Genomic DNA, 110,369 nt, shown 5'->3' on the forward strand with positions numbered 1-110,369 from the left:
GCCCAGGGCTGGGGCAGCAGTGGGGTGGGGGGAGGGCACTGGTGGGGGAATTCCAGTGCGGGGCAGCAGGGGAGCGGGGAAGAGTCTAGGGCTGGGGCAGCAGGGGTATGCAGGGGCAGGGCGGGGGGGAGCCCAGGGCTGGGACAGGGGCCAGCCAAAATTTTTTTTGCTTGGGGCTGCAAAATACCTAGAGCTGGCCCTGCCCCCACCCAGGTGCACACCCCTCTGCCCAGCATCGTCCTCCCAGCTCCTGGGCCCCTCTCGTGCCATGGACGGGGGCTGAAAGGAGCCATCGTCCATGCTGACCGACCTCGCCCCTTGGCAGGCAGCTGGCCCTGCCATGTGGCACCCTGGGAATTGCTGTGCCAAGGCCTGGCTGTCCCTGGCCTCGGGGCTAATAGAGCCATTGGCACAGTGCCCCTCACTGGCAGGCTCTCGCTGTCCCTAGCAAACAGCTCTGGATGGTCTCACGCTGCAGCAAGCTCAGCTGAGTTGTCTCTGGGATTAGACCCCCAGGGCTGGGATCCGCAGAGCTGCCCAGGCGAGGCCCAGGGAGGGGCCGGGCTGTTTAATTTGGTTTCCTCCTAGTCCTTGGAGCAGGATGAGAATGATTTAACGGGGAAGAGGAGGCTGGCTCCCTTCGACGTAACCTCTCCCGAGTGAGCAGGGCGACCGGGGAACATGTCAGCTACTCCAGTCTCTCTGATACCCCACCCCTGCGCTTGGGACAAGAATGGCAGGGGGGAAGGCTCAGGTACCTTTACCCTCACTACAGCCTGGGTCTGTGCTGGGCCCTGCCCACCCCTGCTGTAGGCTAGAGCAGCCTCAGGGCTGCTCCACTCACAATCTGTTCTCCGTGGCTGGCTACAGGTCCTGGGAAGCCAAGAATGGCTGATGTGAAACGCACTTTGTCTGTGCCCCCAAACCGGGCTCTCTTCTGCACGCAGAACCTCACCCCAGCTCCACCCCAGCTGGGGAGCCCTCTTGGGCTGCGGGTTCACTTAATGGGTCGCGTCTGCCCCCTGACCCTGTCAGAGCGGCAACAAGGGTCCTTCCTGGAACAGTGAGGCCAGCGCCCCAAGTTCTTGTGGGCTGCAGATCCCAAACTCGGGGACTTCTTAGGGTGTCTGTGGCTATAAAATACATTAACTCTCAGCTTTCTGTCTCCATCTCTGAGCGCTCTGCCTGGGTGAGGAGACAGCAGCCATCGTGTTCTCAGCGTCACTGTGCGCACACATGCACACAGCAGGACAGGAAGATCATACGCACACACCAAGGCAGACAGGCGGCATCTATTACATGTCTCTAACATCCCTGCCCCCTTCTCCCCCACACCACTCTCTCATGCAGACTTTACTTTTCTTCTTTCTTTTTGCTGTTTTCCTTAATCTCAACTCAAAGCCCTTCCCCCACCAGCACAGAGGTGACTCCCTGTGGATTGGAAAAAAACACCCTCCTGGCCGCTGCCCTTGGGAAAGCCAGGCACCAGGGCCGAAGACAGAATTTGGTGCTTCCCTTTTGCTGCCATCTGAGCTCAACCATTACTCCGGAGGCCACAGATTGGAGCTGCGCTTTGAGATCACGTTGTCTCCAGCTTCCAGCTATGATCCTCTGCAGCGGCGGCCAAATCCCAGAAGTCTGCTCTGCTGGGAAGCCCAGTTCACAGCCCCACATGGTCTCTTCCACTACTAACAACTGCTGTCCGGTGCTTCATCCAAGCAATTCTGTGTGAGGGGGAGGCACGGGTGGGAGGGGAAGGTCCTTGGCCCTAAGATACTTGACAATGGGGAAAAGAAAAATCAGAGTCTCTCTGGCTTCACTGCCCCCCTTTGTGACAATCCCCCAGCGCTTTGCCCGGCGCTAGCTCATCTCAGGGGAGCATCTGATAGGATTTTACAGAGTCATGATTTAAGTCTCAGCCACCCAGGGGGAAGGAAGGTGGGTGTAATTCTCCCTAGTTTACACTGATATGTGCATAAAACAATCCCTATGCTATTCTGGATCTGGAGCAAAAAAGTTTTGGGGAAACTGAGGCCCAGAGAGGGGGATCGGGGATAGAGCTGCAAATAGAACCCAGGAGTCCTGCCACCCCTTAGTGGGCTTTTACTGTTAGGTTGTCTCTAGTCCCACCAAAAAGAGCATGAACTGGCTTTCTTGAAGCCACGAATGACTTGGATACAGCCAGGGATGGCTCCAGGCACCAGTGCAGGAAGCAGGTGCTTGGGGCAGCCAATGGAAAGCGGTGGCACGTCCGGGTTCTTTGGCGGTGGGTCCCTCGGTCCCCCTTGGAGCGAAGGACCGGCTGCTGAATTGCCACTGAAGAATGAAGCAGCGCGGCTGAGCTGCCGCCAAAGTGCCGCACTTCAGGGCTTTTTTTTTTTTTTTTTTTTTGCTGCTTTGCCACTTGGGGTAGCAAAAAAGCTGGAGCCGTCCCTGGATATAGCCTCAGCTCCTCCCCACGTCCATACAGCCTGTCACCAATTCCTTTGTCGTTACAGCTGGACCAAATATAGCATTGAAGTCCGTTGTCAAGTAGATCCTGCCTTAGCCACACCAGCGCACTGGGAATGCGTCCGTACAGGGTGATCGTATGGGGTCTGTGTTTCATACCCAACATTCAAACAGCGGGGTGGGGGCTGAAGGGAAAAGGTGGCCACAAGCCAAACTGTCCATATGCTGGCGTACGGGGCACAATGCAGCATTCAGGACCCAGCAAACAGCCGAGCTAAGTCATGCTAAAGAACGCACAGATTCTTTGCACGCTCGGTAACAGAGTTTGTTTAACATACGGGGCAGTGGACAGTGCAGCATACCAGCTGCACGGGAATGTCTGGGTTACACTGAAGAACTCACAGACTCAAACAGCTTCTACAGCGTTTTGGATTATAGAAATAAAAAACCTGAGGCCACTCCAAAAACTGGTAGTAGGTTGTTATCCTCTATGCAGCTCAGGCATTCAAAGGAAGACCCACTACACACAGCCTCTGTGTTACGCTAGTGTAACATTTTCTTCTGAGAAAACCCACCTCAGTGTACACGGATAGGCCACGGAGGCGAGGTCCAAGATTCTGGCCATAGTGTGAACCAATGGACGTTTCTCATTTCTGGGTCAGACAAACCAGGGTCCTTGAGGCCCTCATCTCAGGGATGCAGCCTCATAGCTGGGTGTGGCTTTCCAGGGGCCTTCTGAGAGAGGGAGCCGCCTCTGTTTGACAGCCACAGCTTCAAAGAGGAGCACTTTGTCCTTTCACTCCATGCGTGCCCAGCACCGAGCTCCAAGGGGCTCTGATCTCCAATGGGGGCCGCTTGGCTGCTGCCTCTAGACCAATAAATAAGAAAAGTGTCATTTCCCCATCGACCCCCAGATGTGCTGTGGTGGGGCTGGTGCTGGGAAGTCAAGAGAGGCTCTGCACCTCGCACAAGGTGCTTCTCACGCACACCCGGCTGCAGGGGGAGTGCACTGAGCGGTACTGGTGTCTGACACAGGCCAGCCCCAAAGCAGCTGCCTCCAGGAGAATGAAAAGCCTGCAAAGCATCCCTGGCTACGCCCACAGCAGAGCAAGCCAGAACGGCCAACCCCCGGCAGATCCATTCAGGCTGGGGCCACTGCCCCTTCCCTATTCCTCCCCACTCACTTTGGAATGGTTCTCAGGGTGCCCAGGACCGTGAGTCTCTTTGTTACCCTCGGCCACCCCGACACGAGAGTCTTACTTGGGTTGAACCAGGTGTCAGCTTCCTGATAGGCTGGGGTGCCTGTCAGTCAGCTGAGTGCTCTCCTCTGGGCTGTGCCAGCCCTTGCTCTGCCCTGCAGGGTAACAATCGGTGCACTCAGCCCCCGAGCCCTTTGGAAGGTTTCCGCTGTAGTGCCCAGCCCCCTTCTCCACTGAACGCTCACAGCAACAGCAGGTCTGCTGCCCCCAAGAGAGTCGTGCACACCCCAGCTTGGATGGTTCCACTCTGGGTCAGCAACCAGCACGGAGATTTAGAATGGAAACAACACGGTTATCGGCAGAGATTCACAGGACAGCGAACAGGCATAGTGAAAACGAGAGGTTACATCCGAACCAGGACACGCTCTCGAGAGAGCCAGCTCAACTCCCCATGCTCACCTTCTGTCTGGAGCATCTTATCTCATCCCGCTTCAGCCAAGGCTGGTCAAGACCCCTTTCTCATCAATGTTACCACCCTGCCCAATCACGTCCCAGGCGCAGGATGAAGGGCTGTCTTCCTTGCCTTCTCCTTGTGGCCCCCAAGGTACATTGTTTGTACCAGAGGCTTGGTGATCCCTGTGGCTTATTCACCTGGGCCCTGCCTCCTGGTGATTTGGGTCTGCCATTGAGTTGGTTTGCAATGCTTCTTCTTTTTTTTTTTTTAACACTGTTGCAAAAAAAGGGAACATTATGCTGGGATGTATTAGCAGGAGTGTTGTCAGCAAGACACGAGATGTAATTCTTCTGCTCTACTCTGCGCTGATAAGGCCTCGAGTGGAGGAACATTTCAGGCAAGATGTGGACAAGTTGGAGAAAGTCTAGAGGAGATCAACAAAGATGATTAAAGGTCTAGAGAACATGAAGAAGGACAAAATTAGGTTTGTTTAGTCTGGAGAAGAGAAGACTGAGAGGGGACATGATAACAGTTTTCAATATAGAAAGGGTTGTTACAAGGAGGAGAGAGAAAAATTGTTGTTCTTAACCTCTGAGGATAGGAAAAGAAGCAATGGGCTTAAACTGCAGCAAGAGGGATTTAGGTTGGACATTAGGAAAAACTTCCTGTCAGTGTGGTTAAGCACACGGTGGGCTCGAGTTTGGGACCCAGGGGTGACAGATCCAGAGATGCCGGTGCTGGTTTCACCACAAACGACACTAAGCACTTCCTCATCCCGCTCCACCTGCCCCTTGGTCCTCCCAGCCCATGTGCTCCTGGGGGGCAGAGCACAGGAAGGGGTCCCCCACCCCCCACTAGGGCTTGGGGCTGACAGCAGTGTTTTTGCAGTATATGGGGCTGTTCACCTCCCCACATCTACTCAGCCCCCCCCCCACCAGGGCCAGGTCTCCCTCTCCCCTAAAGAAATCAGAGCTCAGCAGATTCCTTCACTCAGCCATGCCCCCGACCTATCCTGCAGGGCCCAACCAAGCCCCTTTGTGATTCCTATGTGATGCACCATCTTGGACTCCTTATGCCCGGCAGGCTGCAGGGCTGCTCCCAGCAGTTCAGCTTGTGTGCCAGATTTGGCCTGGCTCCAGAGCATCCATCCTGGGGAGAGATACCAGGGGTGTGATTGCTTTGATGAACGGCCAGGTGTGGCTGTTACTGGCTCAGGTAAGGTATGTCACACACAGCGCCTCCTAGTGGCTGATCTGTGTATTACAGGTCTAGCATTCCACCACACCCACACTGCTCCAAACACCCTGTTACTCTGCACCCCTGTAGGGGTTTTCACCACCCCCTCGCCACACACACACACACAGCTGGGATGCAGCTTTTAACCCCTTCCATGCCTACCCAATAGGGGAGGGGAGTTGACTGCCAGCAGGTGGGCTGGAGCAGATTGTGTGGACAGGGGGCCCCGTACAGGACTGATTAAGGCCAGAAAGCAACTCAGTGAGTGACCCCCCCACACCTCTAAGGACAATAACCCCTGTGCCTAGCTAAGCCCCTCCCTTATTCACCTTCACTCTGGTATCTAAGCACTGATTGGAGGGGAGGACCCAAGGGGGCGGGGAAAGTAATGTGATTGGCCCTTAAGGAGGAAATACTGCAGTCAGGTGGGGTGATGCAGCAAGACTGCAGTTAAAAAGAGACTCAGCTGGGATTGTACAGGAGCTGCTGGGGCCAGCAGGAAGCTGCTGACTTGTTCCAGGCTCTGGAGTCTCCCCCCGGAGTCTGCAGGAGCAGGGCCCTTGGTAGGAGATAAGGGACAGGACTGGGCAGTAATAGATATTGTCGTGCGCTGAGGACTGTGTCAGTGTTGCAAGCTATCGCCTTACGAGTGGTGCGGGGAGGTTTTCCTAGTCCTGCTGGCAGGTTAGTGGGCTCTCCTGGGAGGTGTGTGGTGTGCTCATGGTCTAGAAGGAACCAGCCTAGACCAAGGTGGGGTGAGTTGTGTCTCTCTTTGAGCTTTTTTGTGAGTCTTTCTGAACAATGCTGGCTGATGTCAAAGGGAAGAGGCCCAATAAGGGGTGTTGGATCCAGCCCAAGATACCGGTCTCAGTTATGCCAGTGTAAATACGGAGTAAATACATACACTTCAGTGATGATAGTAGTGCCTGTGACAGGAGAACCCGGTGGAGAGGTCTCTTCCAGAGAGAGGATCATTTTCTGCTGTCCAGGAGGACGCTCAAGGCAAACAAAGACAATACTGTCCAGCAAGTGGGAAGCTGGGGGCCTGCCTTACTTTCCAGATGCAGCAGTAACAGTAGAAAGGACTTCAGCTTTCCCCCAGCTGCCAGCTCCTGGCAGGAACAGGGAGGCAGGAATAAACCTTCCCTGTGCAGACGCTGACAGCTTCCCTTACACCCTGTGTTATTCTAACTCCTCACCTTCCTTTGGAGTTTGGACCCAAGAGGGCCGATGTGATGAGACTTTTGTGGCACAGGGGCCCTCCTGAAAGACTAAAGGAATTCAAAATGCTGTTGGGTGACAAACTAGATCCACTCACATTTAGGCTAAGGGTATGGCTACACTTGGCATTTCAAAGCGCTGCCGCGCCAGCACTTTGAAGTGTGAGTGTGGTCAGAGCGGCAGCGCTGGGAGAGAGCTCTCCCAGCGCTGCACTTAAACCACATCCTTTACGGGTGTAGCGTGCAGGGCTGGGAGCCGCACTCCCAGGGCTGCCGCCCTGATTACACTGACTCTTTACAGCACTGCATCTTGCAGCGCTCAGGGGGGTGTTTTTTCACACCCCTGAGCGTGAAAGTTGCAGCGCTGTAAAGTGTGAGTGTAGCCAAGCCCTAAGATGGTTTCTTGTTACCAAAATTTGATTCGTTTTAAAACAATGTGATTACCTATGTGAATCACATACACATGCCAAAACAGATTAGGCAAGAAAGATAATTGGCCGAATTACCTGTTCTGAGGACAGGTGACTCTTTCCAAATCTCTGCTGCTTTCCTCACCCCGGTTCTTCTGCCCTCTCCACTTGTCAGACACTTGGCTTTTATCCCCGTTCTGTAACTTTGTGCAGACTCAGCTTGCTTGCTTAGCTGTGCACCTAGCTACTCGAACCCCTCGACTAAAACCTTCTTATGCATAAATCACAATAACAACCCCAAACTAATATATTATTGCTAAATCTATGAAAACTTATTTTTATCTGTCTACTTCTATCATCTCTTCTCCGCTGTTCATTTCACTGGCTCCATCCAGTTGCTCTTATCTTACAGATCTGTTTTTGTGGCCTTGGGTTTTGCTTGTTAGGTTGTCTTGGGAGGCACCTGAAGTTACCAAGTCCCCATTTCACCTGGCTGTTTACACGGACCAAGGTTTAACAAAGTCAGACGCACAAGCCAGGTTTCACACAACCCTGAAGTTGTTTCAGATAAGTTCTGGAATGCTGCATCAGGAGAGACACAAACAAAAAGTAAAAATTCCTTTGTTTCCTGATATAATATTAATTCCTCCAACATTTGTGTGTGTATGTGTGTCTGTGTGTGTGTGTCTGTATGATATTTGTCTAACACATTTCATTGCACCATTTTCTAACAAGGCAAACAGCTGGCTTGGGCCCAGGTGCAGAGAAAGGGCCAGAGATGGTGATTTCTCTCAGGGTGTAACTCCACTAACTCCAGTTGTTAGGTCCCCGGTGGGCCATTCTTGCCACCTCGTGATTCCATTTACTTCAGTGGGACTAGCCCTGATTTATAGCAGAGTCGGATCAGAGTCAGGCCCAAAGGACCTGCGTCGACTCGCCTGATCCTACTCATTAAGAGTAAAATTCACCCTGTGCAGAGACACAGCACTGGCACCACCTACCCACAGGCCTTTTGCTAAATCTCTACACAGGGTGAATTTCACCTTCAGTGTGAGGTCCTGGGCAGACAGGTTCATGCACAAACCATCACCCCCTTGCAGACCCCCACTGACTTCAGTGGGGGCCTTTGGGCAAGAGCAGGGGTCTGTGCATACACATTGCGTGGTATGAGGACTGCATGGGGGGAGGGAACACCATGACAATACCAGGCCATGGCGTGAAGTCCTTATTCAGTCAACACTCACACAAAGTCAATGGGAGTCTTTCCTGAGCAAAGACCTCAAGATGCAGCCCAGTTAGAAGGCCCAGAGAAGTCCCAGAGGGTCATTAAAACTGTTGTGTATTTGGGGTCATGGTTTTTGTTCCCATGGCAACTGAGTTAGATTATTAGGGGATAGCCTAGCCAGCTTCGGCCGGTTAGGTGAGCTCTGTTTCTGTAAATAAATGGTAGTTTTGTTAGCTGTCTGCTGTCTGGCCTCAAGTGATTTCTTCCTAAACCGGCTGTCCCCAAGGATATAACAAAAACATGTTCTGTTTAGAGCAGTGCTATTGCTGGAGCCATTGGAGAAGGAGATAGGCAGACAGATGAACGCAGAGGGAGGTGATGGACACAGCTGTCTGCTGTGCCAGCTTTTATTGTTCTGGTTGCACAACAGACACTAACGGGAGAATGAGATTTTGCACTGAGGAGCAGGAGAGAGCACAGAGCCATCTGAACATTTAAAGGGACAGGACATCACATTCCTCCACCCTACTTTGAAAAGCTTTCCAAACACAAAGACATTATTGTTTATGTGATGTGATGGGGTGCTCTGCTCACTGCTGGACGGTGCCACCTCCGGGTGGTTTGGGGGATTAACTCTGGGAGGCTGACGTCCCTTCCTGTGTTTGCAAGCCAGCTCTCTGTCTCTCACTCTGCAGCCCTTCTGTTGCTCCAGGAGCTTCTGCTGGCTCTTTGTGACTCGGCCTTCTGGCCAGGTCACTAAGTGGTTTTCCCTTCTGGAGTGGGGACTCTTCTTTTCAAGAGGCATCAGGCATTTCTCACACCCGCTGCCCTGACCCTGTCACTCCTCCAGTGACCCAGGCAGTCTTCTAGTTTACTGCCCCAAACAGCGCCACTCAGCAAGGGTTGGTAGGGGACCCAGGCCGGCTCTCTACTCTGTGGTCCAGCCCAGGGCCCTTTACCGAGCAGTCTGCAGCTACCCTAACCTTACCGTCTCCTAGCAACACACAAGTAGCAGCTAATGACAGAATTTTGTGATGTGGTCCAAAATCTGAAAGTAATGGGCAACGAGCCATCACCAAGGTAAAATGCCTACAATACCGATAGGTATGGGAGGTTCAAATTCCAAAGATAATCAAGGAGATGCCATCACTGACTCCAGCTCTGACTGGAGATCCGACTGCCATCTCTGACCCAGATGCTATCTCTGACTCCTGCTTCTGATAATACGTGTAGTGTGAGGTTTTGGTCAGCGTCACGAGAGCTCTTATCTTTTCCCACATTATGAAATTCTGACTTCTATCATTTCTTAGTTTTAGTCCCCAGAGGTGACTTCTTGGATATATGGTTACTTGTGTTGCGGAACATTAAACTGTGTGACAGGTCACGGTGATGTGTCCTTTCTTCTGGCATTTTCAGCAAATAACCTGATGCACCCAGCAATTCTTCTCAGAGTGCGTAGCTTGCTCACAATGGTCACATGGAAATTCCTTATGTTCCCATGGTTCTGTCTTGCTGATGCGGGAGGTGAACTTCTTGGTTCACACTAAATTTCAGAGAATCCTTCTCTGTGGTCTCCACTGCAACTGCTACTTCAACAGTTGTCATAAACAGATAGCTAAAGGTTAATGTTTCTTTTGCCTGTAAAGGATTAACAAAGGGAACCAAACACCTGACCAGAGGACCAATCAGGAAACCGGATTTTTCAAAGGGAATTGAAGAGGGAAATCTTCTTGACTAGTTTGAATGCATAGCCTCAGGGGGAAGGATTGCCCTCATCTCTGGTTTGCCAGGAGGAGTTTAAGTAAGATCTGGCCCAGGAGTAACCCAGGGAGGGAAGGGGAAGTGGGTTATTTCCCTTTGTTGGAGACTCAGGGCTTCTGAGTCTTGGGGTCCCCCAGGGAAAGGTTTTGGGGAGACCAGAGGGAGTTTATCAGTACTCTGGAATCCTGATTGGTGGCAGCGAGATCAGATCCAAGCTGGTAATTAAGCTTGGAGTTTCATGCTAAGCACCCAGATTTTGGACGCTAAGGTCCAGATTGGGACAGAGGCTTATGACATGGTGGCAGCGGTGGGAAGATAAGAATCCAGAAGCCAGTAGGATATATTATTTTTCTTTTTCTCTGCTAGGGCTTTTTAGCAGAGAGAAAGGGGTTTGGTTTTAAAAGTAGCCAGAGAGAAAAAATTTTTTTTTCTGTTTCTCTTTGCTCAGCTTGGCTTGCATTTTAAGCAAGGAGCCATTAAGGGACATTAAGGGTCTTTTGTTAAACAATAGAATTCCCATTGGGAGTCAAGTACCCAGCAAACACACAGGTAAATAAAGTGGCTTTTGTTTTGGTTAATTTACATATCAAAAGAGCTAGCAAAAGAAAAAAAGGAGTTGCTAGGCAGAACTCCAGGAGACAACAGAGAGCCAGCAGTTCAGACAATAACCACCAGAGGGCACCCCAACACAAGAAAACAGAAACCATGAGTTCCAAAGGATGCCTGATAAAGAAGGAACTGCAAGCGAGACTAGAGGCAGAGGAACAAACAAAAGAGACGGAGAATCACAAGCGAGACATGGAAAAAGAAAAATACAAGAGATGGAGATGAGAGAAAAAGAAAAAGAAGCTGCTTACAAAGAGAACAAGCAGCCAAGAGGCAGCTCACAAACAGAGAAGAAACAACAGAAACAAAGATGCAGCTCCACAGAAGAGAAGAACTCCAAGAAGATGAAAACCACCAAGAAAGTGAAAGAGATGGAAAAACAGAGGAGGCCCACCGGCAGGCCTGGAATTAGAACAGGCTAAGCATCAGAACGCAGCCAATCCTAACCCCGTCGCCATTGTTGTTCACGCACAAGAAATTTCCCAACTACAAGGCAGGTGATGACACTGAGACCTTCTTAGAAAATTTTGAAAGAGCCTGCTTGGGTACAGCATCCCTGAAGACCAGTACATGCTAGAGCTGAGGTCACACCTCAGTGGACCCTTAGCAGACGTGGCGGCTGAAATGCCAAAGGACAAATGAACGATTATAAACTGTTTCAAACCAAGGCCAGATACAGATGGGGATAACCCCGGATCATGCCCGTCGGCGGTTCAGAACCCAAAAGTGGAAACCAGATGGGTCATTTCCCAAACACGCCTACTACGTTGGGAAGCATTATGACGCCTGGATATCAGGAACCAAGGTTCAATCCATTGACGAACTGCACCTCCTCATGACAAATGGAGCAGTTCTTGGATGGTGTTCCTGAGGACATAACACGGTACATCCTAGATGGAAAACCCAAAAATCTCACCGAGGCGGGGGAGATTGGAGCCAAATGGATGGAAGTGGCAGAAAGCAAGAAAGCTACTGTAAAGGGGAATGAAAACCCCAGGGGCACACCGACAATAAACCCTACAACCCGGGGCAACCCAAAACCCCACCTACAACCCAAGGGAAGCCACAGACACCCTATCCTTCCACCTCACCAGTCTCCAGTAACTTACCTCAACCCAGTGACCCGTTAGCTGGAAGATGCTATAAGTGTAATGAACTGGGACATATAAAAGCCAACTGCCCAAAGAACCCCACCCGGGTGCAAGTCATTACACCACCATCACACCAAAGATCCCCAGGCCCAGATACCTCTCAAATCCCCTTGGAGCGAAGGGAAAATTTTTGAGAGTGGGCGGAAAGAAGGTTACCGCGTGGAGAGACACGGGGGCACAAGTGTCAGCTATCCACCAATCCTTCGTGGATCCCAAACTCATCAACCCAAAGGCCAAAGTGACCATTTACCCCTTCATGTCACAAGCTGTGGACTTGCCTACAGCTGAACTGCCTGTCCAGTACAAAGGCTGGTCAGGAATGTGGACTTTTGCAGTCTATGACAATTATTCCATCCCCATGCTACTGGGGGAAGACTTGGCCAACCAGGTGAAGCGGGCCAAGAGAGTGGGAATGGTTACACGCAGCCAAACCAGGCAAGCTTCCAGACCCATTCCTGTTCCTGAGCCGTCCACAGGGAACCCGTCTGTGTTACAGAGACCCAGACAGAGGTAGTGGACTAGGGGACCTCGGATCCAGCCACGGTGAACCACCACAGCACCTCCAGTCCAGGCGAACTGGAAAGAGCAACAGCACCAGCACAGCAAGTACAACCACACTTTCAACCCCAACGCCAGAAGGGACCAGGGAGCCTGAACTGGCCGAAGCAACAGACAACCATACCAAAGAGGCTCAGCAGAGTCTGACATACCCACAGGTGCACCACGGAGAGCGTTCACCTGCAACAGAACAACCCCAACCCACATCACTTCCAGAGGACCAAGCCGAGTCCACAGTCTGAGGAAGAACTGGTCCCCACCTCAAGAACAGTTCCAGTCTGAGCAGAAGCAGATGACAACCTTCAGAAAGCTTGGGTGCGGCACAGAGCAACCCATGCCTCTCAGCTCTTCTCACAGATCCGTTTGTTATAAGACCAAGGACTTTTATACAAGGAAATTCTTTCTGGTGACACCAAGAAGGAATGGCAGCCGCACAAACGGTTGGTGGTTCAACTAAGTACAGGGGAACTCTTAAGCTTAGCCCATGATCATCCCAGTGGTCATGCTGGGGTGAACAGAACCAAAGACAGGTTGGAAGTCCTTCCCTGGGAGGATGCGGCAAGGAGTTGGCCGTATGTCCGGTCTTGTGAGTGTTGCCAAAGGGTGGGAAAGCCTCAATCTGGTCAAACCCTCTCAACACACTCCCCAATTGAGTCCCTTTCATGCGAGTAGTGTTGGATTATTCTGGGTCCTCCCAAGAAAGACGCCCAGGGAAAGCAGTACGTACTGACTTTTGTACTTTTCTACCGATGGCTGAAGCAGTAGCTCTAGGCAACACAGGGCTAAACGGTGTGCCAGGCCCTAACAGACATTTTGCCAGGGTAGGTTGGCCCTCCGATATCCTTACAGATTCAGGATCTAATTTCTGCACAGCCATGAAAGACCTGTGGGAAACTCATGGTGAATCACTTGGTGGCCACCCCGTACTACCATCAAACCAATGGCCTGGTGGAAAGATTTAATGGAACTTTGGGAGCCATGATCTCGTGAATGAATACCCAATGACTGGGAGCCTAGTGTGCAGCAGTTGCTCTTGCTTACAGGCTGTACCACATCCAGTTTAGGGTTTCACCATTTGAACTTGTGTATGGCCATGAGATTAAGGGCCATTACAGTTGGTGAAGCAACAATGGAGGGTTTACACCCTCTCAGAACTAACATTCTGGACTTTGTAAGCACCTACAAAACCCCTCTGACATTCTCTACCCTGCTAGAGAAACCTAAAGGTATCGGAAGAGCAAAAGACCTTGTATGATAAACATTACCAGAGCGTTCCTTCAAGAGAGGAACAGGAGACCAGGTTATGGTCTTGAAGGCGCAACAGGCCCATAAGATGGAAGCATCATGGGAGGGGCCATTCACGGTCCAAGAGCGCCTGGGAGCTGTTAACTACCTCATAGCATTTCCCAATTCCTCACTAAAACCCAAGGTGTTCCATGTTAATTCTTTCAAGCCCTTTTATTCCAGAGACTTACAGGTTTGTCAGTTTACAGTCCAGGGAGGAGATGATGCTGAGTGGCCTGATGGCGTCTACTACGACGGGAAAAAGGACGGTGGCGTGGAAGAGGTGAACCTCTCAACCACCCTGGAACGTCTGCAGCGGCAACAAATCAAGGAGCTGTGCACTAGCTTCGCCCCATTGTTCTCAGCCACTCCAGGACGGACTGAACAGGCATACCACTCAATTGACACAGGTAATGCTCACCCAGTTAGAACACAACAGCCTTCTTGAATGTAAGCGCTGATACAGTCAATACCTTCTTCTGGACCTGATCATTGGGTAATCCAGAGACTAACTGGCTGTGCAGGGCATCACTTAATGTTTGTCCGAACTGACGATGCTCTTACAAATTCCTTAAAGTGGCAACAAACTGTGCTACCAACTCTCTTCTTCCCTGATGTTGCTGATGAATCTGATATTGTTCTTCTGTCATCGATGGAATAGGAGAAAAATGTCCCTGTATCACTGCACTAAGTGTGGCATACATGGCAGATCCAAGGAAACAAATGGTGGGTGCTTGGCACCCACTGGCAGCCCCCCATCAGCACCTCCCCCTCCCCAAATGCCTCCCACCAGTCATGGATCAGCTGTTCTGCAGCTTGCAGGAGGTGCTGGGGGGGAGGCATGAGGACAGGGCATGCTCAGGAGAGGGGGTGGAAATTGGAGGAAGAAGCGGGGTGGGGGTGGAGCAGAGGCGGGATGAGGCAGGGTAGGACCTTGGGGGAAGGGGTGGAGTGGGGGTATGGCCTGGTGCCCCTCCCCCCGCCCGACACATTAGAAAGTCGGCACTTATGCCATGGACAGTTGGAGACTAGAGGTCAGGCAGCAGTCCGCTTGCCTTCGGACCCATCGCTGACAGCAAGGCTGAAACTCGCTGTCTGTCTGGAACTGTGCTGCAGGTTGCCAATTGCTGAAAATGCTGGCATTCGCAGGTGCTGTTGAACTCCCCAACACTGCCCACAAACAGTGCCATTTCACTGCTGTCCTGCTGGACTTCACGCCTCCTCGACGCCTTTTCCATGGCGAATTGTTTTGTTATGGCCCTGCCTGGGATTGATCACACGCTGCTGGCTGTGTGCTTCCACACGACTTTGGTTGTACGTGGGCTCTCTCTGCTGGCTATAGACCCTCAATGCAGGCTAAGCCGTGTGCCGGCCTGCCATCTCGCATGATATCAGTCAATCTGTCTGCCTGCTTACAGGGCACCGCTCTGTTTGAACAGTTCTGGCAGTAACTGCACAACCCTTCTCTGCCATTCTCTCTTTATTTCCCTACTTTTCCTTCTCTACCTGGCTGGTTCCTGCTGTTCTGGGACAGCCTGTACCTCTAGGTGAAGTGAATCCCCTTTTTATAGCATTATTTGCTTACTTGTTCAGCTTCTTGGTCAGGCAGTGGGAGCACTGGACACTCATGGGATAGGATGGCCAGGGGCAGGGTGACCAGACAGCAAGTATGAAAAATCAGGACAAGGGGTGGGGGGTAATAAGAGCATATATAAGAAAAAGACCCAAAAAATCGGAACTGTTCCTATAAAATCGGGACATCTGGTCACCCTAGTCAGGTGCCCAGTCCAGTCGAAAAGAGGACCTGACAGTGTCTGGTCAGATCTACTGATCAGACACCCAATGTCCAGTTACTGTGGGCGGGGGAGGTACCGGATCATCATCCATGCCAGCCCCTACTCAGCCAGGGCCACCTCCTACCTGCATCAGGCGGCTGCAGCTCCCAATCCCGGCTTTGCAGATGAGAGTCACTCCTGACCTGGGGGAGTGGAAGAGCAGCAAGTGACAGGGAAAGAAGGGGGAAATAGGAGCGAACGGGGGCAGAGCCTTGGGGAAGGAAGCACGGCAGGGGTGGGACCTCAGGGGGAAGAGGCAGGAGAGGGGAGGTTCCGGCACTCCTGCTGGAGTGTCCAGTTTTTAAATATTACAAGGTTGGCAATTCTATCGTGGGATATAAATTCCATGTCGTCAAATGTTATATTTCTGGAGCCAGTCAGACAGACAGACTCAGACAAGTATCAGAGGGGTAGCTGTGTTAGTCTGGATCTGTAAAAGCAGCAAAGAATCATGTAGCACCTTATAGACGAAGTTGCATCCGACGAAGTGGGTATTCACCCACGAAAGCTTGTGCTCCAAAACATCTGTTAGTCTATAAAGTGCCACAGGATTCTTTGCTGCAGACTCAGACAGAGGGAGCTGATGTGTCCTGCGCTCGCTTTTATTGCTCTGGCTGCAAAACTGAAAGTAACCCAAAAGTGAGGCTTTGGCACAGAACCCCCTGCACATTTCAAGGGACAGAACATCACAAGAGCTGGCAGAAACTTTTCAATCAAAACATTTTCTTGATGAAACAGAAATTTTAGCAAATAAAGTCCATTTCATGGAACATTTTTGGTTTTCATGAAAACAGAGAAAAAAACTGACTTTTTTTTTAAGCAACTCACAAAATTTGCAGATTTTTCCCCCTCAAAACCTGAAAACTTTAAAAAATTGCAGAAAAAAACATTTCCTCAGTAGTTTTAGTTCTGTTGCTATAACGTATCCAAGTCTGCTTTTGACATGTACACAATTGATTCCACCATTAGCAAGTTGGGCTTTTTGCATATTCTGTATTTTGGAATTAAAATCTATGAACAAAGTATTTTGACTAAGATGAGTATAAAAACATGGTTATCCCCTACAAGCTATTATTACAATGCATTGCAAATTCATGAAATGAGAGTGTACCTTTACTCTCTCAGCATTCCATGATGGGACATTTAACCTATATTTCATGCTCTTTTTAATTACAACAACATGTGATTTAAATTCCAGATTTACAAACTATTAAACAAGAGAAAATAAGTCATTGAAATAGCTCAATTAACACCACACACAATTATAGAAAAAAGTCTCTAACAAGCTCATTAAAACACAGATTTTATAATAGAGAATTTCTAATATCTCTTTTTAAGAACGTCACATTCCTTGCAGCATTTTGTAAATCCGTTCAATTTCTTGGTATTCATTTTGTATGTCTGCAAAAAAGAACAGCAGATTAAAACATGGTTCGTTTTCTTTCTTTTGAACAAGAATTGTCCATTTCCCTTTATTATGTACTGAGGAAAGTGTTCTAATCTCCCACACAAACGAAGGAAAACAAGGGTTACCATTTTATGTATTTAAATGTTTTGCTGGATCAGGGCTTTAACACCTTATACACTCAGCATTTAAGGCCAGAAGGGACCATCATGATCACCTAGTGCAGAGATAGGCAACCTATGGCACGGGTGCCAAAGGCGGCACGCAAGCTGATTTTCAGTGGCACTCACACTGCCCGGGTCCTGGCTACCAGTCTGGGGGGCTCTGCATTTTAATTTAATTTTAAGTGAAGCTTCTTAAACATTTTAAAAACTTTATTTACTTTACATACAACAATAGTTTAGTTATATAATATCGACTTATAGAAAGAGACCTTCTACAAAGGTTAAAATATATTACTGGCATGCGAAACCTTAAATTAGAGTGAATAAATGAAGACTCGACACATCACTTCTGAAAGGTTGCCGACCCCTGACCTAGTCTGACCTCCTGTACATTTCTGGCTACAGAACCTCACTCACTCCTGTGATAGACCCCTCACCTCTGGCTGAGTTACTGACATCCTCAAATCATGGTTTAAAGACTTCAAGTTACAGAGAATCCATCATTTTACTCTTGTTCAAACCAGCAAGAGACCTGTGCTGCAGAGGAAGGTGAAACCCCCCAGGATCTCTGCCAATTTGACCTGGGGGAAAATTCCTTCCTGACCCCAAATACAGAGATCAGTTAGTTCCTGAGAATGTGGGCAAGACCTGTGAGCAAGACACTTGGGAAAGAATTCTCTGTAATGACTCAGAGCCCTTCCCCTCTAGTGTCCCGTTGCCGGCCATTGGGGATATTTGCCAATAGCAGTTGTGGATGGGCCATATGTCTGTGTAGACAACCGCTACTCTTATTAATCTATTTACTCTTGAGTTAATCGTACTTAGCACCCACCTAGGGCTTTTCATCCATAGAGCTCAAAGTACTTTGGAAAGGTGGGTAAAGTCTTATTCCCATTTTACAGATGGGGAAACAGAGCAATTCAGTAATTTACCCAAGGCCACATAGAAGGATGCAATAAAACCAGCAACAGAGCAGATGGCCTTGTGGTTAAGGCACTACCCTAGCACTCAGGAAGTGTAGGTTTGATTCCTAGCTCTATCAGTATCCCTTTGAGCCCTTGTGTGAGTTCTTTATTCCAGCCACTCAAGTCAATAGAAATTGCTGTGAGTATCTAGGCTGTATGTGTGGAGGTCTCTGGTTGGGTGGGTCAGAGTGTAAGGTGGCCATGCAACTCTCCCTGCTCCATCTGCAGCCCCTCCATGACTGTTGTATGGGGCAGGGGGGCCATAGCCCCCCCACTTTTTGAAAGTGGCCAGGCCACGCCCATGCACTTTTCACCAGGGCGGACCCTGCCCCCTTTCCCTCTGTAATAAATGAAGGGGGGGAGGGTAGCTCCCTTTTATGAACATCCAGCCAGCCAGCTAGCTATAAAGTCCCTCTTGGTGGCTATTTTCTGCTTGCTTTACCTGTAAAGGGTTAACAGAGTTCCCCAGGTGAAGGAAAAGGAGTGGGCACCTGACCAAATGAGCCAATGGGAGGCTAAAACTTTTTAAAATGGAGAAAAACATCTCCTTTGTTGTTCTCTGGAGAAGGAGACAGGGAGCAGCAATGCTATAAGCAGGAATGCTGTGTAAGGCTTGAATCAGGTTTGAAAACTCATCTTCCAGACCTAGAAGCAATTATTTGGAAAGGGAATGTTTAATTAGACACAACCAGGTGTATTTCTTATTCTGGACTGTGGGTTTTTTTTGCATTTGGGTGGTGGCAGCATTTACCAAGCCAAGGTCAGAGAGATGCTGTAACCTTTGGAGTGTAATACAAGCCTGGAGTGGCCAGTATTAATTTTTAAAATCCTTGCGGGCCCCCACCTTCTGCACTCAAAGTGCCAGAGTGGGGATTCAGCCTTGACACCCTCCTCTTCCTTCCAAGGCCCCATCCATAGCCAGGCTAATGTGGAGCCCAGTCAGGGAGCCCGGGTAGTTGTGGGACCCATGGCAGACCCTTGAGCTGCCTGGGGTGTGGGGTGAGAGCAGCCTCCAGCCCGTGTTCCTGCCCGCTGGGCTTCCTGTCCAGTGCAGGGCAGGTGGAGGTGGAGCGTCTGCAACAGCTGCCCACAGCTACCCACATGGCTCTGTCCCTGACCCGGCTCCAGCCAGAGGCGGGAGGGCTCGGAGCCACAGCCTGGCCATGGTAAGACTCATGCCATGGGCAGCTGTGGGGAGCCACTGACCCTCCACTTGCTCTGGGTGGGGGACTCATGGGCCGGGGACACAGGCAGGGGACTGCTTTTGGCCCCCAGGCCTTGCTCCATCTTCCAGGTTGGCCTGGAACAGGGTATCTGGGGGAAGAGGAGGGGTTGTGGGGGGTGGGACCTTGGGAAAGCTCTGACACCCTTGACTGGGGCCACTGGATCTGCATAAAAAGCAGCTCCTGCCCTCACAGGGACCTTCTGTATTAGACCCCTTTTTAAGGAGGGAGGGTGGAGTAGCTGTGTTCCAGCCCCACTGAGCCACCCAGCCCTTGCTGGAAGGTCGTTCCTGCTTCCCCCCACACTGCAGTTCCACGAACTAAGGCAGTGGACTTCTCCTCATACACACAGGTCAGTTCACACTCAAATGTCATGTCAGGGCCTTGTTCAGCTGCTGCCCTGTGTAGGGCAGCCTGCACAAGGGCAAATGTGCCTCTTGTAGCATTTCATACACCAGGGACAGAGAGGGTTCTGACTGCAGCCATACCCATACCCAGGAAGAGATATCAGACTTTTACCTGGTAGCCTCTCCGTAAGTTCTTCCCGGTGAGACAAGGCGAGTTTGAGCATGGTGGAAATGTCTGTCTGGAGCTTTGTCACAATGTAGTCCTGCAGCAAACACATTGCACAGCACGTGAGCATGGAAGTGACCTCACAGCTATGAAGGAGCCAGAGTCTGCACCATCTGGTGCAGCACCAGCTGAATAGTCTGTGAAGTTCTAATCACAATCAACCACTCCTGTGCAATGCCAACAATCAGTCATGCAGGTACCACCTAGGGCTTCATGTGAAGATTGTAGGGCTGCACAGGTGCAATATGGGACTTGTTTGCCCTGCAGAGCTTTTATTGCTGGTTATGATGGTCAGGAAGGAAAGAGCCCAGCTTGACCCTCAGATCCCAAGGGGAATTTACAGAACTGGCAGGTGGCTTGCAAACAGAGCACATTTCATCTGGAGTGACAGTACAAATGATGCTCAAGATGCCATTTGTACAGTTACTTTTCAGAGCAGAACCATCTATTAAGGTTTCATCTGACAAAGCCAAACACAGTGAACTGCATGAAACTCAATATGTCTAAGCATATCTAATTTTATATATATATGAAGTTTATAAAAATGAATATAAAACAGAAGTAGGAATTGTAGAAAATGGATAAGAGAAGCAACAGAATAAAAAGAGACTTTTATGGTCAGCAGAGTTAAGGAAAATAAGAAGTTTTTACAATATATTAAGAACAAATAATCCTAATAATGGCATTCTTCATTATTGTCCATTATTGAATGGATGTATGGTATTGGAATATTAATAGATGGAAAAGATAAAATTATCAATAATAATTCAGAAAAGGCAATAGTGTTCAATAAATATCAGGCAACTAGCCAAAGACTCAGAAAGTAGTAGCAAAATGTTTTTTAAGTACATCATAAGCAGGAAGCCTGCTAAACAACTAGTGGCACCACTGGATGATCGAGATGCTAAAGAAGCACTCAAGGACGATAAGGCCATTGTGAAGAAACTAAATTAATCCTTTGTATTGGTCTTCACGGCTGAGGATGGGAGGGAGATTCCCAAACCTGAGCCAGTCTTTTTAGGTGACAAATCTGAGGAACTGTCCCAGATTGAGGTGTCATTAGAGGAGGTTTTGGAACAAATTGATAAACTAAACAGTAATAAGTCACCAGGACCAGGTGGTATCACCCAAGAGTTCTGAAGGAGCTCAAATGTGAACCTGCAGAACAACTAACTGTAGTTTGTAACTGTAGTGGGGCGACTGCCCCACTCCTGAGGAACAGGGGTTAAAAGGAGCCCTGGAGAGGGCTGCGGCTGTGAAGAAAGCCTCGGCTGATTGGGGAACCAGCCAGAGATGCAGCCACGCCGCAGTCAGGGCCCAGCTGACCCTTACAAGAGAGCAGTGGGACAGGAGCACAGAGAATCTCTCTCTAGTGGTAGAGAGGGAAGGGCCTGGCTGCCTGGAAGCTGAGAAGGGTACCTAGGGTGGAGCAGTGCTGGGGAAGGGCAGAGGGAGTTGGGGAGCTCCGGCCTAGAAACCCCCCAGGCTGTGGGCTTTGTTAAAGGCCAAAGAAAGGTACTGTGGGGCAAGGCTTGGGGAAGGCCTGAGGAGCTGGGGAGCTCCGGCCTAGCAACCCCCAGGCTGTGGGCTTTGTTAAAGGCCAAAGAAGGTACTGGGGTTGCAGAGGGCAGCCCAAAGGTAGGCAGAAGCAGCAGGTCCAAACCCACCTTGCCTGTGATGAGTGGCTTTTACACTGTAGTCCGCCCCACTGAGCGGGGACTAGATGGTGACTGGCAGTAGCCTTTTACTGAGGCGAGGTGGGGATAGAGGGTGGGAGTTCCCTGGGGAGGGGAGACCCAGATCTGTGGTCAGGGCCAGTGCAAGGATGTTTGGCAACCTAGGCGAAACTTCCACCTTGCGCCCCCCGGCCCTGAGGCATCCACCATCCCTCACGGCAGCTCCCCACCCTCTGCCCTGAGGCACCCCCTCCGCCCCAGCTCACCCCTGCTCTGCGCACGAGCACAAGCATGAGCACCCCAAGCACGCCGTGGCTGCTTCATTTCTCCCGCCTCCCAAGCTTGCGGTGCCGAAAGCCTGGGAGGTGGGAGAAGTGAAGCAGCTATGGTGTGTTCGGGGAGGAGGCGGGGCAGGGATGAGCTGGGGTGGGGAGTTCCCCTGCTTGCCTGCCCCGCCGGTTTGGAGCGCATGCTGCAAGGCAGGCCGTGCCCCATGCTCCCCGCCCCAGCTCCTCTCTGCCTAAATCCAGCGGGCGACCGGTGAGGCGTAGCGAAGATCCGACTGCCGTTGCTGGATCTCTCTGTTTGCTGTGCAAAGAATAAATGACCCCAAATCCACGCTCGTGATGCTCTAAATGGTGCACTGGCCCTGCCTGCATGCCCTTCAGGCCAGCTCAGCTCCGTCTGCCAAAGTGAGGCACACTGTGACATCAACGCAGAGGCGTTCCATAAAGAGGCATCAACCACAGAGCTGTGGGCTCATCTTGCGCGTGCTGCCTCACCCTGGTGGAAGGGTCCTGGTCCCTGTCCCTCAGTGCGCAAGTGGCTGATATCACGCCCTAAATTAGGCAAGTTTGTTACACATCAAGAGATATGCTGCATAGGAATGACACTCTGCAAGTCTCGAGATTGTGGTATAGAAGTCTGGGTTTCCTGCAGTCAGTGCTATGGGCTGAGTGGAGGGAGCTCTCTTGAGCTCCCTGCGCTATGTGTAATGCCTGGAGGCAGCGAGAGACTCAGAGTCGGCCACGTTTTGATTAGCAGGTCAGAGCAGCCTGCGGACAGCCCTAGCTTGCCCTCCCTGCCTCCCACTGCCATAGTCCCTATAGGCATCACTGTACCAGGGGATCCCTAGGTTGCAGGCCTGTCTCTTCCTGCCCTCGATCTGCCCTGAAACATCCCCTGTGCCAGAAGAATCTATGGGGTTGGCACTGAGCCCCTGGTGCAATTCACCCAGGGGAGCCATGCAACCCCTTGGTGCCAACCCGGCTTCACCCTACTCTGCACACACAGCAGGTGCAAAGCGACTGCACAGGGGAAGAGAAGAGCCTCCTTGGTTGAGTTCTCTTGAGCCTACCTCTCTCTGTTTTCAAAAAAACCAGGAAATTCAAACACAAAAGACACTTTGTAAAAACAGTTCAGGTGGCTGAGGGACAGCGATGCAAAACCCAAATGCACAACGCTAGGAAACACAGCACAAAACCATTCACCTACATCCCTCCTCTTCTCTCTCTCGCTCACACACTGCTCATTCCCCCAGCCAACCAGTCCTACTCAGCTATTGTCACCACAGTCAGACCCTTAACTCTACCCTCCCTGGAATGCCATGAAACAATGCTTACATCTCCTGAACAAAAAGCTACATAAAGAAATATGCATAGCAGAGATCAGCACATGCACCCTGCTCAGGACACATGACCAAAGGAGCCCCAGTGACATCAATCTAAAACTATTCATTACACCCCAAAAAATACTACATAACAGCTGGAGCTTACAAGTCCTTTCATATGCTACCTGTCACCATTTGCAAACACAGTCACAGCACACAAACACTGCAATCTGTGCAATTATGGCTTACCAAATTGCAGAACCCATCAAAAAGATTGAGATGATATATTGCTCCACATAAACAAATATGCTACCCCACAAAATCAAAATAACTTGGTTGGTGGCCTACAACTGTGAGATGAAGGTTCAATGTCTTAATATAACAATGCCAGCTCCAAAATACTGCCACATTTAGACCTACTTCCACATATACTCTTATCATTGCGCAGATTTCCCATCTTAAATTCATACTGAACACATTCAAAATAAATGTTTATTTAAAAAAAAATCTTTAGGTGACACCTCTATTGGGAAAAATACTGGTAACATATTCTAGTTCACAATATTAAGATTACAAACCAAAAGGACATATAGTTGTGATTCTTGACAAATCCTAAATGGAAATAATCCAGATTCAGGCTAACCATGAGAAACACAGATTGATCCCATAGGAACACTGGCATTAAACAGGCCCTGTCTACAGGTGTGTTTTGATTTTGTAAACACTTCCCTGCTGGGCTAGCCTGGGGCTTACAGATGGCAGAGTTAAGGGTATCTGGGTGGCCTGTGAGTGTGGATAAGGGGTAAAGCAGCTTTTCTCTGGGAATGGATAGTATCTGGGAACAGGGATGTGTGGGGCTGATGTACCGAGATACATGGTGTTACACTGTGTTGTGTTGTGTGTGTTCCAGTTTTGGATTGTTGTCCCTTAGCAACTTGTTCTCCTTGATGTTACCTTAACATTGCACACAACCCCTTAGCAACTTGTTTTTTACCACTGTAACCTGTGTGCCTGGGGACACCCCTAGGTGAGTGACCGCAGCAGGGACTGACCCTGAAATCTCTGCTTCCCCGTGCATGAGCTGCTGCTCCCTGAGCTAAAAAACCCCACTGTTTGGCCAGGCTACAGCTTCTCAGCCTCCACCTCCGCCTCAGCCAGGCTGAGGGAAGAGAGCCTCGAGGGTGGGGATGGGTCACAGATCTCTGAACTAAGATGGGAACCAGAGAGGTTCCCTACTGGTGCCAGGCCCGCCCAGGGACCTGGGGCACTAGCATGGCCAGGCTGGGCACCTCGCTGGCTCCCTGGGCTGCTAGAGACTGGGAGCCAGGCCAGAAGGGGGGCAGCCGTGGGGGTAGGTCCCTGCCAGCCACCAGGACCCAGAACCGCGGAGGGGAAGGGGCTGCTCCTGGGCTCCCATCCAGCCGCCCCCGCGCTGGGGCTCCCCACACGTGGCCCCCTTACCTCCTCCACCAGGGCGGCGAAGTGCTCCAGGGAGGAGGCAGGCAGGTCCCCGTAGAGCAGCTCCCCGGGGCCGGACGGGGCGCTCAGCGGCCCGAGCCCCCTGCGCAGGAAGAACAGCACCTTGCCGCAGCCGGGGCTGGCAGGGAGCTCGGTGCTGAGCACCAGCTGCCCCGCCGGGCTCAGTGTCACCAGCAGCAGCGGTGGCTGCCCCGCGGCGCCCTCCAGGACGCCCCGCAACAGGGGCTGCGCCTCGGGGCTGCCCGCACAGTGCTCCCAGCGCTCCGGCTTCAGCTGCAGGCTCCGCACCACTTGCTCCCCGAGCAGCTGGACGCGGGGATCCGAGGTGGGGGCGTCCCAGGAGCAGCGCCAGGGTTTTTGGCGCCCTAGGCAGGGGTCCTTCCGCGCTCCCAGTCTTTGGAGCACTTTGGCAGCGGGTCCCAGAGCGCGGAAGGACCCCCTGCCACCAAATTGCCGCCCCCCAAATCCTGGTGCCCCAGGCGACCTCCTAGGTCGCCGAAATGGAAGCGCCGGCCCTGTCTGTGGGGAGTACTACCAGGGGCAGCACCCCGGCCTGAAAGGGGCACCGGGGTCCAGGAGGGACTCAGGCCCAGCAGCAAGCAGGACACCAGCCCACAAAGGGTGCTCTGGAGGCTGGAAACGCCAATTCCCTGGGTGACCAGCAGGAGGCGCCGTAGGGGTGAGTCCTGCCCCGTGACAGTAAACTATCATTTAAATCAACTTCTATACCAAATAACTGGAGGATAACTAACATGGGTCCAGAGGTGATCCTAGCAATTACAGACCAGTAAGCCTGATTTCAGTACTGGACAAACTGGTTGAAACTACAATAAAGAACAGCATTGTCAGACAGATAGATGAACATAATTTGTTGGGGAAAAGTCAATATGGTTTTTGTAAAGGGAAATCATACCTCACCAATTTACTAGAATTCTTTAATAGGCTCATTTCCTTTTATAACTATAGTTCCTCCATTTTGTTACCTAGGCTCCTCGTGTTGGTGTACAAACATCTTAATTTTTGCTGTTTGGCTTCCCTCACATTCTTTACCCGATTAGGCCCAGACATTCTACTGCCAGTATCACCTATTAGACTGTGAAAGCAGCAGAGAATCCTGTGGCACCTTATAGACTAACAGAGGTTTTGGAGCGTGAGCTTTCGTGGGTGAATACCCACTTCGTCAGACGCAGGTAGTGGAAATTTCCAGGGGCAGGTATATATATGCTAGCTCACGCAAGCTAGAAGATCTACGACGGTTAGCTTTCAGTCGGAGGGTGAAGGCCCCTGTTCTAGCAGTAGAGGTGTGAAAACCCAAGGGAGGAGCAAGCTGGTTTCTGTATTGCAAGCCATTCACCAGTCTTTGTTTAGTCGCAGAGCTGATGGTGTCAAAATTGCAAATGACTGAAGCTCAGCAGTTCTATGTTCTATGTTCTTATGTTATGTTTCTATGTTCCATGTTCTAGTTTTCTATGTTCAGTTGCTATGGCACCCGGCATGCCCCACAATACGCAATATTTTTTATGGCTGACCTGAACAACGCTTTTCAGCTCTCTCCACTCACGCCCCTTCTCTACCTACGCTACATGATGACATCTTCATCATCTGGACCATGGAGAAGAGACTTAGAAAAATTCACCCCAACGATTTCAACAACTTCCCCCACCAATCAACGCTCAGCTGGACCAATCTACACGGGAGATTCCACTTTCTAGACACCACGGTCAAATAAGCGATGGTCACAATTAAAACCACTCTATATGCCGAAAACGCTGACCGACGCTACGCCACTTCATGCCTCCAGCTTCCATCCCGGGCACATCAACACGATCCATTGTCTACAGCAAGCACCTGAGGTTACAACTGCATCTGCTCAACGCCCTCAGACAGAGACCAACACTACAAACAATCTCCACAAGCATTCTCCTAAACTACAATTACCCGCACGAGGAATTAGGAAAACAGATCAACAGAGCCAGACGTTGTTACCAGAAGCCCTCCTACTGCAAGACAAACCCAAGAAAGAAAACCAACAGGACTCCACTGGCCATACACCTACAAGCCCCCAGCTAAAACCCCTCACAACGCCATCAGGGATCTACAACCCATCCTGACAATGATCCCACACTTTCAACAGGTCTTGGGTGGCAGGCCCATGTCCTTGCCCACAGACAACCTGCCAACCGAACGTATTCTCACCAGCAATGCACCGCACCAGATAGTAACTCCAGGCTCAGGAACCAATCCATGCAAAACTCGATGCCAAATCTGCCACATATCTACACCAAGCGGACACCACCCTACATAGCACCCTACACCAGATCAGCACACACACATCACCTGGTTCATTCACCTCACGTCCACTCAATGTAATATACGCCATCCATTGCCAGATCCCCTCTGGCTATGTACATCGCCAAACTGGCCAGACATTCACACTACGGAAAAGGATAATGGACAACAATCAGATATCACGAATGGCAATAATACAAAAAAACGTAGGAGAGCACTTCAACTCCCCTGGCCCTATTAGCAACCTTAAGGTGGCAATCCTGCAGCAAAAAAACTTCAGGACCAGATGCCAAGAGAAACTGCTGAGCATATCAAGTTATCTGCAAATTGACCATCAGCTCTGGACTAAACAAAGACTGTGAATGGCTTGCAATTACAGACAACCAGTTTCTTCGCTCCCTTGGTTTCACACCTTCGCAGGACAGGGCCTCACCCCCCTGACGAACTAACCTTCGTTATCTCTAGCTGGCTTGCTAGCATATATATACTGCCCTGGAAATTCTCTACTACCTGCGTCTGACGAAGTGGTATTCACCCACGAAAGCTCATCGCTCCAAACCGTCTGTTTAATACGTCTCATAACGCGTGCCACAGGATGTCTCTGCGCTTTCACAGATCCAGACATAACACGGCTTACCCTCTGATACTTGACACCTATTAGACTGGTATCTACCAACCCTCTCTTATATGGTCCTTCTCTCCTGCCACGGCTGTATCCTTCTTACTTCTGTTTTCTTCTTCCTCTCAATGTTAAAATCCGGCTTGGAGATTACCTGGACATCTCCCAACCATTCTCCCCACAATTCCTAGTTTTAAAGCTCGTTTCTAATAGTTGGGCAGCCTCCATCCTAAAGTATCCATTTCCTCCCGACTCAGGTGAGTCCATCCCAAGAGAACAGTTACTCTGTCCATAATGATCCCAGTGACCAATACATCCCCAAAGCCCTCATTAGCCCACTGCCTGAGCGATCTGTTGATCATCAATAATCTTGTCACACTTTGTTGCCCTCTCTAGGAAAGCAGGCAGATTCGCATTAAGATCGCCGGAGCCCGATTTCCTTACAGCAATACTTCTCCCAACCTGGCATAGTTCACCTTTATCATATCATTTTCGTTCCACATGAAGCACAATCAGGATTTTTCTGCTCCTCGTTAGGATCTCTTCATCCTGCAGGTCCTACATCCCGTAGCTTAGCAGACCGCAAGAGACAGCCACAGCACAGCCCTCTGTTCTCTGGAATAGCTCGGTTTCAGGCCTATTCAAGTCTTCTAGTAAGGAGTCCCCAATCACGTAGACCTGCCTTTTCCTGGAGATGGTGCGATTCTCCGGTCTATCAGCGTTCCATCTGGCGCAAGCCTACTCAATTCCTATTCTCCCTTGCAATCTCCGCAAACCCATCCCGTATCTCTGCGGGGTTGCAGAGGGCAGCCAAAGGTCGGCTGAAGCACAGAGGCAGCCCAAAGCCGTCCTGGGGCTCATTTGGTGTTATCTCCATTGACTCTTCCCCATCTTACTATAGGACTTAGCTGCTACTTCTTCTCTTCTTCCTTGCCCTCTCACCTTCAGCGACCACCTGCTGTGCCCCTTCTTCATTTTCCAACTCTGCAAACCTGTTCCTGAGCAATATTTCTCCTTCACTGGCCTGTCTTTTCCTCTTAGTCACATGCTTCCACGGTCCACTTTCCTCACCCAGCAGTCTCCCCTCAGAGTTCTTTGGTCCTGCTTCCATCTGCAAGTCTGAGCTTTTCCCTTTAGCCTCATCATGTCTTTGCTCCATCATCTGCTCGAACCCCTTCTAAACTCAACCAGAGTTTCCACTTGCATCTCCAATCCTCAGATCTTTTCTTCCATCAGCTCTATCAGGTGGCACTTCATGGAGATGAAACTTCTCTCAGAATATTGGTGCAGCGCTATTCTTTCTTGCTACACCTTTGAGTTCCATGCAGTTCACTGTAGAGAGGTCATTTACACCAGGACTACATAACTCATAAAGCTGGGAGGGCCATATTACTCAAAAAAAAAAACAGCTGAGGGCCGAAACCCCCCCAGCCCCACCGATCCCTCCCCATCGGCGCTGAAACACCCCTCCCCCAGCGCTGCCCAGCCCCCCCGAAACACAATCCCCCCAGCACTGCCCGCCATGTGAAAACAACCCCCCCCAGCACCGCCCAGCCCCCCCGAAACAACCCCCTGCAAACGCCGCTTGCCTATGGAAACAAACCCTCCTTCCCCAGCACCACCCCACCGAAACAGAGGTATTGAACCTTGGTAATACGTTATGGCGAGCCCCTAAGATAGTATAATAAAGGTAAGAGAAAAATGTCTTTTTGCTAGAAGTAGAATAAGATCTTCCCCCCACTTTGTAATTGATTGTCCTGTTGAATGAATGATGTGTGAATGAGGAAGGTGTGGAAGGCAGCACCTCCAGACAGCTGCAACCCTTGGAGAGGGGATGGGAGCCAGACCGGATCAGTAAAACAGGTCAGCCACCGATTTGCCGCTCAGCACCTCAGCCCCCCACCCCCCACTCGCCCCCGTTGCCGGCTCACCTGCCCCCCAGCTCGCCTTCTCAACCCCCACCCCGGCTCGCATACTCACCCCCTGCCACTGCCTGCCCACTTGCCTCCTCAGAGTCCCACTCCCCTGGCCAGTGTTGAGCTGCCAAAATCTTAACAACCGGTTCCCTCCTAACCCCACAGGGGGGTCGTGGCCCGCCCCTGCCTCCAAGACTCCTGCCCCGTCCAACCCCCCACATTCCTTTATGCCCTCCCCTGGACTTCTGTCCCATCCACCCCCCTTCCCTGTCCCCTGACTGTCCCTGCCACCCCATCCAACACCTCCTCTCATTCCTGATGGCCCCCCTGGGATCCCTGTCCCATCTAAACACCCTTTCTCTCTGTCTCCTGACCGCCCCTGGAACCCCAGCCCCTGACTGCCCCCCTGCTGCCCCATCCAACCCCCCGTCCTTCCTGACGGCCCACCCGGAACCCTTACTCCCATTCAACCCCCCGTTCCCTGCCCTCTGACTGCCCTGATCCCTATCCACCCCCCCTACCCCAACCACTCCCCTCTCTATCAACCCCCTCCCGCTCCCTGCCCCCTATCCAACTCCCCCCTCCCACTCCCTGCCCCCTTACGGTGCTGCCTGGAGGTGGCTGGCGGTGCTACAGCTGTACCGCTCAGCTGGAGCTGGGCCATGCCGCTGCTGCGCAGCACCTGGGACACTGGGTCAGGCCGAGCTCCCAGCCCCCCCGCTTCCCGCGAATCACCTGTTCACGCAGGAAGCCTGGGAGGGCTGAGAAGCAAGTGGTGGCTTCACACTCAGGCCCAGGGAGGCAGAGGCGAGCTGGGGCAGGGAGCAGTTTCCCTGTGCCCCCCCACTTCCGCCAGGTTATCTGCTGTGGCACAGGTAGCCCCCCCGCCCCAGCTCATCTCAGCTCCTGCTCCGCCTCACTGGGCGTGAGCGTGAAGCCGCCACTTGCTTCTCTGCCCTCCACGGCTTCCTGCACGAACAGCTGATTCACAGGAAGCAGGGCGGAGCGTTCAGCGGGGGAGGCAGAGGCGGAGGCGGAGTGGCGGTGAGCTGAGGCCAACCGCCAGCTCACCTGCCCTCCGGCCACTGCCCGCCTGCTCGCTCCCTCAGGCCCCCTCCCCCACTGCTTGCCTACTCACCCACCCCACGGGCGGCACAGTGAGCCCACGCGGGCCGTATGTTGTACAGGCCTGATTTACACTTAATCTCCCATCTTATACTTGGATTGTAAGCTCTCTGGGGCAAGTCTGTCCTTTGGTTCTGTGTTTATACAGAGCCCAACACGGTGGGGTCTGGCCATGACCAGTGCTCCTTAGTGCTATGGTAACACAAATAATAAATATCAATGATTCTGCAACATGCTAACAATTACTTTAAAACCCATTTGTGGTTCCACTGGAGTCAATGGTCCTGTTCAGTTAGGCACGTGTGTTTGCAAGATCAGACTCTTAAAGGACACCTTGAAAATCAAGGTCATGTTGCGTCTGCTCTAGGTGGAAACTGAACATCCCATGGAGCAGGGGGGTTGCTCCAATATCTTTGGCCTATGTTCTGTCTGGGTAGCTTGCTCTGGGCTGCTCCCTCTGTGGACACTGTACTGTTGCCAGACAGCACCACCCAAACCCATAAATACAGCCCCACAGAGCAGGGGGGGGAGCATCCCTCACCTTCAGTTCCTGGAGCTGCATCTTCATCTTCTCCTTTGCCTTCTCAAACATTCCATCCTTTGCCTTTTTATCAATGTTCTCCCTGAGGATATTTTGCATCCTCTGGCAGGATCGCGGCCCCTGGATCTTAGCCGCTTCTGTTGGAAAGATAGGAGCAGTCACAGCTCTAGACAAGACAGGGAAGGATTTGGGGCAGGGAGGGTGGCAGGTACTGGGTTTAGGTAAAGAAAAGAATGGCAGCCAACAGCACTGATGGCACCACTCAAAGGGACATCTAGCTGCTTCTTCTAGTGACAGTGACCTTAGTGCTGGAGAAAGGAGCCATCCTGGCTTCCCCAGAGAATGACACTCCCTCATATTCCTCAATACAAATGACCCCTCCATGCCCACACGTGTCCCAATCCAGAGTGGGAGGGACCTCACTGCCTCAGGGCGCTGCAGAGATGCCAGTGAAATGCTGAGCAGGAACTGATTTGTGCCAGATTCCAATCAATGTTCCAAGACTCTTCCCCATCCCACTCCTCTGCCTCAGTGCAGTGCCCTGGTTCCTTTTCCCACAAGTCTTTAATCTTTCTGGAACTCCTCCACCCAGGGCCATCCCTAGGGAGATGTGAGGCCCAGGACATAGGTGCTGAGTTTCTAATTTGCCGGGGACATAGGTGCTCCCCCTGGCTCCACCCAGGCCCTGCCCCCACTCTACCCTTTCCCCCCCCCAAGGCCCCACCCCTGCACTGTCTCTTCACACCTCCACTCCACCCTGCCTCTTCCCCACCCAGTTCCGCTCCCTCCCCCAAGCACACTGCACCCTCCTTCCTCCCTCCTCCCCCTACATTGCCTCCTGATATCACGAAACATCTGAGAAACATCTGAGAAACATCTGATCCGCATCAGGCAGTAGGCGCTGAGAGGGAGGGGCAGGCGCTGATCGGTTGGGCCTGCCAGCAAGCAGAAGGTACTCGGGGAAGGGGGATGTTCTGCTTGGGGACTCTTCCTCACCTCCTCACCTGCCTGTCGCTCACCTCCCCATTCGTCTCCTTACTCCACTCACCTGCCCACTGCCCACCTCCCTACCCGCTTCCTCACGATTTTATCAAAGTGTGGGGCCCACGGCGGTCACCTCGATTCACCGTATCCAAGGGACGGCTCTGCCTCCACCCATCCACAAGGATCTCAGACTGACCCCAGCAGTAGAGAGAGAAAGAGACAGAGAGAGAGACACACACACACAGTATCGAGCACAGGGTCATGAGACCTGAACCAGAGACCGTGAACCAAAGTCAGGCCATGTATTAAAGCAGGTGCTTATAAGTTCACTGTCTGGTACAGGAACTTGGCAAGGATCCTGCTAGCATTGCTAAAACACAGGCACTTCTAAGAAGCATGGTTTCTCTACAGGGAAATCGTGTCTTGCTAATCTATTACAGTTCTTTGAAGGGGTCAGCAAACATGTGGACAAGGGGGATCCAGTGGACATAGTGTACTTAGATTTCCAGAAAGCCTTTGATAAGGTCCCTCACCAAAGGCTCTTATGTAAATTAAGCTGCAATGGGATAAAAGGGAAGGTCCTTTCATGGACTGAGAACTGGTTAAAAGACAGGGAACAAAGGGTAGGAATTAATGGTAAATTCTCAGAATGGAGAGGGATAACTAGTGGTGTTCCCCAAGGGTCAGTCCTAGGACCAATCCTATTCAATTTATTCATAAATGATCCCGAGAAAGGGGTAAACAGTGAAGTGGCAAAATTTGCGGATGATACTAAACTACTCAAGATAGTTAAGACCAAAGCAGATTGTGAAGAACTTCAAAAAGATCTNGTCCACGCAGTGTGCAGAGGTGGTCAAAAAAGCAAACAGGGTGTTAGGAATCATTAAAAAGGGGACAGAGAATAAGACTGAGAATATCTTATTGCCCTTATATAAATCGATGGTATGCCCATATCTTGAATACTGTGTTCAGATGTGGTCGCCTCATCTCAAAAAAGATATACTGGCACTAGAAAAGGTTCAGAGAAGGGCAACTAAAATGATTAGGGGTTTGGAGAGGGTCCCATATAGACAAAAGATTAAAGAGGCTAGGACTTTTCAGCTTGGAAAAGAAAAGACTAAGGGGGGATATGATAGAGGTATATAAAATTATGAGTGATGTGGAGAAAGCAGATAAGGAAAAGTTATTTACTTATTCCCATAATATAAGAACTAGGGGTCACCAAATGAAATTAATAGGCAGCAGGTTTAAAAGAAATAAAATGAAGTTCTTCTTTACGCAGCGCACACTCAACTTGTGGAACTCCTTACCTGAGGAGGTTGTGAAGGCTGGACTGTAACAGCGTTTAAAAGAGAACTGGATACATTCATGGTGGTGAAGTCCATAAATGGCTATTAGCCAGGATGGGTAAGGAATGGTGTCCTTAGACTCTGTTTGTCAGAGGGTGGAGATGGATGGCAGGTGAGAGATCACTTGATCATTACTTATTAGGTTCACTCCCTCTGAAGCACCTGGCATTGGCCACTGTCAGAAGACAGATACTGGGCTAGATGGACCTTTGGTCTGACCCAGTACGGCCATTCTTATGTAAGCATCAGTCATTGGGTATGTATGTAAACACATTCCAGAAGGCTAGCACAGGTACACCTCCAATCTAGCACAAGATAAGATGATTTGACAGGATATTTTGCCAAAGACTTCAGAAGCAAGGAGGTAACAAGCAGGTGTCATGAAACAAATAAGGTCATCTGTAAGTTATTTGTCTCAGTCTATTAATGTTGGGGTACCTCACCTTAACTCTTTGCATGGCCGACAGCACAGCAGAAATTCCACCTGCTGACTGAGCCGCTCCCTGCCAGGGGGCACTGTGCCTGGAGGGCAATAAACCTGGCTGGATGGCTGGAAGGGAGCACCGGCCGTATCTGCGGCATCACCAATCCCATGTTGCCCAAGAACACCAATTTACATATTTTGCTTCATGCTTTACTGGTGCTAATGAAACTGAGACGGCCCCTGTAACTGGTCCCCAGTGAGAGGCAAGAAGAGTTCTTCTATCTGTCTGGAAAAGAGGCCAGAGAACAAACTTCTTCTTCACTTTCCTGTCCCGTTTTAGTCATGGTCAGTGGCTCTTGTTCTTGGTTGCCAAGTGTTCCTGTCAAGTGCATGTTCCAAGCTGACAGCAACCTTCTTCATGTCCTCTTCCAGCATCTCAAACCATCCTTATCTGGGTATTCCCCATGGTCTTTGTCCTGTGACTAGTAGATATTGTACTCTCTCACCAACATATCCAATGTGGTATTGTCTCACATGACGCGGCCACCTCAGTCAATGCTCCTTCAGCTTTTCCCTGATGGGATCTACCTGCATCACAGCTTGTACCACCTCACTGATTAGCATCTCAGCTCTGTTCTTACTTATTGTCCCCCAGAGCATTCTCATTTCCACAGTGTGAAGGAGTCATTCTCTTTTCCTTCTTGGCCTGCATTCTGTCCTGTATGTCACGGCAGGTCTAACCAGGGTCATATACACTTTGCTCTTTAGTTTTCTTGGCATGTTAGTATTGCAGAGAACTCCTCATCAACTCCCTCCATTTACACCAAGTGCTCTTCATGAGACTCTTAACATCCACATCCCCATTCCCATCAAGGCTTAACACTGATCCGAGGTATTTAAATTGTTGCACAGACTGTAACTCTATACCATCCAGCTTTACTGGATTCTCCTTGTCTCTCTCCGTGAAGCGTCATGTGTATTCCATTTTTTTACAGCTGATTTGTAAACAATTTTCTGTTTCTACAGCCCTCCACCATTCTAGGTCCCTTTCTAGATCGTGTTATCCTTGCAGCACAACATTATGTCATCTGTGAAAAGCATGTTCCATAGAACCTCTCTCCTAATGCCCTGCAATCACATTACAATCACAAATAGGAATGGGCTTAAAGCTGATCCTTGTTGTAGACCTTACAGGAAATGGCCCACTGGAGCCAGAGCTGCTCCTCACTACTGTTTTGTGGCCCTTGTACATGTCCACAATAGTCTGAACGTATACCTCTAGCAGATTGCGTGTCCACAGGCATCACCTCTAGGGACGCTGTCACAAGCCTTCTCTAAGTCTACTAACACTAAATGCAATTCCTTGTGTTTTGCCCTGTACTTCTCCATCAGTATTTGGGCTGCAGACACTGTGTTGATCGTTGACCTTCCTGGCACAAACCTAGATTAGTTGTCACTTACCTGATGCTCCAGTTCCTCACAAAGTCTTTTCTCGATAATTTTTTCCAGTCATTTCATCATGTGACTCGTTTATTTGATGGGTCAGTGTGTTGGTGCAAGGGTCCCCCCTCTGGCACCTGAGTTCACTCAGCCTGGCAAGGCTGTTAGTCTATTCCTGGTGCCCAGAAATCTGAAAACTCTCTCTGCCCTTAAGTTCATCAGGCGGTTGGTAGGGGAATCCAGGCCCGTTCACTTCACTGGGTTCCAGCTCAGGGCCTCAAGCTAGATAAACTGGATCAGCTTTCATCAATTCTGGCTGTGCCCTGAGCTCCTTCCTACCTTCCCTCAGGTTTCTGCAGGCTCTTCAGCCTGGTGCTCTGGTCGTCTCTTTCTAGGGTGTCAAGTATCAGAGGGGTAGCCGTGTTAGTTTGGATCTGTAAAAGCAGCAAAGAGTCCTGTGGCACCTTATAGACTAACAAACGTATTGGAGCATGAGCTTTCATGTTTGAATTGTTATACCAATAAAAACTAGCAGGATCTTAAAGGGGACAAGACATTTGTCACATTTATTGTAAATACCATAATAAAATAAAAGAGAACAGCAAACAATGTTGTTTGGTTACTATCCTATGATTTATATAACTATATATTATATATATCTCCATTCACACAATCATTCATACAAGTTCGTATAGATGTTATGTTAACCAGCCTAAAGTTGCTTGTGACAGAATACTGGCCAGTACTCTGTAACACAGAGTGGGAGGCGAGTCCGGGCTCAGGTCACCTGAGGCTCCTGGAGGCTGGCAAGCAGAACCCATAGACTCAAGTCTCAGTCTTCAGAGTCCAGCCTTATAGGGATTTTCCCTAGTGTTAGTTCATGGGAGTTGCTTCATTCTGCTGTTGTTACTCAATCAGCAGGTGGCTGCTCCTGTTGGCAGCAGAATGTTACCCAAAGTCTCTTTCTGCACCTTCTTTTTTACAGGATTTGTATTGGATTCAAAGTCTATGTCGTTGCTTGTTCACGCTGCTTTGGTTTGGATTGATCACCGTCAATTGCAGGTGTGACTTTCAGCCTTGAAACCTGGTTTTGATCTTCCTTCTGTTCTTCTTTTGTCCTTTTCTTTTAGGGTGGATGCTTTTTACTTTGTTTAGGGCTGTGTGCTAGGTCTTCAGCGTTGGTTAGTTGAACTTTATCTCACCAGGACAGCTGGGGCTGGAGGTTGATTCCATCATCCATACATGCCTCTTACACACATCTAAACTAACTAATAGATTACAGCAGGGTTTGCAAAAATGAAGGTTGGAGGAAGCTTTTACAAAGTGGAGTGAGTGTTTTAAAATGGGGTTTGAATTACAATATGGCAAACAGTGAACAGAAGTTACAATGTAGGCAAGTGTAGCGAATGGTGAACAGAAGTTACATTAATAAAGTGAACAATTAAAAACAATCTCATTTATCAGTTCTACAGAATACCCACTTCGTCGGATGCATGGGTGACATGCATCTGATGAAGTGGGTATTCACTCACGAAAGCTCATGCTCCAATACGTCTGTTAGTCTATAAGGTGCCACAGGACTGTTTGCTGCTCTTTCTAGGGTGTTGTCCCTGGTGGCTCTTCATCAGCCTGCTGGCAGGAGTTCCCTTCTCCGCCTGCTCACTCCTCTGGCAGGTGCCACGCCCCTCTGCTTCTCAGCCCTTTGATACTCCCAGCTGCGATGAGACTGCCAATCAGCAGTGCCTGTGCTAAACCTTTGGTTGCTGGGACAGCATGGGATAGATACACCCCATGACCGTCAGTAATTACAATATGCTTCCACATCCCTTTATGGTTGAAGATAGAGATCAATGTGCTCTCCCTTCACCTGGCATTTTTCCACTTTGGAGGCTAAAGTTAAAGAAGTTCATCATCGTCATCATCATCACGACTCCCTCATGGCCTGATGCCAGAGAACAAACCGACACCACAAAACACAGGGTCACCCAGCAAAAGGGTCCTACCTTCATAGTAAGGCTTTAGGTCACTCTGGACGGACAGTGAAAGGGACTCATAGACAGCCATCTTCTTCTTAAGGATCTCTCTTTCTATGGTCCTCAGGATGATGTTTGTCTGGGCGAATCAATTTAAACCATTTGCCATTATCTTTTCAATCCCTCAGTTGTAAAAACAATCTAAATAAACGGTTTGGAATCGGAGACCTGCCCACGGATTTGGGGGTGGGAAGGTGGTTTGCTTATCGGTTAGACCCAGAATCAAGGTGGAATACACAGGTGCGGGATTCTTAAGGCCAGAGTTTTAGATACAAATATGTAAAGTCAAACAGCCTGTGAGTTCCACAAACCTTTCCCCTGCTTAAAGGCTAAAGAGCACCTGGTGCCTTCTAACTAACTTTGTTGCTCCTGCGCCTTAAGGGTGGCTGAAGATTCCCTGGTTGGAGGTGCAGACTGAGTCTCTGGTGGGTTTTCCACCTCTACAACCTAGTTCAGTCCACAGTGTCCCTGATGGCTCCAACTGATTATAATCACCAACCAGTCAAGGGGGCAGGTTCTCTTGTTAGCTACGAGGATGAGAACCCCATCTGATATGTCCTTGGGGGTTCCCAGTTGCTTTCCAATGGTAGAAAGCAGTTGGGGTACTTGCCATAGGAATTCACAAGAGAGCAGACTTAAACACATCAGCAGCCTAGCAGTGCTATGGTGGAACTGGTACAGAGCGGAGTGTAACTATCCTGGACCTTGGATCTTTGTTCTCGCTAAGCTGCATGGTTGGGCCGCTGCCCCGGAGAGATTCAAGTGCCACACATCCCTCGGCACATAACAAAATTAATTCCGCCCATGGAGGGAATATTGCCTTGGGCCAGGATCATTTTCAGTCCTAGCTATTTACTTCAAGCCTGACCAGGTTTCGTTGGTGTGCACAGAGATTTGATGTCTGATTATCTTACAGACTGGGGGTTGGTCCTTGGCCCTCCCTTTGGGCTGACCTCACTGGACACACCCATCCGGCACAGGAGGCACGTTAATGGGCGGGGGGGCGTGGAACACACTGCATTTGGCTTTGACCATCCTTGCCAGTCAGGATGATCCCTAGGGGAACCATCATCAGTGTCATTTAGGCCTTTACGATGCTCTAAGTTACATCAGGGCCAAGCCAGTCCTGGAGTGAAGGCGATTCCCCCCTCCCCGCTCCCGGGGTCCTGTTCTAAACACAGTTGTGCTGCACCTGAGAGTCTGGCTGTGCGTGGATGCCAGCTAATAAATGCTAAACACTGTGTGTTGACTACAGCCTACAGCTGTTCATGTCTCTTATCAGTGGGTCAGAAGGCAGAGTTCATCACAGACCCGATCCTGCACTCCCTAAGAGTCCTCATCACCCATTGTTATTCTCCCATTGTTATCCTCATCACCCATTGTTACCCTCCCATGGTTATCCCCATCCTGCAGCCCTCCTCGGCCCTGCCAAGCAGAGAGGCAGGCTAGCCGGATGACTATCACCCCAGAAGTTCTGTCTGGCAGGGTAGAGCACTCACTCTTCTCTTAACCTCAACTTACTTCCTCAATGAAGAAGTTGAGCTTGCAGTGGTCACTGGTCACAGGGCTCCTCTTCACAACCTCACCGATTTTCTCCTGCACCGAGACTTTGAATATATCAAGGCAGCATTTCAGTGAGGCTCTGGTTCCCTTTTGGATCCTAGTTAGATAATAAAATATGAATTAAAAAGACAAATTGGCTCGATCTCCCCTACTTGACACAGTTGAGTGGGGAGGTAGGAGGAGAAACAAAGGTGGCTCTAAGCCATCTGTATCCCTCACCTCCAATCCCACAGCTGGCCAGGTGCCATGCTGACTCTGGTATAAGCTAGAGCAGCCACAGGGCTACTCTAACATATGACACCTGGACCAATCCCCTGAGAACGGTTCTGTCAGCTCAGGATCACTTGAAGCCAGTGCACACAGGTGCCTATCACACCCTGTCCCTCCCTCTGCTCAGCTCCAGATCACCCCCTTTTCTAGCCAATAGTGTAAAGCTGGGAGATTCCCCTCAGTCAGGAAGGAGCAAACACCCAAACACACCTTTCTATAGCAACCAGGGGAAACAGCTGACCCCTCAGCTCTGCAGGAGCAACACCTCAACCACTGGGCTGAGCCCTTCTCCTTTTGGGCTCCGGGGATGGTTTGATGTCACAGAGCTTGTTCATTTCCGTATGTGCGAGTATCCAACACCATTTACACCCCAAAGCGGCACAGGGTGGCATTTCCCTAAGTTACTGGATACAGTGCAATTAACGAAAGTGTGAATGGCAGGTGGGGGAAGGCCAGCTGAAATCAATGGAGCTGCAAAATTTGTCAAGGTGTCACCTTATTCTCCTGAAATCCCTCCTTAAACCCAGCTCTGCTGGGACCTACACAGCACCCCCTCGGGCCTGGGCTACTCTAGTGGTAGCTGAGACTTCTGATTTTTGCTAAGCCAACTTCATTTTGTTATTCATCTTCCTATCCATCCCCACCGTTTGTCGGACGCCCAGACAGTAAGCAGAGTCTATCTTCTTCTTAACATGTCTGCACAATGCCTACCACAATGGGAGCCAGGATCCTTCACTGGGCTTCCTAGGCCCTACCATAACAATTATAAATGGAGGATGAGAGAGGAGAGTCAGGGCTGATCGTCTCGTCTACCGTCATAATAATATGTCATGACTGGGGCTTGAACGGTCATGCCTAGTGGTCAGAGCAGGGATGGTCAGAGGCCAGGATTCAGAGTATGGGTCAGAGCTGGGGTCAGGAGTCCAACAGTGAGCCAAGAGGCAGATCTCACAGACTAACACTTTAAGGCTCGAAGGGACCATCATGATCATCTAGTCTGACCTCCTGCACATCGCAGGCCACTGAACCTCACCCACCCACTCCTGCAATAGACCCAGAACCTCCGGCTGAGTTACTGAAGTCCTCAAATCATGATTTCAAGACTTCAAGTGACTGAGAATCCACCATTTACACTAGTTTAAACCTCTAAGTGATCCATGCCCCATGCTGCAGAGGAAGGCAACACCCCTCTCCCCACTGCCCAGGGTTTCTGCCAATCTGATCTGAGGGAAATATTCCTTCCTGACTCCAAATATGGTGGTCCATTGGACACTGAGCATTTCAGAAAGACACACCAGTTAGACACCTCAGAAAGAATTCCGTGTAGTTCCTCAGAGCCCTCCCCATCTAGTGTCCCACCACCGCCATTGGGGATATTTGATACTAGCAGTCGAAGATCGGCTACATGCCATTGTAGGCCGTCTCATCAAATCATCCCCTCCATAATTTATCAAGTTCAGCCTTGAAGCCAGTTAGGTTTTGCCCCCCACTGCTCCCCTTGGGAGGCCATCTGAATTTGCTGATGGCCAGTTTATAGCTATTTGTTCTTGTGTTAGCACTGACCCTTAACTTAAATAACTCCTCTTCCTCCCTGGTATTTATCCCTCTGATGTATGTATACAGAGCAATCATATCTCCCCTCAGCCTTCATTTGGTTAGGCTAAACAAGCCAAGCTCTAAGCTCTTTGAGTCTCCTCTCATAAGGTAGGTTTTCCATTCCTTGGGTCATCCTAGTAGTCCTTCTCTGCACCTATTCCAGTTTGAATTCATCATTCTTAAATATGGGAGACCAGAATTGCACACAGTATTCCAGATGAGCTCTCACCAGTGCTTCGTATAATGGTATTAACACTTCCTTATCACGACTGGAAATACCACGCCTGATGCATCCTCGGATTGCATTAGCCTTTTTCACGGCCACATCACAATGGCGGCTCATAGTCTTCCTGTGATCCACCAACACATGCAGGTCTTGCTCCTCCTCTGTTGCTTCCAACTGATAAATTCCCAGCTTATAGCAAAAATTCTTGTTTTTCCTAAGTGCATAACCTTGTACTATGCAGTATAAAATTTTATCCCATTTCTATTACTCCAGTTTTCAAAGGATGTCCAGGTCTAATATGATATTCTGGTGCTCCTCTGTATTGTCAATACCTCCTGACTTTGTGTCATCTGCAAATTTTATTAGCACACCCCCACGTTTTGTGCCAACGTCATGAATAAAAATATTAAATAAGATGGTTCCCAAGACCAGTCCCTGAGGAACTCCACCAGCAATCTCCATGCAGACTCACAGTTCACCTTTCAGTATGACCTGTTGTAATCTACCCTTTAACCAGTTCCTTATACACCTCTCAGCTCTCATATTAACTCCCATTTTCTCCAATTTAACTCATTTCCCATGTGAAACTTTATCAAACGCCTTACTGAAATCCAGGGAGATTAGATCTACTGCATTTCCTTCATCTAAAAAAATCAGTTGTTTTCTCAAAGAAAGATCAGCTTGGTCTAGCACTATCCACCTTCTGTAAAACCTTGTTGTATGTTATCCCAATTCCTGTTTACCTTTATGTCCTTAACTACTTTCTCTTTCTTTTGTTCTAAGACCTTGCATACAACTGAGGTCAAACTAACAAGTCTGTAGTTTTTCAGATCTCTTTCCTGCCCTTTCTTAAAAACAGCTACTATATTAGCAATCCTCCAGTCATAGGGTATGACTCCCGAGTTTTCCAGATTCATTAAAAATCCTTGCTATTGGGCTTGTGATTTCATGTGCCAATTCCTTCAATATACTTGGATGGAGATTATCCAAACCCTCATGAAGCTTTTGAGTTTGACTTCCACCTCAGATGTGGTAATTTCTACTGTACTTCCATATCCTCATTTCCATTAGCCACCCTGCTACTACTCTGAGCTCCTCATTCGCCTTATTAAAAACTCAGGCAAAGTATTTGTTTAGGTGTTAGGCCATGTTTAGATTATCTTTGATCTCTGCTCATCCTCAGTGTTTAGGGGTCCTCCTTTTTGCCTTGTTTTCTTTTTATTTATATGGCTACAGAACCATTTACTATTGGTTTTAATTCCCTTTGCAACATCCAGCTCTGCTTGTCTTTGGGTAGTTCTTACTTTTCCCCTACACGTACTAACCTTCAAGAGGTAGTTTTCCTTGTGATCCTTCCCATCTTCCATTCTTTGTAGGCTTTCTGCTTTCTCTTAATAATCTGTTCGATATGCTTGCTCATCCAGCTTGGTCTGGTAACGCTTCACTACAAATTCCCCTCCTTGCTTGGGATCCAGCCTTCAGGTAGCTTCTGCAACTTTGATTTAAAGTAATCCCAAGCCTCCTCCACATTTAGATCCTTCAGTTCTTCAATCCAGTCCACTTCCCTACCTAATTCCCTTAATTTTCTAAAGTTTGCCCTTTTGACATCAAGGGCCCTAGTTGCAGATCTGTTTGTTGTTTTCCCTCCATTTAGTTTAAACTGAATTAGCTCATGATCACTCAAACCAAGATTGTCTTCTACAACCAGTTCATCTCTGAGGTTCTCACTACACACTAATACTAAAATCTAAAATGGCATCACCTCTTGTGGGTTCAGTGACTCTTTGGTGAAGAAATCTGTCAGACATCACAGCCAGGACAATCTGGGCCCAACTATTATTCCTAGCACTTGTCCTCCAATCTGTATCTGGGAAGTTAAAGTCTCCCATAATCACACAATTCCCAATAGTATTTATTTCACTAAAGACATTAAAGAGGTCTCTATCCAGATCAAAATCAGATCCTGGGCTCTGTAGCAGACCCCCAGCACTAACCCAGTACAGCCTCTGGTAGCTTTCTTCCCCAAAGTGATTTTGACCCAAAACAGACTCTGTTTTAGCCATTCCATCACTCCTAATTTCTTTACAGTCTGACCCATTCTTAATACGCAATGCTGCTCCACCACCTTTACCTTTAGTCCGGTCTTTCCTGAACAGCATATACCCTTCAATACCTGTACTCCAGTTATGACTACTATGCCACCATGTTTCTGATATCCCTGTAGTATCCAGTTTCACTTCCTGCACCAGTAGTCCTAGCTACTCCGTGTTGTTCCTCAGGCTCTGTGCATTGGTGTACAAACATCTTAACTGTGGCTAGTTGGCTTTGCTCAGATTCCTCATCCAATTGGGTACAGTCATTCCACTGCCAGTATCGCCTGTCTGTTACCTCCACTGGTACTGGCAGTATCTTTCCCATTAATGTCCATTCTCCTACCTACTGCTGTATTCTTTCTTTCCTGATTTTCCTCCTGGTTAATATTAGAATCAGGTGTGGAGATTACATGAGCATCTCCCAACTGTCTCCCCCAAGTTCCTAGTTCAAAGCTCTTTTATTCAGTTGTGCCAACCTCCATTCCAGAAGTCAATTTCCCTCCCTACTCAGGTGGAATCCATCCTCTGTCCGTGAATGCCTCCCCATAGTCAAACATCCCAAAGCCCTCCTGATAGCACCACTACCTGAGCCATCTGTTGAGCATCATAATCTTGTCTTGCCTTGCTTATCCTCCTCCAGGGACAGGTAAAATTCCACTGAAAATAAGATTCCATATCCTTAAGCATCTTCCCCTGTCTGGCACAGTCTCCCTTGATGTGCTCCGGAAAGAATCTACCAGTATCATTTGTTCCCATGTGAAGTATAGTCAATTGATTCTTTCCTGCTCCTGTTAGGATCCTCTTCAGCCTCTGATCCACATCCCATATCCAGGGCCATATTTCCAATTAGGCACATGCATAGGGGCGACAGTGTTCTAGGGGCACCCTAAGAGTGCCAAATATGCAATTTCCTAGCCCAACTGGGCTATTTTTTAGCAGTTGTGAGTTGTCGTACTTTGGGCTATTTTGCTGCCCTGCAGCCGCTGGCCACACTGCTCGGGAGCGAGATCTGCCCCACCCACTGCCGAGATGTCCCACACACTGCTGGTCTCATATCATGCCTCCTGCCCTTAGCCATTTGCAACATGTGCAGAAGTCTTGTCCGAGGGAGGCAGAATTTTCCACAGGCCACTGTGGTGCCAGAACAGTCTGAGCTGACTGAGGCTGACTGGTCTGGTGAGTGGCAGTAAACAGCTGGCAGGTGAATGGCAGGAGCATTTTTTCCTCAAGTCACAGCAGCCTTCTTGGAGCCAGGGTCGGAGGCAGAGTGGGCCACACAGGGCTGCTGGGGGGGCAGGGGAGGTCACAGGGCCACATGGGGATGCAGGAGGGGGCTCCAGGCAGGATCATATGGGGAGCAAGGGCGAGTGGCGAAGATTCTGTGCCTAGGGGCGCATAAGTTGTAAATCCAGTGTGGCCAGTATCTTAGCGCCCGTTAGACAGCACACCCTTCTTTTCTCCAGATCAGCTCTGGTGACAAGCCTCTCTGTTCTTCTTAGTAAGGGCCCCCAATCAGATAGATCTGCCTCATCCTGGAGGTGGTGCGATTCTCCAGCCTTCTTTCTGGCTGTAAGTTCTCTTCTCTTTTGTTCTCTCTTGCAATCTTCTGCGAGTCGGCCCCAGGAAGATAAAGGCTTTCTCTATTGACTCTTCCTCTCTGCTGTTAGGGCTAGCCACTCTTCTCTTCTTCCTTGCCTCTCACCTTCTGTTACTGCCTGCTGTGCCCCTTCTTCATTCTCCAGCTCAGCAAACCTGTTCCTGAGCTCTATGCATCCTTCACTAGCTGGTCTTTTCCTCTGCCTGGTTCTCGTAGTCACAAGCTTCCTCTGGCCACTTTCTTGCCCCAGCAGTCTACCTCCCAGTTCTCCAGTCCAGCTTGCAGCTGAGAGTCTTGACTTTTCCCTTCAGTTTCCTCTCGCCTTCTCTCCATCATCCGCTCAAATCCCCTCTGAAATTCAGCCTAGTTTTCACTTGCAACTCCAAGCCTCAGATCTTCTCTTCCACCAGCTCTATGAGGTAGCACTTCATGCATCCAAAGCTCTTTTCAGGTACCTGCTCCAGGCTAATGTACATCCTGCAGCTTCCACATCCGGTCATCTTCCTTGTCTCTTCCATTCCTTGGGTCACTACCACTGCTGCCTCTGTATCTGTCATAACCTTCCTGCCTAAGCTCCTGTCAGGTGGAAACAAAAACACACACACACCAAACAGTCCCTCCCTCAAGCTCCCCTGATAAACTCCCACTGGAACTCCCCTGTTTTCCGTTCTGTTTGCCAGCTCCTGTGCCACTGACTGGCTGCTTTGCTGCCCTTATAGGACCTCTAATAGGGAAGTCCCACCCTCTAATTGAGGAAGTCCCATCCCCTAATCGGGGAAGTCCCACTCTCTAATTGGGGAAGGCTCTTCCCCTAATCGAGGCTCTGCTATGATCAAAGGCTCTGCTTCTCTCATAGCTGGCCCCTATCAATCTCTGCAAACTGAAACAACCACCACCACCCTCTCTTGGTAGTCCATCGATCCGATGGTGACAAATCTGTGCAGATCATCTATTGTTGGTCTCATGGTGTGCCCTCTGATGACTGTACAAGCCAATTCTAGAGGTGCACATTTTGCTGCAGATGGTGCATGGGAAGTTCGCAGTCAGTGGACTGTGGCTGCTGATGCCTGTGACGTCGTTCGCGTGCCTCTTGTAGACGCCGCAGTGTCTTCCTCAAAGGCGAGTTGCAGGTATTTCTAAACTGTGCAGGCCACTGTGTTCTGTCGCTGGCGGTGTCCTCAAGGTCTCTTGGTTGATACTGCTGTTGCTGCAGATTCGCTTTGACGGTGTCCTATGTAACTGTTCCATGGACGACCTATACGACGGATGCCCTGGGGGAGCTCACCATACAGAAGCTGGCGGGGGGATTCTGTTGGCATCCATGCGGCTGACATGACTGGTCCAACATAGCTGTGACTTCATGATCATCATTTCGATGCTTTCTTCTGGGCTCTCTTGAGGACCTCGAGGTTGGGCTTTGTCTTGCCAGCAGATCTTCATGATGTTGCAGAAGCAGCGCATCTGGACTGCTTCAAGCTGCTTGATGTGACATCTATATAGTGTCCATGTTTCGCACCCGTACAAAAGAGATGAGAGAACAAACAGCTCTGTACACAAGCAGTTTTGTTGACATCCAGACGTTGTGGTGGTTAAAAACTTTGACATGCAGACAGCCAAGTGCCTGCCTTGCTTTGGATATTCTTGCATTGATCTCATTATCCCAGTGATCCATCACTGGATATGACACTACCAGGTATTTTAAAGTTCTCCACTACTTTAAGATGAGTGCATCAATGAGAGACTCAGGACAGAAGCATTTGATCCAGGTGCAGGTTGATGAGGACTTCTGTCTTTTGAGGCTGATAGTTAGTCCGAAGAGTTGCGAGGCCTCAGCAAACTTGTTGACAATGTGCTGAAGATCATTTTCAGTGTGAGCCATGAGGGCACAGTCGTCGGCAAAGAGCGCCTCAAGAAGGAGTTTCTGCACTGTCTTAGTCTTTGCATTCAGTGACGGAGGTCAAAAAGTGAACATCGTGCCAATATTTCAAGTGTATACCTCGGTCCAGATCTTTCATTGCATGGTTAAGGACGCATGCAAAAAACAGGTTAAATAAGGAGAGCGAACATCTCTGTCTTCATTGCCAATTGGAAAGTTGAAGGGGCTAGAGATATGGCTCAGACGAGAACACATCCTTGTTTCATGCCATGGTGATGTTGAAGGGGGCTGATGTGGCTCCATCAGACAATACTTCGCCTGTCATCAGTCATGAAAAAGGCGTATAATCTGGACAATTTTTGGGAAGCCAAGTCGTGTTAGAATGGTCCAAGGCTCCCTGTTGACAGTATCAAACACCTTTGTCAGATCTATGAAGACAGTGTACTGTTCAATGCACCTCTCTTGTATTTGTCTGACAGCATATACCATGTCGACTGTGCTCTGGCCAGGTCGGAAACCACATTGACTTTCAGGTAGATTTGCCTCGGAAATACTGGCTATTAAGCAGTTCAAGATGATGCGGGCAATGATCTTCCCACCAACGGAGAGGAGGGATATGCCTCTATAGTTTCCACATTCTGCTTTGCTGCCTTTGTTCTTGAAAAGAGAGAAAATAGTAGCGGAGGTCCTGTGGTAAGTTTTCATCCTCCCAAATGCTGATGATCACGCTGTGGAACGCTGCTAGTGCTGCTGGACCTGCTGGTATTTGTCTGCTGGTATCCCATCTTTTCCAGGAGCTTTTCCTGAACTTATCTTGCTAACAGCTTTCTTAATCTCATCTATAGTGGACGGAAAGTCAAGATCTGTCAGAGCAGGCTGTTGTGGAATTTCATTGAGGACATTATTCTTCATGGTTGATGGTCTATTGAGAAGGTTGCTAAAGTGTTCTCGCCATCTTTCGTTGATGCCTTCTTTATCTTTAATCACCGTTGTGTTGTCTGATGAGAGCAATGAGTTGGTCCTTGGTTTAGAAGGTCCATAGACAGTCTTAATAGCACTGAAGAACATCTTTGAGTTGTGAGTCTCAGCATAGTGCTCAATTTCTTTGGCTTTGCTCTCCCACCAGTTGTCTTGTATCTGACGGAGGTCCTTCTGTGTTTTGCTCTGAAGGTACTTGAAATGGTCCCGTTTAGAGACTGAGGAGGGGTCATTCTGCTATTCGATAAAGGCTTTTCTCTTTACTTCCAGTGCTGAGCATATTTCTTCTTGGTTCTCAACAAACCATCCTGATGTGTTCTTTTCTTTGGTCCAAGAGATGTTATTGCTGTGTCAGTCACTATCTGCTTGAACTGGTCCCACTTTTCTGTTACAGTACCGATCAATTGTCTGTGGGATGTCAGTTTGTCATCAAGAGTCCTCTGGAAATTATTGAAACACTGAGCATCCTTCAGTTTGGCTATGTTGAAAGCAGGTCGCACATGCTTAGGGCGTTTGTGCCAAGAGGGAGTGATGTGAAGTTGAAAAGACATCCTGACTAATCTGTGATCTGTCCAGCACTCTGCGCCTCACATTACTGTGGTGATCATTACGTCTCGGATGTCGCCTTCTGACAATGGCATAATCTATCAGATGCCACTGTTTGGACCTAGGGTGCATCCACGTCGTTTTGTATTTGTCTGCTTGTCGTTGGTAATGGTCAGGTCATTTTCAGAACTAAGGCTCAAAAGGAGTAGTCTATTGCTGTTCATTTTGCCAACACCATGTGACCCGATTACTCCTTTCTAGTTCTCGCTGTCAGCCCCGACTCGGGCATTGAAATCTCCAAGTAGGAGTAGTTTGTCTGTTACAGGTGTGGCCTTGATCAGTCTGTAGAGATCTTCATAAAATTGTTCCTTTGAGTTGTCAGAGCATGTTAGAGTGGGTGCATATGCACTGATGATGGTGGCATGACGTTTGGCATTTAGTGGGAAGCATAGTTTCAGCAATCTTTCATTGATACCCACTGAAAGGTCTGTAAGTTGATGCATCAATGATGTTTTTATTGCCAGACCAACTCCATGTATTCTGTCCTCTGTCTCAGTCTTACCCTTCCAGAAGAAGGTGTAACCACTTCCTGGTTCACTCAAGGAACCTTCCCCAGGCAATCTAGTTTCACTTAATGCCGCTATATCGATGTTGTAGCAGGCTAGTTCTCGAGCAATGAGAGTTGTCCTTCTCTCAGATCTTGCAACAGCTTCTCGATCCAAGAGGCTACGAACATTCCATACACCAATGGTAAGATTTCTCAAATTTTTCTTTTGGTTTCGGCCACAGGTTGGGTTAAACTGCCAGCTGCGGCTTGCTGGCCAGTTGTTGTAGGGCAGGCAATTTTTAGGCCACCTTTTCGAGGCCCCTTCCTTACTAGAGTGAACAGTGCTGTCCTGAAGAGGGCTGCTCAGACGCCTGGGATGCTGCCCGGGCAACTCTGCTGCCCCGGGTACAGAGCTGGATGACCACCTATCCACAGTCCACCTGCGTGCAGGATTGGGACTACGATTCCCAGTGGTAACCTCCACCTGTCGCTTTGCCCCTCCTCCATCGCCGCAGGACTTGGGTGGTATGATGATGATGTTTGATGATTTGCACAGGACTTGTGCATGAAAGTTTTTTAAGTGGTAGAGCCATTGCATGGGAGCAATCCCACTCTCTCGACCTTAGAAGCCAAACACCAATGGTAAAAAAATCATCACGACTGGTAACTTCTTTGGTTGCAGTGGATGGCCTTGACGTCTTTCGTGCCTCGTCAAGCCCTTCGCTGTCCACAAAGCGTTGCAGAACCGCCTTCTTGGCCGTTGGATCTTAGTGATCTCTTTCACCCAGTCCGCCGGAGCTGACGTTGCATGCAGGGTAGGCATATCCCTAATTCACTGAAGGTTTGAGTCCCATCAGTTACACTCACCTGGTTTAGCCGGCCTGTAGAAGCCGTTGCCCGGGGTGCGGCCACTGCGCATGCTGCAGCTACTTGGAGCCACAAGTGAGAGCTGAGTGATAGGTGGGGACCAAAGTGGAGGGACCACCCTCAAAGAAGTACGACAGGTCCCCCCATCAGAGGTACTACCCCTCCCTGGGCACCCCATACACCACCCCACACAACATACAAGAACTCACTCACTTCCCCTAAGGAACAGGGGCTTGCCTCCTCCAACACAACTCCCACTCATATTCCACTGTTTTCAGCTCTGTTTGCTGGTTCCTGTGCACATCACTACAGCTAGGGAGTTCACTTTGTTTCACAGACACTTCCTGGCACTCCTCATGGGTTTAACTAGGGTGCCTGGACCAATCAGGAGCCATGAGGGAAGCTGTCAGTCTGACCTTCCCAGGTGGTACTTCCTGTGGTGTTTATCTCCACAGGGTCTAGATCAGTGGCTCTCAAACTTTTGTACTGGTAACCTCTTTCACACAGTGTAACCCCCCTTATCAATTAAAAACACTTAAACAGTTAACACTATTTTAAATGCTGGAGGTGAAGGGGGGGTTGGAGACGGAGGCTGACTGATCGTGACTTCCCATGTAATAATCTCACACACCCCTGCAGGGTCACGACCCCCAGTTTGAGAACCCCTGGTCTATATGATAACACATACAGCCCAACCATGGTTGCTGTGTAGTGGTGTGGAGGTGTTAGCCGTCCTGTACACCCAGGTTCTAGTCCCCACAGAGCCTCATGTCATGCTCCAGCTGGAATGGGGTTAGGGGAGCTGGTGGGGGACTCCACCACACTGGGTTACCCAGGAAGGCCAGAGAACAAGGTTCAGCAGGATCCTGGGGCCAATGGGGAGCCGAGAGAGCCCTACGAAAGGAGACTCGGTGTCTTTGCAGCCTGAGTGGGGCAGGGCTCCTCTCACCTGAATATGTTTGCGAACGTGGGGTCAATTTTGTCATACATGGGCTGAGCGAGGGCGCTATTGAAGTCTATGCGGGAGAAGATCCGGGATGCATATACACCATTCTTCTGGCACACGGCTTTCAGTGTCTTGTGGAAGCCTTGGTATCCAGTTTTTCGCTGGATAATTAGAAACACAGTTGTAATGAAGTGGGTATGGGATACATTCCTTACGATTTGTATTACAGTAGGACCTATAGACCCCAGCTGAGCTAGGGCCCCGTTGTGAGGGGAGCTGTACATACATTCAGTGGAGCTGGAAGATGTAATTTCCAGCTCAGGTAGACATATCCACACTAACTCTGATCCGTCCAAGACCCTAAGTATGTACTTGGGGCAGCAAACCCTCCCTACGGCCCGCCACCTGTGCCGACACTGCTACACTTCTATTTGTAGTGCATGCGCTCGATCAGATGCCAGCTGCAGTGTAGATGCACCAACAATGAGAGACAGGCTCTGTCCTGAAGAACTACTCTAACCCATGTGCTTTACACTGAAGCATTTGACTTTGTCCCTCCATGGGAGAGGGGAGATACAGTGCGGAAAACCATGGATCTTAGCTGGTTATTCTGTGTCTTTGCACACAGACATGCAGAGCGCAGGGCAGGACAACTCAGAAAGACCCAGAAACGTCCAGAATGGGGCATGATCTCAGTAGTGGTTAATGAGGCTGTGTAGCTTTGCAGGTCATACCCAAGTCACCTCTGAGAGCTGAGCCAATCAGCGAGTGAGGGGAAAGTTATAAATAGAGGAATTAAAAACAGTTCTGTGGACTCAGCAGCTGATCGAAGCAGGACCAAGAACTGAGGTTGCTGTGAGGGCTGGGTCCCATCCCTGCACCACTCTGGGAACAGGTCAGAGCTAGGGAAGGATTAGGATAATGTTGGTCCATAGCAGTGTGTTTATGGACCTAGAAGGAGAGTGGGGGACAGGGAGCATTTGTTAGCTCTAGTGGTGTAGCCCACAGAGCTAGCTTAGCAGTAATGCAAGGAACCTACAGGCCTGTATCCTGTAAGGCACTGGCTTAACCACGTTAAGATAAGTAAAGTAGGTCTCAGAGGGGTAGCCGTGTTAGTCTGTATCAGCAAAAAGAACAAGGAGTCCTTGTGGCACCTTAGAGACTAACAAATGTATTTAGTCATAACCTTTCGTGGGCTAAAACCCACTTCATTGGATGCATGCAGTGGAAAATACAGTAGAAAGATAGATAGATAGATACACAGAGAACATGAAAAAATGGGTGTTGTCATACCCACTATAACAAGAGTAATCAGTTAAGGTGAGCTATTATCAGCAGGAGAAAAAAATCTTTTGTAGTGATAATCAGGATGGCCCATTTCTGACAGTTGACAAGAAGGTGTGAGTAAGAGTGGGGGCGGGAATTAGCTTGGGGAAATAGTTTTTACTTTGTGTAATGACCCATCCACTCCTAGTCTTTATCAAGCCTAATTTAATGGTGTCCAGTTTGCAAATTAATTCCATTCTGCAGTTCTCATTGGAGTGTCTGGTTTTGAAGAGGAGAGTTGGAGTATTGCACTTGAGCCTGTAATTGAGTGACCAGCATTATAAAATGGCCCAGCAGTTCCCGGTTCCCCAAAATCTAGGTTAATAGCTTGCTCAAGAGAGGGAGTTGGTACTTAATGATACCAGGCAACTGCAGGAACACTGAACTGCTCCTGGGCTGGATATTTTCGGATAGAATTGTTGGCAGATGTTTAACCACAAACTTGCTTTAGAAATAGGTGACGTTTATGATAATGAGCTAAAAGGCAGTAATAGGTTAACCTATCAGATATGGGCACCCCAATATTATGAGGGTGAGGAAGTCAGATTTGGACATGGGAGGCCGGGCATCTAAATGAATATTCATGATAGTGCCCAGGCCCTACAATAGGCCAGGCCACCATGTTGTGGGCACCAGGTTTCCATCACTGACCCTTCAGCTCTTCATTGTTCTTCTCTACCACCGACCTCTGGGTGTTGGGGGTCTGAACCATCAGACTCATTTGGCATGCCAGGGACAGGGCTAGTCCTTTGTCTCTCACCACTGGGTCCCCTAGGAAGGGTGGGAGTATGTAAGTATATGAGCATATGCAGGGGATGACACCACACGTATCCCTAATGCGATATTACTGCTATTTGTTTTTGTGGTTTGGAACTTCCTTCTCTTCCTTGATGGTGTTAATAAAAGTGGCTAAGGCTTTGCCTTGCCCTCAGTGTGAGTGTCTTTTCCATGCACCCTGGCTTCCCCTCAAGATATTGAACTGATTCGTTTTAATTCTGTTGAGTCTGATTCTGGAATGAGACTCTATTACCCCCAGCACATTAAATTAATATCAAATAGCAACCAATACCATTAACAGCCATTAAAGAATCAGGCTACAGAACCTGTGGCACTTACATTTGGCTCTCAGCTAATTGCTCTGAACTGGGATTCTGTCTCGGTTAGAGAGCATGTGAATGGGGCAGCACTTACTGAAAGGAGGGTCTGTGAATTCTTGCCCAAGTTAGCTGGGTCTACGGGGAGAAGATGGTGCCCTGTAGAGTAAGTGGCTTGTAGAGATCCACGGAATGGATATTTTATAGGCTGATCCCAATCCCTGGAGTATTCTGGATACAGGCTAGAGCAGGGGTTCGCAAACTGGGGTTCAGGACCCCCCTGGGCGTCACAAGGTTATTACATGGGAGGTCATGAGCTGTCAACCTCCACCCCAAATCCCACTTTGCCTCCAGCATTTATAATTGTGTTCAATATATAAAAAAGTTTTTTTAATTTATAAGGGGGGGTTACACTCAGAGGCTTGCTATTTGAAAGGGGTCACCACTAAAAAAGTTTGAGAGCCACTGAGCTAGAGATTTGTGTTTCACCAGCAACTGAGAGGACCAGTTAGCTACTGCCCCAAGGGCTGGCAGCTGCTAGCTGGGGAGCTCCCCAGAGTGCTGGTTCGCTGCCAGGGTCTGAAGTGTTTGACAGGAGTGTTCTTGAGCTCTGAAGAGTCCAGGTGACACACATGACACACCACAGTCACACTGCAAAGACTAAGGGCTTTTCTACACTGGCACTTTACAGCGCTGCAACTTTCTCGCTCAGGGATGTGAAAAAACACCTCTCTGAGCACTGCAAATTTCAGTGCTGTGATGTGCCAGTATAGACAGTGCACCACCACTGGTAGCTATGCCCCTTGTGGAGGTGGAGTTTTTTAGAGCGCTGGGGAGAGCTCTGCCACGACTACACAAGCCACATTAAATGTAGACAAGCCCTGAGAAATCATCTCTGAGGGGAGATCAGAGGGGAATGTGTTTTGATGTGTGAGCTAAAGTACAGACAGAGTTACCCTGAAACCTTACAGTGGAATGTTTGTAGCCGAAACAAAAGGGGGACAGTCTATATAAGCAGATTTACTGTCTAAGAGCTTTTCTTTAAAAGTTCTTCACAGTATTCCAAATGTGATTACAATGTTGTATTGATTTACTGTGTGTTTTGTGAGCACTCAATGTTTATTTTACCAATAAAGTGTTTGGTGCTTCCCCAGGAAATGACTGGGAACTATGACCCTCCATTTATCAGAGTTTTACATTCAATAGCCCCAGAGGTTGCAGGAGAGAGATCTGATTCTCTGTGATGCTTTCTGGAAAGACAGAGCTCGGGCCTGCGCATCAGCAAAAAGCTAAGCTGAAGCGCTGGAAGAAGGGTAGATCTATACAGAATTTTGCCTAAGCACACCCTACCCTCTCACTTACTGTCTTAATAGACTGAAGAAGGAAGGATTATTATCTCTACCACACAGATGAGGTGCACAGGCACAGAGACTAAGGTCTGGTCTACATCTAAAATGTAGATTGACATAACTATGTTGCTCAGGGGTGTGAAAGATTCACACCCCTGAGAGATGTAATTAAGCTGACCTAAGCCCCAGTGTAGGCACTGTTAGGTAGATGAAGAATTCTTTTGACCTCGCTATCACCTCTCAAAGGAGTGGATTAACTCCAGGATGGAAACCCTTCTGTAGCAGTAGAAAGTGTCTACACTACAGTGACCCAGGTCAAGTTGACAAGCATCTTACTCTGCAAGTCATCCCACTGAGGGCAACTCAGGAGAGCAAAGTACTACTCACCGGAGTAAAGGCAGCAGAATGGAGCCCTGGCCTATATTAATTTGGGGCTGGATTCCAATACCCTTACTCACCGAGTAGCACTGTACCCCACATCGAGTCCCATTGGTGTAAGTGGCTACTCCATACAAATAAGAGGATCAGACTCCAGCCCATAACATGCTGTTCTCCTCTAGGGCCTTTCATCCAGTTCCCTTCACAAACCTTAATTAGTCCTCTCAACACCCAATAATAATTCTTAGCCCTTATAGGACTTTCTGCCACAGATCTCAAAGCACTTCTCAAAAGTCAATAAGCAAGAGGTGTGCAAAGGGAGAGGCAGTTGCTGGCCAGAGAATGAAAGCTGCACATGAGGTCTAAGTCAAGAACGTGCTACTCACGGTAAGGAGCTGAGAGAACGTTTTTTGGTGAGATGATTTTGCTTTCTTCACACCTTCGTTAAGAGGCTGTTCCAGCAGGGCAAAACATTTCTCAATCTCCTTCTCCAAAGCCTTGATCTTGTCCTTCACAAAGCCTTCCAAGCCGCTCTGCTCATAATGATCCTGCAATGGCAGAAGAACACAAGACACATCATTGCACAGCTGATGCTGGAGGCAAAATAAAGATACACGCCAAGATTGCTTCTCGCTAGAAACCGCAGCACAGGCCTGCGTTCGGTCAGCACCAGATGGGAGGCATCTAGAGAACACATTGTGCTGGAAGAGATGGTGTCGCCAGTCCAGCTGGTGGTGCTTTGACTTGGTACTGAACCAAAGCCCTAGCGTGGCATGATGCTGGCGGCTGCTAGAAAGAGTGGGGGAAGTGACAGCTGGGCAACAGGGGAGGTACAAGGTTTGGCTGCCTTTGCAGATAAAGCCTGTAGTGGTTTTAAACATCAATTATAGATGAGGGGAAAAGAACAGAATCTCTGTAACTTTTTCTTTCTTTCACTGCTTTACCCACCCACAGAACACAATGGGTGCAGGGATACGTTTTTGTCCCCCAGTGATATGGGTCCAGCCGTGAGCATTTTGGAGGTAATGCTTGGTGTGACATCACCAAAAAGCCCAACCAGCCAAGTACAGCAGGGCCTTGGACAACGTGGGTGTGTCTCCCCTGGGGAAAATAGCATGTTTCAGCTCTGAAGCAGTTTCACTGATGCTGCCAATGGAGTAAGCTGTAGTGTAGAAAGGGTGCAGGGATTTCATCATCTAGCCCTGCTCTAGGGATAGAACTCAGAGCCTCTTGTATCAAAAAGTATAGACTCTCTCCCTAGTTTGAACTACAGAACCATTCCCATTAGTGGTCAGCAGTATAGGGTCTATGGCACATAGCTGAACAGATCCAGCTCCATCCGTCAGGGTGCAGTGGTGCATTTACACACTAGTCAGCTCATTACTAGATTTTTGGAGCAGATTTGCATTTGTTTCCTGCTAGGAACCATGGGGCAAGTGGCCTGGTTCAAAGGAGCAGGGATGGAACGGAGAGAAGGCAGCATTCAGAGAAACTGCTGCAGTGAGAAGAGAGGGAAATATTCACTGCATCATCACTGTGCTAGCAGTGATGCAAATTGTAGTGCCCAAAGCTGTTCCAGCCATACCACCATGTGTCGTGTGGAGTTGAAATTCTCAGCCAGCAGGACAATGCCGAAAGCCTCTGCCACATAATCCATTAGCAGCTTCTTCCTCTCTTTCAGATAGATATTCCTGACATACTCTCTCAGCTTGAGGATCTCTGGAATAGCACAGATAGGAATAGTTAGTCCTGATATACACCAAGGATGAACTAACCATGGTGCTCAAGGCTGTGAAAAATTTCACTCCCTGTGTGATGTAAGTAAGATCGACCTAACCTCCACTGTACATAAGAATGGCCATATTGGGTCAGACCAAAGGTCCATCTAGCTCAGTATCTGTCTTCCAACAGTGGCCAATGCCAGGTGCCCCAGAGAGAATGAACAGAACAGTTGATCATCAAGTGATCTATCCGCTGTGGCCCATTACCCAGCTTCTGGCAAACAGAGGCTAGGGACACCATCTCTGCCCATGTTGAGTAGTAGCCTTTACTGGACTTATCCTCCATGAATTTGTCTAGTTCTTTTTTGAACCCTGTTGTAGTCTTGGCCCTCATAACATTCTCTGGCAAGGAGTTCAACAGGTTGACTGTGCATTGTTTTGTTTGTTTTAAACCTGCTGCCTATTAATTTTATTTGATGACCCCTGGTTTTTGTGTTATGAGTAAAGAACACTTCCTTATTTACTTTCTCCACACCCATCATGACTTTATAAATTTCTATCATATTCACCCCCCTATCATCTCTTTTCCAAGCTGAAAAGTCATAGTTTTATTAATCTCTCCTCATATGCAAGCTGTTCCATAGCCCTAATAATTTTTGTTGCCCTTTTCTGTACCTTTTCCAATTCCAATATATCTTTTTTGAGATGGCGCAACCAAATCAGCACGCAGTATTCAAGATGTGGGGGTACCATGGATTTATATAGAGGCAATATGATATTTTCTATCTCATTATCTATCCCTTTCTTAATGATTCCCAACATTCTATTTGCTTTTTGTGACAGCTGCTGCACACTGAGTGGATGTTTTCAGAGAACTATCCACGGTGACTCCAAGATCTTTCTTGAGTAGTAACAGCTAATTTAGACCCCATCATTTTATATGTATAGCTGGGATTATGTTTTCCAATGTGCATTACTTTACATTTATCAACACTGAATTTCATCTGCCATTTTGTTACCCAGTCACCCAGTTTTGTTATATCCATTTGTAACTCTTCTCAGTCTTGCTGGGACTTAACTATCTTGAGAAGTTTTGTGTCATCTGCAAATTTTGCCACCTCACTGTTTACCCCTTTTTCCAGGTAATTTATGAGCATGTTGAACAGCACTGTTCCCAGTACAGATCCCTGGGGGATACCACTATTTACCTCTTTCCATTCTGAAAACTGACCATTTATTCCTACCCTTTATTTCCTATTTTTAACCAGTTACTGATCCATGAGAGAACCTTCCCTCTTATCCCATGACAGCTTACTTTGCTTAAGAGCCTTTTGTGAGGGACCTTATCAAAGGCTTTTTGAAAATCTAAGTACACTATAACCACTGGATCACTCTTGTCAACATGCTTGTTGACCCCCTCAAAGAATTCTAGTAGATTAGTGAAACATAATTTCCCTTTACAAAAACCATGTTGACTCTTCCTCAACAAATTATGTTTATCTATGTGTCTGACAATCTTGTCTTTTACTATAGTTTCAACCAGTCAGGCTTACTGGCCTGAAATTGACGGGATCACCTCTGGAGCCCTTTTTAAAAATTAAAGTCTCCAGTCCTCACAGTTGTGAAGAATAGCTTGGAAACAGGTTCAGTAACATCTGCCTGAATCTGCACAGAGCCTGAACCAACTGCTGTGAGGATGGGCACTGCCCCATGCATTTCAGGGGGGTATTAACCCCACTGCTCTGGAGGACTCTCTGAACTCCAGCCCAGCAGAGGGCTGTGTGTGTAGCAGGAGGGGAAGAGTGCAGCTGGCTTGACCCATCCAGACCGAAACACAGAGAGCAGGGGGACTCCTGTTTACACTCATGCTGCTCCTGAGGAAAAGGGCATCAGGCAGTCATGCCTGGTGGGAAGAAGTAGGCTCTCTTGGCTATTAAGTCAAAGGGCTTTAACTGCAAGTCAAAGGGCTTTATACTGACCGCATGTGATGAAGTGGGGCTGTTCTTAATGTTTTCTCTGAATACTGGGGGGGGGGGGGCTCAGTTCCTGGCCGACCCTCTGTCACCTAGCAACCAGGGCTGGCGCTTCCATTTAGGCGACCAGGGCACCAGGATTTTGTGGCCCTCGGCGGCAATTCGGCGGCGGGGGGTCCTTCTGCACTCCCGGTCGGCGGCAGCAATTCAGTGCCGGGTCCTTCACTCGCTCCAGGACCTGCCGCAGAAGTGCCCAGAAGACCGGTAGCCGCAGAAGGACCGCCCCGCCGCAGAATTGCCACCAACAACCGGGAGCACGGAAGGACCCCCCCCTGCTGCAGAATTGCTGCCAACGACTGGGAGCACGGAAGGACGCCCCCGCCGCAGAATTGCCACCAACGACCGGGAGCACGGAAGGACCCCCGCCTAGGGTGCCAAAAACCCTGGTGCTGCTCCTGCTAGCGACTAATGGCCAGGCCCTTCCCCCCTGCAAAGGTGCCAGCTGAAGGTGTTGGAGACAAAGGGATCAGGTGACCTCCTGGCCCAGGAAAGGAACTGAGCAGAGAAGGGGCTGGAGGGGGTGTCAGTCTGGAGCTGGCTGGGGATGAGGAGTGAAGTGCAGATGTGGGGGTCTGGCTCACTGCCCCCCGGAATGGACCCGGCCGAGGGGTCCGGTTCGCCGTACCTACAAACTGTTTTAGACTCTGTTCCTGTCATCGAATAAACCTCTGTTTTACTGGCTGGCTGAGAGTCAAGTCTGACTGCAAAGTGGGGGTGCAGGACCCTCTGGCTTCCCCAGGACCCCATTGGGGCAGGTTCGCTGTGGGAAGCACACAGAGGGGCAGAGGATGCTGAATGTTCCAAGGAGAGACCCAGGAGGTGAAGCCGTGTGAGCTTCTTGTCCTGGAGACAGTCTGTTCCAAGGGAGAGGAGGATCCCCAGACTTTTTCAGGGCAAGAAACTCACACGGCTTTACCTGCTGGGTCTCTCCTTGGAGCATTCAGCATCCTCTTCCCCTCCGTGCACTTCCCACAGCGAGCCGGCCCCAGCAGGGTCCTGGGGAAGCCACACCACACTAGTATGGGAAGTTTGGATATTGCAATATGCATTTGGAAATTTGCAATATGCCTTATTGGGATAGACTAAAGGAGTTCAATCTATTTAGCTTAACAAGGAGAAGGTTAAGGTTTACCTTAGAGCCTGTAAGTACCTAAATGGGGAATAAGTATTTGATAACGGGCTCTTCAGTCTAGCGGACAAATCTGTAACACAATCCAATGGCTGGAAGTTAAGCTAGACAAATTCAGACTAGAAATAAGGTCTATGTTTTTAATATAGGGGGTCATTAACCACTGGAACAACTTACCACAGCTTGTGGTAGATTCTCGCTCACTGTAAATGTTTGAATCAAGTGCTGTAGAAAAGCTAGGTATTGTTACTGGATGTTTTTCGGAAGGGTGGGCTCTAGTTCAAACCCAGCTACTGGACTTGGAGTGGGAATTACTCCAGCGCAGTCCTATGACCTGTGTTATGCAGGAGGTCAGATAGATGATTACAATGGTCCTTCTGGCCCTCACATCTGTGAATCTCTGCCAGAGGGGGCCCTCCTGGCACTATCACTCTAGGTGGAGGGTTGGGGAACTGTAGGGGTGGTGCGATGATTCCTCTCCCATTTCCCATGTCATGATGTGCTTAGGGCTCCAGGCTGCTTTAGTTTGAACCTGGGTGAATCTTCCATTTATAGAACGTCTATTGTTTCAGTCGAGAGACTTTCAGGAAAAGCTGGTGTCTCAGAAACTAAGGGACCTACAAATTGCTTGCTGCAGATCTGAGCAGGGCAGCGGTGGCTGGTTTGTGCAGGTGTAACCAACACACCTCCTGGGTGTGGTGTTCTGTCTCATCTAGTGGCACCGAGCCTACTTAGAGAGAGAGATAAAATGAATCTACTCTATGGCCTTACCTAACAGCCAGTTGGCTTTTAGCTCATGTGACAAAGGCTCATGCACTAAGCTCTAGAAGTCCCCCGTTTTATCCTGATGATGACCAGTGTCAGGGTTCCCTTCCCACTCTGAGCTCTGGGTACAGCTGTGGGGACTTGCATGAAAGATCCCCTAAGCTTATTTCTACCAGCTAACGTTAAAACTTCCCCAAGGCACAAATCCTTTCCTTGTCCTTGGATGGTATTGCTACCACCACCAAGTGATTTAGACAAAAATCCAGCAAAAAGGGCCACTTGGAGTCCCTGTTTCCCCAAAATATTCCCCCAAGCCCCTTCAGCCCCTTTCCTGGGGAGGTTTGAGAATAATATAATAACCAATTGGTTACAAAGTGAGCACAGACTAAACCCCTGGGTTTTTAGGACACTGAAAATATATCAGGTTCTTAAAAGAAGAATTTTATTTAAAAAAAAAGTAAAAGAATCACACCTGGAAAATCAGGATGGAAGGTAACTTTACAGGGTAAATAAAAAGATTTAAAACACAGAGGATTCCCTTCTAGGATCAGCTTCAAAGTTACAAAAATCAGGAATAAAACTCTCTCTTAGCATAGGGAAAAATCACAAGCTAAAACAAAAGATACGCTAATGCATTTCCTTGCCTTTACTTACAATTTCTGTAAGTTTAGATGTATCATTTCAGGAGATGGTTTATCTGTTTGATGTCTCTCTGTGCCCAGAGGGGGAACAAAACAAAGAGAGCACACACAAAACCTCCTCCCCACCCGCCCAGATTTGAAAGTATCTTCTTTCCTTATTGGTCCTTTTGGTCAGGGGTTAAACAGGTTATTTGAGCTTCTTAACCCCCTACAGGCAAAGCAATTCTGTACATCTGGCTAGGAGGGATTTTATGTTACTGCAGACATAAAGGTTGTTACCCTTCCCTTTATATTTATGACAACAAGGATCTGCATGTGGAGGTACAAGCTACACAACGTTGGGAGAGGAAAAGGGGAAGCAACACAAGGAAGAAACAGGGGCCCAAGAAGCAGCGCTAAACCTTGCTATCAACAACACATGTAGTGCTGGGTCCTGTGAATGCCGCATCTCCTGCAGTTTCCAGGCAGGCTGTGTGACAGGCAAGGAAGATTGCGGCTGTGCAATGACAGGTACATAGGTTATTGAACCTCCAGCACTCAGGACATGAGACCCTGTAGTTTGAAGGATGAAGTCCTCTGCCTGGGCCTGTCGCAGTATTATACCCCCTGAGGCTCAGGCAGAGACAGGGATTCACAGCACACACAGCAGTGACATCAATGGCCACAACATCTGCTTTGCCAGAGGGCCAGTGCAGCCCAATGCAGGGGCAGTGCTAGCTGCAGAGGCGGTGTTGCTGGAACAGCTGAGGGATATGCTAATACAGGGCATTGTTCCCTGGGCAGTCCCCATCTCCTGGAGAGCCCTGGATGCAATGAAGAAGGTGCCTCCTCTGCAGGAACCCCACAGAAGGGCGCTGGTGGCAACAGCACTTGCCTCCCCTTAGGACGATGCCTTCCTTTGGGTACAGGGGCCAGGCTGGGGCACAGGCATGGAATTTACAACACCCTGGGCCAGCTTTAGTGAGTCTGATCCTTGATCATTAACAGGTAAAGCTTCTCCAGTCTTCCACTGCAGGCTAAGCTCCCGTTCAGGGCACCAAGATGCCAGGATTCTCGATTCAGCAGTGGATGGGCCCAGCAGAACAACTGGGTCCTATGCAACAAGGCAGCATATGTAGGGGGCTGTAGAGGAGGGCTACTGAGATGTCAAGGGAAGGGACTGGACAGGGGGCCTATAGAGGTTTGGGTTGAGAGAAAGGTGGGGTCACTGGTGGAAGAGAAGCCAGAAGTGGGGCTCTCAGATGGTCACTGGAGCGGGCCTGAACCTGAGAGATGCCAAGCACCTGCAACCCCCATGGATTTCTGTGTCTGCAGTGCACTGGGACTCAGAGCTGTGGATTCAATTTTTGCTCTGCCACAGATACTCTGTGTGACCTTGGCCAAATCACTTAATCTCAGAGCCTCAGTTCCCCGTTAAAACAGCCAGCGACACTCACTTTGTTTGTTGAATCTATTTAGATCATCAGCTCTTTATGGCAGGGACTGTCTCTTATTAGGTGCATGTAGATCGCCTAGCACCACAGAGCCCCAATTGTGGTTTTAGATTTGTAAGACAATTGTAATACAGGTGTCATTGTAATACAAACAATAACAATAAATACAATCCCCACAGTTTTGGGAAAAAGCGTCTGCACATTTAGATGCTGCTTTAAACCAAATTCGTGCATCTGTGATGAGTGCCCATCACCAGTAAGAGCTGCACACAGCAGATGCAGAGTCAGCACTCTGAGCAATGAAGCATTAGCAATTCATGTTGAAAGAATGATTGCATGTTACCTGACTCTTCCTTAGTGATATGCTTCTTCTGCCAGTATTCTGTAGCACTGACCGTGTAAACGAGATCAGCCTTGTTCAGAATTTCTGAGTCACTTGGCACTATTCTCTAAAAAAACAAAAACAAAGCACCCACCCACACAGATTATGTAAAAAGTGGGGTTACTGAAGCAGCTTCAGAAAATTCAGAAGAACATAAGAACGGCCATACTGGGTGAGAACAAAGATCCAGCTAGCCCAGTATCCTGTCTTCCAACAGTGGCCAATGCCAGGTACCACAGAGGGAATGACCAGAACAGGCAATCATGAAGTGATCCATCCCCTGTTGCCCATTCCCAGCTTCTGGCAAGTCGTATTGTCACTGCAGAATTCTGCCACAGTTAGCCAATAAGTGGTGCAGTGAGTGTGAATGTAATCAGTTCTGTATCCTTAACCTACCCCATTCATATCAGGATCCAGTTGAAAACTGCGCTTCCTCCCTCCCTCCCTCCCTCCAGCAGCCAACTCCTCTGTCTCACCAATTCCTCTGTCTCATCACACATTCTCACCCTTGTGGGGCAAGAGCCTCTTCCTCTGCAGCTTCTGCCACCAAGAACAGCCTTGTGAAATGTCTGCCTCAATAATGTCCCAGCTCATCTTTCTCCCTTTCTGAGGCCTCATTTCCTCTCTACCTATGTTACCGGCTTTGTTTAAGGAATGCTTTGTTCTGCAGACAAACAGTGCATCTTAAATTCCTAATTCCATATTACTGTGAAACAACTGGATTTGGGATGTCAGTTTTTCACTGCACAAACAACGAATCAAGGATCAGCTTTGTCCACAAGCGCCGGTAGCCTTTTTGGCGCCCTAGGCGGTGGAAGGTCCCGCCCCAGAAATACCGCCAACGACTGCAGCGGCCGAACATCCGGCCGCTGCTCCTCAAATGTTAGTGCCTAGGCGACCGCCTAGGTCGCCTAATGGGTTGCGTCATCCCTGGCTTTGTCTGCACATTGACTTTGATGTCTGGCTCCCTTATTTATGACTCAAAATCAAACCATAGAGGATGATCAGCTCCAAACACACACGTTTTTATCACTGGAGGTAAAGGAGAGTTCCCTAATGGGATTTTCAGAAGTGCCTAACAAGGCTAGGCAACTAGCTCCCATTGGATGTTGACAGTAATTAGGCACCTGAAGGCCAAGACAGAGCTGGCCCCAGAATTCAATGGGGCTTAGAACTTTGTGTGTTGACATCAAGGTTTTTATAGTATAGTTGAGACCGTGTAGAAATCATCACATCTCATGGAAAAATACTTACTTATAAATGTTAGTCCAAGGACCATCACATTTACTATTGAAATATACTAGGAATAGGTTTCCAACAACTAAAAAACTCAGTGTTATACTTTACCCCAAGCTTTGCCTTCATTCCTTTGATTTTCTTCCCCTTCACAGTTGCGTTCCTCTCTAAAATGGCATCGTGTGTGGTTTCTACAGGTTTCTACATTTGGAAAGACAATGAAAGGCACTATAGGTTGTTCCCAAAATGCTTTCATAGATTTTTAAAGCCAGCAGACACCATCTAATCTGGCTTCCAACATAACACAGGGCAAACTTCACCCAGGAATTTCTGCATCAAGCCCAGAACTTCTGTTTGATCTAGGACAGATCTTTAAGGGCTTGTCTATATGAGCCAGTAATGGCAACTATAGGGATGTGATTTCTAGACCCCACTAATATGTTGCATATTAACTGGCCCTTGTGGACCCTGCCGGCGTGGATTAGAAGTTTCCTAGTGTGCTTTTAACATAGTGGTGTTTGAAACAGCACTATGTTAGTAACAGTCAACATGGATTTGTCAAGAACAAATCACGTAAACCGTGATTTGTCTAATAGCTTTTTGTCTAATAGTTTTCTTTGATAGGGTAACAAAAAAGCTATTTGTCTAATAGCGTTCCTTGATAGGGTAACAAGCCTTGTGGATGGGGGGAAGAGGTAGATGTGGTATATCTTGACTTTAGTAAGGCTGTTGATACTGTCTCGCATGACCTTCTCATAAACAAACTAGGGAAATACAGCCTAGTTGGAGCTACTATCAGGTGAGTGTCTAACTGGTTGGAAAACCGTTCCCAGAGAATAGTTATCAGTGGTTCACAGTCAAGCTGGAAGGGCATAACGGGTGGGGTCCCACAGGAATCGGTCCTTGGTCCAGTTCTGTTCAATATCTTCATCAGTGATTTAGATAATGGCATAGAGAGTGCACTTAAAGTCGGCGGACAATGGCAAGCTAGGAGGGTTTGCAGGTGCTTTGGAGGATAGGATTAAAATTCAAAATGATCTGGACAAACTGGATGTAAGGGGGCTGCTGTCCTCCCACTGAAACTTAGTGGGGTTTTTGCCTGGCCTCTCCCAGTACTAAAGGAAGGGGGAAGGGCAAAAGAGAAATCAGGATCCTGAGACTGACAATCCCCAGGGCCAATGGGGAGTGTCATAGTATAATTCCTCAATCTGAACCTTAGAGTTCAAATATGAGGTACTCGCATAAATTCCTCTAAGCTTAATTACCAGCTTAGATCTGATAGCACTGCCGCCAGGCAGAATTCCAGTGTCTGGCGCACTCTGGTCTCCCCAAAACCTTCCCTGGGGGACCCCAAGACTCAGATGCCCTGAGTCTCACCACAAAGGGAAATAACCCCCCTCCCCTTGTCTCCTTTTTACTTCCTCCCAGGCTTCCCCTCCCTGGATGGCCCGGGACGATCACCCTGTTTCAGTTCCTTGAAATGCAAACCAAAGAGATCAGGTTTCTTTCACCCTCACTCAGAGTCCCTGCAAATGCAAGCTTGGTAACTCTAACACAAAGAGATTTTCTCTTCCCCCCTGTCTTCTTCCTCCCCCCCAATTCCCTGGTGAGCTGCAGACTCAATCCCCTTGAGCCCAACTAGGAAAAAATCCAACAGGTCTTAAAAAGAAAGCTTTATATAAAAAGAAAGAAAAAGACATAAAAATGGTCTCTGTATCAAGGTGACAATATACAGGGTAATGGCTTAAAAGAAAATGAATAAACAGCCTTATCCAAAAGAAATACAATTTAAACATTCCAGCAAACTACACACATGTAAATACAAAAACAATATAAAACCTATATTGTCTCTATATCTGTACTTACAACTGGGAAACAGAAGATTAGAAAGCCTGAAGGTAGAGAGAGCCTCTCTCAGAGCCGAGAGAGCACTAGAGACACAGACAAAGAACACACACCCAAAAATTCCCTTCCTGAGCTTTGAAAAATCTGGTTTCCTGATTGGTCCTCTGGTCAGGTGTTTGGTTCCCTTTGTTACCCTTTACAGGTAAAAGAAACATTAACTCTAGCTATCTGTTTATGACAGGGAGAGGCCAATGCTCTATGTCAGCCTGATTGACAGGACAGGCCGGCTAATGAGAGAGCCAGGAGGCCAGGAGGGGAGCTACCTGAGGGGACGGGGCTGAGCTAAGGGATAGCAGCTGCCAGAGCTGGGCTGGGAAGCTGAGCTGCGCCAGCCAGAGCCAGAAGGGAGAGGAGCAGCTCAGAGGCAGACTGGGGCAGTCGGAGCCAGGTGCGGGGATTGTCTGGGGAGAGCGAGGGGGCCTGGGCCATGGGCCAGAGCAGGAGACGCCCTCAGTGAAGAGGCTCTGCAGGCCAGACTTGGGGGGGGATCGTACCCCGATGGGGCTGGGGTGACACTAGGAAGCAGGGCCCTGCCTCCTAGAGCCTAAGGGCTTGTGGCCACTGCCAGCAGAGTGTCCGATCCACAGCATCCTGCGGCACAGCCAGGGCCTGGGACGGTGAGGAACAGACTGAGCTGCCCTGACGTTCCAGCGATGCTGGTTGTGGTTCCCCCTGTGCCCACAGAGCGCGGTGACGGGTTTTCCTTTAACCTTTCCCATTTTTTCTTCATGTGTTTTAATTGGTTCCGTTTAATAAACTGTATTTACTTTGAGCTCTATGCAGTGATCAGTGGTCAGGGAAGCATCCAGTGCAGAGAGAGCACCCCGGAGTGGGGACACCCTTGCCCCTGCCCTGAGTGACATGAAAAGATCGGGGGTCAAGCCCTCCAGGAATGCTGGGCCCAGCCTTGTCGGGGTTACAAGGACTCTGCCACCCAGGAGAGTGAAGGGGAGTCCCCCAGGTCAGGCCGGCCTGCAGGTAAAGGGAGCTGGAGCAAGGATCACATCCTTTGGGTAGCCAATTCCACTGGGCAGTGTAAAAGCCAGGAAAGTTCCCCACAATGGCGGGACCATTCCCCTGTTTACATGGAGAATGGTCTGAAGTGAATAGGATGAAATTCAATAAGGACAAATGCAAAATACTCCACTTAGGAAGGAACAATCAGTTTCACACATACAAAATGGGAAATGACTGCCTAGGAAGGAGTACACGCGGAAGGGATCTGGGGGTCATAGTGGATCACAAGCTAAATATGCAAAAAGAACAGGAGTACTTGTGGCACTTAGAGACTAACAAATTTATTTAGCATGAGCTTTCTGTGGCTACAGCCCACCTCTTCGGATGCATAGAATGGAAACAACAGACAGGAGATATTTATACATACAGAGAACATGAAAAGTGGAAGTAGCCATACCAACTGGAAGAGGCCAATCATTGGAATGAGCTATCGTCAGCAGGAGAAAAAAACTTTTGAAGTGATAATTGAGATGACCCATAGAAGGTGTGAGGAGAACTTAACATAGGGAAATAGATTCAATAGTGTAATGACCCAACCATTTCCAGTTCTGTTTAAACCTAAGTTAATTGTATCTCATTTGCATATTCATTTGAGTTTAGCAGTCTCTCTTTGGAGTCTGTTTCTGAAGTTTTTTGTTGCAAAATTGCCATCTTCAAGTCTGTCACTGAGTGGTTAGAGAGACTGAAGTGTTCTCCACTGGCTTTTAAATGTTATGATTCCTGATGTCAGATTCGTGTCCATTTATTCTTTTGCATAGAGACTGTCTGGTTTGGCCAATGTACATGGCAGAGGGCATTGCTGGCACATGATGGCAAGATCACGTTGGTAGATGTGCAAGTGAACGAGCCCCTGATGGCGTGGCTGATGTGATTAGGGCCTATGATGGTGTCACTTGAATAGATGTGTGGACAGAGCTGGCATCGGGCTTTGTTGCAAGGATAGATTCCTGGGTTAGTGTTTTTGTTATATGGTGTGCGGTTGCTGGTGAGTATTTGCTTCAGGTTGGGAGGCTGTCTGTAAGCAAGGACTGGCCTGTCTCCCAAGATCTGTGAGTGAGGAATCGTCTTTCAGGATAGGTTGTAGATCTTTGATGATGCGCTGGAGAGGTTTTAGTTGGGGGCTGTAGGTGATGTCTAGTGGGGTTCTGTTATTTTCTTTGTTGGGCCTGGTTACAACCGCATTTGCTCCAATCCCTCAGACAGAGATAAACACCTACAAGATCTCTATCAAGCATTCTTAAAACTACAATAACCACCTGCTGAAGTGAAAAAACAGATTGACAGAGCCAGAAGAGTACCCAGAAGCCACCTACTACAGGACAGGCCCAGATCTGTCCACATATCTATTCAAGTGACACCATCATAGGACCTAATCGCATCAGCCATGCCATCAGGGGCTCGTTCACCCGCACATCTACCAACGTGATATATGCCATCATCTTCAGATCCTAATTTGGTCTTGTTCTGGAGCCATTTTATATTGGGGAACACTCAATCAAGGCTTGTTTTATCTGTGAGCTGAATTTAGTTCTTTGAACCCTTGTTTATGACTCAGAAATAGACCATCTTTTTTAGTATTCTATGGCTTAACGGTTAAGACACTGGACTAGAATTTGAGATCCAGACTGGATTCCCAGCTCTGCCCTGACTCCCTGTATGCCCTTGGACAAGTCACTTAGTCTCTCTGTGCTATAGGGATAACAGCCATGCCTCACAGGGGTGAGGATATAAATTCAATAATGTTTGTGAGGCACTCAGATGCTACTGGGATTATGGGCATAAATAAATAAACAAACCCATATGGCTAAGTCCACTTAACTTTGTCATTAACATTGCTCAGCTGCTTAAATTCTAATGTCTTGCATTCCTCAGGGCTCCCATGTATACAGGGGCGGCTCCAGGCACCAGTACGCCAATCGTGTGCTTGGGGCGGCAAGCCACGGGGGGCGCTCTGCCTGTCGCCATGAGGGCGGCAGGCAGGTTGCCTTTGGTGGCATGCCTGTGGAGGGTCCGGTGGTCCCGCGACTTCAGTGGGCCTCCCGCAGGTGTGCTGCCGAATCCGCGGGACCAGGGACCTCCTGCAGGCAAGCCACCCAAGGCAGCCTGTCTGCCGTGCTTGGGGCGGCAAAATCCCTAGAGCCGTCCCTACACATATAGGGACTGCCTTATTGCCCCAGTTTTACAGCTGGAGAAGCTAAGGGGCACAGAGGTTAAGTGACTAGCCCAAGGACACACAAGGAGTCTGTTACAGAGATGGGAGGAGAACAAGGGACTTCATGTAAAAGCAGCAGAGAATCCTGTGGTACCTTATAGACTAACAGACGTTTTGGAGCGTGAGCTTTCGTGGGTGAATACCCACTTCATCAGATGCACTATCATCTTCCTTTCTAAATGCAAACGGATGGACATCATACCAAAGGGACTTCATGGCTCTCATGCCACTGCACCAGGCCTCTCTTAGGATATTTACCCCATTCCAGCTGATGATCAACCTCCTTCCTGAACTACAAATGCTGATAGCTCTTGTAATTTTATCCTGGTTGTGGGCTAAACTGTCTTTTTCTTACCCACTCAAAGCGAATGGGGGCCTCACATGTGTACGGTGAGCAGGTGATACGTAGACTGGGCCCCTGGATGCTATAAATGCCTACTTTTAAAAAATGTAACCCTGCAGCTCCTCTTACAGTAATCAGGACTCTTGCTGGAACACCTCATTGTATTTAACAGCCCTATTGGATGACATCCATCCTCAGAAGACAAATCAGTGACTTCTCATTTTTGTGGATGGACAGTTCATTGTTAAGACTAGAACTTATTTTTTTAAAAAGTCTGCAAATACTCACGTGTTTATCTTTTCTTTCCCTGGAAAAAATTAAAATGACACATTTAATCAGGTTTGGCAAACATCAAAAATCCTATCATGCCCCTTGGACATAACTACGTGCAGGGGGTTATGGGAAGATAACTATACACGGTCTGGAAAGAAGGAAATGGATTTTAGCATGTTCATAAGCGTTGTCAGACTGGATCAGACCCAAGGTCCATCTAGCTCAGCATCTTGTCTCTGGCAGTGGCCAGCACCAGATGTTTCAATGGAAGGTGCAAGAATCACTGTAGAGAGCAACTATAGCAGTAATTCTCAAACTTTTGTACTGGTGACCCCTTTCACGTAGCCAGCCTCTGGGTGTGACCCCCTTATAAATTAAAAATACTTTTTAATATATTTAACACCATTATAAATGTTGGATGAAAAGCAGGGTTGGGGGTGGAGGCTGACAGCTTGCGACCCCCCTATGTAATAACCTCGTGACCCCAAGAGGTCCTGACCCCCAGTTTAAGAACCCCTAAACCATAGAATGACCTGTTTCTTCCTAACCCCCATGACACAGAAGTGAATTGGTGGTTCACAACTCTTGTCAGGTCTGACATACTTGCTGACCTCACACACTGTTGTCATGATATATATCCAAAAGGTGACATGTAATATATCATTATGTACATACATATGGTCAACCCACAATACAGATGGGCAGGAAATATGTGACTAAAATGTGTGTAAACCGGGCACATCAGGAGGAATTGATAAGTTTTCTCCAGACAAAGGAAAGAGGCCGACATCTTAGACTAGCAAAAACAAGAAGTCCTTGTGGCACCTTAGAGACTAACAGATTTATTTGGGCATAAGCTTTCATGACCAGGTGGGCCCAATTCAATGGGCTAGTCATTTGTATCTGAGTTGCAGGAAAAGATCATTTGCATTGTAAAAATCACTAGTGGGGGAGAAGACATCGTGGAATCAACACCAGAGAACCTGACATCCACACATAGCAGGAGAAAGGACCTATATCTGGGAATACATTACGTAAGAACACATTTCAAAGGTTTACTGTTCTATAAAGAGAAGGGGAGCAAACCCCTAAATGATAGATCACTTAGGGGATTCAAGAGGCCAGAGCTCTTGAAATAAGAGGTTATTTACCGTACTGGAAGTTTGTCAAGATGTGTGGTCCCTATCTGTATTCCACACATAGGTGTACATCCGCGCCGTGCACTTGAGTCCTGATTTTTTCCAAGCAGTGTCTGTTGACCTGCATGTGCGGTATGTGCTTTTGTGCTCCTGACTGAGAGTGTAAGGGGCAGTGCAGGTCAGCACTACTCCAGTTCCTCCTCTTACTGCACTGTGGTGAAGTCCGAAGCAGAGGGACAGAAGGGCAGGTAGTGGAACACAGCTAGGGACCATACATCTCAGAGAACCTCCAGGTACAGTAAGTAACATCCTCTTCTTCGAGTGATGGGCCCTACGGGTATTCCACACGTAGGAGACTTGTGAGCACTGATCAGTATGGTGGTGGGTACAAGGTGGCTTATTGTAGAGTCATTTGCAATACAGTTCATCCCATGGCCTGTTTCTTTCTAAATCTCCTGTGACACACATACCCATTGGTGGTTCAATGCTCTGGTCTGCGGGCTCGAGAGCTCCTGGGGAAGTGCAGCTGCAGAGACGCGGCCTGACCCGGTGCTCTGTGCTGTGCGATGGCATGGCAGCCTGTCCTAGTGCTCTGGGCAGCACAGCTGTAGCGCCGCCAGCCACCTGTGCTCCAGGGAGCATGGTAATGGGGCAGGGGAGTTTGGGGTGGTGGTCAGGGGACAGGGGTGTGGATAGGGGTCATGGTGGTCAGAGGGCAGGGAACATGGGGGCAGGGATCCGAGGGGGGCAGTCAGGAATGAGAGGAGGGGTTGGATAGGGTGGCGGGGGGCAGTCGGAGCGGGGAATCTGGGGGCAGTCAGGGGACTGGGAGCATGGGGGGGTGGATGGGACAGGAGTCCTGGGGGGGGCTGTCGGGACAGAGAACAGAGGGTTGGATGGGGCAGGAGTCCCGGGGGGGCTGGCAGGAGGCGAGAGGCAGGGGGTGTCGAATAGGAGGCGTTGGCCAGGCCATGCCTGGCTGTTTGGGGAGGCACAGCCTCCCCTAACCGGCCCTCCATACAATTCTGGAAACCTGATTTGGCCCTTAGGCCAAAAAGTTTGCCTGCCTCTGCTCTAGGTCCTTTTCTCCAGAACTGCTGCCTAGCTATTCGGTCCCTAGTCTGTAGCAGTGCATGGAATTCTTCCGCCCTAAGTGCAGGACTCTGCACTTGTCCTTGCTGAACCTCATCAGATTTCTTTTGGCCCAATTCTCCTATTTGTCTAGGTCCCTGTGTATCCTATCCCTACACCCTCCAGCATATCTATCACTCCTCCCATGTGCAAACTCCCATCTGCAAACTTGCTGAGGGTACAATCCACGCCATCCTCCAGATCATTAATGAAGATATTGAACAAAACCGGCCCTAGGACCGACCCTTGGGGCACTCCGCTTGAAACCGGCTGCCAACTAGACATGGAGCCATTGATCACTACCCGATGAGCCCAATGATCTAGCCAGATTTCTATCCCTTATAGTCCATTCTAGCAGCTAGGCCATGGCAGCACAGGCTATGGCACAGACTAGTTGTCAAATACAGCCCCTCAGGGAGCCTGGTTGTGTACTTGGGCAGCTAGCCCATGCTGCAGTGGCATCACTGCTATTGGCACCCGAGCTAGCTAGTTCAGAGCTAGCATGGGTATGGCTACATGTGTTGCAGTCTCACCCCCAAGGGCCGTGCAGACAGAGCCATGGGAGTGGAGTAGTTTGCTGTAGCCTTGGCTTACAGAGCAGGTCTTTTAGCTCAGGCAGTAGAGGTTCATGTGTTTAAATCCTGAAATCACAGGTTCAGTTCCTGCTGCTGAGTGTCCCCGGGGCACAGTATTACACACACAAATACCTACACTTTCATCCTGTCTAGACCAGAGGTTCTCAAACTGTTGCACGAGGGGGAATGTATTCTGGGGAGGTGCAAGATGCTTTAGGGAAAAAACACCTTACTGCACACATTTAACCCACAGCATGAATAACTAGCAAAGCTGATTCCTCCAGAACATATCAGGTCCTAGGATGATGCTGTGCATTTTGGTGGATTTCTGTTCAGCTTGCCTAGCATATACAAAGTCATTGCCATCTGTACGTTAATCCGTTTGCTAGGAAGCAGTGGCACGTTAGTTGTAAACATCATCACAGTTTTGCTTTTGTTCTTATTATAAGGGATCACTGGGTCTGTCTGAATCAATGCTCACTGTTTTCAATATTTAGTGAGTTGCAGGCTGGTTTATTTTTTATCTCTATATGTACTTGTGTGGGAGGGAGGGGCATAATTACTACTAGACACAAAGAAGGGGTCACGATCATATACGTTTGAGAACCACTGGTATTGTTGTTAGACACTGCAGGTCAGAAACCCGCCAGCCAGAAAAATGGCAGATGCTCAGAAGCTGATGGGTGAACTGGACTAGATGGTAGCTAGAAGGAGAAGACAGGCAACACACTCTAAGTCTCTGAAGGGAAGACTCTCAGTCCTGAAGCCCAGGATCAGTCTATTCCACTACCCCGGTATTCCTCCAGGTCCAGCTACAGACTTGTGACCACCAGAGCGATGTCACTGCACATCGCCTGGTAAGCTTTGATGCTCTCTGTCAGCACACTTCAATGGACTTGCCCCACAACTCGTTCGATGTCGGCGATACCCAGATGACTGAACATTTATTGATGCTCTTAAGGAGAAAGAGGAGAGAGAGAGAGGATTATCTGGAACATAGGTCCACAGAAAAATAGTGGGTGCTCTGCGACCCACCGACAGCCAAGTCCCCTCCCGCTCACCACTTCTTCTCCCCTCCAAGCGCGTTGCATCCGCTCCTACGCCTACTTCTCAGCACTTCCCGCCTGGCGCCACCAAACAACTGTTGGCCGCTCGGGTCGGGGGGAGGCAGGGAAAGGCGGACACTGGGTGGGGATTTGGGGAAAGAGTCGAAATAGGTGCAGGAGAGGGCCGAGTTGGTGGCGGGGCCGGAGGCAGAGTGAGCACCCACCAGTGAGAGCAGAAGTTCGCCCTAATATCGGAAGCGACGAAGGCACCAGGCTCCATCCGAGACATGCCAAGCACCACCTGGACTCCACTGGCTCGCAATGCAAGCAGAGTGGCTCATCTCTGCAGATTGTGCCAGCAATTACGACTTGAGCCCTAGCTCAGCCCCTCAGCTATGTAGCCACTCAGGACTGTGCAGCTGGCAGGTCTGAGCTGACCACCTAGGGGATTTCTAACACAACTACTGTAAACATCTACTGGCTGGTCGCGACTGGGGTTTGGCTACACCTGCAGCTGTACAGCAACCGGGAGGTAAAACTGTCCGTGACAACGGTGTAGAAAGAAGCTGCAGTGGGCCACACCGACAGCTACCAGCGCGCAGATGGCACATTGCAGCATTTGCAGGGATGTTGGGAGTGGTGCATTCAGTGGCACTATCCCAGCCGTTTCAAGGAACGTCTGCACACGGCTTTTCCAAAAGAGGGAGGTGGGGGAGTGTGACAGGGACCGTGGGAAGACAAAGAGAGGGATTTTTGGACCTGACACTGTCAGCTCCCGCTTGGCAAGTTCTCTATAGGACTTGGAAAGATAAACACAGCACCAACCTCACATTTTAAAAGTTTCGACCACCTTCCCCACCCCTCTCTCATTCACTTAAATGCAAATAGCCTCAGACCAGATAGAGAAGCACGCTCCAAAAGACCCCCCTCCATCCTCCGGCTGCTTCTCTCCTCAAGCAAACCACTAGCGGGACATTCCAAGGAACTCCTGCTTGCCTCTAATGGAAAACAGTAGCTGTTGTTTTTTGTTAGAAACAGCTCGTAAGCCCCGTGTTACTTACTTAAAAAAGCATATGGGAAGCATCCGGAGGTCGTTACAGTGCAGTAAGTTAATCACTGTTACACACTGCACCAGCGCTGCAAGAGCAGCACTATACTGTCGTATTTCCCGCACAATACGTACAAAGCCAAAAAAAAAAAGTGCCAAGTGATAGCCAGGGAGCAATACAGTCTGTATTGCCTGCCAGTGTGGACAGAGATCAGTTACACCAGCGCTGTAAAGCCATCACCAGCTGCAGGCTCTCGCAGTGTAGGCAAGCCTTAGGCTGTGGGTCTGTAAAACTGCTGTACAAAAGTGTATGACATTTGGGCTTGGGCTGGAGCCAGCACTCTGAGACCCTTGGGGGAGCGAGGGTCCCACAGTCCTGACTCCAGCCCAAGCCTGAACATCAACAGCAGCAATTTTACAGCCCCAGAGCCCAAGCCTGAGTCAGCTGACTGGGCCAGCTGCGGGTGTTTAATTGCTATGTAAACTTCGTGGATAGCCAGTGCAGAAAGATAAAGGTATATCTGATCATGCAGGGTCTGCACTTCTGGGGGAAAACCTCAGGGCTTGGCGACACTGGACAGTTGCGGCGCTGGTAACCCCATCACCAGCGCTGCATCTCACGCTGTGTCCACACTTGCAGCAGCAGCCAGCACTGCAACTCCCGTGCAGCGCTGGCTGTACACACTGGTCTGCTTGGGGTGTAGTGATTCAGTGCTGGTGATCGAGCGCTGCTCATCAAGTGTGGCCACCAAAAGCGCTGTTATTGGCCTCCCACAGGGTATTAAGAGGTTCCCAGAATTCCTGTCCACAACAAGCCGGAAAGAATGACTGAACTACGAGCTCCCCAAAGCTATTATCTAAAAAAACGAACACAGCTGCTCTTTGCTCAAGCCAGCAAGCGGCAGAGGCCAGAGGGAATTGCGTTAGAATGTTCATAGCTGTTTGCTTGAGGAGAAGAGGGGAGGGGCATCCGTGTTGAGCAGCTGTTTATGTGGTCTGAAGGCTATTTAGGAGTGCAGTTATTGCATTTAGTGATAAGAGAGCAGTGGAAGGGTCAAACATTTTAAAATGATTGAAGGTAGCTGTTGTGTATCTCCAGTCCTTAGAACTTGCAAGGCAGGAGTGAGAACAGTGTCATTCCAAAAATCCACTTTCTGTCTCCCCCACGCCTCCTGTCACACTCCACCCCACTCCCCTGTTGAAAAGCACGTGCAAGCCACTGATCGGGCTTGCCCACAATGCACCACTCCCAACAGCGCTGCAAATGCTGCAAATGTGGCCACACTGCAGCACTGGTAGCTGTCAGTGTGGCCACACTGCAGCGCTTTCCCTACACAGCTGTACGAAGACAGCTGTAACTCCCAGCGCTGTACAAATGTAAGTGTAGCCATACCCTCAGTCTTCTAGTGAAGAGCGGATGGAGAAAGGTGCTGTGGGGCTTTGATGCTACAGGAATCCAGGAGCAGCAATGGATCCAAGCTGGGAAGCACGGTTAGCTAATATCAGAGATGCACCCTCGATATACGGTGTGGATGCTGCTTCTGTTCTTTCTACTAAAGCCTTCCCCAGGCCACAGAGCACATGGCCCTCTCTAGAGCTTTCCTTCTTTCATTACACTGGAATAGTAACATTCGAATCAATGGTTAAACACTCCCTAGCCAAATAATGTATCAGAATTTCCTCCCTCACACCACAGAGCTGGTAAGTCACCTCTTTCCATATTTCGTCCCTTTTGCTGTTGTAATCTCCTGTCCCAGGAATATCCATAAATACGACACCTTCCGGAATCACGTCGGACTGCGGAATCATTACTTCCACGTATTTGATTAGCGGCCAGAGTCGCATCTTAGCTTTCTCTTCATCCAGTGCTGGCTCGTCGTCATCCTTGTTACTCTGACTCCGGACATAGGGGTCCAGTTTGTCAGAGAGTTCTTCTGCCTGGAACACAATAAATAAATCAAATTCTGCCCCTGTTTGGTAATAGGACCTTGAAATCATCTGTGAACAGCAATTAATTGAACAACCTTCCACTTGGTGGGGGGTAACGGGGGCATTGTGAGACTAAGTTTCATTCCCTACCATTTTACAGAGGAGGAAACTGAGGGGCTGGGACGAGCAAGAACACTCAGTGAGTCATTGTCTGAGCTGGGAATAGAGCCCAGGAGGTCTAGCCTACCTCCAATTCTGATAGAGCTTTCACATGAGCTAAACAGCATCTCTCCCTCTGGTACTGCAGAGGACACATGACAGAGTCACTGTAGCCCGAGGCCTGATTAACTTTCTCCGGCAAGTCCCTGGGAGTGGCTATGGCTAGGCAACGGGGCAAGGAGGTGGGATGCTGGGGGCAGAGGGTTACAGCTGCCTCTGCATGGCTGGCAGTAAAAAGCAGAAATGTTCCCTGTGGTCATTTCCTCAGGGAAAATCCCCACTTGAAATTTGGGACAAGAAAGACAGGAAAACCTCTGAAAATCCCAAAGCCAAGATAACATTTTTAAATCGAAACATAAGCAAAACAATTGTTTCAAAGTGATGATTCATCACAAAGTATTGTTGGTTTGGTTTGATGACCATGATCAGAAAAAATCAGAATATCAGTTACAATTGACATTTTCCTACATAACGTTTAGACTTCAAGTAACCCACATTTTCCAACTAGAAATGTTTTTGGTGAGGAAATGTTGCTGAGCTCTAGGTGGCAGCATGGGAGCTGCCTCCCTGCCAGGGGTGTGGAGGAGTGGGATGGGGCAGGCGGAGTTCACTCCCTCAGTGGGGCAGACTGGGGTAATCTCCATGGGGAATTGCACAGTAGATTCATGCAGGAGGGGACAGTTTTGCCCCGAGTTTGGCCTATTCCAAGTTATCTGGAAAAACCCATCCACAGCCAGCAAAGCAAAGCTGGTTGTAGCTCAATGTACAGCTGAAAGAGGCAGCTAGTGAATTTAAATGTTATACCCCTTTAAGGAAAGGCAGTGTCTGCACTGCGAAGGGGGGCAGAGGGGTATGATTGCAGCACATGGAGACGCACCTGAGCTGGCTTTGATCTAGGTAGCGGTGAAGCTGCAGTAGCCTGGACGTCTGTGCGGGGTAGCTGTGCGAGTAATTATCCAGGGTTCTGGGTGGGCTTCTACAGCTGCCACAGCTTTACTGCTATTGGTATATGAGCTAACTGGCTGAAAGCTAGCTCGGGTGTGTCTATCACACATCCCACTGCCATACTGCCAACTTGAACTCTTTTTGGTGATTTTAAAAACCACCAAATTCTGTTTTTTAGTTTGTCTTTTGACCTTTTAACTCCTCTTTACGCCTTAGTCATTGTGTGTACAATAATTTTAGGTTGAAAAAGTCAGACTTCAGTGTACACCTCTCCCTAGCCACTCATCCTCTCCTCCCCCCAAGACAGGGAAATGCCCAGTCACCCATTTCCTGTCACTGTCTTGACTCTCTCCCCTCCTACTTTGTTCCTCTGACAAAAGCATGACTGGCTGGTAAGTAGTTTGAGCATCACTGCCCTAATTAGTGCAGCACGATTCACACTCCCAAGCAGAACTTATAGAATTGCAACACGTGCAAACAGAACTTATATAATTGTTCAGGGTTGATGACTTACATATTGCAGAACTTTAAATTTATAAGCGATGTCACAGGAAAAATTATGAGGGATTGGTTTAGCCATTGGCAAGAAGCAACACTCCCCTGCTTCTCCTCCCCCCCTCTCCCCCACCTTCACTGTCTGAAACTGGGCCTGAGCCTAGCTGCTCCAGACTCCTTCCCCCAGCTCTAGCAACTCCCTCTCCATCCCCTCGCCTTCCCAGCCTCCTCCTGCTCTGGCCTCACCCTCTCCACCCATCTCCCTGACATAAGAATGGCCACACTGGGTCAGATCAATGGTCCATCTAGCCCACTACCCGGTCTTCTGAAAGTGGCCAATGCCAGATGCTTCAGAAGGAGTAAACAGAACAAGGCTCTTTATCTAGTGATCCACCTGTCGTCCACTCCCAATTTCTGGCAGTCAGAGGTTTAGAGCATGAGGTTTGTCCCTGACCATCTTGGCTAATAGACATTGATTGACCAATCCTGCATGAATTTATCCAGTTCGTTTTTGAACCCACAAATATCTTCAGGATTTGGAATTTATAAACACACACACACACTCACCTGTGCTCCTGTGAGGGGAATACAATATGAGGGAGGGATATTTACTAGTGACTTTGCCCTCAACAGGTCTTCATAAGATCTCTTTTCAGCATCTCTCCCATAGAGCGCTTGAAGCTTTTGGACAGCTTCACCTACATCATCTGCCTCCTCTTCTTCCTCCTCCCCGGGTGTCCGCACAAGCTCCACCAGATTCTTCAGTTCCTCGTTCCATTCCTGCCAGTACAGAGCAGGGCAAACAGGCCATTGTTATCTTTGGCATTCGGCAGGTGGGGGCGGGGGCTGGGCAAGGTTGCAACACAATAATGCAGGAGTTGGGGCTGGATTTGACTAGGGTTGTACAGGCAGCGGTAGTGGATTTCAGTAGCTATGGGGGTGCCTAGAGCTCAGGCTGGGTGGGATTGGTGTAACAGCATTCCAAGCAAAGGGACTACAGAGTATTTTAGTGCCGAGCAGAGGGCAGGGGATGGGAGCTGGGAACTGGCTCAGTGCTGCAGGAGAAGCTGTGGGAAGCTATAGTGCAGAAGCAGCACAAGTGGTTCCCTGGCTTCTGCAGCAGACAAACCAGCTGTGGTTCCAGCAACAGGATTCCCCTTTGAACAACTACAAGCAAAGCAAGGAGGGAAGTGCTATCTCCTCCTGATAGGGTGACCAGATGTCCCGATTTTATAGGGAGAGTCCTGATTTTTGGGTCTTTTTCTTATAGTAGGTAGTCCGATGATGATGACGATGACAAATCTGTGCAGACCATCCATTGTTGGTCTCATAGTGTGCCCTCTGATGACTATACAAGCCAATTCTAGAGCCAATTCTAGAGGTGCACATTTTGCTGCAGATGGTGCATGGAAAGTTCGCAGTCAGTGGGTTGTGCGCTGCTGGTGCTCTGTGATGTTGTTCACGTGCCTCTTGCAGACGCCAGCAGTGATCTTCTTCAAAGGCGATGCAGGTATTTCTGACTGTTGCACTTATATAGACTCCTATAACTCCATGCTTCCTGTCCAGATTTTTCACATTTGCTGTCTGGTTACCCTACCTCCTGACCTCCTAAGAGAACCAGCCCCAACCCAGTCCTCAGAGGACACTCATTCCTTCCTGGAGCCCTTGGCAATCATCAGGCAGAGCTGAGGTTTCATACAGGAAGCAGCCAGCAGGGGCCTTCTGGGCCAGGCAGCAGCTGCCCTCTCCATAAGACAGAGTTACCCTGTGGAGGGGCTGTGGCTACACACCCTGCAGCAGGAGACTGTCCTACAGAACATACCCAGGCCCTGTGCCAGGCTGAGGAATTAGACTTGCCTGTGATGACAGAAGGTGAATTTTTGCCTCGTAGTTTTTGCTCCAGCTGCAGCTGACTTGCACAATGCACGAGGTGCAGGCTTGGTTCCCCGACACTGGCAGGAAGAACTGCTTGTCGATGATGGCGTTGAACAGTGAGCTCTTCCCAGCCCCGGTGCTGCCAAAGAGCCCAATGTAAATGGGGTCCAGAGAAGACTTTTCTTTCAAGGCAAGGAGGCGGTTCCTGTAGAAAAGGCAAGAGGGAGGGAGGGTTAGACAGATTCACGTATTTGGGAAGGGCCAGTAGCTCCCTGCCTCACAAATACAGCCCCATTGGAGTCAATGGAAAGACTCCCCTTCTCCCCAACCCCCAAAATGATTTAGATGAACACTGGATCAGGCTCTACTATCGTTAAGGTTTGGCTGGATGGACAGACAAGTTTTCCTGCCATAAACCATGAACCAAGACCTAGAGCAGCTACAGCTGGCGAGGGGCTAGGAACCCTGGAATACGCCCCTAGAAGCAGGAAGTCTGTGTCATGGGGTATATGTACCCCACGCTAGCCCAGCAACCAAAGGGTTAATGCAGGTACTGCCAGCTAGTACCGGGTTTACCAGTCAGAAGGGGCCTCAGCCAGCCTAATCCCCCGACCATCTGAGCCAGCCCAGGAAAGCTGCCCCTGCCCCTGCTTTGCCCTGTCTTCTCCCACCCCTGCTCCGCCCCAATCCCACCCCACCCCTACTCCATCCCTTCTCCAAAGCCTCCATCTCTGCCCCGCCTCTTCCCACCCCTGCTGCGCCCCAACCCCACCCCTTCCCCTGAGGACTGCAGCAGGGGTCAGGCGCACCCTGCACTCACCGGGTGGCAGTAAGTGGAGCGACCTGACCCCTGCTTGCTCCACTCCGTCAGCTCCCAGCCAGTTTCCCCCACTCCCCAAGTCCCAAGGCTGGGATCCAGAGGAGCAGAGTGGCGTGGGCTGGGGCTGGGTCACTCCACTTCCCGCTGCCCCGTGAGTGTGGGGTCGGGCCTGCCCTGCAATTACTGGGTGGCAGGAAGTGGAGTGACCTGGCCCCAACCCGCTCCGCTCCTCTGGCTCGTGCTGGGGGGAGGTTCCCCCGTCCCCGAAGCCTAGGGAGGAGATGGAGTGGTGGGGAAAGTGCATGGGATGGGGAAGAGAAGGGGATGGAGGAAGCAGGGGCAGGGGGGAAGCTGGAGCCCAGCATGCGGCATCTCCTTGGCATAATGGGTTACACTTGGATCGCACTTTCAGGCTTTTCTTCCCAACCATATGGGTATAAACTTTTTTTTTTTTTTAATTACAATCTGAATCACAAGAATGTAGGTACTGGACTTTAAGAAAAACACTTAGTATTCAGTTCTGCAGAAAAGGACCTAGGGGTTACAGTGGATGAAAAGCTGGATATGAGTCAACAGTGTGCCCTTGTTGCCAAGAAGGCTAACAGCATTTTGGGCTGTATAAGTAGGGGCATTAACAGCAGATCGAGGGATGTGATCGTTCCCCTCTATTCGACATTGGTGAGGCCTCATCTGGAGTACTGTGTCCAGTTTGGGGCCCCATACTACAAGAACTGCTGCTTTCAACTACGTGAAGGGGGGTTCCAAAGGGGATGGAGCTCGGCTGTTCTCAGTAGTACCAAGTGACAGGACAAGGAGTAATGGTCTCAAGTAGAAGTCCGGGAAGTTTAGGCTGGATATTAAGAAACACTTTTTCACTAGGAGGGTGGTGAAGCACTGGAATGGGTTACCTAGGGAGGTGGTGGAATCTCCTTCCTTAAAGGTTTTTAAGATCAGCTTTGACAAAGCCCTGGCTGAGATGATTTAATTGGGGATTGGTCCTGCTTTGAGTAGGAGGTTGGACTAGATACCTCCTGAGGTCCCTTCCAACTCTGATATTCTATGATTCTATTGAGAGACTCTCTATAAAATCCCACCTCTTGGCAACATACTGTAACAATTTTATGTGATCAAATTCACCAAATTAAGTTGGTTCCTCAGGAGAAATTAAGTGTACTCAACTATCTTCAGCATTTTGTGCTAAAAGATCACGGCAAGAAAAGCTGGTTTTAAGAGACAGATGAGAGGTGCTTGGTTCCTTACTAAACTTTATCTGATTGAAGATTATTCAGGACTAGTCAATTACAGCTGGAAACAAGTTCCCCTGTTAAGCAGGCCCATCGAACTCTCACCCTGACAAGCCCCACCTCCCCAGCATCTGTACCATTCCGATAAGCCCTCCCAGACATCCTCCCTATTGAGCCCCAACTACCTGCACCCCCACCCAAATGAACCCCACCTCCCCTGCACCTAACCCCCCCCCGATGAGCCCCAAACACTTTCACTTGGATCCCCTGCAGAGTCCTATTGCCACTGCACCTGGAACCCTTCTGTGCATACAGATCCCCCACTGAGCCACCCGCACCCAGATTGCTGCACAGATAACTCTCTTACCCCCATCTGGATCCCCCCACATTAAGTCCTTCTGCACTTGAATCCTGCTGCTGGGCTGAGCCTGCTCACCCACACCTGGTGTGCCTGGCACAGGGGGGCAGGGTCCCAGGGTGTTTCCGGGGCAGGCCTGGCCCTTGCACTGTGTCAGGATTGGGTGCAGCCTAACTGCTGAGTCCCTGTCCCGGGGTGGGATGGGGGGAAGCTGCAGGGTAATCTCCCACCTCAATGCAACCAGTGGCCTATGCTCCCCACTGCCATGTTGGAGCCTCCACATTTATTTATTGACAAATAAAATTTGCAGAATTTTAAGATATTGTGCGCAGAATGTTTAATATTTTTGTGCACAATCTCCTCAGGAATATGGGGTGCTGTGCAGCTGTGATGGTGGGACTGTGAGGAAGCCGGTGGGCAGTGGGGAGGTCTGTGAGCGGGGGGTGCTGGTGAGTGGTGTGGTGCAGCATTCTGTGCAGTTGTGGTGGAAGGTCAGTGGGGGAGGTTTCTGGGGGCTGGGCATAGAGATCTGTGCTGGAGGTCTCTGGGCAAGGGGGCATTGGGGCATAATGGTGGGGCACTGATCAGGGGGGCAATGTGGTGCGGGCCCGCCTTCAAGGCGAAGGGGCATACTGGCAGCACAGGGCTGGGCAGGGCAGTGTGCGTCTGGCAGCTGCAGGTTCATAAACAGTGCTCTCCTGCTGGGCTGTACAGAGCAGGGCTGCTCCCGCCGTGCTGTGCCTCATTGCCCCAGCCCGCCCTTCACACCGGCGACTGACCATCCCACCCCCCTGTACCTTGCCCCATGGGGGCCCACAAATATGTTTGGCAATGGGCCCACAAAAAGTTAATCCAACCCTGCTGCCAGCCACTGCTGATTGGCCAGCTAACAGCAGCTGGGAGGATAAAAGGGCTGGGAAGCAGAAGGCGGGTGGCTAACAGAGCAGTGAGCAGGCAGGAGAAAGGAACTCCTGTCAGCAGACTACTAGAGAGCTGCTCAGGGAGAACACCCCAGCAAGGGGCGAACACGCCAACAGACCGAAGAGCCTGCAGAGGCCCAAGGGAAGGCAGGAAGGAGCTCAGGGTACTCTCAGAATCAGCAAACCCTGACTCTCCTTGTCTGGCTTGAGGGCCCTAAGCTGGAACCCAGTGGAGTGGGTGGGCCTGGGTTCCTCTACCAACCCCCTGACAGACCTGAGAACAGAGAGGCTTTCCAGGTTCCTGGACACCAGGAGTGGCCTGACAGCCCTGCTGAGCTGAGGGAGCCAAAGCCATGCCCTCCCCACGTTTGGCTGTGGGGACACCTGTGAAAGCAGGGAAAGAAAGAGAGGATTTAAGTGCAGCCATTTAAGTGTCAGAGACAGAGCAACTGTTCTGTTAAGTCTTAGCCTAATATTGCGAGACTTGTAGAAGCAGGGCTCATGTCAGAAGTGAGTGGAAAACAGCAGAATAGTCAGTGTGACCTAGCCTTGAGATAATGATGTTTGAGAAGAGAAAGAGAGAAAATACTGGAATAGATAGCAAATAGCCTAAATAAAATGCAAATCTTTTTAATTGATGCACGTCACAAAGAGGTGTAAATACTTGTGTGATTTTGCTTGTACTTTGGAGAAACTGAGGCAGAGATGCTCTGTCAGCTGTGTTCTTCCCTTGCAATTGCATGTCCTGAATAAAGCTGTCTCTGATTTTGTTGTTTCCAACCTGAGAGTGGAGTTCAATTCTTCCACACAACTTTGCACTGAGGCATCACCTCACAGTCTGACTCAGGTCTGCGTAGTGCAGTACGAACGTGTCAACACGGTTGTGAGTCCCAGGTCCAGCCATCGTAAGCCTGGGTTTACAATGCCATGTGGATGCACAAGCGCAGGCTTGGAGACACTGACTCTCTAGGCATGGGTCCCACAGACCGAGGTTTACAATGCAGTATAGACATACCCCTAATGGCCTTATTCTCGCCATGTCATCCTGTTCAAGGGGCAGGGTTCACCCTGGCTGGAAAAGGCAGCAGGGCCCAATCCCAAACTGGGAGCATCCCCAGAGAGCCGTGTAAGCCCAGAGAAGCCTGCACAAAGGCCCTGAGCTGTCATACCAGCTCTTTGCTTCTCCTTGGTTCCTGAGCAGTAACATTCTATAGAACCTGCACTATTAGGGATGCCTCCCAGCCACAATTTCCTCTTGGAGCCCTAGGGGGGAGAGACCCATGTGGGGAAGGTATCTGCAGTGGTGTTCTCTCTTCCAGTAGCTCTACAGAGCTGGGAATGAACTGTCCCTGCAGCAGGGACATCCTATAATTGTGTGTGTGGGGGTCTTATACTTTCCTCTGAAGCAGTTGGTGCCGCCTCTGTCAGAAACAAGACCCTGGTCTAGAGGGACCCTGGTCTGATCCAGTTTATCAATTCCTATGGTGCTATCTAGACACAGGCCTGTACCAGAACCCTGCAGATGCAGGAGTTCAGAGCTAGATTTGCACATTGCGACATGGGTCCTCCATAGAGCAGGTAAGCAGAGCCCTATGTGAGCGTAGGCTGTGGTGTCTAAATCATTAGGCTTTAAGGGAGAAATGGAGCTGCAGACTCACTTGAGATATTTAATCTTGTCCGATATAGTATCCTGGGACAGATAAGAGGTCAGCTTCTTGTACGTAGTGTTCAGAACTTTTCGGATCCTGGATTCCATATTTTCATCTGGAAGGAGGAGACAATTACGTGCTAGGGATACACTCAGCTCTCACCAGCTAAGCAGATTTGTGCCAGGTCAGTGCAAGGAGGGGAAACCTCCCAGGAAAACCCAGGATACTATAGGAAATGGCAATGGTGATTCAATAGATGGCTCTTCATCCCTATCAGCCCCAATGCTCCAGCATGGTGCTGGGGGTGCTGTGCTACCAGACCAGTGGTTCTCAACCCGCAGTCCACAGGCTGCGTGCAGCCCAATCAACCCAAAGCTGCAACCCACATGCCATCTTCAGGGCTGTACAGGTAGTATATATATTGTCTGCCTTGCCCTTGCTCAGAGAAGTCAATGGAAAACCATCAAAGACAAACTATAAACTTCCCAACCACTTAGAAGGGGAAAGGAACAATACAGCAATGAAGGAATGGCCCTGCCTGTGAATAAAGACAAAAGACTGATTCAGTAGATCCTAGGATGAGCAGGGGTGGTTCATGGAAGACTTGGTTCTGGCTACTTGGGACAAGCAAGTGCTGGAAAAGACTGAACTTTGGGGTGAGACTCTACTTTATTAGCTAGGAAAGGTAACTATTAGTAAGCGTAGACCCTAGTTCATGTCTTATGATTTTATTTTATATTAAATCATTTGCTTTCATCACTCACACTTGTTTCCAGTTGAATCTCTAGTCTTTCTTAAACTAATTCCCTTTTGTTTCACTATGATTAGGGCCCTACCAAATTCACAGCCATGAAAAATGCGTCACGGACCATGAAATCTGGTCTCCCCCAGTGAAATCCGTTTTTTTGTGTTCTTTTACCCTATACTATACAGATTTCATGGGGGGGACCAGCGTTTCTCAAATTAGGGGTCCTGACCCAAAAAGGAGTTGCAGGAGGGGTCACCAGGTTATATTAGGGGGTTCACAGTATTGCCACCCTTACTTCTGTGCTGTCTTCAGAGCTGTGTAGCCGGAGAGTGGCAGCTGTTGGCCGGGCACCCAGCTTTGAAGGCAGCACCCTGCCAGGAACAGTGCAGAAGTAAGGGTGTGGTAATAAATAAAGGGTGGGGGGGTAGCTCCCTTTGATGGACACCCAAACAGCCAGTTAACTGTAAAATCCCTCCTGGTACCTGTTCTTTACTTGCTTTACCAGAAAAGGGTTAAAAAGTCCCCCAGATAAAGAAAAAAAGTGGGCACCTGACCAAAAGAGCCAATGAGAAGGCAGAACATTTTAAAATTGGGAAAGAAACTTCCCCTTTGTCTGTTCTCTCTGGACTGAAGGGTCAGAGTAGCCATGCTATAAGCAGCTAAGCCAGGCATCATCAGATCATGCCTAGAACTACTTATCTGAACTCCAATGCGTAAGTAGATCAGAATGTTTAGCTAGATGTGATTAGGATTATTTCTTTTATTTCGTATTGGCTTGTGGACTCCTTTGTGCTAACCCCTGATGCTTTTGTTTGCTTGTAACCTTTACGCTGAACTCCCAAAAAAGCTAGTTTGAGTGCTTGATTTTTGGAATTGCTCTTTTAAAAATCTAGCAAAAGCCTAAGTTTCAGATGTATTTTCTTCCTTTTTGTTTTTAATAAAATTTACCTTTTTTAAGAACAGGACTGGATTGCTGGTGTCCTAACAGGTTTGTGTCTATGCTGACTGATTAGCTGGTGACAACAGCTAATTTCTTTCTCAGCTCTTTCCTGGAGGCGTGAAAGAGTTTGAGGGTACCCCACAGGGAGAAATTCCCAAGTGCTCCTTCCTGAGGTCAAAGGGTTTGGGGTTTTTTTGTATTTGAGTGGTGGCAGCATTTACTAAGCCAAGGTCAGAGAAAAGCTGTAACCTTGGGAGTTTAATACAAGCCTGGAGTGGCCAGTATTAATTTTTAAAATCCTTGTGGGCCCCCACTTTCTGCACGCAGAATGACAGAGTTGGGATTCAGCCTTGACAGTGGTAATACCTCAGAAGGATGAGGTAGACGAGGCTTTCTTTGGACAACTAACTGGAGTTTCCAGATCACAGGCCCTGGTTCTAATGGGGGACTTCAATCGCCCTGACATCTGCTGGGAGAGCAATACAGCAGTGCACAGACAATCCAGGAAAGAAAACCCAATCCCCAAAGGAAAAGGTTTTGGGAGGAAGAAAGTTGGGGGGGGGGTTTGGGGGGGGGACAAACTTTTTTTCCCTTGGTGGGGCAACTTTAACTAGGAGGGAAAGGAAAACCCAAAAAACCAGGGGCCCCAGTTTGGGGGGGCCTTCCTTCTTGCGGACCTTGCCCCCTAGTTTTTGGAGAGTGGTGGGGACACCTTCCTGGTGCAATACCTGGAGGAACCAACTAGGGGCCAGTGCTCTCTTGACCTGCTGCTTTATAAACAGGAAGAATTGTAGGGGAAGTAGACATGGGTGGCCACCTTGGGAGCCAGCTAGTGACCATGAGATGGTTGAGTTCAGGATCCTGACAAAGGGAAGAACGGAGAGTAGCAAAATATGGACCCTGATTTTCAGAAAAGCCAGACTTTGACTCCCTCAGGGGAACTTGATGAGCAGGATCCCCGGGAGGCCTAATATGAGGGGGAAAGGGAGTCCAGGAGAGCTGCTGTATTTTAAAGAGCCTTATTGATGGGCTCAGGGATCAAACCATCCCAAAGTGCCAGAAAGAACAGCAAATATGCAGGCGACCAGTTGGCTATAACAGTGAATCTCGGTGAGCTAAACTCAAAAGGAAGCTTACAAGAAGTTGAATTTGGACAGATGAACTTCGGTGGAGGAGGTTATAAAAATATTGCTGAGCATCTGAGACTGGGTGTATCAGGAAGGCAAGATACAGCTAGCAAGGAAATATGTAGGGGTAACAAGAAGGGTTTCTACAGGTATGTTAGACAAGAAGGTGGCAGGGAAAGTGTGAACCCCTACTAACTGGGGAGGCAACCTAGTGCAGATGATGTGGAAAAAGCAGAAGCTACTCAATCTTTTTTAGCCTCGCGTCCTTCACAGACAAAGTTCAGCTCCCAGATGATGCACTGGGCAACACAGTATGGGAGAGGAGATGAGGAAGCCCTCAGTGGTGAAAGAAACAGATTAAGGACTTATTTAGAAATCTGGCACATACACACAGTCCATGGTCCAGATCAATGCATCGCAAGGACCTGAGGGAGTTGGCTGATGTGATTCGCAGAGGCCATTGGCCATTACTTTTGAAAATTTATGGTGGTATTAGGAGAGGTCCTGGACAATTTAGAAAAAGGCAAAATATATGATAGCCCATCTTTTAAAAAGGGAAGAAAGAACTTGGGAACTACAGAACAGTCAGCCTCACTTCAGTCCACTGGCCAAAAATTGTGTGTAGCAGGTCCTTAAGGAATCTATTTTGAAGCACTGGAGAGGCAGCGGTGAATCAAGAACAGTCAACACGGAATTCACAAGGGAAGTCATGGCCTGACCAACCGATTGCCTTCTCTATGATGAGATAACTGGCTCTGGTGGATATGGCGGAAAGAGGTGGAGCAAATGTGATATATCTTTGACTTTAGCAAAGCTTTTGAACAGTCTCCCCAGTATCTTGCCAGCAAGTTAAGTGTGGATTGGATGATGGACTTATAAGTTGGAAAGAAAAGCTTTGCTTAGATAATCGAACTCAATGGCATAGTGAATCAACGGCTCGATTGTCTAGTTGGCAGCCCGTATCAAGCGAGTGCCCCCAGGGGTCTGTCCTGGGCCGGTTTTGTTCAACATCTTTATCCATGATCTGGATGAGGGGATGGAATGCACCGCTCAGCAAGTTCGCAGATATACTAAACTAGGGGAGAGGTTAGGCTACCCTGGAGGGTAGGGACAAGGGTCAAGTGACCTAGAGAAATTGGAGGATTGAGCCAAAAGAAATCTAATGAGGTCACAAGGACAAAGTGCCAGAGTCCTGCACTTAGGAGCAGAAAGAATTCATGCCACTGCTACAGGCTGGACCAACTGCCTAAGAAGCATTCTGCAGAAAAGCAACCTGGCGATTACAGTGGTGAGAAAGCTGGATATGAGTCACAGTGTGCCCTTGTTCCAAGAAGGCACAACGGCATATTCGTGCTGTGTATAGTAGGAGCATTGCCGGCAGACTGAGGGAAGTGAATTATTCCCCTCTATTTCAGGACACTGTCGAGGCCCATCTGGAGTATTGTGTCCATTTTTGTCCCCCAACTACAAAGGGATTGGGACAAATGAGAGCAGTCCAGCAGAGGCAACACGAAAATAATTAGAGGTGGGCACTGACTTACAATGGACAGAGGCTGAGGGAACTGGGGTTTTTTAGTCTGTAAGAGAAAAGTGAGAGAGGATTTGATAGCAAGCCTTCAACTACCTGAAGGGGCGAGGGTACAAAGAGGATGTAGATTGGCTGTTCTCAGTGGTGGCAGAGACAGAAACAAGGAGATGCGTCTCAAGTTGGCAGTGGGGGGAGGTTGCTAGGTTTGACATTAGGAAACACTATTTCAACTAGAGGAGTGGTGAAGCACTGGAATGGCAGTTCCCTAGGGATGTGTTGGGGAATCTCCTTCTTTTAGAGGTTTTTAAGGCAGGCTTGACAAAGCCCTGCTGGATGGTGATGATTTAGTTGGGAATTGCCCTGCTTTGAGAGGCAGGGGATTGGACTAGATACTTCCTGAGGTCTCTTCCAGCCCTAATCTTCTATGCTTCTAATTACAACACCATGAAATTTTCAGACTTAAAATAGCTGAACTTCATGACATTTATGATTTGAAAATCCTCATGACTGTGGAAATTACCAAAATGGTCCTTAAGTTTGGAGCGCCCTAAACTATGATGAACTCAAAGAGCTGTGCATGGTACAGGAGCGGTGGGCTAAGGTAAACTAAGGGATACATTGTTCCTTTGGGAAAAGAGGATTGGGATTTGCCGAGACTGCGCTAGGCGCTGTACACACACTAAGACCTGGCTGCGGTTATTCATGCCTTTGTCACCTCTTGGCTGGGCTACAGAAATGCAATAAACCTGGACCTGAAACCTTCAGCATTTAGGAAACACCAACTAGTACTAAACACAGCAGTGCGTTGCCTCAGCTACACACACTACCATAGCTCATAACTCCTGTTCTCCACTCCCTAAATTAGCTTTCCATAGAATCACAGAATATCAGGGTTCAAAGAGTCCTCAGGAGGTATCTAGTCCAACCCCCTGCTCAAAGCAGAACCAATCCCCAACTAAATCATTCCAGCCAGGGCTTTGTCAAGCCTGCCCTTAAAAATCTCTAAGAAAGAAGATTTCACCATCTCCCTAGGTAACCCATTCCAGTGCTTCACCACCCTCCTAGCGAAATAGTGTTTCCTAATATCCAATTTGACCTCTGTAGTGGGACAGTTACCCTACTCTTGTAGAAAAAGGCTTCAACCTTGCTACACATGGTGAAGAATGCAGGCACGGGCATTCCACCCCTGATATAAGGGGACTGTGAGGACTAGGCAAGGTGTGCTGAGCTACAGGAAGAGACGATGGATCCTGGGTATACTGGGGCTGTTTTTGCAGAGGCCCCAGGTGCTAACCTGGTTGGGGACAGGCGTCAGCACTCTGGCGAAAGGGGGCTGACGACCCCCAGCGGCAAAGGGGATCCCTGCTGCATGGGATATGGGAGACCCAAAAGGGACTCTGGAAGGTGCAATGGACCCTCCAGAAGCAGTTGGGGCAGCTGGTGGGAGGGCAGTGAGCCCTGTTAAGACTGCTGAGGTGAGAGCTCAGGAGGAACCACCGACAACCTGAGGAGAAGCCCAGCCCCAGGGCCCAGAGGCTGGGCATGGAATGTAGGGCTTGTTATGCCTGTAAAAAGTGGGGGACGCTTAAAAAGGGATTGTCCCTACTGGGGTGGGGGTTGGGTGCCTCACCCCAAGCAGGAACAGGGGCAAGTCCCGAAGACAATCCACCGGATGAGGGAACCCAGGCGGCTGCAGACATGTTGGTCCTGTGGGCGATGAGGGCACATGCCGTGGATGTGCCCAGGCCTGACACGGAGAGACCAGGTCAGTCCCAGTGAGAGGGCGGGATCCCAGATGGACCATGAGAGGCCCAGGGCAGCAAAGAGCTGGGAGCCTGCTGGGGCTGCCGTACACTGGCCCACATTAGGAGGCACTGCCCCCTCAAGGAAACTGAGGGGTGGCCAAAGGAGGTGCCTGGGGACCTGCAAGAGGCGAAACTGGACAAGGTGGAGGCATCAGGAATAATGGCTGGCCACCCACAAGAGGTGGCGGAGGCAGCAACAGGGACGGAGGGGACCCAGTGAGAGGTCGGGACCCAGACCGTCGCCGAGCGGGTTGCAAATGAAGAAACTGAGACCAAGTGGGCCTGCAAGAGATAGGACCCAGGTGGTCAAGGAGCAGGCCACCAATGAACCCAGACCCTAAAATTGGAGGGTCAGGGGGATGCAGACCTGCGGGCGCAGCTGGAGGCAGCAGAGCAGGCCTGCCGAAAGGCAGAGACGAACACCCGGGAAATGGCCAAAAGGTGGGAGGTAGCGGAAAAGAAGCAGGCGGCCCTAGAGGCACAGCTTCGGGGAGCCCAAGGGAAGAGTGCCCCATGCCCCCAGGGTGGGTATTTTGAGGGGGTGTGTACGCAGCAGGGCAGTTACCCCACTCTGGTGGAAAGTCTAGGCTGAATAGGGAAGCAGCCACACCTGGCCCTGTTATAAGGGCTCAGGGAGGAGCTGCATCAGTCTCTCTCTAGCTGTGGAAAGAGAAGGATCTAGCTGCCTGGGAGCAGGGTACCAGACTCAGAGAAGAGCTGGGGAAAGGCAAGAGTTGCTGGGGAGCTCCAGCCTGGCAACTCCCCAGGCTGAGGCCTTGGATAAGGCCAAAAGAATTACTGGGGCTACAAAGGTGCAGCCCAGAGATAGGCCGAGGCAGCTGGTCCAACCCCCCTTGCCCATGATGAGTGAGAGGGGCTAGATGACAACTAGCAGTAGCCAGTGAGGCAAGGTGGATGTAGAGGGATGGGGATTCAGCTGGGAGGGGAGACTCAGTGCGTGGGTAGTGCTGGGGCAGAACCCTGAGATAAAGGGCACCAGGGCCTGGGAGGGACATGGGGGCCTGAGGTAGGTGAGCCACAGGATGGCAGAGGGCGCGCCAAGGCTGGAAAAGAGCTAATTCCCAGGATGACCAGCAGGAGGTCCACACCAGTCAGTCTTTGACATCACTACAACCTCCCCTACTGCAACTTGAGACCATTGCTTCTTGTTCTGTCAACTGCCACCACTGAGAACAGCAGAGCTCCATAGTCTTTGGAAACCCCCTTCAGGTAGTTGAAGGCTGCTGTCAAATCCCCCCTCACTCTTCTCTTCTGCAGACTAAACAATCCCAGTTCCCTCAGGCTCTCCTTGTAAGTCATGTACCCCAACCCCCTAATCATTTTCGTTGCCCTCCGCTGGACTCTCACCAATTTGGTCATATCCTTTCTGTAGTGGGGGACCCAAAACTGGACACAATACTCCAGATGTGACTGAATAGAGGGGAATAATCACTTCCCTTGATCTGCTGGCGATGCTCCTACTAATGCAGCCCAATATACCGTTAGCCTTCTTGGCAACAAGGGCACACTGCTGACTCATATCCAGCTTCTCGCTCACTGTAATCCCCAGGTCCTTTTCTGCGACTGCAGTTAGCCAGTTGGTCCCAGCCTGTTGCGGTTCATGGATTTGCTGACAAAGTTCTCCTCTACCTTGGTGCGTCCTGCGCTTTTAGGCGAAGATTTGCTCTCGGATCTCCCCCACAGTCTGGGATCAAACTCCTTGTGTCTGACCAGGCAGTTGGGGAGGTTTGGTGGGAACCTGGCCACCCTCTACTCTAGGTTCCAGCCCAGGGCCTGTGGATTGCAGCTGTCTTAGTACTCCTGTACAGCTGTGGACAGTAGAAAAAAAACTCCCTGGGCTCTTCCCATGGCCCTCCAAACACATCTTTATCCTCACCACAGGACCTTCCTCCTGCTGTCTGATAAACTTGTCTCCTCAGTCTTCCACATGCACAGACCTCGTCGCTAGCTCTTGTGCCCTTTTCCTTTTGCTCCAGCTCCTCAAACGCACCTTCCTCTCTCTGGCTCTTCCCCATCGACTGGAGTGAGCTCCTTTTTAACCAAGTGCCCTGATTAGCCTGCCTTGATGGCTGCAGGTGATCTAATAGCCTGTTGCCTTAATTTGGGTTCTAGCAAGTTACTGAGCTACTCTAGTTTGGCAGCCCCTGCTCTGGTCACTCAGGGAAACTGAAAACTACTCATCCAGTGAACAGTATTATTTGCCCTCCTACAGACTCCTGCACCCCCCTGGCGGTTGTACATTCTCCTCCTGCTCACACCAAGGGGTTGGCCAGCTTCGGGAAGCCAGATAGTGCAACGTGCAAGCCATCGCTCATTGCCATGATGGCCCCTGCTTTGTGTGTGACACACGGACTGGAAAGGTTGGGAGGGATCAAGAACACCTGCGTCACCCTTTGTGTTTTCGCTTGTTCGCGCTGCATCACTTGGAAGAGGGCATGGTCGGTCACAAAGGAAAATCTGCACCCCAAGCAAGTAGTAGCGCAACTGTTCTTGGCCATTTACGGCAAGAGCCGTCCCTCTCCACCACTGGCATATTTTTGTTCCCGTGTGAAAGGAGTTCCTACTGAGGTAGAGATTTGGGTGTTCCTCTCTCCCAACCAATCTTGATATAGCGGCCCCAACCCTACTTCCGATGCATACTGTCTGTAGGATAAATTCCTTGGTTGAAAAATGACGGGGTAATCAGTACAGCATTACTGCAGACGGGGCAGTCATTAGTTGTGAACTGCTTCTTGTCTGCGTCAGACCACTTCAGATTTCAGCGTCCATGGGTTTTACTAGGCAGCAGAGGGCGCTGTGCTGCGTGCAGAAGTGGGGGGATAAATCGTCGGTAATACCATACACCTAGGAACTGCCGGACTTGTTTCTTGCCGACGTGGTCGCCGGCCCAATTTTGGATGTCCCTCCAGTTTGTTCCTTGGGTTTTACCAGACTTTCCCACAACGTACCAGATTTTGGGCCTCCCCGTAAACCTCTACCAGCGCATTGGCAGGGTTTGCTGTAAGGCCAGCTCGCCTGAAGGTATCAAGGACTGCCCACTTCCTAGGTGACTTTCCAGTCTGAGGGATGAATGACCACATCGTCCAAGTAGCAGCAGTTTACTGTTATGTGGGCGTAATAACTTGATCCATGAGGCGCTGGAAAGTGCTGCGGGCCCCAGTAGTCCAAAAGGAGACAGTATATTGAAAAAGACCCTTCTGGTGTACGAGACGCAGTCTTGTTCCTTTGTGTCGTTCCGCAAGGGGATTCTGCCAGTACCCTTTGTTCAAGTCTAGAGTAGTCAAGTACCTGGATTTACCCAACGGTCCTACTCATCTTGCGAGGTATGGGTACGCGTCAAACTGGCATACTCTTTGTCACCAAGAAGTTGTTGCAAACCTTGTCTGCCATCAGGTTTGGGCACCTAGCACAATATTGGCTTGGGACCACTACTTGTGGATTCTTCGATGATCCCAACTCCAGGGCATTTTTTTCGCTTTTGCTTTATTTCCTCCCTTTGGCCGTGGCACTAGATAGGCTCATTGTTATTCTGGCCCAGGGTTCGTGACAATGTTGGTGAATCGTCTTGTTGCTTCGACCCAATTTTTTGGTCCCCCCGAGAACACATCTTTGGTTCCGGAAGATCATGCAGACCCCTCATTCTTTGTGGTCTGGAGTTAAGTATCAGGAGACACTTCTCACTTTTGGAAGGCTTGTTTTCCTGGTTAGTCTTTTGGGACACTATGCATGCCTCTTGTGCATGCCAGGGTTTCAGAAGGTTGATGTGATAAATCTGTTCTTGTTTTCGACGTCCTGGCTGCCGCACCTTGTAGGTTACTTCTCCCACGGGTTCAACCACCTCATAGGGCCCCTGCCTTTGGGCCAGAAGCTTGCTTTCTGCTGTGGGTACCAACACCATCACCCGATCTCCTGGTTGGAACTGTCGGACTTTTGCCTGGCGATTATATTAGGTTCTCTGGGCCTCCTGGGCCTTTTCCAAATGTTCCCGTACAATAGGGGTGACATGGGCTATCCAGTCTCGCATCTGTATTACATGTTCCATTATATTTCTCCCCTCATTGGGTTACTCTTCCCAGATCTCTTTGGCGATGTCTAGTGTGCCACGGGGGTGACACCCATATAATAACTCGAAAGGGGAAAACCCAGTTGAGGCCTGAGGTACCTCCTGGATAGCGAACAGAAGGTAAGATAGTAGGGCGTCCCAATCCTTCCCATCCTGACTTATCACCTTCCTTATCATAGCCTTGAGGGTTCGGTTAAACCTTTCTACCAATCCATCAGTCTGCGGATGGTAGACTGAAGTTCTCAGGGTATGTATATGGAGCAGCGTACAAAGGTCTTTCATTAGTTTTGACATAAATGGGGTTCCTTGGTCAGTTAATATCTCCTTTGGTAGCCCCACTCGGGCAAAGATCCCCACCAGCTCTTTGGCTATCATTTTAGAGGCTGTGTTCCGCAGGAGGACGGCTTCTGGGTAGTGAGTAGCATAGTCCAAAACAAGTATATATTGGTGGCCCCGAGCTGTCTTCTCCAGGGGTCCTACTAGGTCCATGGCTATTCGCTCAAAGGGGACCTCTATGATGGGAAGGGGTACTAAAGGTGCCCTCAGGTGGGGACTGGGACTGTACAGCTGACACTCTAGGCAGGACGCACAGTACCTCCGTACTTCTTCGTGTACTCCAGGCCAGAAGAACCATCGTAGGACTCGTGCTAGGGTCTTCTCTATCCCCAAATGCCCCCCAAAAAGGTGACTATGAGCAATACTTAATACAGTATTCTGGTGTTTTTGAGGTACTAGGATCTGATGTATCTTCTGCCCCTGTACTGGTGCAACCCGGTATAAGAGATTCTTCTTCATTACGATGTAGGGTCCTGGTCCCTGGCTTTTCCCTTCCACGGGGACCCCATCTATTTCAGTCACCTCCTTCCTAATGTTGTCATACCTTGGGTCTTCGGCCTGGTCTCATCCAAAATTTCCACTTCCGGGACTAATCTGCCCAAGATCTAGAGGCCCAGTCTCTGTTGCCTCTACTGGTTCAGAAACGCTAGGGTGGGGGTCAGATTCGGGTGCTTCTCCCTCTGGGGTGGTCTCCTTTTCAGCTGCTCAGGTCCGCCTGGCTACGAGAGCGACCCTCTGGCTTTGAGTCAGTATTCGGGTTCCCAAGGCCTTAGCTGCCCTCCGTTCCCTTTTCGACTTTCTACCATGTCTGGGAATGGAAAATAAATCTGGGGATATTTCAGAGAAAACCGGGGGTGACAGTCTACTGTGGAGGCCTCACTAACTTCAGGGTTCCCCTTTTCCTCCAATCCTCCTCCTGGGAGTAAGTTTCCAAACCCTGAGAAGTCCCTCCTTATGAGCACCGGGTATGGGAGTTTAGGGACTATACCTGCTGCTACCTCAGTAGTGTTCCCCTGAATTTCGAGTTTTACTGGGATGGTGAGGTAACTGTCCCATGGACACATGTTATCCCCGTACGCTTAGCCCGCAGCAACTGACTACACTTCACAAGCTTCCTCGAGACAAGCGTGATAGCACTCCCCGAATCAACCAGTGCTGTGGTCTCTACCCCATTTAGCTTTACTGGTCTGGTATACATATGTGGGGTTAGTGAGACCCCCACAAGGTGGATTAGGGAGCATGGGTCTGCCCAGTTCCCCAGGTTACACTGCATCAGCTCCTCAGCATTGGGACACTGTGCAACTATATGTCCCCGCAGGCATAACATCTATATGGAGCCCTAGGCATTCCCCGGTCTCTTGGTTTGGGCAGTCCAACCTCATGATCCTCTTCTCGCTCAGTTCTCTGACTCTTTGTGGCTTGTGGTGGGCCTTCAGCCCCTCTCTTTTTCCACTTGGGCTCCCCTGGTGGCCCCGTCATTCGAGCTCTAGGGCTTAGTGCTGCTAGTTTAACCCCGGGGTGCCTCTTCCTTAACTGGTCGGGTCAGCTCCCTCGCTGTCCTTTGCCTCTCTACCAGTGCAACAAACTCATCATAGTTGGAGGGTTCGTTTTGACTTACTCAGGTACGAAGGTCTGGTGGTAGTCCCCTCATGTATCGGTCGCTGACCAGAACCTCTAGTATCTCTTCTGGACTCCGGGACTCCGTTCGCAACCACTTTCGTGCAAGATGAATGAGGTCATACAATTGGGACTGCGGGGTTTTATTTTCCTGGTACCTCCACTCGTGATACCACTGGGCCCGCACTGTAGTCATTACCCCGGATCTGGCCAGGATCTCTGCTTTCAGCTGGGGGTAGTCTGCTGCAGCCTCTTCAGGCAGATCATAGTAAGCCTTCTGGGCCTCCCCACACAGGAATGGGGCAAGGATGCCAGACCACTGATCTCGAGGCCAGGCCTCGCGTAGGCCTGTCCTCTCAAAGGCCAGAAAGGATATGCCTCTACATCATTTCCTTCCACGCGTCATTTTTTTCTCCATGTGGTTTCTGCAGACCAATGGGCTGGCCTTTTATAGAACTGCATCCTATCATGGCTGTGGGTTCGGGCCTCAGTAAGCGGTCTCTTATTTCTCTGGTTTACTAGTTCTCGCAACATAGCTCGGCTCTTGCAGAAGCCGTTGCCATCAGCAGACAATTAGTCTCTCTTGCTGCAGCCACACCTGTCTCCTGCTGGGCAGCTGCCTGGACATGGGTAGCCTCCGCGTGTGCCAACCCGCCCAGGTAGCTTGTGTCATGACCTCAACTAAGTCTTTCCGATTGTGGGTGAAAAAAAAAAAAAACCCTCTAGCCTTTTTTTTTTTTTTTAAATCAACTCTTTCTTCTTTCTGCCGCTGCTTGCTGCGACACCAAACATCCCACTCCTGACACCCAGTTGTGACAAAAGTTCCCTCTCCTCTACCTCGGTGGTTCCCCTTTCTCGCGCTTATTGATTGCAGATTTGCTTCACCTCAGTGATCTTGCCTGATCTTCAGTTCATAAGTCTGGATCAATCCTCTCCTGTGTCTGATCAGGACGTTGTTAGGTTTTGGGGAGAACCTAGCCCTAACTCTCTACGTCTTGCGGTCTCCAGCCCAGGGTGGCCCTATGGATTTGCGAGCTACTCTATAGTGCTTCTTTGTAAACAGCTCGGTGTGGACAGCTACACCTTCCCTGGGCTACTTCCCCAAGGCCATCCTCCAACACACTTCTTTATTCCTCACTAATGGACTCTTCCTTCCTGGCTGTCTGATTAATGCTCTGTCACTCCCTCAGTCCTCCAGCAGCACAGCCGTCTCAGTCTCAGCTCCTTGTACCTCCTTCGCTCCCCAGCTCCTCACCATGCACTTCCTCTGCTCTAAGCTCCTCCCATCTGACTGGAGTTTGAGCTCCTTTTTAAACCGCAGGTGCCCTGACTGGAGTGAGCTCCTTTTTAAACCCAGGTGCCCTGATTAGCCTGCCTTGATTGGCTGCAGGTGTTCTAATCAGCCTGTCTGCCTTAATTGGTTCTAGCAAGTTCCTGACTACTCCAGTGCAGCCCCTGCTCTGGTCACTCAGGGAACCGAAAACACTCACCCAGTGACCAGTATATTTGCCCTCTACCAGACTTCTGCACCCCACTGGCCTGGGTCTGTCACAGATTCTTCCATCCTAAGTGTAGGACTCTTCACTTGTCCTTGTTGAACTTCATCAGATTTCTTTTGGCCCAATCCTCCAATTTGTCTAGGTTACTCTGGACCCTATCCCTACCCTCCAGTGTATCTACCTCTCCCCGCAAGCTTAGTGACATCTGCAAACTTGCTGAGGGTGCAATCCATCCCAAACCCGGCCCCGGGACAGACCCTTGGGGCATTCTGCTTGATACCAGCTGCCAAGAAGACATCAAGCCGTTGATCACTACCCATTGAGCCCAATGATCTAGCCAGCTTTCTATCCACCTTATAGTCCATTCATACAATCTATACTTTTTTAACTTGCTGGCAAGAATATTGTGGGAGACTGTATCAAAAGCTTTGCTAAAGTCATGATATATCACATCCACTGCTTTCCCCATATCCACAGAGTCAGTTATCTCATCCTAGAAGGCAATCAGGTTTGTCAGGCATGACTTCCCCTTGATGAATCCATGTTGACTGCTCCTGATCACCTTCCTCTCCTCCAAGTGCTTCAAAATGGATTCCTCAGGGACCTGCTTCAGGAATTTTCCAGGGACTGAGGTGAGGCTGACCAGTCTGTAGTTCCCCGGATTCTCCTGCTTCCCTTTTTTAAAGATAGGCACTATATTTGCCTTTTCCCGATTGTCCTGGGCCTTCTCCAATCGCCACGAGTTTTCAAAGACAATGGCTAATGGTTCTGCAATCACACCAGCCAACTCCCTCAGCACCCTTGGAGGCATGGCATCCAGCCCAATGGACTTGTGCATGAAGCCCTGTCAAGTTCAAGGTCTTGGTCCTTATCTTGAAGATACTCCATGGCCTGGTCCCAGGATACCTAACAGACCCTCTAAAGCTCTGTGATGAAGACCGTGGTCTATAACTTCACTCCTCTGGCCCAATGGAATTTTCAACTCTACGAGCAAACCTCGTCTGTGCAGCAGAGTGAACTTTCCCTGGGGTGCTCCGGGACTGTGAAATGGACTCGCCCAAGAACTGAAGACCATCACAAACCTCACCACTTACTGCTTCTTGTGCAAAGTGCATTTCTCTGATCTTGCCTTCTCTGTAACATTAGGTATATTTAACAAATGATAAAGTGTGTAACTCTCCTTATGGTTAGAAAGCTTTCCTAACATCTAACCTAAATCTCCCTTTCTGCAGATTAAGCCATTTACTTTTTGTCCTACCTCCAGCGGATATGGAGAATGATTGCTTACCCTTCTCTTTCTAACAGCCCTGAACATATTTGAAGATTGTTATCAGGTCCTCTCTCAGGCTTCTTTTCTCAAGACTAAACAGGCCCATTTTTTTAACCGTTCCTCACAGGTCAGATTTTCTAAACTGTTTATCTTTCTTCTTGTTCTTCTCTGTAGTCTCTCCAGCTTGTCCACATCTTTCTTAAAGTGTGGTGCCCAGAACTGCATACAAGATTCCAGCCGAGGCCTTGCCAGTGCAGGATAGAGCGGGACATTTACCTCCCGTGTCTTACTTACAAGACTCCTGTTAATACACCCCAAATGATATTAGCCTTTTTCACAACTGCATCACACTCTTGGCTCATTCAGTCTGTGATCCACTATAACACTCAGATCTTTTTCAGCAGTACCCCTGCCTAACTGGTGATGCCCTATTTTGTAATTGTGCATTTCACTGTTTTCTTTCTAAGTAAAGTCATTTGCAGTTGTCTTTACTGAATTTCATCTTGTTGAATTCAGACCAATTTTCCAATTCGTCAAGGTTGTTATGAATTCTAATCCTATCCTCCAGGTACTAGCAACCCATCTCAGCTTAGTGTCATCCATAGCTTTTAAGCATACTCTCCACTCCATTAGCCAAGTCATTAATAATAATATTGACTAGTAAATGACCACTGCTGTGGGACCATACTCAACACATCCTCTCAGTTTAGCGGCAACCTATTGATAACTACTCTTTGAGTACAGTCTTTCAACCAGTTTTGCACCTACCTAATAGTAACTTCATCTAGACCCCATTTCCCTAGTTTGCTTATAACTATGTCACAAGGTACTGCATAAGAAGCCTTACTAAAGTCAAGATATACAGTATCATGTGTACAGCTTCCCATCCATCTACTAGGCCAGTAACCCTGTCCAAGAAGGAAATTAAGTCTGGTTTGGTATGATGGCTTCTTGACAAATCCATGCTGGTTATTCCTTATAATCCTATGGTCCTCTAGGTGCGTACAAACTGATTGCTTAATAAGTTGTTCCACTATCTCCCCCGCTATCAAAGTTAGGCTGACTGTTCTAGAATTCCTTGGTCCTTGTTCAGTATTGAAAAGTTGACTTTGGCTTCTGATTGGCCCATGTAGACAGCCTCCATCGCCAACTTGTTAAATTTCCAAACAATCGCCTTACTCCCATGCTGCCTCTTATGCTTGGGGGAAGCTCTGTGTAAACATCTGTAAAACTACCTCATTATCCACCTGTGACACTTTGTACCTTAGGGGACCAACCTGCACTCACATGTTCATCCTTATAATATGATTGTGTGGTATCCAATGCAAAGTTTGTCATGGCGGGTGTCTTCGGAAGGCTCATGATGCACTAAGCATGATTGTTATAGTAATGTTATAGGTTGTAATTTCATGTATATAGTTATGAAGCTGAAAATGTGTCCCTATGGTTTAAAACAAGCCCAGGCAAAACTCCCCAGGAGCAGAGGGGCAGTTCATACCTCATTAGGGCATGTATGGGACAAATCCAGCCCAGCCTCACAGGAACAAAGGACACTGGCCTAGGCAGCAACAAAGGATCTGTTGGACTCTTGAGTGAGTCACTCCCCCTCCCTTGGTCAGTTTGGGACTAAGATGATGTAACTCTCACCTGACTCTGAATGGAGGGGGGCAAAGCCAAGAGGGAAGAAAGAAGATGATAAAAGGGAGAGATGTTTGTCATTCTTTCTCTCTTCCACCTCCATCTACAGATACCACCACCAAGCAATTGAAGTGCTTATCTAAGGGGAGAGCCTGGCTGAAGGGCACCCAGCCAGCCTGTGGTGAGAAGCATCTAAGTTTGTAAGTTTGACAAGTGGGTATTCACCTATGAAAGCTCATGGTCCAATATGTCTGTTAGTCTATAAGGTACCACAGGATTCTTTGCTGCTTTTACAGATCCAGACTAACACGGCTACCCCTCTGATACTTAAGTTTGTAAGGGCACTGAAAGTGTTAAGATCAGCTTAGAATGCATTTTGCTTTTATTTCTTTTGACCAAATCACAGTTGATGTCCTTTGACTTATAATCACTTAAAGTCTATTTTTATAGTTAATAGATTTGTTTGTTTACTCTGCCTGAAGCAATGCATTTGGTTTGAAGCATGTCAGAGACTCCTCTTGGTTAAATTGACCAACTCACATAAGCTTGCAGCATCCAGTGGGCATAACTGGCACTGCAAGACGGAGGTTCCTAGGGTTGTGTCTGGGACTGGAAATATTGGCTAGTATCATTCAGTTGCACAATTCAAGCAGCGGCTGCCAAAAAGTGCTCACTCATGTAGCTGGGAGCAGCTTACATGCTAGAGGCTGTGTGTGAACAGCCTGGGACTGGGGTTCACACAGCAAAGAAGGGTAAGACTGGATCCCAGAGTCGAGGATTGGAGTGACCTAGCAGATCACTGGTCCAGACAACACCAGGGGAACATGACACCACCTGTAGCAGGTTTCACTCACAGGCTGGTAGGCTATGGTTCAACCATCCTTCCACCCCTTTAGTCCTGTGTGCATGTGTGTGTCTGACTCACAGTGTGTGTATGGGAGAATGACTGTACTTGGAGTGCCACAGAGGCAAGTCTGGCTGGCAGTCATCAGGACTAACAGTTAAGTTGCAGCCCATCAATTCCCAGTGAAGCGGCATTCTCCTGGACAGTGGTAGTGGGGAAGGTAGGAGGTCCCAGGCCCTCCCTTGCCACTGGGTCCCAGCCCCGGGACCAAGAGGGAGAGGCGTGGAATGTCTCGGTTGCTTCTTCTTGGTGCACCTGGCCAACCTCTCAGGGGATGCTTCCTACCTCCTGATCTCTTTCCGTTTGGGGCATGGTCGTAGCCCACTGCCCCCTATCCCCCAGCAGGCAGTTTTCATTCAGTCTCAGCAGCTCACTCAGCCAAATAGGCATTCCCCAGTTCCCCTCCTAGTGTTCAGTTATTTTCCCTCAGCAGGGAGTGGGGAAGGGGAAAAGATCAGGCCCCTGTGCTCCTGATTGGCTCTTACCCACAGTCCAGACCCTCTCCTGTGCATTGCATTGTCCCCAGAAACAGCAAACTGGCTTCCTCTCTTCAGATGGCCTCTCCTTCACTCTTCCCCTCAACCACGCTTGGCTGTCAGGGTCCCCTTTACAGCAGATCCCCCATTTGGAGCCTGCTCTGCAGCTGCTAAGGGAGGGGGGGGGGGCTCTTGTCCAGTCCTGCTTCTTTACTCTCTGTCTTTGTGTGGGGTCTGTAAAGTCCATCACAGCACCTTCAAAGCCCTCCTTAATGTTCTGCTGACAGCAGATAGGCTGCTGCTGTGCTGGAACTGCAGCCTCTCATGAAACAATATTGTCTCATCACACTTCCCAATCTGTCCATTTCCAATGGCTGTCTCTAGCCTTATGCTTACATTGTCAGCTGTTTGGAGCAGGGACTGTTGTTTTGCTCTTTGTATTTGTACAGCACCTAGCACAATGGGGTTCTGGTCAATGCCTAGAATTCCTGGGCGCAATCGTTAACCTTAACTATAACAACCTTAACTATAACAAGTTTTACTAAGAAATGAGGTTGAAAACAGTTCAAAAGTGAGGGGTGAAGTCCTCAGCTAACTCGGCAGAGCTCTGCTGTCTTCAATGCAGCCACACCAATTTGCACCAGCTGAGGATCTAGCCCAGATCATAAGCATGTTTCAACCTTGATTTGACTTTAGCAGCTCAGCCCTTGCTCTGTGCAAAGCCTAAGACTGACAGAAACAGAACACTTTCTTGTTTTCCCCCTACTGGGCTTAGAGGTTTTGCACTGGCACCCATCACTGTGGTATCTCAGCACCTCTCAGCTTAATTAGATTGACATGGCACGGTCCCTAGATGGCAATTAAAGACTAGCAGCTGGCCTGGGTCAGCTGACTCAGGCTGCAGGGCTGTAAATTTCCTGTGTATACATGTGGGCTTGAGCTGGAGCCTGAGCTCTGGTACCTCGTGAGGGGGAGGATCCCTGATCCCATGCCCAAGCCTGAACATCTACTCAGCAATTTTTGGCCCCTCAGCCCTAGTCAGCTGACCTGGGCCGGGTCTTTTATCCCAGTGTAACTCTACTCAAAATGGCTGAACAGATTTTCCTCATACCTCCAGCTTTCCTCTCTGGTCTCTGGCCAATCAGGGAAAATCTCTTGTTTCAGAGTTATGAGCAAGTGAGAGCTTAGGGTTAATACTGAGATCCTGGGCCAGATCTCCCACTGGTGTAAATCAGTGTATGCCGAGCTATACCACCTGGGGATCAGTTCCTCTACATCAGTGGTCACCAACTGGTAGATTGCGATCGACTGGTCGATCATAGGGCCTCTGAGGTTGAGTTAGGGTTGTCAACCCTCCCAGTTTCTCTGGGTCTCAATCTCATCGGTCTCAATCTCACGGAGGCTACTGCAGCCAATCTGGGAGATTGTCAGCTGCTAAAAGTCTGGCAGTACAGTGGGGATAAGGCCGGCTCCCTGCCTGCCCTGACCCTGTGTTGTTCCTGGAAGTGGCCAGCATATCCCTGTGGTCCCTGGAGGGGCAGGGAAGTCTCCACACACTGTTCCTGCCCCAGTGCCAGTTCTGGTGCTCCCACTGATAAGGAACAAGGGGGGAGGGATAGCTCAGTGGTCTGAGCATTGGCCTGCTAAACCCAGGGTTGTGAGCCCAATCTGGGGCAAAATCAGTAGTTGGTCCTGCTAGTGAAGGCAGGGGGCTGGACTCAATGACCTTGCAAGGTCCCTTCCAGTTCTAGGAGATGGGTATATCTCCAATTAATTTTTTTTTTTGGCCATTAGGAACCCTGTGAGTGGTACCTGCAGGGAGGGGCAGCTGGCAGAGCCACGTGCCTGCCCCCAGGGACATGCTGGCTGCTTCCGGTAGCGGGGTGGGGCCGGGACAGGCAGGGAGCCTTCCTTAGCCCCATTGCATCGCTGACCAGGAGCTGCCTGAGTTAAACACTGCCTGGCATGAGACCGCACCCCTCACCTCCTCCTGCACCCCTGCCTCCGCCCTGAGCCCCCTCCTGGAGCCAGCACCCTGTACCTCCTCCTGCATCCCAACCCCCTGCCTCCGCCCTGAGCCCCCTCCTGGAGCCAGCACCCTGTACCTCCTCCTGCATCCCAACCCCCTGCCTCCGCCCTGAGCCCCCTCCTGGAGCCAGCACCCTGTACCTCCTCCTGCATCCCAACCCCCTGCCTCCGCCCTGAGCCCCCTCCTGGAGCCAGCACCCTGTACCTCCTCCTGCATCCCAACCCCCTGCCTCCGCCCTGAGCCCCCTCCTGGAGCCAGCACCCTGTACCTCCTCCTGCATCCCAACCCCCTGCCTCCGCCCTGAGCCCCCTCCTGGAGCCAGCACCCTGTACCTCCTCCTGCATCCCAACCCCCTGCCTCCGCCCTGAGCCCCCTCCTGGAGCCAGCACCCTGTACCTCCTCCTGCATCCCAACCCCCTGCCTCCGCCCTGAGCCCCCTCCTGGAGCCAGCACCCTGTACCTCCTCCTGCATCCCAACCCCCTGCCTCCGCCCTGAGCCCCCTCCTGGAGCCAGCACCCTGTACCTCCTCCTGCATCCCAACCCCCTGCCTCCGCCCTGAGCCCCCTCCTGGAGCCAGCACCCTGTACCTCCTCCTGCATCCCAACCCCCTGCCTCCGCCCTGAGCCCCCTCCTGGAGCCAGCACCCTGTACCTCCTCCTGCATCCCAACCCCCTGCCTCCGCCCTGAGCCCCCTCCTGGAGCCAGCACCCTGTACCTCCTCCTGCATCCCAACCCCCTGCCTCCGCCCTGAGCCCCCTCCTGGAGCCAGCACCCTGTACCTCCTCCTGCATCCCAACCCCCTGCCTCCGCCCTGAGCCCCCTCCTGGAGCCAGCACCCTGTACCTCCTCCTGCATCCCAACCCCCTGCCTCCGCCCTGAGCCCCCTCCTGGAGCCAGCACCCTGTACCTCCTCCTGCATCCCAACCCCCTGCCTCCGCCCTGAGCCCCCTCCTGGAGCCAGCACCCTGTACCTCCTCCTGCATCCCAACCCCCTGCCTCCGCCCTGAGCCCCCTCCTGGAGCCAGCACCCTGTACCTCCTCCTGCATCCCAACCCCCTGCCTCCGCCCTGAGCCCCCTCCTGGAGCCAGCACCCTGTACCTCCTCCTGCATCCCAACCCCCTGCCTCCGCCCTGAGCCCCCTCCTGGAGCCAGCACCCTGTACCTCCTCCTGCATCCCAACCCCCTGCCTCCGCCCTGAGCCCCCTCCTGGAGCCAGCACCCTGTACCTCCTCCTGCATCCCAACCCCCTGCCTCCGCCCTGAGCCCCCTCCTGGAGCCAGCACCCTGTACCTCCTCCTGCATCCCAACCCCCTGCCTCCGCCCTGAGCCCCCTCCTGGAGCCAGCACCCTGTACCTCCTCCTGCATCCCAACCCCCTGCCTCCGCCCTGAGCCCCCTCCTGGAGCCAGCACCCTGTACCTCCTCCTGCATCCCAACCCCCTGCCTCCGCCCTGAGCCCCCTCCTGGAGCCAGCACCCTGTACCTCCTCCTGCATCCCAACCCCCTGCCTCAGCCCTGAGCCCCCTCCTGGAGCCAGCACCCTGTACCTCCTCCTGCATCCCAACCCCCTGCCTCCGCCCTGAGCCCCCTCCTGGAGCCAGCACCCTGTACCTCCTCCTGCATCCCAACCCCCTGCCTCCGCCCTGAGCCCCCTCCTGGAGCCAGCACCCTGTACCTCCTCCTGCATCCCAACCCCCTGCCTCCGCCCTGAGCCCCCTCCTGGAGCCAGCACCCTGTACCTCCTCCTGCATCCCAACCCCCTGCCCCAGCCCTGAGCCCCCTCCTGGAGCCAGCACCCTGTACCTCCTCCTGCATCCCAACCCCCTGCCCCAGCCCTGAGCCCCCTCCTGGAGCCAGCACCCTGTACCTCCTCCTGCATCCCAACCCCCTGCCCCCGCCCTGAGCCCCCTCCTGGAGCCAGCACCCTGTACCTCCTCCTGCATCCCAACCCCCTGCCCCAGCCCTGAGCCCCCTCCTGGAGCCAGCACCCTGTACCTCCTCCTGCATCCCAACCCCCTGCCTCCGCCCTGAGCCCCCTCCTGGAGCCAGCACCCTGTACCTCCTCCTGCATCCCAACCCCCTGCCTCCGCCCTGAGCCCCCTCCTGGAGCCAGCACCCTGTACCTCCTCCTGCATCCGAACCCCCTGCCCCAGCCCTGAGCCCCCTCCTACACCCAAACTCCCTCCCAGACCTTGCACCACAAACCCTCTCCTGCACCCTGAGCCCCCTCCTGGAGCCAGCTCCCCGTACCTCTTCCTGCATCCTGAACCCCCTCTTGCCCCCCAACCCTCTGCCCCAGTCCTGAGCCCTTCCTACACCCAAACTCTCTCCCAGAGCTTGCACCCCTCACTCCCTCCAGCATCCCAACCCTCTGCCCCAGGCTTAACCCGCAGCCCCCTTCTACTCTCCAAACCCGTCAGCCCAAGCCCAGAGACCACACCCTCTCCTGCATCCCAACCCTCTGCCCCAGCCCGGTGAAAGTGTGGGGGACAGCGAGTGATGGATGGAGGGGGGATGGAATGAGCGGGGTGGGGCCTCGGGGAAGGGGCAGGGTAGATCCTGGGTTGCACGTAAATTCAAAAAGTGATCTTGTGCTTAAAAAGGTTGGAGACCAGTGCTCTGCATGTAACAATGTTCACAGTAAGAGTATGGTTTCAGAGTATATCATCTTACCTGAGAATTCAGGTCTTTTGTGTGACATTCTAGCAGAACAGTTCCAAGGTTACTACCGAGCTCTGGCTGACACTGGGTTGTTAGTGCTTTTTGAAACCAGGATGCATTCAGATTTGAAGAAGATTGAGGATGACACTGCAAGGCGTAATTATCACAAGAGCTGCCCTAGGGGAATAAAAATGAGGGTTACATTCTTAACTGATCTGTTTTGTGTTTAATTACCTGTGTCATTAGCTTGTGGCTTTTACACCTTCCACAGTTCTACAGCGATTTTCTTATTACATGGGATGCTCAGACCGTATCCACACTGGGAATTTGCACCAACTCCAGCCAGCAGTGAAACTGCATCAATGCAATCCCCGGGGTGCAGATACACAAATGCGCTATTTGCACTGGTGCAGTTGACCCCCTGCTGGAAAGGAGGCTGTTACATCTTTGCTGGTATCAAGCTTCTCGAGTCTTCCACAAGGGGGTACAAAACAAACTGGGGTAACTATCCTCACATCGCTAGCTACAACATGGGTTAAGCTGCACCAGTGAAAGTCATGGCTTAGGGTGATTTCCCCCATTTACACCAGGGCTTTGCACTAGGGCAGCTACTCCAACAGCTGAAATTGGGGCAAACCCCCAACATGGACAAAGCCTGGCACTTTTACAAGAGTTTGTAACCAGCCGTGATGCAGTTAATACTTGGCAGCAGGCCAGGCACTCCCGTATCACAGGGAAGGATCTTCCCTACACACTTGAACCCTGCCTTTCCACTGTGATGGAATCCTAAACTGTATTATCCTGTTCAGCCGTTGCTTGGCACAGTATGTAACATACCTTATCGGAGCTGGTAACAGCTATAGCCAGCAGTGCATTAAAGTATCTTATGGTCATGGAGGACACACGTCTGGCCTCTCTGTCTATAAAGGAAGCTCCGTAGCCAGCTGTATCTAGTACAAGAGCTTGACCTACTAGGAGCAGCCCTGCAACCTACCATGCACAAGAAATACGTGACATGGGCCAACACTAGACAATTAGGTTGGCTTAACTACATCTGTCAGGGATGTGAATAATCCACACCCCTGAGTGGCGTTGTTAAGCGATCTTCATCCCCATGTAAACAGAACTAGGTTGAAGGAAGAATTCCTCTGTCGATCTACCTACACTGATGGGAGAACCCCTTAGGTCAGCATAGGTAGTGTCTCTGCTGAAAGGCTACAGCGCTGCAGCTGTGCTCCTGTAGGATTTTAAGTGTAGACAAGGGGGGTGAGGTAATATCTTTTACTGGACCAAGGTGAGACAGACAAGCTTTTGAGCTTACACAGAGCTCTTCCTAGAACACAAATAGAAGGAAAACAGCAACAAAGGTTGCAAACAGAAATAAACAAAAAACAAGAAGAAACACAGGTTGGCGGATCTCATGAACATGCTACTCTTCAATGCCCCAGCAAACTTCAGCTTTGATAAACGTAGAGAGTGGACGGACTAGGGTGACCAGATGTCCTGATAAAATAGAGACTGCCCCAATATTTAGGCGTTTGTCCTGCGTCCCAACCGATGTTTGGTCGGGACACAATTTGTCCCGATATTTTGCACTCTGGTGTTGTTGGGTTTTTTTTGCTCTGCCGGCGACCCCCTGATGTGTCCCGATATTTTCTTCCTCTCATCTTGTCACCCTAGGGCAGACTGAAAGCAGCGTTTTGGAAGATGTTGCTGCAGACATTCAGGCACCATCTTTACTTGATGCTGTAGGGAAGCATATCTTTAAATCCCTTCCCTTTACTGAAGACAATCACTAAGGTGACTGACAGAATTCTGGCCCTATTTGATGCACACTTTATACCTCAGAGAACTGTGGTTTATGGAAGGGCATGTTTTCACCAGAGATGTCAACAACCAGGGGAATCTGCTGAATCGTTCATAAGCGCTTTGCATGCACTGACAGAAAACTGTGACTTTGGAACTGTAAAACATGAAAATATTAGAGATAGTGTGGTTACTGCCTGCCAGATAAGTCTTTCTCAGTAACTACAATTAAAGACAGACTTAAACCTTCACACAGTTGCCCAAATAGCAAAAGCCTCTGAACCTGAGCATCAAAACAAACTTCACAAACCTGAAAAACCAGAAACAAGCTTAGAAACTAAACAGACTCAGGAAGAGCCTCATTTGTGCTGCGGCTACCCAGAGCCAAGCCCGCCCAGGGCGTCTCCTCCTCAGGCCGGGGCCCAGCCTCCAGGTGCCACCTCTTCACACCTGGGCCCAGCCCGCCCAGGGCACCTCCTCCTCAGGCCGGGGCTTTCCAATCATACTTTAGCTCTGCAGCTATTGTTGTTTGGCCACTGAGGCCGCCATTCACATTTGACCCGCTCCCCCTTCCACCTTCTGAGGGGCTGGGTCACCTCCCACTCATTCATCTCACCCAGTCCCTGCAGGTTGACTGGCCAATCACTCTGCCGCTCAATTGCAAGACCTGCCCCTTATTGGCTCCCCAGCCTGGGACCCCAGCGTGGTTCCCATTCTCCTGGTTGCTGATTAGCTGCCTTTTCGGGTGTGCTGAGCCTCTCTCCTCCCATAGGGTGGATAACCGTACTCAGAGAGTAGTTATTAATGGTTCCCAATCCTGCTGGAAAGGTATAACAAGTGGGGTTCCGTGGGGTCTGTTTTGGGACCGGCTCTGTTCAATATCTTCATCAACGACTTAGATGTTGGCATAGAAAGTACACTTATTAAATTTGCAGATGATACCAAACTGGGAGGGATTGCA

General features: G+C 49.7%; 1 protein-coding gene and 1 long non-coding RNA gene across 2 annotated transcripts; both read right to left on the reverse strand.

Moving 5' to 3' along the window:
• Positions 1 to 1,724: 1,724 nt before the first annotated feature.
• Positions 1,725 to 4,607, reverse strand: LOC116837370 (uncharacterized). Its single transcript, XR_004376685.2, has 3 exons — positions 4,110 to 4,607; positions 3,027 to 3,319; positions 1,725 to 1,776 (listed from the first exon to the last, which is right to left on the reverse strand). It is a non-coding gene; the product is annotated as an uncharacterized LOC116837370 (long non-coding RNA).
• Positions 4,608 to 16,366: 11,759 nt separating this feature from the next.
• LOC116837369 (nuclear GTPase SLIP-GC-like) lies at positions 16,367 to 85,046 on the reverse strand. The gene is given in 17 exon segments (XM_032801705.2): positions 16,367 to 16,791; positions 19,667 to 19,757; positions 30,975 to 31,111; positions 37,175 to 37,283; positions 38,726 to 38,864; positions 50,313 to 50,470; positions 54,843 to 55,004; positions 56,042 to 56,175; positions 62,522 to 62,627; positions 63,908 to 63,997; positions 69,562 to 69,586; positions 73,187 to 73,319; positions 73,322 to 73,346; positions 76,196 to 76,423; positions 78,641 to 78,853; positions 79,931 to 80,153; positions 84,949 to 85,046. Coding segments are annotated over 17 exon segments (2,130 nt in total). The 3' UTR covers positions 16,367 to 16,732.
• Between the last annotated feature and the right edge of the window lie 25,323 nt (positions 85,047 to 110,369).

This window comes from Chelonoidis abingdonii, chromosome 3, assembly GCF_003597395.2.
Source record: "Chelonoidis abingdonii isolate Lonesome George chromosome 3, CheloAbing_2.0, whole genome shotgun sequence".
Lineage (NCBI taxonomy): Eukaryota > Metazoa > Chordata > Testudines > Testudinidae > Chelonoidis > Chelonoidis abingdonii.